The 144,179-nt window shown below is 44.2% G+C and overlaps 2 protein-coding genes and 1 non-coding gene across 3 annotated transcripts; 1 reads left to right on the top strand and 2 right to left on the bottom strand.

The window, feature by feature from the left end:
- Positions 1-37,079: 37,079 nt before the first annotated feature.
- Positions 37,080-37,181, bottom strand: LOC126029240 (U6 spliceosomal RNA). The gene has a single exon (XR_007502882.1). It is a non-coding gene; the product is annotated as a U6 spliceosomal RNA (small nuclear RNA).
- A 1,338-nt stretch (positions 37,182-38,519) lies between these two features.
- On the top strand, positions 38,520-55,062 carry MARVELD3 (MARVEL domain containing 3). Its single transcript, XM_049786427.1, has 3 exons — positions 38,520-38,899; positions 41,519-41,646; positions 54,422-55,062. The coding sequence occupies exons 1-3, from the start codon at positions 38,520-38,522 to the stop codon at positions 55,060-55,062; spliced, it is 1,149 nt and encodes a 382-aa protein (XP_049642384.1).
- Positions 55,063-65,418: 10,356 nt separating this feature from the next.
- On the bottom strand, positions 65,419-143,947 carry PHLPP2 (PH domain and leucine rich repeat protein phosphatase 2). Its single transcript, XM_049786331.1, has 19 exons — positions 143,797-143,947; positions 133,815-134,074; positions 112,650-112,783; positions 101,575-101,765; positions 98,384-98,509; positions 96,027-96,181; positions 92,431-92,577; positions 91,236-91,466; positions 89,488-89,690; positions 88,522-88,582; positions 84,435-84,530; positions 81,711-81,866; positions 78,838-79,038; positions 73,749-73,911; positions 73,419-73,549; positions 71,811-71,921; positions 70,391-70,585; positions 67,886-68,117; positions 65,419-67,081 (listed from the first exon to the last, which is right to left on the bottom strand). The coding sequence occupies exons 2-19, from the start codon at positions 134,066-134,068 to the stop codon at positions 65,942-65,944; spliced, it is 3,927 nt and encodes a 1,308-aa protein (XP_049642288.1). The 5' UTR covers positions 134,069-134,074; positions 143,797-143,947; the 3' UTR covers positions 65,419-65,941.
- Between the last annotated feature and the right edge of the window lie 232 nt (positions 143,948-144,179).

Raw genomic sequence — 144,179 nt, 5'->3', positions numbered from 1 at the left:
TCTGGCATCCCATGTGGTCCCCTGAGTCCACCAGCAGTAATTTCTGAGCTCAGAGCCAGGAGAAAGTCCTGAGCACTGCCAGATATGTCTGCCCCCCCAAAAAAAAAGCAAACAAAAAGAAAGGAGCTGAATATTTCACATGTATGATACCCTGAGTTCAATCCCTACTACTACACACACAAATCTAACATGGCAACTATGGATATATGGGTCAGGAAGAATCAGCCTGGGCTGGAGAGATAGCACAGCAGTAAGGCATTTGCCTTGCACGCAGCTGACCCAGAATGGACGATGGTTCGAATCCCGGCATCCCATTTGGTCCTGTGCCTGCCAGGAGTAACTTCTGAGCGCTGCCGCCAGGTGTGACCCCCCCCCCCAAAAAAAGAAGAAGAATCAGGATATAGACGTGAAGGAAAACTATGCAGTTCTCAGAAAGACAAAGTCACACATTTTACAGCATTTTATACATTTACAACAATTTCACACGTTTACAACAATTTACAGAAACCTGAGAGGAAAATTGAATCAAGCCTCCCAACTAGAGTCAGAAACCCAAGGGCCGCTTGGCCCTGCCATGCAGATTGGTAGTTAAAAAAACAAAAACAAAAAACCCCAGATTGGTAGTTAAGTGTTAGTGCCAGGATCTGGAGTCTGATGGTGCTCAGGACAACAAGGGTCACACCTGCAGACAGCAATGGCTGAAGGAGAATGGAGAGATTCTACTTGAGAAGTCGGGATCTCAATTTGGAGCTTTGTGCCTGCCAGACACACACCTTGCAAGGGTGAGTTGTCTCACAGGGGAGCTGATTGGAAATTTTGAATAACCTTCTTGTACTTGGTGACAGAGTTTTCTAGAAGTTGATTCATGTTTCAAGTACTGATGAAGCTGCCAAATAGATCTGCTGGCAGGGGTAAGAGACTGTGCAGATTATTTCTGATTTTGACTGTTAGGGTTTGAGCAGGTAACCCATCCAGTGCTGAGAGTCAAAGACTAGCTCTGATCATGTAAAATGCAAAAGGAAGTTTATTCCAGCTAGCTGTGGCCAGTCTCATGAAAGACAAAGACCCTGTATGAAACTAACAGGCTGTTTATATAGAGTTAACAGACTTCAGCAGCGTCAGCATTTCATTGGTTAATACAGTTTAACTTCCACAGTATACATGATTGGTTCAATTTTCATTTTCGATCCCTGCATCCATCCCTTACACAGGTGTCTCACATCTCACAGATGACCTAACTCCTGACACCCTTCCCCTTTATCTGTTATGGTACCATTTGGGCTGAAAAACAGAATGGCCTTCATAACAAAAAGACCTTGGCCTGGGAATGTGAGGAGAGCAGTATCTGAGAAGAGAGGAGGAAGGGGTTAAATAAACTTTCAAGCTGCAATAAGCTTGATGCTTATTATAGCTTCAAGGTCTGGGAAAACTTTCAAGCAGCTTGTTCTTCATTAAGGTGTGTTAGAGCTTCAGGGTCTGGGGTCTAACAGACCAGCTCTAAGAGTTCAGGCCACTTGTCCATACAGTGCTGGAGAGGTGACCTAAGGAAGCAGTAGAGGGACAGACAGCAGGATTTTTCCAGTTGAACAGGCACTCAGAGGCTGAGCCCTGTCTTCTATTTTTGTTTGTTTGTTTGTTTTTGTTTTTGCTTTTATTGGGCCACACCCCGAGGTGCTCAAGGATTACTCCTGGCTATGCGCTCAGAAATCACTCCTGGCTTAGGGGACCATTTGGGACACCTGGGGATCAAACCGTGGTCCGTCCTAGGCTAGCGCGGGCAAGGCAGATAGATGCCTTACCTTTTGCGCCACTGCTCCAGCCCCGAGCCATGTCTTCTTGATACTGGCCTTTGCAAGCATGACATGAGGCAAGGATGGAACTTTCTGGAAGCTGGAAGCTATTAGGACTGTGGTGTTTGTCGCAAAGACTCCAGCCCCATCTGAGAGTCACCTTCCTCCCTCCCATTTGCCCTGTCTCCATCTCCCCAGGAGATCATAACCAAGTGTGGGGGTGAGAATGGAGGGGGATTCATTGCTTATTGCTCAGATCAATTTTCCAGGGATGCTGGTAGGAGCTCACCAAAATCTAAGTGTTCTTCCCACCCCTCCACCCCCAGACATTCTCATGTTATCTTGGGATAAAGGTACTTTGTTACCTTTTTGCTCAACCTTTCTGTATATTTTTTGTTCTTCAAGAAATGTCTTAAATATTGCCCCAGAAGTTTCTCTCTTTCATTTCAACACCCTTTATTAGGTGCTGGATACCTGCATCTTCCTGCGCCTTTTCTGAAAGTGTCCAGGATCCTCATCACAGATTTGCCATTACCTTCCCTATCAGAAATTGTTTGCCTAAATCCTGCAAATTAATTATTTTCTAAAAACTCCTTTGCCAATTTGACATGAGTGCGCGTTGCCGGGTGGGGTGGTATTAAAGCACCATTTCTGTCTGCACCTCCTGAGTTTAAGTGCCTATACAAGCATTTCAGAGCTCTTTGGGTTAGTGGATTTCCTAGTCATGGCCCTCCTCTGTCCTGTGGGCAGAACCAGAGTGTGGGAGGTGGGGTATGCACCCTTTTATTTGAGGAGATCTGTGCCGCAAAACGGCTGCTCTGAGCTCATCAACAACCTCCCTGTCTCAACCCACCTGGCCCAGACTGAGGTTTACAGATCAAAGAGCAGCCAGAGGGAAGCCAATGGTCCTGTAAACATCGAGGCTGAGGCTGACGTGGGATCTGCAGTGCCCCAGGAAGGGTGTGTTTGTGTGTGTGTGTTGGTGTGTTTGGGGGGGAAGGGGTGGTTGGGGCTACAGCCTGGGCTTTGTGGCTGTTGACAACTGGCCTTGAGGCAGTCCGAGCCAAGCCAGTCTGAGTCCCCAGGGGCCAGAGCTCAAGCAAATTCGTACATGACTTCAGGGATTTTCTTTTACTGGAAAAGATGATTGTCTTGCCAGATAGAAAGATCTGGAAGAGTCCAAGATATTTCACATTAAATCACATGGTATTATTTAATAAATAATGCATTATTATATAAGTGACATATTATTGTATAAATACATAGCACCACATTAAATAACCCACAGCACATACCCACTGACACCCAGGGCCATGTGTCCCCTCACAGTGGTGCCCAGTGACGGCCCAGTCAGGGTCCTTGCATAGACCAGGAGAAGCCAAGCGAACAGGAGCTGAGTACCAAGTCTTGAACACAGCTGCCTTCTCTGGGGAACAAAGCAGACTCAGAGAATAGCTCTTTCGCTCTTTTTTAATTTTTTTTTTTTTAGAATGAGAAAATTTTTTGAAGGACAGCATCATCTGGTGATGCTCAGGGATTACTCCTGGCAGTGCTCACCCAGATCAGCTGTGGACAGACAAATGCCCTCTCTGCTCTGCTATTGCTCCAGCCCCACCTTTCTTTAGAGAGGAAAATTAAAATAGGAGAAGTGGAGCTGAGGAAGCAGCTAGGGAGCATCATGAGTCAGGGAGGGACCTCAGGATGAGACACTTGTCCTACCTCCGATGCTTACCTTGGATGCTTAAGACCCTGAGTTTGAATCCAAAGGGAGAACCCTGTGGCCCCCAGAATTGCATCAGTGGACCAAACACCAAGCAACAAGCCCTGGTTCACAGAGCCACATAGAATGACCCCCAAGTCCCTCAGAAACTTGGGGGGTGGGGGGGGAGGCCCTGTTTAAAAGAAAAAGAAAAGGGCTATCTATTAGCCTGTGAGCTTCCAAAGGAAGGCAGGAACATCCTTAGAGCAGCTTCAGAGCTCAGGACCTGTTTTCAGCTGGCAGGGATCCCGAGAGAAGAAGTGGTGGGAGTGGAACGGGGTTGGGGGGTGTAGCCTGGGCTTGGAAGCAAGGCTAAACACCGGCCACCAAGTGCCACTTGACACTGAGCGACCTTTGTGGCTTACCCATGTTTATTAGCTCAGGGGCAGGGTTGGGTGTTAGGGCTACACTGTATAGTATCCAGGAGGTAGTCAGGCTCAGTGCTTGGGGGTCACTCCTGTTGTCAGTATGCAGGGAACTAGACAAGGTCAGGGATGCAACCCAGCGCTCCTGCATTCAAAGCCTGCTCACCAATACACTGAACAGGCTGTCTGACACACACACACACACACACACACAGACACACACACACACACACACACACTCATGCACATGCGTACAAACACTCACATACACACAACCATTATAAACCTGTGATCCAGGCAGCGAGAGGCTACTTGAGGCCTACTTGAGTTCTGATGGAGTTTAGTGTTTGGTTTTCAGCCAGGTCTGAGGGTGCTCAAGGGTTGCTCCCAGTGATGCCCTGTGATCAGAAAGGTCAGAAATCAAGGGTGCCAAGAGATCGAACCTAGGGCCCCGACAGGCACAGCCTGATGCCAGCCCTTTGAACCACCCCAGTCCTTGAACTTCTCTGATTATTAATTGAACTTTAGCGCTGGAACCCTTTCAGATTGGCAGGAAAGCTGGAGAGACAGTGCTGAGAGTTTCCACACACCCGCTCCCAGCCAGCCCTGGGCCTCACAGCTCCTGTGGCCTGCTGAGAGCTGGTGAAGGGACAAATACTGGTCCCGTGTCTCCACTCAACTCCTCTTTCCCACCCCGGGTACCACCTGTCTACTGAGTCCACTTTCATCTCTGACAGTTTCTTGGCTTTTCCTTCTAATCAATGACCTGATCCTTCCCTTTGGCTTTGCCATTTATTTCATGTTGGTTCAGAAAAGTCAGCAGAGCTTTCGTCCTATCAGTATTTGAGGAATTAAAAAGGAAATAAAACTTTTGTTTATTTGCCAACTGGCGTGCTTGCTGACTACATCTGCCACCAGGTCCAGCAAAAAGCATCATCCTATTTGCTTTGTGTTGTTTTTGCATAACCTTCTAAACCATGCCCTGGCGACTCACTTTCCTTTCGTCGGAACTCGGTGTTCCTGCTTTCATGGCTGACTAGGCCCTGATCTTCGCATTCAAGAGCTGAGTGTGCGCACAGAGAATCATCAAGCCACGAACCTGGACTCTTAGTAAAAAAATTTATGTGCGGGCCCGGAGAGATAGCACAGCGGCGTTTGCCTTGCAAGCAGCCGATCCAGGTCCAAAGGTGGTTGGTTCGAATCCCGGTGTCCCATATGGTCTCCCGAGCCTGCCAGGGGCTATTTCTGAGCAGACAGCCAGGAGTAACCCCTGAGCATTGCCGGGTGTGGCCCCCCCAAAAAAAAACAATAAACAAAAATATTTATGTACTTGAATTTTGGTATTTAGAACAATCTAGGTTCTTTTCTTTTTTCTTTCTTTTTTTTTTTTGAGAAGCTCAGTACAACTCTTTTAAATTTTATTTTATTCAATCACCATGATTTACAAAAATTATTCATTCATAGTTGGATTTTAGACATACAATATTCTAGCACTGATCCCACCACCAGTGTCAACTTCCCTCCACCAGTATCCTCTGTTTCCTCCTCTACCCCGTACCCCCACCTGACCTCCAGCCTACCATATTCATAGGCACCTTTTTAAGTTTGGGTCTCATAACTTCGGTATTGTTGACTCTGGGATTTCGATATTTAGCTCTATCTTTCTTCAACATTACCCATGTACCTGAATCCCCTGTCCCCCTTATTGCTCTTCTTTCTTTCTTCACCTCCCCTCACTCTCTTTCCTTCCCCTTTCTATACTCTAGGGCCAAGGGTGATCTAGGCATCCCCCCCCCCCCAAGCCACTGCATTCCCTCATGCAGTTATTCTAAATACCACATATAAGTGACATCATCCTGTGTTTATCCTTCTTCTGACTTACTTCATTTAATATGATATCGCCCAGTTCCATCTATGTTGCAGTGAATGGCATGATTATATCCTTCCTCAGAGCTGTGTCATCTTCCAAGAACAAGCTAGATTCTAACTCATGCTTCAATTCATCAGCTCATCAGATATTTCTCAATATTTTTGTATTTCTTTGCTTATGTTTTAATAGGGCCATAATCTGTATACCATACAAATCAAGAATTTCCAAGATTTAGTTTATCAACATAGTTGTTCAATCTGTCACCAATAATTCTAGAACCACACTATATTAGTGTGCCCATACAAACTAATACCAAAACATACCCCCAAACCCCCCACATCACTTTCCACTAGCCTCTTCAGACTCTGAGCATCATGAATTCCCCTTTCTTGGGTTTGCCACTTTTGGACATGAACAACTGACAGGAGGACATGATGAAACCATCCCTCTAACTTCTTCCTCTTAGCTCAGTAGCTTCTGTCCTCTCACGTGACTCAGCACTTCATTCTTCATCAGACTCAAAATGTCCTTGTATGCGTTTTATACCTTTTAAGTGTTCATCATAATTAACTGATTCAGCTCTTGATGTATACTTTGTCTTTGTGTGTGTGTGTTTGTATGTGTGGTTATATGTGTAGGGATAGAATCCTCTGATTCCAAATCAGAGTTGCAAATCAGGTTGCAAATCCTCAACATAAGCAACATTCCAGGCCTCTTTGAAAATTTCTTTTTTTGGCCATAACTTGTTGTGCCCGAGGGTTACTCCTGGCTCTATACTCAGGAATCACTCCTGGCATAGTGATTGCTTGGGGGCTATAGTGAATGCCAGGAACAAATCCCAGGTTGGCCACATGCAAGGCAAATCCCAAACCTACTGTGCTATCACTCCAGGCACCCTGTAAGATGACACCCAGCTTTCAATCCCAAACAAAGGTGTCTCCCCAACTTCCTTATTTCTTAAGCCTCTTCCTTTGATATGCAAAAGCCCTCTGGATAGGTACTTTTGTCTCATTCATGACCATCCCCCCTCCTAGTGGCTGGGTATTGATATAATATTTATTTATTGGGGGGGTTGGGCTACCACTCGATGATGCTGAGGAGTTACTCCTGACTATGCGCTCAGAAATCACTCCTGCCTTGGGGGACTATATGGGATGCCAGGGGACCAAACCGAGGTCTGTCCTAGGTCAGCAGCATGCAAGGCAAACACCCTACGCTGTACCACTGCTCCAGCTGAAATAATAATTAAAAAAAGTCAGTTTTGGCTTGGTGCTCAGAGACACCATGAGGATGAATCTATGAGAAGCCACTCTTTAAAGTCACTGACTCCTTGACTTTCCTGACTGGCTTGTTGTATTATTTCCTCCACCGCTACCCTGCTTCTTCAGACATGTCCACTTAAGGGGCTAGAAACACAGCATATGGGATGATCTCACAATCCATGGGTTTGATTTTTTGTTTTGTTTTGTTTTTGTTTTGGGGGGCCACACCCGGTGACACTTAGGAGTTACTCCTGGCTATGCTCTCAGAAATCGCTCCTGGCTTAGGGGACCATACGGGATGGCAGGGATCGAACCAACGTCTGTCCTGGATCAGCCTCGTGAAAGGAAAATGCCCTACCACTGTGCTATGGCCCCAACCCATGGGTTTTTATTTTACAACTGGCACTCAAACAGCAACCCAGGACCCAGGGACCCAAGAAGACTCCAACAATGGTGAGTTCCTTGACCCTCTTGTGGATAATCACCATCAAGGCCTCCTTAAACTAAATTAAGTGTGCAGTGTCCATCACAGGAACATCAATGCACATGGCCCCTATTCTGAATGCAATAGAGACCCTTCAGAGCAGACAGGAGTAGGCAATGATGGGAAGAGAGCTAAAGACTCTGAGCAGTGTCCCAGAGGCCAAGGTCTACCACCTTTCTTCTACCAAAGATGCTTTGTGCAAGGACCTCGGCCCCCCCAACCTGCAGCAGCTTATCAAGGTCTCTGATGGGGTAAAAGCAAAAGAGAAAGCTTCATTTGAGGGGGACCACCGGCAGGGAGATGAGCAAGCCACCCAGATTCTGGCTCAAAAACTGAAGGCCTTTCAATCCCAGATGACTTCAGCAGCCTAACACAGAAGAAGATGAAGAAGATGAAGATTACATGCCCAACAGAAGCCCAATGGAGAAGCTGCTTTCAGAACCTCCAGCAACTTTCTTCTAGGTTAATCTCTTGCCCCCATTTGTGTCAGTCATTATATTGCTGGTCTGGTTGAACTGTGTGTTCTACCTGTGTAGATCTTAATGTTACTAGTTTGTTATATGCCCCACTGCAAACAGAAACATTTGTATACAATTTTAGTGGTTTAATATTAGTTTACACAGTTCTGGGGGAAATACATACCATATGTTTTGCTCTATAAGAATCACCTGACCGGGGCCAGAGAGATATCATGGAGGTAGGGCATTTGCCTTGCATGCAGAAGGATGGTGGTTCAAATCCTGGCATCCCATATGGTCCCCTGAGCCAGCCAGGAGTGATTTTTGAGCATAGAGCCAGGAGTAACCCCTGAGCACTGCCGGGTGTGACCCAAAGAATCACCTGACCAGAAGATGCACATAGTTTTTAAATTCTCTCCTCCCCTGCACTCAGGCTTCTGGTCCAAGCAGCATTTGTTCCATAAGACACAATTGGGGGGGGGGGGAGCCCGGGGGAAGTGTGTCTTATGGTATAAAAAAAATACAGAATGTTGAATTACTGGTCCTACCCTAATCAATATTCATACTCCATCCTAGAGTGTGATCTGGTGATGGATTACTGTATCCCTCCCTACTTAGCATTCCTTCTCCACCCTAGGATGCAGTATGATTCTTGCAAATAAAAGTGTGGGCTTCCAGGGGCCAGAGAGATAGCACAGTGGACCTTGCAAGCGGCCAACCCAGGGCCAACTGCGGTTTAAATCCTGGCATCCCATGTGGTCCCCATGCCTGCCAGGAGTGAATTCTGAGGAGAGAGCCAGGAGTAACCTCTGAGTACCTCTGGGTGTGGCCCCCCAAAAAAAAAAAGTCTGGGTTTTAGATAGAAAAGGGTTCATTTTTTGGTCTTCCTCCACTAAGCTACTTTCCTTCTTAAGAGCAAAAGGCTTGTGTGATGGGATTTCTGGTTTGAGTGCTGGCATTTCTGAACCTATTCTTGTACTCTTTCTCTGTGTGGATTATTTCCTGCTTTGACATTTGCTTCCAAACCCATGTCTCACCTGATCCTAGTTTTGGAGCCTGGGGCTTCTCATATACATAATGTTGTGAGATTTAAAAAGTTCTCAGCTTGTCAACTATGTGACCTATGGTCTTTAAACAAAGTTATTAATAATCAAACAAAATAAAGTTCTCAGCTATCCTAGTGAATGTTTCCCAATTGCTCTGATGTTTAAATTATGTCTGCAAAAATGTTCTAATGTCTTTGTCCATGGAAGTTGATTGAAAAGGAACTTGGATGCTATAGACTCTTACTACAGTGCTCATTGTAAGATGTCTTAGCAAACTTATTTTTGAACTATATATATCTTCAGAAATGTTTTTGTGATTTTGTTTAGAGAAGTTTATGAAAAAGGAATGTGGAAGTTCAAGACTCGTGTTGTTCAAGCATTCATGTTCAGTGCTCGGTGTAAGGATGTTTAAGAATTTTCAAATTAGAGACTCTGCTGGGCCCCTTAAGCTCAGCAGATATTTTGGGGCTTCCCCCAGCTTGCTTCAACCTGGGAACTTTGATCTTCTCTGGCATTCATCTCCTGACGGCTTGCCTCGGCTGAGGTGAGTCTTTCCAGGCTGGAGTTGCGGATAAAGCTGACTCTGCTGGCCCCCTTAAGCCCACCCATAAGGGGTCGAAGCAGAGGAGCGCTTGCTCCGCTTCGCTTCACGGCCGCACACTCCACCTAGCCAATGAATACCACCACAACACGTAGAAAAATGGGGAAACTATGCAGAACAACATCAGCCATAGAGAATGAAGATGGAAACTCTGATGACCCAATAATGGCCAACCACCTAAGCAGTCTTTCAAAAATGGAGTTTAGAGAAGAAATATGGAGGATGCTCACAGAACTCAAAGACAGTATAGATCAGAACACTAATAAAAATAGAAATCAGAAAACTCCAAACTGAAATATCAGGTCAAATAACAGGTCTGAAAAACTCAGTAGACGAATTGAAGAACATAATGGATGAGCTTTCCAACAAGTTAAAAGCAGCTGAGGATAGAATTAGTGCGTTGGAAAATGCAATGCATAACAACTTACACAGCAGAAGAGATTGGAAAAAAGCCGTAAATCAAATGATCAGACAATGGAAAAATTACTCAAAGAATATGAGCAGATGAAAATAAAAGTCTTTGGGGCCAGGAAGGTGGCGCTAGAGGTAAGGTGTCTGCCTTGCAAGCGCTAGCATAGGACGGACAGTGGTTCGATCCCCCGGCGTCCCATATGGTCCCCCCAAGCCAGGGGCTATTTCTGAGCACATAGCCAGGAGTAACCCCTGAGCATCAAACGGGTGTGGCCCAAAAACCCAAAAAAAAAAAAAAAAAAAGAAAAGAAAATAGAAGTCTTTGATAAGCTCAACAGAAACAACTTTAGAATCATTGGAGTCCCAGAGACCCAAGAAGAAAATCTCCAGGAAGAATCAACCATAAAGAACATCATCACAGAGAAACTACCAGAGCTAAAGAAAACATGTGACCAAATCATGCATGCCCGAAGAGTACCAGCTAAAAAGACCCCAAGACACATCCTAGTCACAATGATGAATCCCACAGATAGAGATAGAATACTGTAAGCATCAAGATCAAAAAGAAAAATTACATTCCAGGGAGCATCCTTGAAATTTACAGCAGACCTGTCACCAGAAACACTCAAGGCCAGAAGGCAGTGGTGGGATATAGTGACAAAACTCAATGAAATAAATGCTTTGCCAAGAATACTGCACCCAGCAAAACTCACTTTCAGGTTTGAAGGAAATATACATGGCTTCACAGATAAACAATAGCTCAAAAACTTTACAGACTCAAAACCAGCCTTAAAAGAAAAACTGAAAGATCTATTCTAAAGACAAGACAGAACAAAAGACACACCAAACTTCTACACAAAGATGGCAATAAATGTCATGACAATTATTTCTCTCAATGTCAATGGCTAAAAGCACCCATTAAAAGTCACAGAGTGGCGAAATGGATCAAAAAACTGAAGCCAACCTTCTGCTCCCTACAAGAAACACACCTAGTCAGAATAAGCATAGACTCAAAATCAAAGGCTGGAGAAAAATCATTCAAGCAAACAACACCCTTAAAAAAACAGGGGTGGGGCCCGGAGAGATAGCACAGTGGTGTTTGCCTTGCAAGCAGCCGATCCAGGACCAAAGGTGGTTGGTTCGAATCCCGGTGTCCCATATGGTCCCCTGTGCCTGCCAGGAGCTATTTCTGAGCAGACAGCCAGGAGTAACCCCTGAGCACCACCAGGTGTGACTCAAAAACAAACAAAAAAAAAACACAAAAAAAAGCGGGGGTGGCCATACTAATATCAGATGACACAAACTTTATACTCAGAAAAGTTGTAAGGGACAAAGATGGATAGTATATACTAATCAGGGGATATGTACAGCAGGAAGAAATCACTCTCCTAAACATATACACACACCCAATGAGGGACCAGCAAAGTATTTAATACAATTGTTGACAAATCTGAAAAAGGATATCAATAATAACACAATAATTGTTGGAGACCTCAACACAGGCTTGTCAACACTTGATAGGTCAGCCAAATTGAAACCCAACAAAAATATACTAGACCTGAAAAGAGAAACGGAAGAAAGAGGCCTAGTAGATATATATAGGGCACTCCATCCTCAGAAACCTGGATACACATTCTTTTCCAACGTACATGGGTCATTCTCCAGGATAGACCACATGCTGGCACATAAAACATACCTCCATAAAATCAAGAAGATAGAAATTTTGCAGGCTACCTTTGCTGACCACAAGGCTCTGAAGTTAGATGTGAACTACAAAGGGACATAGAAGAAAAAATTTAACACCTGGAAATTAAACAATCTACTACTGAACAATCAGTGGGTCCGAGATAAAATCAAAGAAGAAATAAAAATCTCCTGAAAACAAATGACAATGAAAACACAAATTATCAGAACCTATGGGATACAGCAAAAGTGGTATTGAGAGGAAAATTTATAGCTTTGCAAGCATACATCAGGAAGGAAGAAGGAGCATACATGAATAGCTTAATGACGCAGCTTATAGAATTAGAAAATGATCAACAAAAGAAACTAAAAATAGGGAGACAGAAGGAAATAACAAAGCTGAGAGCAGAAATCAATGAAATGGAAACCCAAAAAAACAATCTGAAAGATCAACGAAAGCAGAAGTTGGTTCTTTGAAAAAATAAACAAGATTGATAGGCTATTGGCAAAACTCACAAAGCAAAAGAGAGAGAGAAACTTGATAATGTGTATTATAAATGAAAAGGGGAGATCACTACAGATACTGCAGAGATTCAAAGGGTATTCAGAGAATACTTTGAGAAACTCTACACCACTAAATATGAGAACTTGGATGAAATGAATAAATTTTTGAACTCATATAACCTTCCACGGTTGAATAAAGAAGATATAGCATATCTAAACACCCCCATCACTATTGAGGAAATTAAAACCGTAATCAAAAATTTGCCCAAAAACAAAAGCCCAGGCCCTGATGGATTCACGAATAAATTCTTTCAAACCTTTCAAGAGGAACTACTACCAATCCTGGCCAGGCTCTTTTATGAAATCGAAAAAACAGGAACACTTCCAAATAGCTTTTATGAAGCCAACATCACCTTAATACCAAAACCAGATAGAGATGCTGCCAAAAAAAAAAAATTACAGACCAATATCCCTGATGAACACAGATGCAAAGATCCTCAACAAAATCCTGACGAACAGGATCCAGTGCCTCATTAAGAAGATCATTCACTTTGATCAAGTAGGTTTCATCCCAGGAATGCAAGGATGGTTTAACATCCGCTAATCTATCAACATAATACACAACATAAACAACAAGAAAAATAAAAATCACATGGTCATATCAATAGATGCAAAAAAAGCATTTGATAAGGTTCAACACCCATTCTTTTTTTTAAATTACATTTAATCACCACAAATTATAAAATTATACATGATGGGTTTCTGGCATACAATGTTTCTTAATGAAAACTCTCAGCAAGATAGGAATAAAAGGAACCTTTCTCAATATAGTAAAGGCCATCTACCACAAGCCAGTGGCAAATATTATCCTCAATGGAGAAAAACTAAAAGCCTTCCCTCTAAATTCTGGTACAAGACAAGGCTGTCCTCTCTCACCACTCCTATTTAACATAGTACTGGAAGTACTTGCTATAGCGATTAGGCAAGAAAAAGATATCAAGGGAATCCAGATAGGAAAGGAAGAAGTCAAGCTCTCACTGTTTGAAGATGACATGATACTCTACTTAGAAAACCCTAAAGACTCTACCAAAAAGCTTCTAGAAATAATAAGTTCATATAGCAAAGTGGCAGGCTACAAAATTAACACACAAAAGTCAATGGCCTTTTTATACACTAATAATGATAGGGAATAAATGGACATTAAGAGAACAATCCCATTCACATTAGTGCCACACAAACTCAAATATCTTGGAATCAACCTGACTAAAGAAGTGAAGGATCTATACAAAGAAAACTATAAAACACTGCTCCAAGAAATAAGAGAGGACACGTGAAAATGGAAACACATACCCCGCTCATGGATTGGCAGGATCAACATCATTAAAATGACAATACTTCCAAAATCATTGTACAGATTTAACGTGATTCCTCTAAAGATACCTATGACATTCTTCAAAGAAGTGGATCAAACACTTCTGAAATTCATTTGGAACAATAAACAACCTTGAATAGCTAAGCACTCCTTGGGAAAAGAAATATGGGAGGCATTACTTTCCCCAATTTTAAGCTGTATTACAAAGCAATAGTCATAAAAACAGCATGGTATTGGAATAAAGACAGACCCTCAGATCAGTGGAATAGGCTTGAGTACTCAGAGAATGTTCCTCAGACATATAACCACCTAGTTTTTGATAAAGGAGCAAGAAATCTTAAATGGAGCAAGGAAAGCCTATTCAACAAGTGGTGTTGGCAAAACTGGTTAGCCACTTGCAAAAAAGCGAACTCAGACCCCCAGCTAACACCATGTACAAAGGTAAAATCCAAATGGATTAAAGACCTTGATATCAGATCTGAAACTGTAAGGTATATAGAACAACATGTAGGTGAAACACTCCAGGACATTGAAACTAAAGGCATCTTTAAGGAGGAGACAGCACTCTCCAAACAAGTGGAAGTAGAGATAAATAGATGGGACTATATTAAGCTGAGAAGCTTCTGCATCTCAAAGGAGATAGTGCCCAGAATACAAAGGCCACCCACTGAGTGGGAGAAATTATTTACCCAATACTCATCAGATAAAGGACTAATATCCAATATTTACAAGGTACTGACAGAACTATACAAGAAAAAAAAACAACTGGGCCCGGAGAGATAGTACAGCTGTGTTTGCCTTGCAAGCAGCCGATCCAGGACCAAAGGTGATTGGTTCGAATCCCGGTGTCCCACATGGTCCCCCGTGCCTACCAGGAGCTATTTCTGAGCAGACAGCCAGGAGTAACCCCTGAGCACCGCCGAGTGTGACCCAAAAACCAAAAAAAAAAAACCCAAAACAAACAAACAAACAAAAAACAACTAACCCCATCAAAAAACGGGGAGAAGAAATGAATAGACACTTTGAAAAAGATGAAAGGCAAGTGGCCAAAAGGCACATGAAAAGATGCTCAACATCACTAATCATCAGGGAGATGCAAATCAAAACTACTATGAGGTACCAACCTCACACCACTGAGATTGGCACACATCACAAAAAAGGAAAACAAGCAGTGCTGGCACGGATGTAGAGAGAAAGGAACTCTTTTTCACTGCTGGTGGGAATGCCGTCTAGTACAACCTTTATGGAAAGCGATATGGAGATTCCTTCACAAACTGGAAATTAAGCTTCCATATGATCCAGCTATACCATTCCTAGGAATATACCCGAGGAACACAAAAATACAATACAAAAAATCCCTTCCTTACACCTATATTCATTGCAGCGCTATTTACAATAGCCAGATTCTGGAAACAACCAAGATGCCCTTCAACAGATGAGTGGCTAAAGAAACTGTGGTACATATACACAATGGAATACTATGCAGCCGTCAGGAGAGATGAAGTCATGAAATTTTCCTATACATGGATGTACATGGAATCTATTATGCTGAGTGAAGTAAGTCAGAGGGAAAGAGAAAGACAAGAATGGTTTCACTCATCTATGGGTTTTAAGAAAAATGAAAGACATTTTTTTTGTTTTTTCGGGCTACACCCGTTTGATGCTCAGGCTCAGAAATTGCCCCTGGCTTGGGGGGACCATATGGGATGCCGGGGGATCCAGCCACAGTCCTTCCTTGGCTAGCGCTTGCAAGGCAGACACCTTACCTCTAGCACCACCTCGCCAGCCCCGAAAAATGGAAGACATTTTTAACAGTATCTCAGAGACAAGAGAGATGAAGGCTGGTAGGTGCGACTCATGACATGAAGCTCATCACATAGAGTGATGAGTGCAGTTGGAGAGATGACTACACTGAAAACTATCATAACAATGTGAATGAATGAGGGAAAAAGAAAGCCTGTCTCGAGTACAGGTGTGTGTGGGGGGGGAGATCTGGGAAATTGGTGGTGGGAATGTTGCACTGGTGAAGGGGGGTGTTCTTTACATGAGTGTAATCATATAACTATAATCATATTTGTAATCACGGTGTTTAAATAAAGATAATTATAAAAAATAAAATCATTTAATAATAAAAAAAAGAATTTTTAAATTAGGGCTGGAGAGATAACACAGTGGTAGGGTGTTTGCCTTGCATGCAATCAACCAAGGACAAACAGTGGTTCAAATCCTGGCATCTCAAAAGGTCTCCCATGCCTGCCAGGAGTGATTTCTTAGCACAGAGCCAGGAGTAACCCCTGAGCACCACTGGGTGTGACCCCCCCCAAAAAGAAAAAAATAATTTTCAAAATAAGTTTATCTGCAGAAAGGTTCTAATGTTATGTTCAAAGAAGTCTATGAAAAAATTTTGATATGTATAAGATATGATAAAAGCTGATTGTTTTGAGAATGATGTATATACAATTTAAACTTTGACACTATTACAACCAATTTTTACTGTGCCTATGTTGTATTTTTTTTGTTTTTGGGGCCACACCCGTTTGATGCTCAGGCTCAGAAATTGTCCCTGGCTTGGGGGGACCATATGGGACGATGGGGGATCCAAGCACGGTCTTTTATGTTGTATTAAATATTAATTATAGAGTCCTAGATGGCAGTGGATGGATTGATGGATGGTGGAGCCTTTCTCAGCCCAGCCCAGTGCCTGCAGCCCTTACGGGGGGTCTGTAGATATCAGGGTAATGGCAAGGAAATGACCCACAGCAGTCAGATGAAGTTCAGGAGCTTTATTAAGGCCCTAACCACCATGTGCATATCTCAAATGGCTTCTAAGCTAGCCAGCCTCTCTGCACCCAATCTGTCTCTCCTTTCTACCTGCTTTGTCTCTGTGCTCTGTCTTTTCTGCTCTCTCCTTGATGCAATCCCTTTGTTACCAACCCCAGACCCCTCCCATTCAGGTAAGATAGACATAATGTTGGGGGGGGGGTTACACTTTTATAAGTTCTGACTGGGATTCCTGCTTCTGGCACAGAAAAGTAAAATAAAACTTTTGTAATTTTTCTCAGTTTGTTTTGTTTTGTTTTAATCTAAAAGGATTATAAAATGATACCCAGTTATCAATCCCAAACATAGATGTTCCCCCAACTTTCTCCTTCCTTAAACCTCTTCCTTTGATATGTAATAACCCACTGGATAGGTATTTTTATCTCATTCTCAACCTTATCCCTTCTGGTAGATGGGCATTGGTATGATTTTTAAAAAGTCAGTTTTGGCTGGCCTCTCAGAGACACCATGAGAAAAATGCCATGAAAAGCCACTCTTAAAAGCTGCTGACTCCTTGACTTTCTTGACTGGCTTGGTGTATTATTTCTTCACCACTACCCTGCTTCTTCTGACCTGTCTGCCTAATGGGTTAGAAACACAGTATGTGGGATGTTCTCACAGCCTGTGGATTTTTATTTTACAGTTCCCCCCCCTCATAATTTTTAAGTGAACAGTTTTATTTGGAAATAGAGAAGAAGAGAGTGTCCCATAAATAAAAGAAATTGCATGGGGCCAGAGAGATACACAGCAATAGGGCATTTACCTTGCATGTAGCCAACCTGGAAGGGACTCATTTCGATTCTCAGCATCCCATGTGGTCCCCCAGCATGTAAGGGGAAATTTCTGAGTGCAGAGCCAGAAGTAACCCCTGAGCGCTGCTGGATGTGACCCAAAAACCAATCAATAAAGTTTAAAAAAAGGAATTGCATGCCCCTCAGAACTCTAAGAATGAATACCCCCTTTCTACATGTCCAATTCCCCTTCATGTTTTGCCTCCATCCCCATACAAGAGAAAACCAGACAGTGGCTGGAACTGAGACAAATTCATTAAAACACACACAAGAGGTCAACTCAAGGAAAAGTGTGGCAGCTCCTTCTGCCCTATTCACAAAACCAGTGAGTTCCATTTGCTTGCCAGCTCCAGCATGTGATAAGGTCAGTTCTAAGCCCTGGGCTAAAATACGTTGGATTAAATTTCTCAGACAGTAGATAAAGGTCCTGCTCCAGATCCTGCTCCCAGGGAACTGAGCCCAGTAACAGAGCTGGACTAGCAATTATTCATTCTGTCCAGAGAGATTTGTGCAGCTGTAGGGAAGAGTCATAGATGAGTGCAGGAGTGAGAACTGAGGGAAAGAGCCTTTCCTGAGTAATTGAGTTGAAGTAGTGATACATGGACTGGAGCATGAGAGAGGAGACAAAAGTCTAAGCAAATAGCTTACTGGAAGCCTCCCTGGCCCAGGGATTTAAGAAGCAGGGTACAGAGTTTAGAAGAGGGGAGGTTGCAGGCATTCAAGTACAGGAGAAGTACAGAAGTCGAGTCTGTCAGCAGCTGCAAGATCTGTCTCTGAAGCCAAGGATACAGCTTACACTGTCATCCAGCTCTCAGCATTTTATTTTTATTTTTTGTTTGTTTTTTTGTTTTTTGTTTTGGGATCACACCCAGCAGCGCTCAGGAGTTACGCCTGGCTCTACACTGAGAAATCGCTCCTGGCTCGGGGGACCATATGGGATGCGGGGATTCGAACCACCGTCCTTCTGTATGCAAGGCAAATGCCCTACCTCCATGCTATCTCTCCAGCCCCTTATTTTTATTTTTCACTTAATTAAGAACCGGGCTTTACAAAGATACTGGGAGCTGAGTTTTAGGTATACAATATTGCAACACCAGTCCCACAACCATTGTCAACTCCCATCACCTGTGCTCCCCTATTCTATCATCCCTGACCCCCCAACCATCCTCCCCCAACCTCTGCTGCCACCTTGACACACATTACACCTTAGGTGGCTACAGCTTAGGTCTCTTGTTTTCAACAGGTGTTGAGTCTGTGTTTGAGCTGGACCTTGTCAACCCTGATGGAAATGCAATTCTCCAAGGTATTTACAACTCCCACCCACTGCTTCGCATGAGTCTCTTCCTTCCAGCACCTCTAAGAGCAATTCTGTCCTGCCTCTTATTTTTTGCCTGGAGAGTCAACTGCTCGCTAGCATGCTGGGTGTCTTTGTTTTTGCCCTTGCTCAGCCTTCTCTATGCTTCAAGAGGCAGATCTGAGGGTATTCAGACATTTGGTCAATGTAGGTCACTAGTAGAAAATGGAACTGGGGGATGGGAAGGAACACATATCCTGAAGCCCACAGCTCCCCTGAGAGTTCCCCACACGCACACAACTCCTTCTCTGAGTTTCTTGTTTTCTCTTACTGCCCTTTGGCCCCCAGGCCTCAAAGTAAGCTAGTACCCTGCGCTACCCTGCTCACACATTTTACAACATCTCGTCTTCCTTTCTACATGGTGACTTTTCTTCCTTCCCACGGAGAGGCTGCATCCATTTCTCCAGCCTCTCCCAATTGGACATATATATTCAGTCACTACTTTGATCAATGGACCTTGTCTTACCAACAGCAGTAGCTATTCTTACAATTGGGAGTTTCCTGTGAGACATCAAGGAAGCCATCTTAGATGTCTGCCCCCTCACGGAACTTTCCCCTCATAGCAGACCCAGAGAAGTTTGGCCTCAGAACATAGCCCAGGCAACTCATCTACCCCTTTCCACTTAGCACTCAGGCACACATATGCCATGAATCAGTTATGTCAGGACACTTGGGCTATGGGTTTATGCCCCTGGCCTCGGACAGAGCTGCCCACAGAACTGAGGAAGAGCAACTCCTGGTGACACAGGACAGATTCAAGCTCTCCTTCTCTGTGTCCAAGAAGGTCACTGAGAGCTTTTCATTCAGGCCAGGAAGCTGCTGTACTGACTACTGTGTTACAGAAAGTCTGGAGTTGATCTACATGAATAGCTGGGGCTGAAGAATTCTCTGAAGAATTCTACAGAAATGTTCTTGTGATTTTGTTTAAAGAAGCGTATGGAAAGGATCTCAGATGTTCTAGACTTATTAACTGTGCTTAGAGTAATAATGCTATAGGCGTATCTGCAGAAAGGTTCTGATGTTTATGCTCAGAGAAGTCTAGGAAAAAAGTTTGTGATATGTAGAAGATATGGAAAGGCTGATTTTTTTTTTTGAGAAGCATTGTATACAATTTAAATTTTGATGCTTTACGTTCTGATATGAAGTTCCTGCCTCTGGTGAAGAACAGTAGAACAAAAGTTCTGTAACTTTTCTCTCTTTTTTCTTTTGTTTAAATTATAAAAAGTAGAAAATGTAAGATAGGGCTCTGAGAGATAGCACAGCGGCGTTTGCCTTGCAAGCAGCTGATCCAGGACCAAAGGTGGTTGGTTCGAATCCCGGTGTCCCATATGGTCCCCCGTGCCTGCCAGGAGCTATTTCTGAGCAGACAGCCAGGAGTAACCCCTGAGCACCGCTGGGTGTGACCCAAAAAAAAATTAACCTAAACTTTCTTTTGAGATGTTAATCTCACCTGGATGATCAGACCTGCCCACACCTGGGATGTAGCAGACTGTTTTAAATAAAGAATAAAGGTGCTGGCCTGAGGGGGAGGGAAAAAAGACACATGAAAAAAAGAAGATCATAAAGCAGAGAAGGTGGGGCAGCAGAAAGCTTAGCAGAGAAGCAGATGTGAGGAAAAGCATTTGGCAGAGAAAGGCCATGGATTAAAAGCAAACTGACTCTGACGAAACTTTGACTGCTTGTGAATAATTTCTCCAGTGTTATCCTGCTTCATCAGATCTGCTGGCTGAAGGTGCTGCTGGAAGCGAGGTGCCTGTGGTCTTTATACTTTATATTTTAATTCAACATCTTCTGTTTTACTTTTAGTATTTTTCTTACTAGCATCATCATTATTATTAATATTACTAAGATTGAACCCTGAGCACAGCTGTGCATGCCTTCCCCAAATCAAAAATCAAAAACAATATCTCTCTCTTGTTCTAGAAACAGATTCTATAACACCAGGGACTGACTGGCCAGACTCCCTGAGTGAGGGTGTACTGTAGGGTAAGTGACAGCAGCTTCCCAGACCCTTGGACAGGATCTCATCTAAGCTTAAGGGACTGTAGGGAGGCTTCCAGCATCCCTTACCTTCCACTCTGCAGCACCCCCTCAGCACTAGCCGTTTTTATGGTGCCTCTCAGCTCTCTCTGCAACCCCAGGCACAGGGCCTAGTGAGGTGAGAACCCAAACCTTCCACCTCAGGGCCTTCACACAAGTCCAAACCTTCGGATGGCTCCCTACTATCCTTAGAATCAAAGTCAAACCTCTCTTACACCCCCACACCAGCCCCCTGCCCAGTCCCCACCCTCAGCTTCCACTCCCCAAGCCGGACTGGCCCTCTGGGTCCTTACTCAGGCCAAACCCACCGCCTATCCCCATAGCATTACTACCTCTGCCCATTCCCTGTTCCCTGAGGTTGTGAGCTCGGCAGGTTTCTCTAGTCTGGCTCCTCCATTCCCTCCTTGGGAAAGAAGGGAGAAATGAGAACATTCCTGTTCTAGGGGCCTGTTGAGAAGTAGAACGCTGAGATGCAAACCATTCTTGGTAGCCCTCCTAGCTACTGGCAAAGGGTTATCTATACTTCCCTGAAGAGGAAGTTCTTGTCTTCTGTAAGCTTTAGTCTTGTAATACAGTACTATTTGCATGTATGCACGTAGCTGCTGGACAAAATATACAGAGAAACTTGGGCTCAAACAAATCAGTTATTTCTTGGTAAAGAGAGTAGCTTCAAGTATGCCAGCAAGATTGGAGTGGGAGGGGCTAAAGTTTTCCCTGTGGGGTAATATTAGAGAGAGAGAAAGGGAGAGAGACTGGTAAAGTTAGTACAGAGATTTCCCAAATATCCTCCATCTGGCTTTTGCCAGTATTAATATCATCTGGGCTGGAGCAGTGACACAAGCGGTAGGGCATCTGTCCTGCATACGCTAACCTAGGATGGACTGCAATTCGATCCTCTGGCATCCCATATGTTCCCCCAAGCCAGGAGCAATTTTTGAACACATAGTCAGGAGTAATCTCTGAGCATCACCAGGTGTGTCCCAAAACAAAAACAAAACAAAAATAAATAAAATAAAATCATCTGGGACTGAAGTGATAGCACTGGGGTAGGGCATTTGCCTTGCACATGGCCAACACAGGACGAACCCCAGTTCAATTTTTGTCATCCCCTATGGTCCCCAAGCCTACCAGGAGAGCCAGTCATAACCTCGGAGTGCCACCGGTGTGACCCAAAAACAAAAATATATATTAATATAATCTAGAACACTAATAATGTACCTGGGCTCTGACTTAATGAGACTTTTTCTGATTTTTTTCTCTCTTTTCCCACATTTCCTTTTTCTCTTCCAGGACCCCATGGAGGCTACCACATTGATAATTGCTTTACATGACTTCAGTCAATCATTGTGAAGTCATGCCATTCACTGCTGCTTGGATCATTCTGGAGAGTATCATGCTAAGTCAGAGGAAGAGGGACAAACACAAAATCATCTTACATATAGGATAAAAAGAAACTAAGCAGGGGAATAACAGATGCCCAAAGGGCAATAGAAAAGAAGGACAGATCTTCAGTGGAAGCTCACCATGAGGGTTGGGTATGGGGGAATAAGTTAGGGAAAGACACATTAGGACAATGATGAGGGGGAAGGTAACTATCACAGAAGTAGGTCCTGGAGCAGGAGGAAAACTGGGGATAGTGGTGGAGGGAAGGGGACACTGGTGAAGGGGTGGGGTTTGGAATGTTTTAAGTCTGAAAATAATTTTGTGATCTACTTCAAGGTGATTCAAAATAAATAAATAAAACTTTGGACTTTACAAATAAATAATCATGTGGTTTCTGAGTTCTAAACCATGCCAAAATAAAATGACATGGGTTGGGGAGGAGTGCAGAGAGATAGTACATAGATATGGCATTTGCACACAGTCAAGCCAGTATCCCATATGGTAGCCCAACCACCACCAGGAGTGATTCCTGAGTTCAGTCAGGAGCACCACCAGGTGTGGCCCCAAAACAAAAACAAACAAAAGACATGGGGTATACTATATTTAAATTGCAAGCCTCCCCAGTTGTTTACACCTCCCCCTTGGCTTATTGTTCTAAGTCCCTGCTTCTACCTTACATGGTCTCAGTTCATATCAAGTCGATAGCATTGATTGAAATATATATCATTATTTCACATACAAAAGAAAGTACATTAAAAATAAAAACTGTGGGCCGGGCGGTGGCGCTGGAGGTAAGGTGCCTGCCTTGCCTGCGCTAGCCTAGGACGGACCTCGGTTCGATCCCCCGGCGTCCCATATGGTCCCCCAAGAAGCCAGGAGCAACTTCTGAGCGCATAGCCAGGAGTAACCCCTGAGCATCACAGGGTGTGGCCCAAAAAAAAAAAAAAATAAAATAAAATAAAAACTGTAAAAGAGTTATAGATGCAGTTCAATTTCTGAGATATTAGTACATGAAACTTGTCTTTAAAATCTATACTTTACAAGACTAGAGTGATAGCACAAAGGTAGGGCATTTTGCCTTGCACACAGACAACCTAGGATGGACCCGGGTTCAATCTCCAGCATTTCTTTTTATTTTTTTTTGGTTTTTGGGCCACACCCTGTGACGCTCAGGGGTTACTCCTGGCTATGCGCTCAGAAGTTGCTCCTGGCTTCTTAGGGGACCATATGGGACACCGGGGGATCGAACCGCGGTCCGTCCTAGGCTAGCGCAGGCAAGGCAGGCACCTTACCTCCAGCGCCACCGCCCGGCCCCAATCTCCAGCATTTCATGGTCTCCCATATGAGAAGATAAATCGCCTGCCAGGAGCCATTTTTGAGTGAAGAGCCAGGCCTAACTCATTAGTGCCACTGAGTGTGGTCCCAAAACAAACAAACAAAATCTATAAACTACAGAAATGGGGCCTGAGGAATAACACAGTAGGTAGGGTGATTGCCTTGCACACAGTCAACCCAGAGTTTGATCCCTGACATCCCATATGGTTCCCTAAACACTGGTAGGAATGAATCCTGAGTGTAGAGCCTGATGTAACTCCTGAGCACTGCTCAGGTGTGTACCCCCTCAAAAATTTTTTTTAGAATACAGGGGTATTTTACATATTCAATTATTGTCTATGTATTTCATTAGGATCCCAATTCCACAAGGACAGAATTGTTGGTCTGGTTTAGGGACCACACCCAGATCTTGGGTGCTGGAAATCAGGTCAGCTGGGTGCAAGGCCAGAGCCTTACTGGACTATAACTTGGGCCCCAATGACAGGATCCCCCATTTCCCAGCCCTTTGCTGCTGTTCTTGCAATGGCTGGAGCCACACACACATTGCTATGGCACTTGTACCTTTGGTTGTGTTCCGAACCTCACACACTGATTGTGATGCTCACAATCTAGACAGAAGTGCTCACACACACACACACACACACACACACACACACACACACACTAGTGCTTTTACACATGCTGGGGGGTGGGAGAGTCCATATTTTTACATTGTGAAGCTCACACACGTGCTCATGGAGGTGAGGCCTCACCCTTGGGCCTTGTGTGGCCCCTCTTTTTGGTGGAAGGCAGGAATTTTGGTTGGTTTTGTTCTCTGAGGCACCCTGGTGTACTGCACAGAAAAGACATTACAAGACAAAAACCTGTGCAAAGGGGCCAGAGCGATAGTGCAGCAGGTAGGGCATTTGCCTTGCACACAGTTGACCCATATGGTCTCCCAAGCCAGCCAGGAGTAATTTCTGAGTGCAGAACCAGGAGTAACCCCTGAGCACTGCCAGCTGTGGCCATAAAAGAACAAAATACAATAAAATAAAATAAAATAAAATAAAATAAAATAAAATAAAATAAAACCTGTGCAAATAACCAAAGGAAGGTAGTAGGTCATATTAGCTAACATTTCAAAGCATTTATACTAAATTTTCTCATTGAGTTTAATATTTGGGCAGAATGGGTATCTATTCTACATTATGAACAAACCAGACAGAGATACTCTTCAATAACAAAGGCTTAGCGTGAGTTGGGAATGGGACTCAGTGGCAGAGATTTTGCCTTACCTGTCTGAGACCCTGGGTTTCATCAGAGATATGAAAAAAAAAATGAAAAGAAAAGAAAAGAAGAGAAAAGGAAAGGAAAGAAATACAAGAAAAATAGAAAAGGAAATTAAAGAGAAGGGGAAGGAAGGAAGGAAGGAAGGAAGGAAGGAAGGAAGGAAGGAAGGAAGGAAGGAAGGAAGGAAGGAAGGAAGGAAGGAAGGAAGGAAGGAGGAAAGGAAGGAAGGAAGGAAGGAGGGAAGGAAGGAAGGAGGGAAGGAAGGAGGGTAGGAAGTAAGAAAGGAGGGAAGGAAGGAGGGAAAGAAGGAAGGAGGGAGGGAAGGAAGGAAGGAGGGAAGGAAGGAAGGAGGGAAGGAAGGAAGGAAGAAGGGAAGAAAGGAAGGAGGGAAGGGAGGGAGGAAGGAAGGAAGGTGACCCCTCTTTGCTCTCCCCAGATGAACAAAGCCCTTTCATTTTCTGGCCAATGAATAACCATTGGCCAAAGGAAGGCAGAGAAGGTAGATCCCACCAGCTCTGATCTGCCTTTCTGAAGGGCATTGAATATTCTTGATGTGCCTCACTGAGAAACGCAGCCCAGTGGGGCATTCCAAATGCCAAAACAGAGGCCTGGCCATTGATGGCCAGTGAGAAGGAGACCTTTGTTCACCTTGAAACTGTAACTTGGAGGAACCAACTTGACTGGTAAATGACCAAAGGGAGTTAGAATTGTGACCAAGCAAATTTCTAACACCCACCCCCAGACCAAAGGCCCAATGGAGTCTCTAATCTCTTTAAAACAAGGTTTGTGGTGGCCCGAACCAGAGAGCAGCTCATGCTCCATATCTCTGAGAGGTCAAATATTGAGAAATGTTGAGCCAGATGATGTCAGCATGGCACATTATTTCATGTGCCACTGAACAAATGTACTTTTCCAACCCCAGGCCCACAACTCAAGCCTAATGAACAGGTGTGGGACAGCCAGGGGCTGTCAAGGGGTGCAGAGTCAGGGATAAACCCAAAAAAGAGAAATTGACCATTGATCCCACCAAGTTGCCTGCACACAAGGACAAAAAGTGTGCAGAGATGATGGCGAAATGCCTGATGGTGGATCAATGAGCCATTGCTCTGGGTACGTGCCTCCCAGAATGCTTTGGGGCCTCCCACCCAAGATCCCCTTTCTGTCCTTGCACAAATAAAATAAGACCTCAACATAGAAAACAGGGTTTTCTTTAGAGATCTTGGCCAAGATCAGTTCATTGTGATGGATGGATTTGCTAATGCAAGTTATTCATTTTTACTGCTCTATTGATTTTCCAGTTGAATTCCCACTTGAGTGTGAGTCCTGACATGAGAATTATTAACTGTAATGCTTAACTCCTGTGTCTTGTAAATATTGGGTTGTTGTGTTCCTGATTTGTGCCCTTTTTTCCCCCCAATAGTATAGATTCTGGGGCCAGAGAGCACAGCGATAGGGCTTTTGCCTTGACACGGCCAACCCAGGATGGACCTGGGTTTGATTTCCAACATCCCATATGATCCCCTGAGCCTGCCAGGAGCAATTTATGAGCACAGAGCCAGGAGAAATCCCTGAGTGCCATCAGATATGGCTCCAAAACAAAGAAAAAAAAAAGTGTAGATTCTGGAAAAGTATATTCTCACTTTGTCTCTACCTGGGCAGGAACCCTATTTAAACTCACTTTGTTTTCCTTTGATGATCAGAGAACAGCTTGTTGTTCTGAGCATCACAGCCAGGACCTCACAAATGTAAAACAAGTGCTCTAACTGCTAAATCATATGTTCCAGCTCCTGTGTCACCATTAATCCTGTGTTCAAAATTCCACTCATGAGAGTAATTCAATAATCCGTTCTAAGCAAGAGGTAGCCATTTATTTCTAAAAGGAACTCAACGGTGAGCAAAGGGAACACATTGGCATCTTTTAAACTCATAAAAGAAATTTGATTTGAAGTGTCCAATCATATTTGATGTAATCACAAATGGTGTGACTGTATAATTAAACCTATTTTATGAGTTAAAATGAACTCAACAAAATCATTGTTTGGGTAAGTTTATGTATGTTGACATTTTTAGCATTGGGAGACAATTCTCAGCTGAAGACCATTACTTGGATTCTATACAGGTGAGCTTGGCCGTGTACCAACTCCCACCTGTGCCTCCTCATATACCTTCAAGTCATATCTATCACTGCCACCAAAAAATATATTAATGAAACAACAATACATCTGTGCTACAGCGTCCCAAACCAGATCCTTCCAATTCTCCCCTGAAACCTATTTCGTTTCCTCCATGTGTAATACCCCACTTGGGATTAGCTATCTATGGGTGATATAATTTATATCTCAAAATGCAAACTTAAAATTCCAAGAAACACTGATCATCTCTCACATGTAAAAGTCATCATGAACTAGTTACTCTCATGACTCATACTGTGGTCATTGCCCTACCATGTGATTTCCTCTAATCCAGTCTGCTTTTTTTGTCCCCTTAGTTCAGTCGCTGAAAACTGATGGTACTTCTGCTTATTGGTCATTGTTCTCAACACAGCCTCTCAGGGCCAGGGAAGGGCCTTGGCTCAGTGATGAAGGTCAGGCCTTATCTGTATGAGACCCGAGTTCAATGCCCAGCAAGAAAAGAATAATAGTCCTTCTGGGGCTGGAGAGATAGCATGGAGGTAAGGCGTTTGCCTTTCTTGCAGAAGGTCATAGGTTCAAATCCCAGAGTCCCATATGGTCCACAATGCCTGCCAGGGGCTATTTCTGAGCAGATATCCAGGAGTAACCCCTGAGCTCCCATATGGTCCCTCATGCCTGCCAGGGGCTATTTCTGAGCAGATAGCCAGGAGTAACCCCTGAGCACCGCCTGGTGTGGCCCAAAAACCAAAAAAAAAAAAAAAAAAAAAAAAAGAATAATAGTCCTGTTTCTTGAAAGACTTAGAAATGTTTATTGCTTTTTTGTTCTGTTTTGTTTTGTTTTGTTTTGGGCCACACTTGATGATGCTCAGGAGTTACTCCTGGCTATGTGCTCAGAAATCGCTCCTGGCTTGGCCGACATTTTGGGACGTTGTGGGATCGTGCCATCCTAGGTTTGCACACGCAAGGCAAACGCCCTACCACTTGCGCCAGTGCTCCAGCCCCTATTTGTTGCTTTTTTGTTTTGGGGTTTTGGGGTCCTTTTTTATGTCATTCCAGGATTACTCCTATTTCTGTACTCAAGGACCACTTCTGGCAGTGCTCAGGGATTAAATCCATGTTGGAAGCATACAATGCAAATGCCCTCTTCACTGTACTGTTGCTCAGGCCCTGAAGAACTTTTATTTTGTGGTAGAAACAACTCAGAAGAGAGCCCTCTAGAGAGGATTGTCCGGGGAAGGGGGGTAGTGGTTTGGGTGCGTAAAGCTGCCTCACTCACAGAGCCACAGACTTGTAGAGGGTCTTTGGTCACTGTCTTTGAGGGGCTGTAACTACTTCACACATGAGAGGCACTAATTTGCTTTGAGGGTATTACTCTGTTCCCCCCATTTCCTAGCAGACTTCCTTCTGCAGCTCCTTGGAGATGCCTGACATAGACTGACTATCCTCCCCCTTCTACCCCCTCTACAAACACTGTTGTTGCAGTGGGGAGAGGGGTCCCACACACCCCAGCGGCAGTGCTCACAAGTTCATAGCTACAATCTCCAAGTTTGCCCTCTTTACTGTGACACCCGCTTGTGTGTCCCTCTCCCTAGGAATTGCACTTTGTGATGTTCACACATTCTGGCTTCGACGGTAACACAGGAGCTAGTCAGGGGCCATCCTTCCCAGCCACTGTGCTCCCACATCTTCAGCGATACTTACACCTCTGGGTGCCAGGAATCTCAGCGAGCAGAGCTGCTGGGATAGAACTCAGGGCATATGGAGGCTTTGGGGATTGATCCTGTAACCCTACACTTACAGGCCAGACAACAAGTCACTGAATTCTCCCCTAGGCCCTTTAAAAAAGCAATCAGACAACTAGAGAGGAAGGACAGCAGGGAGGGCGCTTCCTGTGCATGTAGCCAACCGTAGGTTGGATCCCTAGCACCACATATGACCCCAAGTCCTGCAAGGAATGATCCTGGAGCACAGAGCCAGGTGTATCCCCAAAACTAAACAAAGAAAATATATCTATTAATGAGAGGCCGGAAATGTAGCTCAGTTGTCAAAAACCTGTGATTAGACCCTGAGTGTAATCCCTGGCACTGCATCCTCCGCATACCACCTGGTTCCAACATAACTATTGTGACAATAAGGAACATGGAGACTATAAAGATAACAAATTAAACAGTGATAACAGTTGAGGCCTTTTGGTCTAATCATCATGAGATAATCCGATCCTTCCACCAGACATAAACCTCCCAAGGTGAGATAAGGACTCATGCTAGGTTAAGGTCTCCAAGGATTATTGCAACAACCCCAGGATCATTGGGTCTTGAATCACATCCGGCACTGCTCAAGGGTTACTCCTGGCTCTGCACTCCAAAATCACTCCTAACAGGACCTTATGGGATGCCTGGGATCAAACACAGGTCAGCTTCATACAAGGCAAATCCTTACTCGCTGTGCTATCACTTCGTCGCCTCCCCCCACCATTTTTTAGGACATTATAAGTCACTCTTTGTAATGATAACATTGAATCATGCACCTTGAACTCTAGAGCATTTTCACAACAGTGAATATCAAAGTGAGTGGGAAAAAAAACATTAACATTATTTGAAATTGGATGGTGGTAGATTAGATGAGGACTTTTCTTTTTTATTGGTGACTTTAATTTTCTCTCTGTAAATCCCTCTGCTTTCAAATCTATTACACATAGAGTCGATAATCAAAAATGTGAAATGGTAATATCATATGAATAATTGTTGCCTTTAAAGATAAAGTTTGTGGGACCAAAGCAACATATTGTATAGCAGAGAAGGCTCTTGCCTTGCATGGAGCCAACCAGCTTTAATTACCTAAACTCACCAGAAATGTTTTATTTTGTTTTGGTTTTTGGGGGTTTTTTGGGGGTTTTTTGGGGGGGGGTTTGGGTCACACCTGGCTGCGCTCAGGGGTTACTCCTGGCTCTACACTCAGAAATTACTCCTGGCAGATTCAGGGGACCATATGGGATGCTGGGACTCAAACCACCGTCCTTCTGCATGCAAGGCAAATGCCTTACCTCCATGCTATCTCTCCGGCCCCTGCTCACCAGAAATGATCACTGAGCACAGAGCCAGAAATCAGCCCCTGAGAAGAGCCAGGGGAAACAAACAAACAAACAAACAAATAAAGATGAAGTTCATTCCTCCAATCCCCCGAAGATTTGTGGAGTGTGTGTAACATCCCGCTGCCCAATTGTCCAATGTCAAAGCCATGTATGTTCCCACACTGGTCCCTGGGGAGAGGGGCCTTCTTGGGCCCAGGTGTTGGTGTCAGGAAGCAGATTTCAGCCTGTGGGGATCCGGGAATACAGTGGCTATGAAGAGAAGTTGGAGGCTGTGAGCAGGAGCTGTGACTAGAATCACAGGGCTCCTGCTCTCAGGTTCTGAGTTCCACTCTGCCTAGCCCCCAGCTGCATTTTTCTGCTTCCAATTATCTTTGAAGATCATTTCATGATGAAAAGGTGCTGGAAAAACCAGGTTCGTAACAGTAAATATGGGGCCGGAGCCATAGCACAATGGGGAGGATGTTTTTGCCTTGCACATGGCCAACCCAGGTTCAATTCCTGGCATCCCATTTGGTCCCCTGAGCCTGCCAGGAATGATTCCTGAGCGCAGAGTCAGGAGTAACCCCTGAGTGCTGCTGAGTGTGGCCCAAAAACAATTTTAAAAAAAGTAAAGCAAAGAAAATTGTACTACTGCACACATTCCTTGTGCTCCTCTCTCTCCTTTAGTGTCAGTCGCCATGCCACTCAGCCCCAGCAGCGCCCTCTGGAATAAACACTACACACTGTGATGACCCCAGGGAAGTGGACTGATAGCTGCAGTGCCCACCTTGCATGCACAAGACCCTAATTTGATCCTCAGCACTGACTGGGGTGGCTCCAGTGTCCCTGATCATTAAACTGCCTAACAGGATCATAGGTATTGGTCCCCAGGTGGGGGAAGTGAGCCACATCCCACAAAAATCCAGTTACCTTCCCTACCTCTGAGGCACTTTTGACCCTTCTCCCTTCCTGTTTGGGGCCCACCATTTTGTTCCTGAAGCCTGACTTTGTTTTTGTTTTGTTTTGACTGTTCGTTTGTTTTCTCTCTTCATCTCCCGCCAAGGCTGCCTCTTGCCCTCCACACTCCAGGACATTGTGCAACCCGAGTGGGGCAGTGCTGGCCCTGGGATCCTGCTGGCCACAGGGCCTGGCAGGCCAGCGGCAGGGACAACAAGTGAGCGGAGGAAGAGCTAGGATTCAGGATTTACGCACATATTCCAAGAATCCTGAGGTTTCCAGAACAGCTCTGTGTTACTGGTTCTTTCCAGACCTCCTTTCTGGAAATACCAGAGTATTGATCAGGAGCCCGGATGAAATTCAGTTCCTGGGCCCTGGCCTGGCCATGACAGATTATCACCCTGAGCCACAGATTGGGCCTTGAGGAAGCAAAATATAAGACCCATAGAGGCACAGAAAGATCCCTGTCCTTTTGGTTTGGGTTTTGGGGGGGCCATGCCCAGCAATTCTAGGTCTTACTGTTTGTGCAGTTAGGGATCATTCCACGTGAAGCTCAAGGGACTCTATGGGGTACCAAGGATTGAACCTGGATCAGTGGTAGGCAAGGCAAGCATCCTGGTCATGCCCACTGTGTTACAACTCCAGCTCAAGGTGCCTGTTCTTGGACATCAGGAGATGCGTGTCTGAGAATTGTCATTTATTTGGGTTTACTATGTGGCTCGAAGGGCTGGAGTATTTGAGAGGTCCTGAGTTGGATCTCCAGAACCACATGCCCACCATCTCCACATCACTCACTCACTCTCTCTCTCTCTCTCTGTCTCTCTCTCTCTCTCTCTCTCTCTCTCTCTCTCTCTCACACACACACACACACACACACACACACACACACACACACACACACACACACACACACACACACACACACACACACACCTACCTTGGTGGCCCAAGCTTTAAACAATCAGGCCTAACCATTGAGAATGGCCCTGAACCTGCCACCTGCCCCGGGATTATTGGGAGACCCTTAAAAATGAGGCAGGAAATGATCCTGGAGCGGTGGGTGTGCACAGTCCTTGGGTCAGGACTCTTGGCTGCTTGTGCTCCTGCCTGGCCTGGGGAAGTGAAGGTGGGGGCAGCTCCTTGGTTCTGCCAGCAGAGGAACCATACCCAAAGGAGTCTAGGTCCCTGGTTACTCACCTTGCCCTCTACATACTTTTCTTTTTCCTGGAGAAGTATCATGGAATCTGATGCTGCTCTGCCAGCTTTTATTGGGGGTTGCAGAAGTCCATCTTCTCAGCCCTGGACCATTCCCCAGCTGAGCCCTGATTGCCTTTCCCAAGGGGCTGCCCATGCTGGACACATCAGGCTCAGCTCTGTCAGACCAGATGCTCTTCTCACATTGGTCAAGGACCAACACTGGGTCATCATTTGCATGCCCCCTCCACTCCCCTCTGTGATTGCTGTGCTGATGACCAGGTACCACATATGCATCCGTGGGCTGCGTGAGCACTTGGCAATGGTGCTCACCGGGGCCCATGCCTTTGGCGTGGTGCCCTCTCCCTTTCTGGTTATAGCCTTGTTGGAAGTAGGACAGTGCTTCCACTTAGGCTGGGGGATAGAGAGAAGTGCTCCCACACAGGCAGGGGGAGGGATAATGATCCAACACAGGCTAGGGAGCAGAACAGTATTCCCATATAAGCTAAGGACTAAAGTGATGCTTCCATGCAGCTGAGGTGCAAGGCAGTGCTACCACACAGCCTGAGGGGCCAGACAGTGCTACCACATCCCCTTATAAGAAATTCTCAATGTTGCAGGCCCACACCCAGGGCACACCATAACTTAGCAGCCTTATACAAACCTACACAGCAGATGCTTTGGCTATGAAGTGGCCAGGCTCTGCCAGTGTTCACTGGGAAGAGGAATAGCTTCTCGTCAGAAGGGTGACACGTCCTGCAGGGTGAGACCGTCCATCACGAAGGGTCACGGGGGCATTTGCTGGAACACAGGATGATCTGAGACCAGGACTGTCTCTGCTAACCATGGTGATTGGTCACTTCTGGATCCTTGCCCACCCCCCTTTTTCTCAGCCTCTGAACCCACCGTGTCTCACTGGGCTATTTCTAATGAGGCAGACCAACCAGTCATAGAATTTGCTTTCTGTATGTCACCTCTGATGACTTCCAGGACCTGGGCGTACGGGCCTCACACACCCTTGCAACACACAAGTATTTCTCTACAAAGCACAGAGTCTGCCGCTCATGGTGCAGATGGCCCCCAAAGATGCACTCCCAGAATCAGCTGGACAAGGTGCTTACAGACACACACACACACACACACACACACACACACACACACACACACACCAGCAGCAGCACCCCCAGCAGGAAGTGGGAGGCCCTTGTGAAATGACCACAGATTCCATTGACATATCCAAGCCCGTGATTGCCCTATCCACTCCCCAGCGCTTCTTTCTGCCCAGGTCCAACAGGAAGGACTTAAAACCTGAAACCTGAAGTTCCCCCAGACCTCCTGTGCTCATGTGAGCCCCTGGTTCTCACTGAGTCCTAGTAGTCCTCTTCAAGCACCTCTTCCTCTAGGTGCTGTTTGTAGTTCCTTTGGCCCCATGTTCTTCCTTCTCTTGGGTCTCGCTCTCAATCTCCTTCATTAGGCTGTGACCACTGACGGATTGTGTTTCCCTGAAGCTCTTACTACGGCTATCAACTTAACAGTCTTCCCTAGGATGTTGTTTCAGTGGTTGCTATTTTACAAATGAGGATACTTGGACATAGAGAGACTGTGAACTTACAAGGTCACCCTGGATATCAGAAGGACAACGTAGACTCACCTTGCCCAGGTCTTCCAGGAAAAGGCTCAGAGGGCTGAGATCACGGTGGGGATCCAGCCTGAGTCTGCGCTGCCCCCTGCTGGCCTATTGGCCGCACAGCAAGCTTAACTGCCACTGTGCCTGAGACCAGACTACAGGAGCAAGGTATTCTAAGGTATTTGTCAGATCACAAACAAGGGGGATTCCCCTTAATTCACACACCTAGAAGGCAATCTCCCTGATAGGGAGGGCCCAATACAACCATCCAGAGCAGAATCAGCAAAGAAAGCCTTCTGCCTCCAGATGAAGTAAAATGTTTTCCAATCCACTGGAAGATTTTTTTTTAATTATTTTTTTATTATTTTAATTATGACAACAAAGATGCAAAGAAAGAGGACCGGGTAAAGTTACAGTGGAAGCCCAATCACCCATAAACAGAGTTCTCGGTAGTCCCATCGATGATATCCCAGCCTTGAACTTTCAGCCAAAGAACACTAATAGAAACAGAACTGAACACCTGTACAATACAATTACTTTGTCCCTCAAATCCCCAGTTGTAGTACATACTATTTCTTAGCAGCACACAATATAATCTAAAGACATTAGACCTATGTAACTCCCTAAACATTGAGGGCAACGTACATTTCTCTAGTTCCATGCACATGCTAACTAGTTTAGGTTAACATCAAAAGTTTTAGTGGCTTGTTTTTCTTAAGAATTGGAATCAAGGGAACATAGTAAAAAATGGTATTAAAGTGGCATTTGTTTGCATAGGCCCACCAAAACATAAGGGACATGGAAAGACAAATTATGGTCTAAATACAAGGAGACCTTACCCCTGAAGTTTCCTGGCACAGGACTGACTCCAGGCTCCAGGCAAATTAGTTTGATCAATTCAAGTCATCGTCTGTAGTGGCAATACACCTCCATTCCTCACATAGTCTCTGTTGTTGGTATCATGCTTCTGTATTAAAGATCCTGGAGTCTGCATCTCCCATATTGCAGTCAGGAAGGTGCAGAGCATCCTCTCGTTTCACCTCACACTTAAGGGGGACTAGAGAGAACCATGTCCTGTAGAGCAGGTCATTGTTGCTGTCAAGTCTTCTCAGTGTAAACAGAAGTCTCTTTTTAAGAGGTCGATGTCAGACCCTTGGCAGTGTCCTTCCTGGCAGAGGACTGCTTCCAGCTGTTGCTGTAAAAGACCTTGGATGTTTCGTAGTTAGCTTGCCTGGTTCCGGCGTGAATGGAGGATGCCCATTCTTCTGAGGCCTGTGCCAGGTCATTATATCAATGTTCAGGGTGTAAGGTACATTGTACTGAGATTTATTAGATAAGAACTTATCTGTATGTATGATGTTTTCCCATTTTAATGTGTCTATGCAAACAAGAATCAATGCCATGGGGCGTTATTGGTGCATCTGGAGGCAATAGGAACAAGACCAGCAATTTCCATGACATAGTTCAATCATAGGCATCAAACTGGGGGACAGTTCCACCAACAATCCTTACTGAACAGCTTACAAAGAAAAGACAAGATGAAGAGTGAATAGAAACATCATGGTAGAAGAATATATAGAGAGTTACATCAGCTAAAGAAAATACCATTAAAATATTCAAAAGATATATGTGTTCAATTTATGTCCTTCTAAATAGTTCTGGGATTTGTTACATATACTGTCATATACTGTATGTCTTAGGTCAGAGATTAGAACTATGTGTTACTGAAGTTAAGAAGGGTAAATCTGGGGTACTGATGGTTGGAAGGAGAAAGTGTTCCCGCGGGGGCACTAGCCCCCGCGCGGTTTGCAAAATGTAGACTGGTATGAAATTACCAGTGACAGACTGAGTATAGCTAAGCAGCTATCTGCCACCCACCAAATCAAACTCCACCCCCTAAGCCCCACCCTAGGCCAGTGTCCCGGCCCGGCCTGGGAGTGGGGAAAACCCCGGGTGCCCCATCAGCTCCTCCCAGGAACCCACCTGGAGATCCGGAGGAATGGGGGAGAGGGGGGTCGGGTGACCCAGATCCGAGCCCCCTACCCTAGGCTGGACCACGCGGCCGCTGGCATATGGGGGGGCCTGCCAGCTGCCTGTCCACGCCGGCTAAAAATCCTGCTCCGGGAAGGGAGGGAGACCCTCCCAAGCCCGGAGCTCAGGGACCTGCTCCCCACCCTAGGCCAGGGGGACCCGGCCCGGCCCGGCCTGGGGGTGGGGAAAACCCCGGGTGCCCCATCAGCTCCTCCCAGGAACCCACCTGGAGATCCAGAGGAATGGGGGAGAGGGGGGTCGGGTGACCCAGAGCCCGAGCCCCCCTACCCTAGGCTGGACCACGCGGCCGCTGGCACATGGGGGGGGCCTGCCAGCTGCCTGTCCTCCACTGGAAGATTTTATTTCATGTTTACATTAGGCTCTTCTTGGGGCCAGAGAGATAGCATGGAGGTGGGGCGTTTGCCTTGCATGCAGAAGGACGGTGGTTCGAATCCTGGCATCCCATATGGTCCTCCAAGCCTGCCATGAGCGATTTCTGAGTGTAGAGCCAGGAGTAACCCCTGAGTGCTGCCGGGTGTGACCCAAAAACAAAAACAAACAGACGGCAATTTAAAAATAAATAAGTTTTTAATTGAATCACGATGAGACATACAGTTACAAAGTTGTTCATAATTGAATTTCAGCCATACAATGTACAACACCCTTGACCACAGTGCACTTTCCCCTACGCACAAATGTTTCCCAGATTTCCTTCTCCCTCCCCTGCCTAACTGTGACAGATGTATTTTTTTTTCTGCTCCTCTTCTCTTGTTTTTATAGACACTGTGGGTTTACAATATTATATACTGAAAGGGGTTAGTGTTGGTATAACTGCGCTTCATCTTAATGTACTAAATAATTCTTCTTTGGGGGGGGACACACCTGGTGGCACTCAGCAATTACTCCTGGCTCTGTGCTCAGAAATCACTCCTGGCAGGCTTAGGGGACCATATGGAAACCCAGGTCCATCCTAGGTCAGCCGAATGCAAGACAAATGGCCTGCAGCTCTGCTATTGCTCCAGCCTCCAGAATAACTCTTTTTGTAGATGCCTGTCACTCATTGATGGAATCAACTTTAGATTGAAGCGACCTTTGGATTGATCTCTTCTCCTACCTGTTCTCCACCCCAGGGTGTGGTCTGGGCTTCCCAATAAAGACCTCTGGTATCAGGGGAAAAAAATGTAGTTTCAATTTTTCCACAACTGAGCTATCTGCTTCTTAGAAGCAGAAGGCTTGCGTGTGGAAGTTCTTGAACCTGTTTTATCCCCTTAACTATGTGTGGATTATTTTCTGTGTCAGTGATTGCTTCCAGACCTACATCCTTCCAATCCCCTGGATTGGGGCTTCCACTCTAGGGTATCATGCATATCACTTCTTTCTGCTGAAAATTCTTGTCCAGAGTGATTATTTCCAATTCTCATTCTCACAATGGTCCCTTCTTTGCCTTCACTGCATTATTTGAAATATGTATATATATATGGAACACTTCACGAATTTGCGAGTCATCTTTGTTCAGGAGTCATGCTAATTTTCTCTGTATCATTCCAACTTTAGTACGTGTTTGGGCTAGAGCGATAGCCCAGTGGGTAGGGTATTTGCATTGCACTCAACCTATCCAGGATTGACCCCAATTCGATCCCTGGCATCCCATATGGTCCCCCGAGACTGCCAGGAGTGATTTCTAAGAGCAAGGCAAAAGTAAACCCCGAGTGCTACTGGTGTGACTCCAAAACAAAACAAAATAAAAATAAACCAATTTTAATATATGTGCTGCCGAAGCAAGCACCTCTCTGCATTCTGTACACATATCCCCATGTCTCTTGTCTTTGGGTATTATTTTCATACTATTTTTTGTTACTATCCTAAAAATGAGTGTGATCATTCTATGTCTGTCCCTCTTCATCTGACTCATTTCACTCAGTATGACTCTCTTCGTGTCTATCCATGTATCAGCGAATTTTATGACTTTGTTTTTTTTACCAAGAGTTAATATTACACTGTATAGATGTACCACAGTTTCTTAATCCACTCATGTGCTCTCAGGCACTTAAGTTGTTTCGCACATTCTGGGTATTGTGACTGGTGTGCGTGCAACAATAGACAACTATTTTATGTATTAAGATGCATATTCATGTTGGGGCCGGAGAGATAGCATGGAGTACGGCGTTTGGCCTTGTCATGCAAGAAGGTCATTGGTTCAAATCCCGGCATCCCATATGATCCCCTGAGCCGTGCCAGGAGTAGATTTTCTGAGCGTGGAGCAAGGAGTTAAATCCCTGAGCACTGCCGGGTGTGGACCCAAGAACAAACAAACAAAAAAGAAATCATATTAGTTTTAATACATTAAAATTATGTATTGCATTCTGAAAAATATCTTCTTGACAAAACAAAAAACTTCCAATCCCAGGGCAGGAAGAGAACTCACAGAGTTGAGACACACGCTTTACTTTGCGTACAGAAATCAGAGATTCACACAAACTCTCCACAATTTTCACCACGTGCTCTCTGAGCACCTTTTACGAGTCAATCTCTCTCTGTCTGTCTCTGCCTGTCACACACACACACACACACACACACACACACAGAGTTCTCTCCTCTCTTTCCTTCTCCCTCTCCCTTTCCCATCTCTCTCCTCTCCCCTCCCCTCCTCTCCTCTTCCCTCCTCTCCTCTCCTCTCCCCTCCTCTCCCCTCTCCTCCTCTCCTCTCCTCTCTCCTCTTCTCTCCCCTCTTCTCCCCTCTTCTCTCCTTTCCTTCCTTCCCCGCCCTCACAGCTCATAGCGCCCCCTGCCGGCGAGGCGCCCACCCAGGTGAGCGCTCCCTCCGGGACAGCGAGTGCGCGTGCGCGCAGGTGCGCTTCCCGCTCCGCCCCTTGAAACTTTGGCGAGTGGGTCGGGTCGGGTCGGGCCGGGCATGGAAGGCGCGTCAGGACCCCGCGAGTCCCGGGCCCGGCCGAGGGAGCGAGACCCGGGCCGGCCTCCCCGCGCGGACCGAGAGCGCCGCCCCGAGCGGCCGCGGGACGGAACGGGGCAGCGGCGCGAGGAGCGGAGCGGGGCCGCCCGCCGGGACCCGGAGCGCGAACGGGACCGAGCGCGGGGCCGAGATTCCCGCCACGACCGGGCCGCGATCGGGGAGCAGCGAAGACCCGGGGGCAGATCGCGGCCCAGTCGGACCCGGGACGCGCCCCCGAGACCCCCCTGGGACGCGCCCCCGCACCCCCACGCCGCGCCCTGGGGATCCCCGGAGCCGCCTCCTGTCTGGAAGGAGGGTTTAGGGCGCTGGGGGCCGGAAAGGTGAGCGGGGGGCCAAGTGGGGGGCCGGGGATTCAGCGTGGAAGGACGCGAGGGTTGGAGAGACGGGAGGGGGATTCGCTGGGGTTCGGGGGTGCGTAGCTGCAGCCTCTGGTGTCCCCCATCTTCTGCCCCGCCCCTTCACCCGCTGGCCCTTTGAGCTGTGGCCTTGGGAGGGGAGGGAAGCCTTAGGGTACCCCCACTTTTGGGCCCGGATCCGCTTAGCAAAGTTGGGTACCTGTTAGCTGCTAGGTGAGGTTTGACTTTGGCGTCTGGGAATTAATGGGGCAGGGTCTGCAACCGGAGCTTACCTGCTCACGGCACCCCCCGAGACCCCAAATCAACAGATATCTCGTCCAGGGTGCCTGTGGCCCTTGGCCAGCGCCCCCATTCCCAGAGAGACCCATAAAGCTGGTTCCTTTCCGTCCAGCTCCACCAAACCCACCGACTGGACAGCCCACCTTGAAGGCGGAGACTGTGTGGCCCTAGATGGTCAGGGTCTTTCTGAACACCCCCTCAGGTACCCCCTTTGCCCACACACACCCCCCCATTATGCAGGGCCCAGCAGGGACCCAGGTTCACTGGCTCTTCTGAAGGTTTCTGGGGCATGCACCCCTAAAAGGGAATCAGCCTCCCCCTTTCCCTTCTACATGCAACCAGTCTTGTGGGGACTGTGCGTAGCTGTCTCTGAGTACAGGCAGGTCCTAATCTCAGGCTGTGGGATTTGGGGGCTTAAATCAGTCTCCACGGTGCTGCTCCCCTCCTGAGTTTATCTTTCTTGTATCGTGAAACCTGGCTTGCCCCCCATGACCCCAGGCCGCGCCCCAAGTTGGCAGAGGCCCAGCATTCCAGGGCCCAGCAAGCCCCCTGTGACTGCACGGCCTAGGAGGGACCCTGACCCTAAATCAGGGCCCTGCTGCCCCGAGTGAGGGAGTCCCCGTTGGCTTCGGGTTTTGCTCCACACCGCCGACACCCTCCTTTAGAAGTCTAAGCAAAGTTAGGGGTTCACTTCCGTGTTTCCCTCCAGGGTCCTGAGCCCTGGAGTGATGGACAGGTGGGAGGGCGGGTCTAGGTTGGTGCAGCCCTGGGCTGTTATGTGAAGCAGAGCAGAGCCGCCAGGACTGGGCTCTGGAAGTTTACAGGGAACAGAACTGAAGCTGGACTGAACTAAAAAGGAATAAGAAAGGGGCCCTATGCAGAGAGAAGACTCCACAGTGACTGAGGGGCCTAAGGTGCAATGTCTTTCTTTGGAGAGCAGGAGGAAGGGGAGTTACTGGACCAGGGTCCCCTGAGCCATGCAAGTAATAATTTAGATTTTATCTGAGGCCATGAGTATTGGAATTTCAGCCCCAAGTCATCAATGGTTGGGGCCAAAGAGATAGTGCCAGGGATAAGGCAGTCACTTGCATGAGGCCAACCACATATGGTCCCTGAGCCCGCAGTCAGGAGTGACCTAAGTGTAGAACTGGGAGTAGTTTCTGAGCTCCATTGGGTATGACCTCCCCCCAAGCGCTTCCCCCAAAAGATAAGCATGTGGCATCTGCTAGAACAGTGTTTCTAGAAACCAATGGGGTCACTGGAATGATCCAGGGGTTGGAAGTAGCCTTGGATGCACCCAGAGAACACTTTCTCTGTTTCCCTTCAAGAAGGTCGAGTTTCAGGGGCCAGAACGGTGGCACAAGCGGTAGGGCGTCTACCTTGCACACGCTAACCTAAGACAGACTGCAGTTCGATCCTCCTGCTTCCCATATGGTCCCCCAAGCCAGGAGCGATTTCTGAGTGCATAGCCAGGAGTAACCCCTGAGTGTCACTGAGTGTGCCCCCCCAAAAAAGGTCGAGTTTCAGTGGCCAAAGCAAATGGCACAATGGATAGGGCATTCACCTTGCACGTGGCCTGGCCTACTTGGGTTCGATTCCGGCATCCCATATGGTCCCCTGAGTCTGCCAGGAGTAATTTCTGAGCTCTGAGCCAGGAGTAACCCCTGAGCACCGTTGGGTGTGGCCCAATCCTCCTCCCAAAAAAGGTAGACTTTTGGGGCCAGACAGATAGCATGGAGGTAAGGCATTTACCTTGCACGCAGAAGGACAGTGGTTCGAATTTCGGCATCCCATATTGCCCGAGCCTGCCAGGAGCGATTTCTGAGCATAGAGCCAGGAGTAACCCCTGAGTGCTGCTGGGTGTGACCCAAAAACTAAACCAAAACAAAACAAAAAAAGACTTTCAGGGGGTGTCTGAGGGATTTTTTTCTGAGAAGGAGCAAAGGAAGTTTGGGTGCTAAGGGAAGGAAGGGATACGAAGGATACAGCTGGGACCTTGGATCTGAGGCATGCAGCAACCCCACCACCACCCCACCCCACACAAACACACTTAGTTCCAAAGCTTAGCTTCCTGGTGCCCCAGCCAGACTGGAGGCAGCTCTCAGAAACCAGTTCAGTGAGCCTGTTGTCCCACGTATGGGTGTCCCAGGGGCCAATGAGGCAGAGAATTCTCTGGGGTGAAGAACACTGTCTGCCAAGGATCCTATTACTATCTTATTCTTCCTTGTCTGGGCACAGCACCAGGTGCCTCATGTTGTGAAGTTGATTGAGTGCCCTGAATCTCCTGTGTGTGTTTTATTCTAGTGAGTTCGCTTCAGACAGCTACCTGCCCCCTTATCCTGGGCCCAGACATGAGGAAGTGGACTATTACCAGTCGGAGGCCCAGGGCCTCCTGGATTGCCATAAATGCCGATACCTGTGCACTGGGAGAGGTGAGCCATGGCTGTGGGCTTCGCTTGGACAGAAACACAAGCTCTATTTCTTGCCCTGGGGTCTTGGGGAATTCTGCTACTTTTATTTCTTTACTCCACCAGTGCCTCTTCTTTTGTCAGGGAGGGGAAATGCATGTCTGGCAGTGCTCAGAGATTACTCCTGGCTCAGTGCTCTAGGGATCACTTCTGAGGTACCAAATGTGAGATAACTGAGATTGTCGAACCCAGATTAACCATTGAGAAAAAACACTCTTCTCACTTCTACTATCTCTCCAATCCACTTTGCGTTTTCTTTTTATTTTTCTCTTCTCCAAATATGAAGTAGGAGCTGAAAAGTCGGGAAAGTTCAGGAACTACTTTGGAGGGTCCAGGGGGCAGCATACCCAGCAGTAACAAGGGCTACTTCTGGCTTTGTGCTCAGGGAGTCATCCTTGGTTGTACTTAGGGGACCATATGTGGTACCCAAAATTTGGACTGGGTCAGTGGCATGAAATACAAGTGCTTTAACTTCTGTACTGTCTCTCAAGCTCCAAAAGTCTGGAAACTTTGGCTGTGATTCCTATGGTTCTCCAGTGTCCCCCAAGTGGCCAGGGAGGTGGGTAGAGTGTGCAGTGTTGACACTCAGTGCCCTGACCAGCCACTAGCCTATTATTGTCTGAGAGCTGGGTCCCCGGGTAGGTGACATGGTGACCAAACCTGCGTCTCTGCTTTGAAACTTGGGGAGAATGTTTCTAAACTAAGAAAGCAAATTTCTTTTAAGACTGGGTTTTCGGGCTAGAGACATAGTACAGTAAACATGGCACTTGCTTTGCACATGGCCTTCTTGGGCTCAGTTCCTGGCATTCTCTAGGGTCCTGCCAGGAGTCATACCTGAGCACAAAACCAGGAGTGAGCCCTGAGCACCAAAGGATGTGTCCCCCTAAACAAACTGCCATTTGAACAGTCTGGGCACCTTTTCACGTGATTTTCTGAGTCGCCCTGTTAGCATGGAGGGAAATCCTGTCTTGGGGTGTATGCTCCTGACTCACAGCATCTGGGAGGGATTTTCCCAGGCTGTGTAAGGACAATGGGGAAAGTTTTCAGCCCGAGGGATCGAGGTCAGGCTGCTGGTACATACTAATCCCTTTTTGGGTGTCACAGCTCTGTCTAATAGGATTTATACTGAGTGTTAATTACAGAGCTCCAGGATTCCAGGGCCCCGGGAGAGGACTGGGGTGACAGAAGCCTATGGAGTTAATGTTCTTCTGGACCCAGCTCTAGCTCCAGCACTGTATGCTGCCCCTTCCACCTGCCCTTGCACTGTAGGGTCCCAGCACAGCTGGGGAGATCCTCTGCTCTGTTACCCACTGACCACACAACCCTCACTCTAGTTTACCTATTATACATGATCTCTACTTTTAATTCTTTGAGTTCCTGAGGTTCAGAGAGGTATAGTAAGTTATCCAAAATCACAGAGCTTCAGGTGGAGGAGTCATTCGAAAAATTAAAGCCTGGGACCAGAACAATAGTACTGTGCGGAGGGCGTTTGCTTTGCACTTGGCTGACCCAGGTTTAATCTCCAGCATCCCATATGGTCCCTCCAAGCCTGCCAGGAGTGATTCCTGAGTGCAAGGCCAGGAGTAACCCCTGAGCATCACCAGATGTGGCCCCAAAACAAATAAATAATAAATAAGATAGAGCCTGACTCAAGGCTTAAATTGTTTTTTCACCTGTTTCACCTTTTTAGTGTGTGTGTTTGGTTTTTAGGCAACTACCTACACCCAGATTCACATTATTATATACATTATATATACACACATTATATACATATTATTATATACATGAATTATATATTATATAATTTTTGCAGCGTTGGGGGTTTGTTGGGGTTAAACCTTGGTGTGCTCAGGGCTTATTCCTGGATCTGTGCTCTGGTGATAGTGCTCAGATGCTGAAGCTAAGCAGAGTAAGCCTTTGCAAGGCCATCAATTATTGTAGTGCTGTTGCTCTATTCATTTGTTGGGGGCTACCACACAGTGTTGTTTGTATATTTACTTTCTTGAGTTATTTGTTTAGTGTTATTAGAGATGCCATTAATGAAGTGAATGATTCAACTTTTAGTTTGTTTGTTTTTTCTTTTTGGGTTTTGGACACACCTGGTGACACTCATAGATTAATCCTGGCTCTGCACTCAGAAATTGCTCCTGGCTTGGGGCAGCATATGGGACTCCTGGGAATTGAACCACAGTCTGTCCTAGGTTATCGTGCAAGGCAGATGCCCTGCCGCTTGTGCCACCACTCCAGCCCCACAACTTCTAATTTATGAACAGTAAAAGCACAGTCCCTTGCATTTCCTTTTTCAAATAATCTAAAAATAATAAAGAAAGAGACAAAAAAGACAGAAAGAAAGAAACTATGTTCATGGCATGAAAAAGTGACAAGCTTTTTACTTTTGCTCTCAGACCTGGCATGTTGCTTATACTCACTCAAAGAATGATGAATAATTATTTTTGGAACTTCATCTAATTAAATTAATCAACTACTGGGAATAGTTAAATAAATCATCTTTATTTACAAGATATTTTCTAGTCTTCAAAAATGCAGGATTCCTACCCCCAGTTATTTTATTGAGATATAATTGTTTTGCAATAGTTTCCGTATTCATTTCTATACTGCAATATCATATCACCTCTCTCCCATGGTTTCAGTAAAGTCAGATCTATTGCTCCAAAGTCCCTTCTACCTACACCCTCTTGGACTCCTCAGTTAGCTGTTCTTCTATTGCTTTATTTGCTTGTTTTGATTTGGTTTAGGGCCATACCTAGAGATACTCAGGAGTTATGCTTGGCTCTGTGCTCAGGAAGCAATCCTGGCAGGCTCATGGGACCATCTGGAATTCTGGGGTTTGATCTCTGGTTGGCTCCATTCGAGGAAACTAGGTACTCTCCACTGTACTATGGCTCCAGCCCTCAGTTCTGTTCTCCCCATTTCAGGACTTCGTTCTATTGGGGACTGTATATTCTTTTGCTTTATTTCTTTATACTCCACAGATAAGCATCTGATATCTGTCTTTTTTCTTTCTAACTCACTTCTTTTAGCATGAAATGCCTAAATATATCCAAGCTGCAGCAAAATTGTAAGATTTCATTTTTTCTTGGACCCAAGTAGCATTTCATCATATTCATTATTGGTCACCACAAGTTCTTTCTCCAGGCCTCCAAAACATACTTGGGTTGTTTCCTGATCCCAACTCTTTTGAATAGTGCTGCGATGAACATGGATGTGAATCTGTCCTTGCAGATGAATGTTCTTGTGTTCATGGGGTAGATGGTCAGGAGGAGAATCATAGAGTCATAACAGAACTCTGTCCTTCATTGTTTGGAGAAGTTTTCACACCACTTTACATAAAGGGCCAGCTAGAAAGCAGTCCCACCTATGGTTCATGAGGCCTCTTTTTCTGGGTCTCAGAGCAATAGCAAAGAGGGAATGGTGCTTGCCTTGCATGCGGCTGACCCTGGTTGGATCTCTGGTACCGTATAGGTGCACCCAAGCCTACCAGGTGTAATTACCTGAGCGCTGCTGGGTATGGCCCCAAAAACAAAACAAAACAAAACAAAACAAAAGCGACCTTTCTTACTAGTGTGAGGTGACTGTACATTGTGCTTTTGATTTGCATTTCCCTGATAGTGATGACAAACATTTCTTCTCTTTACCACTTCTATGTCTTCTTTGAGGAAGGTTCTGTTTAGCTCCTCTCCCCTTTTTGATGGGGTGGTTTGTTTGTGTGTGTATTGTTGAGCTTTGTGAGTTTATTATTTCTTTGTCCAGTATATGATGTGAAGATTTTTTTTCCTACTCAGAAGAGTATCTTTTCATTTTACACATATTTTCTTTCACTGTGCAGGAACTTTTAGGTGTGGCACAGTCCCCATGTGTTTATTTTTACAGTTGTTTTCATTGGCAATGTGAGTCTTCTCATAGACTCCGTGAAGGTCAGTATTCTGAATAATTGTGTTTGTATTTTCTTTATTGTACATAATAGACATGGGTCTGATATCAAGGTCTTTCATCTATTTTAAATTAACATTTGTGTATGGTGCAATAGAGATGTCTACTTTGGGGGTTTGTTTGTTTGTTTGTTTGTTTTGGATGAGGCTAACCAGTTTCCTAGCAAACATTTGGTCAAGAGAATCTTGTTCCACTTCATGCACTTAACCTCTTTGACATAGATTGATTGAGCATTTATCTGAGGACTTACCTTCTAAGGCCAGGGGTCTCAAATTCAATTTACCTGGGGGCCGCAGGAGGCAAAGTCGGGGTGATCCTTGAGTGCAAAGTCAGTAGTAAGCCTTGAACATTGGGGGGGTGTGACCCAAACAACTAAAACAAAACAAAACAAAAAAAGATTCCTCTAGGGCAGGGCCACAAAATGTTGTACGGAGGGCCGCAAACGGCCCACGGACTACGAGTTTGAGACCCCTGTTCTAGGCTCTCAAATCTATTCCACTGATCTGAGAGTCTGTCCTTATCTAGTATCACACAGTTTTGATTACTATAACTTTGTAGTATCGTTTACAGTCAGGAAATGAAGTGTCTCCCATCTTTTCTCTTTTTTGAGGAGGTACTGAGGAGAGCATCTGTGCTCAGGGAAAGATAGTATAAGATAGTATCTGTGCCGGAGAGATAGTATAAGAGTTAAGCTTTGCACACAGCTAACACGGTTCAACCCTTGGCACCCCATAAGGCCCCTGGGACTTCACCAGGAATGATGAGCTCAGGAATCCCTGAGCACAGAGCCGGTAGTAAATTTTGAGCACTGCCAGATATAGGAAAAAGTGTCATGGGAATTCTCATAGGGGTAGTATTGAATCTGTAGGTTGTATTGAGTATGATGTTAATTTTAATGATCGTTTGGGTGGTTTGTTTTTGTTTTTGTTTTGGAGAGCCCACACCTGGCTGCACTCAGGAGTTACTCCTGGTTCTGCACTCAGAAATCTCTCCTGGGAGGCTCAGGGGATCATGTGGGATGCTGGGGATCAAATCCAGGTCTGTCCCTGATTGGTGAGTGCAAGGCAAGTGCAAGTGCCACTGGCTATCACTCTGGCCCAATTTTAATGATAGTTTTTAATCTCCATATCACAAATATGTTTCCATTCCCTTGTCTTCTTTTATTTCACTGAGTCTTTCATTTTAGGGAGAGGTCTATGGGTTCATTAAATGTTAGATAACCCTGCCTTTGTCCCTTTAATCAGGATTACTTAGCTCCAACATTTGTTCAGGGTGGATTAGTCCTCAACATTTCACATCTTTATTAAACAGATTCCTACATATTTTTTATTTTTTTGGGGGGGGGCCACACCTGGTGAAGCTCAGAAATCGCTCCTGGCTTGGGGGACCATATGGGATGCCAGGGGATCAAACCACGGTCTGTCCTAGGCTAGAGCTCACAAGGAAGAAACCTTACCACTTTGTGCCATCACTCCAGCCCCGATATTTTTATTTTTATGTCACAGTCATGAATGAGGTTTTTAATTTTTCTTTTGCTTGTATATTGTTATTTACATATCAAATGCAATAGATGTTTGATTTTGTAGCCCCCAACTTTATTGTATAGGTTTATAGTTTCTAGCTTTTTGGTAGAATTTTTTAGGGTCTATATGTACAGTATCATGACATGTGAGAATAGTGAGTTTGACTTTTTTGTTTTTGTTTTGTTTTTTTTGCCACACCCGTTTGATGCTCAGGGGTTACACCTGGCTAAGCGCTCAGAAATTGCCCCTGGCTTGGGGGGACCATATGGGATGCTGGGGGATAGAACCGCTGTCCTTCCTTGGCTAGCGCTTGCAAGGCAGACACCTCACCGGCCCCCAGTTTGACTTCTTTTTTTTTTTTTTTTTTTTTTTTTGGTATTTGGGCCACACCCGGCAGTGCTCAGGGGTTACTCCTGGCTGTCTGCTCAGAAATAGCTCCTGGCAGGCACGGGGATCCATATGGGACACCAGGATTCGAACCAACCACCTTTGGTCCTGGATCGGCTGCTTGCAAGGCAAACACCGCTGTGCTATCTCTCCGGGCCCCCAGTTTGACTTCTTTACCAATTCTAATCCCTTTACTTTTGAACCCGAGACCCTCATATGCAAAGCATGAACGCCAGTTCACTAGCTTGTTCCCTGCCCCCATTCCCACTGCATTCTTCTCTTTCTCTCTCTCCCTCTCCCTCCCTCCTCTCTCCTAATTTCCTCCCTTCCCTTTCTTTCTTCCTTCTTTCCTTTCTTCCTTCTCTCCTTCCTTCCTTTTTCTTTCTTCTTTACCTTTACTTTCTTCTTTCTTTCTTTTCTTTCTTTCTTTCTTTCTTTTCTTTCTTTCTTTTTTCTTTCTTTCTTCTTTCTTTCTTTCTTCTTTCTTTCTTTCTTTCTTCTTCTCTCTCTCCCTCTCCCTCCCTCCTCTCTCCTAATTTTCTTTCTTCCCTTTCTTTCTTCCTTCTTTCCTTTCTTCCTTCCTTCTTTTCTTCCTTCTTCCTTCCTTTTTCTTTTTCTTTCTTCTTTTCCTTTACTTCCTTTTCTGTCTTTTTCTCTTTCTTTCTTTCTTTCTTTCTTTCTTTCTTTCTTTCTTTCTTTCTTTCTTTCTTTCTTTCTTTCTTTCTTTCTTTCTTTCTTTCTTTCTTTCTTTCTTTCTTTCTTTCTTTCTTTCTTTCTTTCTCTGTCTCCCTCCCTCTCTTCCTCCCTTCCTCCCTTCCTCCCTTCCTCCCTTCCTTCCTTCTTCCTTTCTTCCTTCCTTCTTTTCTTCCTTCCTTCCTTCCTTCCTTCCTTCCTTCCTTCCTTCCTTCCTTCCTTCCTTCCTTCCTTCCTTCCTTCCTTTCTTCCTTCACATGCATTATACATTCCCTACCAATAATCCACACCTAGACTCTTTAAATTATAATCTTATGTGATAAAAGTAGGCTGTGTAGTGGCAGCTAGTGTTCTTGATGAAAAGTAAATAAACAATAGCGGGGCCGGGCAGTGGCGCTAAAGGTAAGGTGCCTGCCTTGCCTGCGCTAGCATTGGACGGACTGCGGTTCGATCCCCCAGTGTCCCATATGGTCCCCCAAGCCAGGAGCAACTTCTGAGCGCATAGCCAGGAGTAACCCCTGAGCGTTACCGGGTGTGGCCCAAAAACCAAAAATAAATAAATAAATAAATAAATAAATAAATAAACAATAGCAGAAATTATGATATGTGGGGAGACCATCCAGATTGAAATTATAAAAGGTAATGTGGGACTTTAACTGGTGGGACTTTACTTTTTATGTGTTTATATCAAGATAATAGTGGGGGATGTAACTTGTAATAGAGCTGAGAGCCTAGATGGAACCCAGCTTTCCACAGTTTCACTGGACCTGAGTACCAATCTTCTCTCAAAACCAAGGAGAGGCTGGAGAGACAGCAATGGGCAGCACACTTGCCTTGCATGTGGCTGACCCGGGTTCTATTCCTGAAGCCTATATGGTCCCCAAAGCCCTGACAAGAGTAAGCCCTGAGTATAGAGCCAGGAGTAAGCCCTGAGTACGACCCAGATGGCCCCAAAACAAAACAGGGAAAAGTAGGCTGGTCTGGAGTCAGTCAACCCTCTGGAGAGGCTTTTTGAACCCTGGCCCACTGTGTGGCTCTTGTTCTGGAGTAGGGGGTTGCAGCCCTGCTCCATGTCTAGCTCAGCTCCCACCCTTACGTCATGCTGAGCAAAGGAGAACATGTCTGTTCGACTGCATAGACATGAAAGGCCAGGTCAGGGCTGAGAGCTGAGTAGTGTCTGCATAGGGAGGCGAGGATAGCCAGACCCTGGGTAGGACCATCATGCGTCATTGGTCTCCGCCATCCTCTGCCAGCTTGGCATGGGTTCTCAGGCTATAACAGTGCAGTGGGCATTGTTGCAGCTCCTCCCTGTTGTGGCCTAGATGGGCTGGATCTGGGAAAGTGTCACCTTCTTGATTTGCTTCAGAGAAACAAATGCAAACAAAGTGAAACTTCAAAACCTGCAAATTGAATAGAAATTTAAGCACCACAAAGCCTGTTTTTTTCTTAATTATTATTGTTTGAGGGGTCATACCCAGTTATGCTCAGGGCCAATCCTGGTGCTCAAGAGACCTCAGTGAGGCTCAGGGGACCTCACCTCCTACCTACCAACATGCCCTCCAGCCCTTTGCACTGCCTTCCTGCTCCATTCCTTTCTTTCACTCTGCAGGGAAATGGGGAGAACCCCCATTTCCATGTGTAAATGCCCTGCTCTGCTTCCACTGGCTATTCCTCTAGGTTCTAAGTTATCAATAGTTTCTTTCAAACTTGGGGCCAAACCACAGCTAGCCATGTACCTCCCTAAGAGGAGAACAGTCGGGAAAAGGAATATTCTCGGGGCAAGAAATATTCTTGCCATCTTGGTGTCCCCTCCTACAGCTCAGTGGCCTGATTCCCCCTTTCCTTTCTTCTGAGAGTCATCATTTCAGCATGGAGTCTCTCTGAGAGGATTTCTGGGAACCAGGGTTCCTCATGACCATCTAATGCTGGCCAACTCTACTATTTAATGCTGAACAACTCGCATCTACAGCTCTGCCAGGGGAGGGCTGCAAGCTGGTCAGGTGGATGGTGACACCTGCAGGCTGCAGTCTCGGAGGCTAGAGCTCCCCTTCAGTGTGCCCCCTCAGAGTACCCTCTCTTAGAAAGCCCTTCAGTGTCCCACTCAGAGCAATTCCTCAGAGCATCCCCCTTAGAGTGCCCCCAATCAGAGCACCCTCTTAAGGCACCCCCTCAGAGTCCCCCTTAGTGTCTCCCTCAGAGACCCCCTCAGAGCATCCATCAGAGCACCCTCTCAGGGTGTGCCCCACAGAGCATCCCCCATAGGGCATCCCCTCAGAGTGCCTCTCAGAATGCCCCTCTCAGTGCCCCTCAGAATCTTCCTCAGGGCACACCCTCAGAATGGCCCTCAGTGTCCCTCTCAGAGTGCCCCTCAAAGCATTCCCCATAGAGTGCCCCCTCAGAGCATTCCCCCTCAGAGGACTCTCAGAATGCCCCCCCTCAGAACACTCCTCAGAGCACCTCCCTTAAAGTGCCCCCGAAAGCCCCCCCAAGAGTGCCCCTCAGAGTATTTCCTCAGTGCCCCTCAGTGTTCCGTCAGAGCAACCCTCAGGGCACCCCCCTCAGAACACTCCCTCAGTGTTCCCTTTCGAGTTCCCCCTCAGAGCGCCCCTTCTCTTGCAGCCTGTTGCCAGATGCTGGAGGTGCTCCTCAACCTGCTGATCCTGGCCTGCAGCTCCATGTCGTACAGCTCCACGGGGGGCTACACGGGCATCACCAGCCTGGGGGGCATCTACTACTACCAGTACGGCGGGGCATATAGTGGGTTCGAGGGCGCCGATGGGGACAAGGCGCAGCGGCTGGACGTGGAGTTCTACCAGCTAAAGCTGCCCACGGTCACCGCGGCCATGGCCTACAGCGGGGCCCTCATGGCCTGGGGCTGCCTTGTGCTGGCCCTGGGCGCCCTCCGGGCACCGTGGCACTGTCCGCCGTGGCTGGTGGTAGAGGGTTTGCTGGACGCGCTGGTGGCTGGGGCCTATGTGCCCGCCATGTACTATTTCTTCCAACGCCTGTCCGACGCCTACGCATCACCCGTGTGCCAGGAGAGGGAGGCACTGTACCAGAGCAAAGGCTACAGCGGCTTCACCTGTGCCTTCCACGCTGGAGACATTAGCGCGGGCGTCTTCGCAGTCCTGGCCATGGGGGTCTTTATCCTGGGTTCTGTGCTGGCCTTCAGGGGTTACCGGAAGGTGAAGAAACTGAAGGAGAAGCCTGCACCTGTATTAATGTTCTAAAAGCATTGAGGGTGCCAGAGAGAGCTTAAGCACAAGGCTTAAGTCACTCTCCTCTTGCATATGGCTGGCCCAGGCTTGATCCCCAGCCATGCACAATCCTTGGAAATGATCCCTAAACACCCACAGGCATGGCCCAAACTCCCTGCCAATGAAGTATTTCCAGCATTCTGCCAGCCCCAGATATGACTCAGGGATCAGGCCTCAACAACATATGCCCCTGGGTTCGATCCTCAGTACTGTGGGGATCAATTCAATTCAACCCAAAACTGTTCTGCTAAGTGTCAGTACTGAACGCTGTGTTGGTCTTCCATTGGCTGTGGAACTTGTTTGTGTGGGAAGGTCTCAGGGTTCAGAATAAGAAAGAGGCTGAATGAAAACTGCAGCCCCAGATGCACACGGAGATGCACCACAGCCAGCACCAGCACTAAGTTCAGGAGAGCAACAGTGTGAGCTTCTGTTCATCTTCCATGGAAGCAGCCTCCAGCCAGAACATCTCTGCGCCTGGCTGTCCTCAGAGCTCATTAGGGCCAGAGGGGGTGGGCACCCCAGGGAGGGAAGGAACATCTATAAGATCTAAGCCAGAGGTAGGTGGGCGATTGAGGCAAAGGAGATCAGATTAATTCACTGGGTTGCAAAGCAGCTATTCTCCTCGCTCCATCCAGGGCCTCCGGAAGCTCAATAAGTGTTTTGTACCTCTTGTAAATGTACCATTGTCCAAAGAACTCAACCAGCCATCTGGAATTCAGGATCCAACCAGAGTAAAAGAATGTAGATGCTTTCCCAGCAGAAGAATGCTGCTTTGAGCTGGGAGCTTCATGGATTCTGGCAAGGGACAATATAGTCTTGATCCAAAAGAACATGTTCTGTGCCTTATGTGACAATAATAAAACCTCAAAAAACAAATCATGAACTTGGAGGTGATGGTTCTCATGACACTTACATTATCCCTGAAATACCAGCCACTTAACTGCATTGAAAGGATGAGTTCCAGTTGGGATCTAGGAAGTAGCTCTGTCGAGTTGAGATGATTTCAAAAGCTTCAGCAGAGAAGTTTGTGTTTTGTTGTTATGGACCACATCTAGCAATGCTCAGGACTTACTCCTGGATCTGCACTTAAAAATTACATATAGCGGGACTTGGGGAACCAAATGGGATGCTGGGGATTGAACCTGAGTCAGCCACATGCTAAGCAAACATCTTACCTGCTCTACTACCTCTCCAGCCCCATTTGTGTGTGTGTGTGTGTGTGTGTGTGTGTGTGTGTGCACGTGTGCGCGCCACACCTAGTCATGCTGTGGAGTTACTGCTGGCTCTGCGGTCAGAAATCTCTCCTGGCAGGTTCAGGAGACCATATGTAATGTCAGGGATTAAACCTGGGTCAGCCATGTGCAAGGCAAATGCCCTACCTGCTCTCGCCCCAGCCTTTTTTAAAAGGCTATTTATTTTGCATTTGATGAATGGCTTGATGGACCATGTATATGTTTTTATTTTAATTTAAAAGAAAAAGTTTGATCGGTACATCTCCATTTTTTCACATTTTCAAAAAAGTAGCGATGAGAGGAAGCTAGGTATTAAATGGACAGCCACTTAGGTGAGTGAGTCTTGCTTGCCTGAAGAAATCTTGGCTATTTCTGCCTTCCTGTCACTTTGTAGCACCCTCTGCTGTCCCTCTAGAGAAAGTTCATCTCACCAGAAGGAATAAGCCAACAGTGCGCATCTCATTGCCCCAGATCTTTTGTACAGTTCCTGCAAGCCTGGCAGTTTTGGAGCCTGTTGGATATTGAGAGAGGAGCCAGACCAGACCCAGGTGGTAATGTGGTCATACATAGGAGGCCTGTTCAAGATACCCAACAGCATTGGACCTGACCAATGACAGTTATTCTTGGTTGTTGCAGATTTATTTGAGGTCTGAACTCATGGACCAAGACACCACTGTTCCCTTCCAGTCAACCTAGAGGAAAGTTTGATGTGGTCCATGGCTCGTAGTAACGAATTTCAGGGGGCAGGGCTGTATAGCATGTTCAAAAGGGAAACTAAGGCAGAGGTGTGAATGGAAAATTAACTACCCATCACCCCACTCCATCCTGAATAAGAATAAGGCAGTTGCTTGTGCAGTAGGGACAGTGGCTGATGGATTATGGGCAGGCAGTGATGCCCTAATATGATTGTCAGGCTGGATCTAAAATGCACGTTCTGAATCAGCCCCAGGGCCCTTCACAACGGCACCTTAGGATTGTGGTGGAACCCCAGTTAGGTGGAATTTTCCTCCCTCCTGATTGCCCAGGGATTCCCAACTGTCATGAGTAATGTCTGTTCTTTCTAGGCCCATGTCAGGCATTTTAGGGATTTCCCAGTTGCGCAGTGGCCCATCCAGAGACAGCTAGTCAACTTCTTTATTTTTTATCACTGACCAATGAAGCATCTATGAATGGTTATGCATATAGTATTGAACATATCTAAAATTTTATTGGGCAGCATGTTTTTGGGCACCTATTCCCAGGGACCACATGGTAGAGGTGATAGATTCTGGGGCTCCTGCTTGTAGACTGTATACCTCAACCCTTTGAGATCTCTCCTAGCTAATATTTCATTTCTTGGGAAGGGGATCACACATGATGCTGCTCAAGGTTTGTTCCTGGCTCTGTGTTGGGATATCACTCTTGGTGGGACTTGGGGAGAGGGGAGAACTATACGGGATGCTGGGGGTTGAACCAAAGCCTGCCTTGTGCAAGACAAGTGTCCTCCTGACTGTACTTTCCACTCCAGCCCCAATTGTGTTTTTCTGGACCCTGCAGTAAGTGTGCAAATTTACATAGTTAAGGAAACCTAAAATCAAAGATGAGCGTCTGAAACTCGGCCTCATCCTCCCCGGCCGGGCCCCAGGTGACGCCTTGGCAAGCTTTCCTGTGTAAACGCTGCCCACCCATGTTAAACCGCAAATCTCTCTCCCCCTAGGTGTGGTACAGATAGTGGAGGTGATCTTGAATGGGATGGTGCTCATGTGTATCGTGGCCTCCTACTTTGTGCTGGCCGGATTCAGCGCCAGCTTCGCCAGCGGTGGCGGCTTTGGGAACAACTATTACTCTCCCTTTGAGGGCACCGAGCTGGAACAGGTCCGCCAGCTGGACCAGCAGTACACAGTCCTACGCGCACCCCTCATCTATGGCGGCGTGGCAGTGGCCCTGGGCCTGGGCGTCCTCACCATGGGCGTACTGCTCAAAGGAGCCAGGAGTCTGGACAGACTGCCACGGCGGTGGCTGCTCCTGGAGGCAGCCTTTGGGGTGCTGGCAGCCGTGGGCTACTGTGTGGCCATCGGCTTTTACCTGCACGGAGCCCTGCAGATCAACTCCACGGACACGTGCAAGGCCCGGGAGAGGCTCTACGCCCGCAAAGGCCTCACCTGGATGAACTGCCAGCTGGCGGGTACGGACGGAGCGGCAGCCACCTTCGCCTGCATGCTGGTGGTGATGTACGGAGCCAGCGCCGTGCTGGCCCTCCGGAGTGCGCGGGAGCAGAAGCGTCTCTACAAGGACAGCCGGTCACTGCACATGAGTCCCAGACCCGCCCCGGAGTACATGTGGTCTGGGACACTGTGACCCCAGTGTCTGTCTACATAATCCTTTGTCTCAGACAGCACGGGCCCTGTCAGGTTGCACTGGACAGCCATGGCTTTCACAAATGTAATGGTCTCTGGTGCCCAGCAAGCTGACTTTTCAATCGATACTGATAAAGGCCTGGAAAATGCAATGCTAAAAGAGCAATGCTAAAAATAAAAAAGGGCGCAACAGCAGAATTTTGGGTTCACCTGCTGGGATGGCTGCCCTGTCAAATGTGACAATCACTTTGAGTGTCCAGGCCCAAGAGAGTTGAGGAAAGAGGACCAAGAACCACATCACCCTTGTTCTCACTATTTAAAGTCTCCCAAGGGGCCAGAGAGATAGCATGGAGGTAAGGCGTTTGCCTTTCTTTCATGCAGAAGGTCATCAGTTCGAATCCAGGTTCCCATATGGTCCCCCGTGCCTGCCAGGAGCAATTTCTGAGCATGGAGCCAGGAGTTTCCTCTGAGCACTGCTGGGTGTGACCCAAACACGCAAAAAAAAAAAAAAAAAAAAAAAGCAAAAAAATAAAAATAAAGTCTCCCAAAAGGGGACCGGAGAGACAGCACAGAGGTAGGGCATTTGCCTTGCACACAGCCAACACAAGACGGACCTGGGTTTGATTCCCGGCATCCCATATGGTCCTCCGAGCCTGCCAGAAGCTATTTCTGAGTGCAGAGTCAGGAGTAACCCCTGAGCACCACCGGGTGTGACCCAGAAACAAAACAAAACAAAAAAAGAACCAATGAAGTCTCCCAAAGAAATGGGTTGTTTCCTGGACAGGGCCCAGCACAGTGCTTCTCGAACAGTGGGTCCTGAATTCAGAAGAGTGAGGTGTGGTGTTTCCCTTCCTGTGCATGATGCTCTATGAGCTTCCTTCTGGGCCCTGACACAAAAGCAAGCTTTTAGCACATGCCCTCTCTTGAGGGTCCTGCATTTGGACCAAGAAACACCTTTTTGGTTTTTCCTTTTTGCCAGCTGTCTTTCTTTCTTTCTTTCTTTCTTTTTTTTTAGGGGGCCACACCCAGCAGTGCTCGGGTTACTCCTGGCTCTGCACTCAGAAATCGCTCCTAGCAGGCACAGAGGGACCATACGGGATGCCGGGGATCAAACCAATTTCGTCCTGGGTCAGCCACATGCAAAGCATATGCCCTACCACTGTGCAACCACTCCAGCCGTAACTTTGCTTTTCTTGTAGCAAGTCATTGCTCACTTTCTTGAGGTTTTCTGAACCTGAGGCATCCAAATAGTGAGAAGTAAAACTCATGAAACGTGGCCTTTGACTGATTCCAAAGACGAAGCAGTTACTTACAACACTAGCAAAAGCTGGTTGGTGGGGGACCCTCTTCTCTATTCTTGGGAGTGCCCTCCTCTGGACTGTATCTGCTACAGGATTTTTTTTTCTGTTAATTTTTAACCACTTCCCCACGTCCTACATTGTTTTCGAAATGTAACATCACCTACACTGAACCTCAGAAATAAAGTTGTCAGTATTTTTCATCAAAAGCTTTCTAACTCTTCTGATGATTTGCTCGTCTTATTTTTCTTTTTTCTTTTCTCTTTTATTTTTCACATAAATCTGCCTTTATTATGTCTGCCTTTATTATGTGAAAATTTGGAAATTGTCCTGTTGAGGCACAGCATGGGCAGAGCCTGTCCCGAGCCTCCTCTGAATCCTCAGGCACTGAGGGGGTCAGCAGTCCAGATCTGGAAAGCTTTTTTTGGAAATTTCATCTTTGGTGCTACAGGTCCTGCTGAGATCATCAAGGTCTCTGATTCTACTGAGGCCACCTGTGCCATTTGGTCTGCCGAGGCCACCCCTGACGCTGGATTCACCAGCGCCACTCTGTCACTTGACCCACCGAGACCACTGATGCTGTTGTCCTTGCTGAGAATATCAATGGTTATGGGCAGGCTGAGACTAGCCATGCTGCGGACCTTCCGGCTGCTGATGGTCTGAATTTTGCTATGGTGGTTGCTGCCACTAGTATCACCTTCAATACTGCCTCTGCTGATGCCTTTGCTGCCACCACCGTCTCTGCTGCTGTACCTGATGCTGCTACTGTCTTCAAAGTCCCCAACATGGCTACCATCTTTGCTTTTCTCATGGTCACTGCTGATGCCGGGGCCAGCATCTGGCACAATCTTCTGTTCCCTGAGCAGAAAGCAACCGCAGTATGACAGCAGAAGAATGAGCTGCACCACGTTTGTGGTCGACAGCCTCATGCTTCAACTGAAACTCTTGTTTCCGTTTCAGCCACAGAAGGTTCCTGTTCTATGAGGTCATCAGGTGACATCATGAATGCCAGTGAGGGTCAGGGTCAGGACATGCTGGTGAGGCCTGTCAGGTCACATATGCTCTTCCATGAGGGCTGCCTTGATTATCTGGTTCTTCCTCATTTCCTCTGGAATAGCCCCCTAGGGACCCCATTCAGGAGTTCCCCACTTCCAGGCTATAAACTGTCTAAGCTGTTGCTTGCCCATGAAGCTCTGTATCACTCCTTTAAATCAAAACAATAACTTCATTGGATAGAATATTTTTGGTGACTTGTTCACTCCATTGAGTTCCACGGTGTTTTTTCTGTATCCTTCCATTCCCACTGGCTCAAAGTCTCATCTGTGAATCTTCTGGGACTCCTTTTGTATGTGAGTTCCTTCTGAGTTTCAATATTCTGCCTTGGATTTTGGAATTCAAAGTATAATGTGTCTTGGAGTTTTTCTAGTTGGGTCTATTTTTGCTGGGACCCTTGAGAGTCTTGGATATGGGTGCCTGTAATCCTCAGCTCTGGAAAATTACCAGTGTGTTGTTTTAATATAAAATAAAAGTCTAAAGTCGGGCCGGCGAGGTGGTGCTAGAGGTAAGGTGTCTGCCTTGCAAGCGCTAGCCAAGGAAGGACCGCAGTTCGATCCCCCGGTGTCCCATATGGTCCCCCCAAGCCACGGGCAATTTCTAAGCACTTAGCCAGGAGTAACCCCTGAGTATCAAACGATGTGGCCCAAAAAAAACCAAAACAAAACAAAAAAAGTCTAAAGTCCTAAAAAGGAAAGAAAGAGAGAGAGAGAGAGAGAGAAAGAGAGAGAGAGAGAAAGAAAGAAAGAAAGAAAGAAAGAAAGAAAGAAAGAAAGAAAGAAAGAAAAGAAAGAAAGAAAGAGAAAGAAAGAAAAGAAAGAAGAAAGAAAGAAAGAAAGAAAAGGAAGGAGGAAGGAAGGGTGGGAGGGAGGAAGAAAAAGAAAGAAAGAAAGAAAGAAAAGAAAGAAAGAAAGAAAGAAAAAAAGAAGAAGAAAGAAAGAAAGAAAGAAGAAAGAGAAGAAAGAAAGAAAAAAGAAAGAAAGAAAGAAAGAAGAAGAGAAAGAAAGAAAGAAAGAGAGAAAGAAAGAAAGAGAGAAAGAAAGAAAGAAAGAAAGAAAGAAAGAAAGAAAGAAAGAGAAAGAAAGAAAGAAGAAAGAAAGAAAGAAAAGAGAGAAAGAAAGAAAGAGAGAGAAAGAAAGAAAGAAAGAAAGAAAAAGAGAAAGAAGAAAGAAAGAAAAGAAAAGAAAGAAAGAAAGAAAGAAAGAAAGAAGAAAGAAGAAAGAAAGAAGAAAGAAAGAAGAAGAAAGAAAAAGAAGAAAGAAAGAAAGAAAAGAAAGAAAGAAAGAAAGAAAGAAAAAAGAAAGAAAGAAAGAAGAAAGAAGAAGAAAGAAAGAAGAAAGAAGAAAAAGAAAGAAAGAAGAGAAAGAAAGAAAGAAAAGAAAAAGAAAAAAAAAAAAAAAAAGAAAGAAAGAAAAAGAAAGAGGAAGGGAGGAAGGAGGAAGGAAGAAAGAAGAAAGGAAGAAAGAAAGAAGAAAGAGAAAGAAAGAAAAAGAAAAAAGAAAGAGAAAGAAAAAAGAAAGAAGAAAGAAACGAAGAAAGAAAGAAGAAATAAAAATAAAGAAAGAGAAAGAAAGAAAAAGTGCTTTGTTATACTAATAATTACTTTTTTTTAAGGTATTTTTTTTGGGGGGGGTCACACCCGGCAGTGCTCACAGGTTACTCCTGGCTCTGTGCTCAGAAATCACTCCTGGCAGGCTCGGGGACCATATGGGATGCTGGGATTCGAACCACTGTCCTGCATGCAAGGCAAATGCCTTACCTCCATGCTATCTCTCCGGCCCCCTAATAATTACTTTAATGTCAATTTTTCCTCTATTGAGACTAGCCCACCTGCCCAATTATTTACAAGTTGAAACCTACCCTTTTGGAGAAATGGGGTTTGCATATGTAAAACTGTGAAATAGAACTTTCTTGCTGCTGGCCTTTCCTTTTGATAGCATTAGAACTCTGAAAAATTGTTTTCTTCTTTTCCTCTATATAGCAGTGATAGTTTATTTTATTAGTCTTATTTTTCACTCCCTATCAAATGCAGCTTGAAATAGACACTGTCCTTACCTTTTTTTTTTTTTTTTTTGGTTTTTGGGCCACACCTGGTGGTGCTCAGGGGTCACTCCTGGCTGACTGCTCAGAAATAGCTCCTGGCAGGCCCGGGGGACCATGTGGGACACCGGGATTCGAACCAACCACCTTTGGTCCTGGATCGGCTGCTTGCAAGGCAAACGCCACTGTGCTATCTCTCTGGGCCCTTTACTTTTTAAATTTAATTTTAGACCACACTGTTCAGTGCTCAGGATTATACCCAGCTCCTTGCTCTGGGACCAGGCAAAGCCAGGGATGGGATACGTGTTCTCCAGCTACCTCCTCAACTATTCCCCCTCCCCCCTCTGGCCCACACTATATGCTTTTATGATGATGATGAAGATGAGGATTTTTCTTTTTCCTAATTGCCCCATGGCTTTTCAATAGTGCACTTTTTCATAATGGTTTTATTTTTATTTTATAAACTATAAACCTACAAATTTGACAGAAATTTCAGTTTCTCTCTTCAATATAGTCAATATTTTCAGCAAATGTGAAATTGGTCCAAAACATGACAAAATGACTTTTAAAAATAAAGTTACCAGGGGTCACGCGATAGATATAGTACAGCAAGTAAAGCGCTTGCCTTGCATGCAGCTGACCCAGGTTTGATTTCTGGCATCCCATATGGTCCCCCAATCCCACCAGGAATGATTCCTGAATAAAGAGCCAGGAGTAGCCCCTGAGCACCGCCAAGTGCAATCCCAAAATAAAAATTAGACCTAAAAATAAAGTTACCACACCTTCATGTCTGACCCATCTGGTAAATGTTTCTTTTTCGCATCCTTGTTCCACACTCCCACAAACTTTCCTTTTTCCCATAATATTCCCATAATTACCTTTCTGCTCTCCATTCAAATCTTTTAATTAGCTCATTCTTTTTTGTTGTACTTGTTTTGGGGCCACACCTGGTGGTGGAAGTCATGCCCAGTGGTACTTGTGAGACCCAGAGGGGCACCATGTAGTTAGAGCTAATTCTTACCAATCGTCCAAAGCAAAAGACCCAAACTGCCTCTCTAGATTATACTAGGACAGAGGAAGAATTAGATGTCCTCCCTTCTGGGTAACAACACCTGTGCACCCCAGAAAGGTACTTCTATTCAGCACCTGAATCCCAATGTGCTGGTCAGTGCCCCAGTTTCCATACAGACATGCATACTTTGGTTCACAGCAGCAAAAACTATTTCATTAACCCCCTTTCTAACTATTCTCACCTAGCATTTACTCTCCCCAAAGCACATCTCTAATCCGTCATTCCTATACTGTGGCCCTCTGCTTGAAAATCTGGGATCCTGGGCCTATCACTCACCAGCCATTTTGCAATTACTAAAAAGAATAAGACTTTTGTCTTGGGTCTTGTTTTGCTTTGGGATCACACCAGGTGGTACTCAGGGGTCTGGGCCCAGCTCCCTTATGCACAGAGAGCAAATGAGCCCTCAGGCTCTAATCAGTATCAGCACCCACTGCCCCTGCAAGGCTCCCTGACATCCAGAACCTGTCAGGCAGCCTGTCTTCTACCACCAGGCAGGTTAATCTTCCTGGTTCACTGGTGAGGGGCCAAAGGAAGCCGAGGAACTGGAAGGGGCTGGTCGTCCAATGAGCATCTTGTCCCCAAGCCCCTCATCCAGGAAACATTTGGTTTTTCTCTAAACCCGCAACTGAGAGAGAAGTAGGAGATATGCAACCAAGGGTGTGGGGGGGGGGTGGAGAGAGAGAGAGATGCGCCTCAGGGCAGTTGAGTGGAAGAGAGGACACCCAGGCCCCTGGCATGGGTTGGCTCCTCATGGAGCACGGTGGTCTTTGGCGTGCCCCCAGAAGGCAGAATCCACAGGACAGGGCACGCAGACCTGCGCTTAGGCCTGCACTAAAGCAAAGTGGGTGGAACTCAACCCCTGCTGATGAGACGTGTTTTTAGAATGTTCTGCCCTGTGAGAAAGCCGACAAGTGCTTTCACGTGGCCCGTCTGAACGAGGCCGAGTTCTGTCGCAGGGGGTTCCGACACCAAAGCCACCAGCATCCATTTGGCGCCCTGTGACATCAAGTCTGACTTAGAGCAGCTTCAAACTGGAGAGGGAGTCCAGGGAGTGACCTGCCCTGTTAGCTGACCCAGGTGTGATCTCTGCCACTGCATAGGCACCTGAGCAACCACCAGGAAGCATCCCTGAGCACTACTGGGTACTGATGCCTTCCCCCACCACCCAAAAAAAAGCCAAAAGAGCAAATCGGTGGGAGTATCCTCTAGTAAGCTCTATGCGTTTCTGAGACTGGAGCAATAATACAGCAGGTACGACACTTGCCTTGCCCACGGCCAACCAGTTTTTTTTTTATCCCCAGCATCATATACGGCTCCCCAAGCCCACCAGGAGTGATTCCTCAGTGCAGAGCCAAGAGTAATCTCTGAGCACTGCTGGGTGTAGCCCCAAAACAAAACAAAACCCTTCACATTTTCTATCATTGGAGTTTCATCATAAACATATAAACCAAGTCAGAATATGATGTCTCAACATGGAAAAGAAATCTTTATTGCTTTTTTTTTTTTTTCAGCTTGAAAGGTGACCAAAATAACTAATGAACTCAAGAGTCTTATAGAGTGTCATGGAATGTAGTTATCATCTTCATATTCTCCAACAGCAAGAAAAAGCTAAAATACCCTGCAGGGATTCATGGCTAAGAAACTGATGCTACATACAAGTGAGAGAAAAGTACAGTTTCATGCTAGAATGTTTATAAAATAAAAAGGGAATTCCATTTTAAAACAAAGCCATGAAAAAAAGATTGTTTTATGTTATTTATTATTGTTATTATTTTTTACAAACAATAGATTTGCTGCAACATGCTCTGGCTCATATTATTGAATTAAAAAAATTAACACATTTCAAAAATATCAAAAATACACTATAATGAGTCTTAGGACTACAATACAACAATGATTGCACAAAACCATAAGATATGATCTCACTGTCTGGATGGCGTCCACAGACAACAGAGAGAAAACCCTAGAACTTGAGAAGTGCACGACAGTTAGAATACAAGGAGCTTGTGTGTGGTGGGGGGCAGCACTTGCCACTCAACTTGTGCCTCAGTCTACAAAGTGCTTCCCCAGCCCATGGTGGAAGTCATGAACCCATGAACCGGATGAAAGATGAGTCCCCTCCAGGATAGAGGGGTAGAGTGGGGGGCCTGAAAGCCCTCCCCCAAAGGGAAGTAAAAAGTGACACGAGACAGTTAGTGATGCCGCAGACACCACTACATGGCTTGGAGACTAATTATTGGATAATTGGTACATTTATTGGTGACAGCCAAGTGCTCCCTTTGTGAAGGTTTCTTAGTTAATTATAGTAGATGGAGGAGGTGAGCCTGTGGCTTCCAAGTACCTGTGTTTGCTGAAGGTTTGTGTAGGAAAGAAGAAAGAGCATAGTTTGCTGTGTAGTATAGTAGATCCACCCAACTAAACCAGCTCTGTCTCCCAGAGAAGAGCCTTCACTCCGAAATATTGTGATAGCACCCAGTGATGACCAGCTGCTTGGAGTGACTCTTCTCTACACCAGGAAAGTGTACACTTTTTATACACATATCCAACAGGAGTAGACTAAAGCCCTGGCTGCAGTAGTAGGGGGCATTTGGTGGCTGTGATAGCACTGTGACCAGCAAAGTCACAGATATATTTCTGAACTACTGTGCAAAAAATGTACCAAGCCTGGGACCCCGCTCAGGTACTTGCTTTCTTCCTGAGATGCTGCTCTAAGGGGGTGGTAGGGCTCTTTCAGAGTGTCTCAGAAACTTCTCAGGAAGAGGGGTGCAGAGAGCCCTGAGATCCCTGCAGAGTCTGGAAGTTCCAGGCTCAAGGCCACAGCTCTCTCTTCCCTCCAGCGAACATACCTGTGTGGCAAGTCCTGGGAAGTAGATTCCCATCTGGGAATCAGATGCCTGCCTCTCCCTGCTGGCCAGCCTCACTATGTAATACTGTGGCAGTGCTGCCCTCTGAGGCCAAGAGCTCCATATGGTATTTTTGGTAAAGGGCTATGCACGGCCCTCTTACCCTCTTTGTTAATACAGAGCAAGTACAGAGAAAAAGATTAAAGGAAATTACAAGAATCATCAAAGGTTTGGTTTCACTTAACATAAAAGGTTTCCAGAACAACCTAATGCTTCTTAGAAGTGAAACTACCACATACAAGAACATCTGGAATTCTGAAGTTCTGCTGACTAAAAAATAAATACATTAGCTTTGGGTCAAGTTATTTCAGAACTGGGTTCAGAACTGTGGTGGCTCCAATCAGTAGGATGGGAAACAGAGAAGACAAGGGCTCACAACTAAAGGGATTTTTTTAAACACTTCTAATAAAGTGGTTTTCATAAAAACAAAATAATTTTCTAAACAATCAATTTTCTAAACAATCTCACACTCTGTCATTTCTGCTGTATGAGCAGAAATCACCCATCACTAACTTACTGGATTTTTCCATTGTTTTTTGTTTCATTTTCCCATATAAAAATAAGGCAGCAACACATGATTATACCTGTCAATCCAACACCAACTGGGCTTTTACGGGCCCACGTATGTGCTGAACCGCTTCAAACCAAGACCTGAGTTCTACAGTTTTTCAGTAGCTGACCAGTAGTTTAACACAGAGAAGTCAGGGATTTGGAGACTCAAATTCTTTTTTATTTCTTTTCTTTTTCTTTTTATTTAAGGGGGGCACACTTGGTGGTGATCAGGGCTTACTCCTGGCTCCTTGCTCAGGAATTAGTCCTGATGGGCTCACGGGACCATATGGGATGCTGGGGATCAAACCTGGGTCAGCTGTGTACAAGGCAAGTGTTCCACACACTGTACTATCTCTCCAGCTCCATCAAATTCATAAAGCTGAGGAGTTGAATTTCAGACAGCAATGGAGCAGAATGAAACTCAGAACCAGTGGTACAGAACTCTCCGCTCACACACAGACATGGGGTCTCTGAGAAGGTGGGGGTGCACATATGTGGACGCATCATCTGCCTTCCTACTATTGCTTTAGCAAAACTTAAAAAAAAAAACTCACAAATATATATTTATATATGTATGTGTATATATATATATATAAAATCTTGTATTTAATATTTTGTTTCTCATGAAACAAACTGAAAATGGTTCCACTCTATTTTCTTTTGAATTGTGAAAGTATTCTAAAAATTCAAAGCACATTCCCCACTGGATAAAATCAAAATTTTGTAGTACAGGAGTTAATTTCCTAAGTACATCTTTCACTGGAGAAGGCAACAGAAATATGGAAGGAACTGCATTTTGTTAGGGTTACATGGAATGTGCAAATAATACAGTAAACCAGGTTTTATTGTAGGCTTAGGACTTTCTAGAAAGTCTTTCTTACATGAGTAACTTAGCCCAGGACTCTAAGGGCTCAAGGACTGCTTGTGGTAATAGAGGCAGACTCTATTTGAGACAACCATTCCTCTGGAAGAGAGAGCATAGTCTGGCCTGTGCGCAGCCCTGATACCTGTCCCCCATCAGCCCCAGGATCCTAGGAGTCATAGGCTCTAACTCGGGGTTATGGGGATGTGGATAGGTTGGCCCTACACAGTAGGAGGGTGCCAAAAACTGTCACAGGCGAGGGAAAACAGCCGATCTTAATCCCGGGAGACCTCTGGGGAGCTACTAGGAAGGGTCCAGCAGGGGTCACTCTTGTCAAGAAATTATTTATTCTCTTTCTGATCAAGGGCTTCTTCCTCCCCAGCCTCATTCTCTAGAGAAGATCCTATTTCCCCCCCACCCAGGTTTCTCAGGTGCTCCAGTTTGACATCGACTGTCATATCAGCTTCCCAGGTGCCTCCTCGTACCCTCACAGGAGGCGCCAACACCCAATCGATGATGGTTCCACCTGAAGACAAAGGTGCTGGGCTGCCTCTAAGAATATTGGCTCGAGTGCAGATTCAAAAATACAGAGTTTATAGTCAATGAAAAGTGCTCTCATTACATTACATAAATTAGCTGTTTGATTGGTTCTACATTTCCAGTAAACGTCACTGTGATAGGCTGTATTCTCGTAGAGAAGAATGAAACGCCATGGGACTTGTCCCGTCCCATCCCATCCCATCCCATCCATTAGGCTGAGATCTAAGGTGATTTCTCTGTCACGGAGACCCGTCAGCAGCAATTCTTAAAGGGAATCAATCTCCAGTTACAACCTCCTCCACAGAAATAGTCCCTTTCCTGCCCAGGCAGGCAAATTCTCGAAATTATCCTAGGAGAGAAAGGGTTAATGGCAGGTGGTAGGATGGATACAGAGCAACCTCCACTTTGCTTCCTTTCCGGAAACACCAGGCATTCCCAGGCAGGGCACATGGGATACTTAACACTGTTTTCTAGCTTATCAGGCAAGGCCCATTCTAGGCTTTGAGCTATTGCCTCACCCCCAGCTCTGTACCCGGCCCAGGTGGTGGCCCCCACCACAATCACAGAGCCGTATCAAACTCCTCCGGGAGCTCGGTCCGATCCTCTTCGCTGGGCTCAGGCTCAGGCCGGCTTCCCTGGTGGTGCTTCATTTGCTCCTTCACTTCGTCTTCCAGGTCTCGAGGGACCACAAACTGATCCTCTGGCTCCAGCTGAGTTGGGGCAGCAAAATAACCTGTTTTCCTCTTGGGCACTTCTGTGGCCACCTCGATGAGGTTCAGGCTATCTTCCAGGGGTACCACGGAGCCATTGGAAAGTTTCTTGCCATAAAGACAGGATGTGGAGGGTGATTTCTGCAGCTCTAGCCGGTCCCTGCTCCCTGGCCCCAGCATGCCACTGTTGACGCTGTTCTGCCTTCGGATCCCCCACAGCAGCCCTCTTGCCGGGGCCTCCGGGCCCGAGAGTGAGAGCGGAGGGGAGCCCTGAGGTGCCCGGGCCCGGCAGCAGTGGATGTCCACCTCCACCTCCACCTTGCTGCCATTGGTGATCACCCCTTCCACAGGCCGCTCATCGTCACTGTCCAGGCCATTGTCTGACTGGTTACTGGAGAAGGTGGCACAGGAAGGTTGGCGCTGGAAGCCGCCCACTGAGGGCACGGGGTGAAGACTACACCGCCGCTCTGGCCGGGGGAGCAAGCCGGCCTCCAGTACCCCCGTGCTATGCTCGTCAGAAGCGGTGGAGCCCACCTCGCTGCTCACCTCCGACGTGGACATCTCGCTGCTGAACTCGGAGGCGATGCCACTGCTGGAGGAAGGTGTGGTTGGCTTGGGAGTGTCCTTGGCAATGGTGGGAGCAAAGCCTGTGGGACCAGGGAAGGCAAGCCCGCTCATCTCACAGGTGCAGCCTTCCTCACCTGTGTTCAAGTACACCACTACGGCGCCCACATTGTCCCGACAGCCATAGCTCTGGGCCAGTGTGCACAGCTTCTTGGCGGCCGCTAATGGGTCCTCCCCGCGGTGCACAGCATTGACGGCTTCTGTGTACGACAAGTGTTCCCACAAGGCTTTGTTCCCCAGAATCAGCAGCTCATCGTGAATAGTCAGTGGAACTGAAGCTATATGGGGCCTGGGGAGGATCCAGGGGTAGAGGTATGTGCAGCCCAGCAGCCGGGTACAGCAGGTTACCCCATTCACCTTGTTGTCCTGGGGATAAACAATGCAAATTCTGAGAAACAAGCAACCTATCTTTCCAGATCGCAAAGCCTAGGGTGCCACAATAAAACAGAATCAGCATGAACTGTACAATTTTTTCTAAGATCTGCATAATTTAATTATATTTTTCTTTTCTGGGCCATACCTGACTGGGCTCCCAGCTTATTCCTGGCTTTGGTCAAGGATCACTCCTGGCAGGGCTCAGGGGCCCAGAAGGGATGAAGGGATGACAGGGATCAAACCCAGGTCAGATACTTGCAAGACAAGCACCTGAACTCTTGTACTATCTCTCCATCCCAACATCTGTATAATTTTAAGTGGAATTACAAAGGTAAAGGTACATAATTCTAAGTAAGACCAGACATGTGGTTATTACACCAATAAAGTCAGAGGTAACTCAGGTAAATTAAGGGGCTTGGGGTTGGGAAGATGGCTCAAAGGGCATATTAGACGATATTTATACTGACAAAAATGGGTTAGAACTTCGCACTTCACAGCAAGATATCAGACATGACTCTTCTATCTCGAACGACAAACTGGATGAGTAGGAAATTAGCCAGGTAGTTTTACATTCACTTTTACATGCTAGTTATCTAGCTAAGGAAAATAAAAAAGGGATTTTTATAAATATATGATATACAATTTACATTTTTTTCTATTTGTTAGTGAATATTACTGAGATTTCCTTCTTACATCATTTATCTGAGTTAGAGAGACATTGCAAGGTAAACTGGAAGCCAGCCCTTCACTGCCTCCAGCGATGGCAGGGCCTGGGTTTAGGGGAGCGAGGCTCACCTCAGTGATGATGGCTTTCTGGTCCTTCACCCTCTGTGCCTCCTCCAGCTCTTGTTCCAGGCTGAAGACTTTGGAGAGGGGCAGTGGTTTCCCACCTCGGCATAGCACTGCTTGGCATGTGCCTACGTTGGCTACAGTTAGGCTAAAGCTACTTGTTGGATCAGCAGCATCGGGGCGGAGGTAACAGAGGAGAGCAGAGGAGCCCAGCTTCTGGCCAGCCATTCCTAACTTCCTATGGAAGAGACAAGAGGTAGTCTCAGAGGAAAGTGTTGGATTGCCTGTGCAGTGTTTCTTGGCTTCTCTGCCATGTAACTGAGCCGCTCCCTAATTCCCCAGAAAGCAGCCCCTTGCAATGGATGATGACGAGTCTTGCTGACTAAATAACGAACCATGAGGGAGCCTGTGAAGTAGCTCCGTGGACTGTAGCATTTGCTTTGCAAGCAGGAAGCCCAAGTCTAATCCTCAGCACTGTATGATTCCCCCAGAATACTGCCAAGTGTTTTTTGTATTTTGAGCTACACCCAGCAGTGCTTAGGGCTTCCTTCTGGATTAGCAGTCAGGGATCACTCCTGGTGGGCTTGTGAGGACAATACGGAGGGTCAGAGATTGGGTTGTCTGTGCATGGCAAGCACCCTACCTATTGTATTATTCCTCTAACACATAAACAATTTTTACATTAAGAGTGGAGGGACAGGGACCAGAGAGATAGCAGTGATAGGGCATTTGCCTTGCAATAAGCCGACCTGGAACAAACCTCGGTTCTATCCCTGGCATCCCATAGGTCCCCCGAGCCTGCCAGTATCGATTTCTGAGCACAGAGCCAGGAGTAATCTCTGAGCATCTCTGAGTGTGGCCCCCAAACAAACAAGAAACATATAACAAAAAAAGAGTGGAGGGATAGGGGAGCCTATTTACAAGCATCCTTCTTGCCGTTGTGTCTGATCAGCTGACATTGAGTCCAAATGTAGCACTCAACTGTGTGTCTCAGGAGCACCAAAGCATGTTAGCCAGACTGCTGGTTCAGTGACTGCATTTCTCACTGCTGAGGTTGCCCCCTCCAAGATGACACTCAGAGTCACTCACTCATGCTATAATTTCCCAAAGGAAAAGCCTTAGTCTCCTTGCATTTCTCCAGCACGGGGTACCTCTCAGTGCTTAGTACAGAGAGCTAAGTTTAGGGTAGATGTTATCATAAATACTTGCTTTCAAATTCCAGAGCTGCCATTTATGGTCTGTAGATCCTCACGAAGTGACTTCTCTGATAATACAGAGAATTTCTGATAAAATACCTACCTCTGTGGCATGTTTTGAAAATTAAAGATAGAGTATGGGGAAATGCCTAGTATTGTGCCCAGAGCTCCTGGGAGATGTGTTGTTATAAACTGAGTTCTCTTGTCCAAAGCGCAATCTTACCAAGTTCCATAGGTTCAATTCTATCACTGAAAAATGGACTCCTTCCCCACCATCTCTGCTCTATACCCTGTGGGACGGATAAGGCCAGCTGGTACTCCAGGCTATTCCATTTCAACCTCTGTTATACAAGCTGACAACTTCTCAGTTATAAATCCTCTCCTGCAGGCCCCCTGACTAATGTAGCCCATCAATTTGGTTATACAGAGTCTCCCCCTAATCCAGGGGATACATATCAAGACCCCCCAGTGTGTCACTTAAACCATGGATAGTTCCAAACTTTATTATCTTTTTTCCCTAAACATGCCTATCTGTGGTAAGGTCTGATTTATAAATCAGTTACGATAAGCAATTAACAACACCTAATAATAAAACAGAAGAATTATAACATTATACAGTAATAAGTTATAGAAATGCAGTCTATAATCACTGTAAACAACATTTACAAATTCCATATAACTATGATAACTCAAAAAATAAAGCAGAGATTGAAAACTATTGTCTTATAAGGGTCTTAGAATTCAATGAGAAGTTTAGTTGGTAAATTCTCAGTAAGTATTCCAAACACACAAATCAGGGGCTAGAGAGATAGTACAGTGGGATAGGTGCTTGCCTTATATAAGGCAGACTCAGGTCCAACCCCTAGCATCCATTTGGTCCCCCAAGCACCACCGGAACAAATTCCTGAACATAGAGCCAGGAATAACTCCTGAGCACCACTGGGTGTGGCCAAAATAAATAAATAAATAAATAAGAAAAAGAAATTTTGTCAGTGCATTACCATTATAGGTCAGTAACTCTCAGAAGAATCTAGATTCTTACAGAAACTTTTCATCTTCTCCTCCGCCTCCCACCCCTGGAATGTGTAATACATTATCTTTACGGGATCTTTTGCAAACAACTTATGGACATTTCAGATCTTCAGCTGGATCCAAGGAAGAGTCAAAGTCCCTACATTCCACTTAGATTGGAGAGACTGGCCACAGGATATGAAGCAAGAGTTCACCTGGCTCTTGAATCCTGACCTTGGGTTCAAGTGAGATTAACTTCCAGGAAGCAGATCTGAGTGAGGAATTATTCAACCCACCTGCTTACCTGTGAGACACCACAAAGGTGTTGGCCATGAAGACAGTGTCATGTGCTGACTGCTGAAGCTCTTCCAAGAGCACGTCTGCCATGGTGCATTGCAGCAGGCGGGGCAGCTCCTCATTCCGATCCCCATCAAACATGCCATACACAGCTCCCACACCCTCAGCAAAGTTATCTACAGCCAGAGTGGACACACACAGTCTAGCAAGGCACGAGAAAGACAAACAGTGAGAAGGTTATTGTCCAACGACAACTCTCTTGAAAGCCCACTTTCAAAAAGGTAGGGTTGGGGCTGGAGACAATACAGGACTGATGGTGCAGAGTTCATGCCTTTGCCTTGCCTGAATCCAAGATCAGTTTAATCCCCACACTGCAAGGTCCCTACATGCCCAGCATTGCTGGATGCAGTCCTAGAAGCCCCCAGACATCAGTAGAGCATGGAGAAGCACACTTCCTCGGGCCCTAGCATCAATCCAAGGTGATTCCCTGATGTCACTAGAAGGACCTCTGGGCCCCCTAAACATCTAGGACAACTTCACCTTCCCCCAAAAAGAAAAAGGACTTTTATGATATGGAAAAGAAGAGTCAAAAATTCTAATCTTCACATGGGAAAGTCTTCAGATAAAATCATTAAGGCATCTGAAAGAGCTTTATGTCATTAGAAATGGGGAATTTGGGGGCCAGAGAGATAGCATTTGACTTTCATGCAGAAGGTTGGTGGTTCGACTCCCGGCATCCCATATGGTTCCCTGTGCCTGCCAGGGGCGATTTCTGAGTGCAGAGCCAGGAGCAGCCCCTGAGCGCTGGTGGGTGTGACCCAAAAATCAAAAAAGAAAAAAAAAAAAGAAATGGGGAATTTCAGCCACATTGGTGGGCAGTATATGTGAGCTTTGTAGCACTGCCCAAGGTCAAAGGGATGAGGCCACATGAATGAGCACTGAGTGTAATGAAAGCAATGACTGATTGAAAACAAGTACTGTGAGCAGCTTCATCCAGAGACCCAGAGACCCTGGGAGAACTTCTGTAGCTGAGCATGAGGGTTCCTTAGGCCTGTGGTGAGGGGTGATGTACAACCTAGGGCTCAGTGCTGTCAGAAAAAAGGGAAGGATGGGAGCTGAGCTTTGTATGAGTCACTCTGGGGCAGGTAGAACAATGCAGGAGCAACACAGTAGACTAGATGCTGCCACACAGCAGGGCCATTTGGTGATTGGATGGGTGATCAGCGGAGCAACAGCAGCCCAGAACATCCTAGGGCTGGTACTCGGTGGGTGGGCATTCCTCTTGGTTTCATCACAGTGGGTCAAAGTCTCAGAGCAACTGTATATGGTGTCAGTCTGCTATGATATGTCTGTGACCTCCTGATAGCACCAGGGACCCACCCTTCAGCATCAGTCCCAGAGAGCAGCTCTCAGACCAAGAAACTCACTTATTTCTCTGCCCGGCCATCTCAGCCAGGCCGTGGTTCCAGAAGGATGATGTCACTGTAGACTCAGTACTTGGCAAAGGTTTCTGATCAATTTTCAGGGTTGTGATATGGCTGTGAGAAGAGCAGGAAGGGGGCATTAAACAGTGTGTACACCAGTATTGTACCAACAAAACTATACCGGAGCTGGAAAGAGAGAGTGTGCTGGGTGAAGGTGCCTGCCTTGCAAGTATTCAGCCCTGGTTCAATTCTCAATACCACACATGGTCCCACTGACAGGAGGGAACCTCCCCTACCCCAGCACAAAGCCAGAAGTAACCTCTGAGCACCCGGGTTTGCTCCCCCGCAATCCAAACAAACTATCCCAACAATAACATGTCTTTATAAAAAACAATCTGTTAACAGTCCCTGATCCAAATCCAGGGGAACAGAATGAAAGTCCTATGTTAAGCCACTGGCCAAGAAAAGAAAGAAAGAAAAGGGGTAGGTGGAAGAAATTGAGCCAATTATTGTTACATTTACAAAAGGTTTCTAAGTGTCAGCTGCCAACTTATTTTAAGTACTTTGATGCAATGAATGAGCTTGCCCAGTCTCTCAATGCTGTCTTGTAAGGTGATATGTGGCACCTAAAACACCTGTGGCTGGTCGCCATGTTCATTCATCAGCCCAGCTTCATACATCCTGGATCATGCAGTTTATGCAGCCACGTGACACCTCCAAATTCCTCAGTACTGACACCCTGAGGTAACATACTAAATTAGATGAGAACGTAGCATAGAAGCTGCCCAAGTTCAACAAACAAAACCTATGCACAGGAGGCTCAACTAGCAATAAACAGCTTGGTAAACCATCAGACAATGACTCAATGACCCCATTGTGAGATACACTAATTTCACAAATTTTCTTTTACTGAAGTATTTTTTTTTCTTTTTCTGGTAATTCCATTTCCATTTACTTGTAACAACAATATAAAGAAAATTTACTTTGTGCCTGCCTAGAGGGCAGGCTTGGGATGGGAAAGTTGGGGTGGCAAAACTGGTGGTGGGAATGGCGTCGGGACATGGAATGCCAGAAACAACTATATTACAAACAACTTTGCAAACCATGGTGTTTGAATAAAGTAATACATTTTTTAAAATAATAATAAAATATCTATGGATGCCATGCCAAAACATTCTGCTTGTGGCTGAGAAGAACTCATGATGCTAAATTCTACTAAATAGGATGATCACTCACTGGCTTGAATGCCAGAGTAGGCATTAATACCAGAAGCACAGGGAAGAAACACAGGGCTTGGGGCCGGAGAGATAGCATGGAGGTAAGGCATTTGTCTTTCATGCAGAAGGTTATTGGTTCGAAACCTGGCATCCCATATGGTCCCCCCCAGCTTGCCAGGAGCGATTTCTGAGCATCGAGCCAGGAGTAACCCCTGAGTGCTGCCGGGTGTGACCCAAAAAACAAAAACAAAAAAAACAAGAAGCACAGGGCTTGCCTGGCTATTTCCTTCTTTCCCTTTAAGCACAATCCCCACATTCCTTAAGGAGCCCCATCCCAACCATTGCTGGTGGGTCCAAGGACACATGGAATCCATTTCCCACAATAACTTCCTACCTAAATGTGTCCAGTGTCTTGTGTTCCAGAACCAGATTTGTATTTCCAGTCAAGTCAAGGTCTTGTAAAGAAGCAGGGAGAGCTTCTGGAATCAAGATTTCTGTCAAATCATTGCAACTTAGGTCTACACACTGAAAGGAAAAGAGATCAAAAGAAAGACAAGCCAATGAGAGTTCATTCTTAACTTCCAGACTCCCCAGTCACCTATGACAGGTTCTAGAGGCACCAAAGGACACTGTGACTCCATACTGATGCCACCTTTTTCCACTGGGCAGAGCCACAGTTCAGTAACACTCCCCACAAACAATATGGTCTCAGCTCTGGGAATACCTGGATCTGAGGCAGCTGTAGGATTTCAGGGAAAATGCTGATGTTGTTGGAATGTGCAACCAGAGTGTGCAGCCTCTTGCAGTTCGCTATGGTTGTGGGAATGGTTTTGAGTTTGTTGCCACTCAGGTTCAGTTCTTCCAGCTGTTCCAATTTATTCAGCTTGCTGAAACAGAAACACCAGAATAGCCTGGGATTGCCCCACTGCCCAGCAGCCACAGCTGTGCAGAAGAGACCCTGTGAGATGATTGGTTGGAATGACCTAATCAGACTCCAGCCTGCCAATTGCGCCACTCTGTCTCGAAGTGTGCTGCAAGGCTGAGGTTCCCTTGCTTCTCTGCTTCAGCTGCTGGACCTCAAGGTATAAGCACCTTCCTGACAGGATGATCAGGAAGCAGCTGAAATAAGCATAAGTCTCAGGTTGGTATATGAGTTAGGGCATGTGCCCAGCCACTATCTAGATGAAAAATGCTGACTAAGTTTACATCCATAAACAGCTATGTCCTTCACTTAAACTAAAGACGTGTCCTAAGTCATCAGTAAGATTCTATTTCAGATTTCCGTCTCTCAGGTGTCACTTAGCGCATGACCCATCTTCCCTAAACATGTACTGAAAGGGACCATAACACAAGTTATACCCAAGATTCAGCAGGTCTGAGCAGAACATTCTACACAGTGATCAAAACAACATGACACTGAGTCTAACACTTCTATTTAAATTGTTACAAATTATTCAGTTCTTTAAATTTTGTGTTGTTTGTTTGTTTTGTTTTTGGGCCACATCTGGTGACACTCGGGTTACTCCTGGATATGCGCTGAAAAATTGGTTCTGGATTGGGGGACCATATAGGACACTGGGGATCGAACCCAGTTCTGTCCTGGGTCATCTATGTGCAAGGCAAATGCCCTACCACTGTGTTATTGCTCTGTCCCCCTTTTTTGTTTTGGGGTCACACCCTATGATGCTCAGGGGTTACTCCTGGCTCTGTGCTCAGAAATTGCTCCTCAGAAAGGCTCGGGGGACCATATGGGATGACAGGATTTGAACCACCGTCCGTTCTGGGTTGGCCACATGCAAGACAAATACCCTAGTGCTGTGCTATCTCTCTGGCCCCTAGCTCTTTAAAATTGTTTTACTTAAAATGATAAGAATAACAAACTGTTGTTGCCTAGAGAGGAAGTCTGAGGGGAAAAAAATTAGTAACCAACCAACCAACCTGAAGAATTACTAGTCTTATTTTGTTGTTTCCCATGAAAACTCTTACATGTATACTTTCACATAAAATGTAAATTCTACTCTTTTCATATAACATACATTTTATTGTTAACATTAATAATTAACTCTGTAAAATTGCTTATAATAATATATAATTGAAAATTAAGACAAAATATTTTCCCATTATTAGAAGTCATTTTTTTTGAGTGGGGGAATTTGGGCCACACTTAGTGGTACTCAGGACTTACTCCTGGCTCTGTGCTCAGTAGATTCTATGCTGTGTCAGGGACTGAACCAGGTTGGTTGCACATAAGGCAAATGCCCTACTCACTGTGCTACTTCTCCAGCCTCTGTGCAAATATCTTTTCTACATTGTGTTTTTGGACCCTTGGAGTATATTCCAAGAGTTGAAATTCCTGGATCATATGTAAGGCCAATTCCTGATGGGGTTATTTTGTTATTGTTATTTTTTGTGCTGTATGAATGGAGAGGATCAAGCTGAGTGTAGTCAGAGGAAGGCAGAACAATCTCTCTCACATGCCAGATATAAAGCAACAGAAATAAAGAACCTGAGGGACAGAGCGATAGTGCAGCAGTCGGGAGTTTGCCCTGCACACTGCTGACCCAGGACAGACCTAGGTTCGATCCCATAAGGTCCCCCAAGCTAGGAGTGATTTCTGAGTGCATAGCTAGGAGTAACCCTTGAGCATTACTGGGTGTGGTCTAAAAATCAAAAAAACAAAGAAAAGAAAGAAGGAAGGAAGGAAGGAAGGAAGGAAGGAAGGAAGGAAGGAAGGAAGGAAGGAAGGAAGGAAGGAAGGAAGGGAGGGAGGGAGGGAGGGAGGGAGGGAGGGAGGGAGGGAGGGAGGGAGGGAGGGAGGGAAGGAAGGAGGGAAGGAAGGAGGGAAGGAAGGAAGGGAGGGAGGGAGGGAAGGAGGGAGGGAAGGAAGGAGGGAAGGAAGGAAGGAAGGAAGGAAGGGAGGGAGGAAGGAAGGAAGGAAGGAAGGAAGGAAGGAAGGAAGGAAGGAAGGAAGGAAGGAAGGAAGGAAGGAAGGAAGGGAGGAAGGGAAGAAGGGAGGAAGGGAGGGAGGGAAGGAGGAAGGGAAGGAAGAAAGGAAGGAAGGAAGGAAGGAAGGAAGGAAGGAAGGAAGGAAGGAAGGAAGGAAGGAAGGAAGGAAGGAAGGAAGGAAGGAAGGAAGGAAGGAAGGAAGGAAGAGAACCTGAGAATGGGTTTTCAGTAAGAAGCATCACATGGGGTGCGGAGGATAGGAAACAGGGGGAACACTATTACCATGATGGAGGGAAGTAGTCACTCTGGAGGAGGGGTGCTGGAAGTTGGTAAAGGGCTGTGATGATGGGAGGGTAATGCCCTGAGGGTACTGAGGATAGAGCTCCTGACCTGCATACAAGGACTGTACTCTAGCAATTGAGTTCTCTCTGATTCATATCACATTCTAAAGAAAGTGTATGATATTAAAGAGTTAAAATACTCCTTTGTTGTTTTTATTCTAGTTATATCACACATCACCCGGTAACGCTCAGGGGTTACTCCTGGCTATGAGCTCAGAAGTTGCTCCTGGCTTGGGGGACCATATGGGACACCGAGGGATCGAACCGCGGTCCGTCCAAGGCTAGCGCAGGGAAGGCAGGCACCTTACCTTTAGCGCCACCGCCCAGCCCATCACATAATTTCTTCTTCTTTTTTTTTTTTTGTTTTTTGTTTTTTGTTTTTTGGGTCACACCCGGCAGTGTTCGGGGGTTACTCCTGGCTCTATGCTCAGAAATCGCTGCTGGCAGGCTCAGGGGACCATATGGATGCCAGGATTCAAACCACTGACCTTCTGCATGAAAGGCAAATGCCTTACTTCCATGCTATCTCTCCGGCCCCAACATCACATATTTCATATAATTTTTCCAATTTAAAAAATGTTCGGGGCCGGGTAGGTAGCGCTGGAGGTAAGGTGTCTGCCTTGCAAGCGCTAGCCAAGGAAGGACCGCGGTTCGATCCCCCGGCGTCCCATATGGTCCACCCAAGCCAGGGGCGATTTCTGAGCACATAGCCAGGAGTAACCCCTGAGCGTCAAACGGGTGTGGCCCAAAAACCCAAAAAAAAAAAATGTTGGGGCCAGCGAGGTGGTGCTAGAGGTGAGGTGTCTGCCTTGCAAGTGCTAGCTAAGGAAGGACCATGGTTCAATCCCCTGGCGACCCATATGGTCCCCCCAAGCCAGGGGCAATTTCTGAGCACTTAGCCAGGAGTAACCCCTGAGCATCAAACAGGTGTGGCCCAAAAAATACCAAAAAAAAAAAAAATGTTGTAAGGGGGCCGGAGCAGTGGCGCAAGCAGTTGGGCATTTGACTTGCATGCACTAATCTAGGAAAGATCATAGTTCGATCCCCCAAGCCAGGAGTGATTTCAGAGTACATAGCCAGGAGTAAACCCTGAGCGTCACAGGGTGTGACCCCCCCCCAAAAAAAAAGTTGTAAGGTCGGAGCGATAGCAGTGGTAGGGCATTTGCCTTGCACACTGCTGACGCAGGACAGTCTTGGGTTCGATCCCCGGTTTCCCATATAGTCCCCCCAGCCAGGAGTGATTTCTGAGCGCATAGCCAGGAATAACCCGAGCTCCTGGTATGGCCCATATAGTCCCACTGCCAGAAGTGATTCCTGAGTGCAGAGCCAGGAGTATCGCTGAATGTGGCTGATCCGGGATCAATCCCCAGTATCCCATATGGTCCCTAAACACTGCCAGAAGTGATTTCTGAGTGTAGAGCCAGGAGTGTCGCTGAATATGGTCCCCCCATAAAGCAAGCAAGCAAACAAACAAACAAACAAATAAATAAAAAAATGAAGATCCAAAACACCAATTTTAAAAGTCGTAAAAAAAAAATATAGGGCCATGGGGCCAGAGATAGCATGGAGGTGGGGCGTTTGCCTTGCATGCAAAAGAACAGTGATTTGAATCCTGGCATCCCATATGGTCCCTCGAGCCTGCCAGGAGCGATTTCTGAGCATAGAGCCAGGAGTAACCCCTGAGCACTGCCGAGCGTGACCCCCCCCCCAAAAAAAAAAAGCAAAAACAAACAAAAAATATAGGGCCAGAGAGTTTGCCTTGCACACAACTGAACCGGGTTTAATTCCCGACATCCCATAACCTGCCACAAGTGATTTCTGAGCACAGAGCCAGGAGAAACCCCTGAGTGTCACCAGGTATGGCTCAAAAACCAAAAACAAAAAAAAAAAAACAAACAAAAAAAAACTACACTTATTCTGTTATGGGGCCAGAGCAGTGGCGCAAGCTGTAGGGCGCTTGCCTTGCACACACTATCCTAGGATGGACCACAGTTTGATCCCCGGCATCCCATATGGTCCCCCAAGTCAGGAGCAATTTCTGAGCACATAACCAGGAGTAACTCCTGAGCATCACTGAGTTTGGCCCAAAAATAACAAAACCAAAAAAAACCCCACTTATGCTATTCTGTATTAAGGTGAGGTGCTGCAGTGCCAGATCTTGAACTTGGTAGGTATTAAAGAAAGTCAGGGAATAAACCCAGGGCATTATCAATGCAAGGCATGTTGTGTTTTGCCTTCTGAGCCACATCTCCAGGTCCCATCCTGAAATCGTCAGATCATTACTAAGTCATGCAACTTAAGAAACACATTTTAGGGAGAGGGGGAGAAGAAACACATTTTAATCAAAACTTCTCCAGTTAATTAATACTTGACAAATGGGTACAAATGATTCTCCCATCCAGCTGGTGGAATCCTAGCATCCATCACTGGACATAAAGCAGGGAGACTTTACAGACATACACAGCATGATCTCATAAATGCAGATCTCAGGCCATCTGTCTGAAACCATTGTCTGTACTGGTTTACCTTGCAGGGAACGTCTGTAGTTGGTTGTTGGCCAGATGCAAGACCCGCAGGTGTGGGTGACCCACCAGCACAGGCACACACTGATCCGTCAGGAGATTGTTGGTCAGATATAGCAGCTGCAGTGCGCTCAGACTCTCCTCCCCAACACTGGCAGATGGCAAAGACTCCAGACTATTAGCAGAGGCGTTCAAATACCTGAGGCTGACACACACACAGAAAGGGCCCTACCGTCAATTGTTAGCTTGGCCTTCTCCACAGATACCCTAGCACTATTCTCAGTATGGAACAAGACCATCCATGCTCCAAATACCCACGGTAACTTCCTTCAGAGTTTTCTCTCATTGTTTCTGTCCAATTGAAGCTCCCTTTACCCAAGGGGGAGGGGGAGAAATGTGTTCCTGGATTCTGTAGAAGCCCGATTCTCATCTACCTTCATCCTTTACTATCAGGAAACCACAAAAGGGTGTTCATGGATCTGATCTTCACAAGTATCTGAACTGTGACCACATCTTTCATAAAAATGTTGGTCTCAATGTTATAGAGTAGTGGTTTCATCGGACTATTTCCAATTATTTGCTATTCTACACAATTTTTTTCTTTTTTTTCTTTCTATTTTTTGTTTTGTTTTTAGGCTATATCTGGTGATGCTCAGAGGTTATGCCTGACTTTGTACTCAGAAATCACTTCTAGCAGGGTTCATGAAACATATGGGGTGCTGGGGATTGAACCAGGCTCAGCCAGCCACATGCAAGGCAAATGCCCTACCCATTGTACCATCTCTCTGGCCAGGGATCAAGCCTGGGCATCTTGCATACACAGCATGAAGTGGAACCTACTGAGCTCTCTCTCTAGCCCCTGATAACTGATTTTAATCTTTGCCAATCTAAACGGTAACATGCAATATGACTTCCTTTTTGGGGGGGGGGTGGCTTTTGGGTCGCACCCGGCAGCGCTCAGAGGTTACTCCTGGCTCTAAGCTCAGAAATCGCTCCTGGCAGGCTCGAGGGACCATATGGAATGCTGGGATTCAAACCACCGTCCTTCTGCGTGCAAGGCGAATGCCTTATCTCCCTACTATCTTTCCGGCTCCGTGATGTGATTTCTAATATTTTTCTAGCATACTTTTTTGTTTTGTTTGTTTTTATATAAACTCTTTAAGCACTAACTCGATTGTACTTGTGTTTCTTTCTAGCATACTTATCAATAGAGAACATGTTTAATCAAAGGCAACTAATATTAAACTTAAGAGTTTTGAAGTGTGAGATGCATCCTTAATGAACATTTAAGTTGCTGTGCATCTCGTGTGTGTGTCTCTGTGTAGACTAATATTTAATAAATCTTATTGTCAGCTTACTAGGCTGCTAAGCAACTTCTTTACTACAGATCCTAAGGTTGCAAAATACTTTCACCTAGAACTTAATGCAAGGTTATGTTTTACTACTACATGAAGATTTCATATTAGCTTTTTAAAAAGAAAATGTCCTTCCAACTTCTAAAAACCTAACTAAGGTGTTAAGCATTAAGCTGACAAAGAGCAAGCCAAAGAACAGGACATAGTACAGAATTAGTGTGTAGGCACCTAACCCCTGAGCAAGCATTGCTGGCTGCAGCCCTGGAGTGGCCTTAGGTATCTTCAGCACTGTAGGACTGGTACAGCATTGCCTCTTTGGGGCCTTGCACTGAACTGAAAGACTTAATGGCTGACACTCACCAGTGAGGCCCCCAGAACTCAGGAATACAATTTGGGAACTCCCTCCAAAAATTAAACAATTCTGCATGTATCTATAGCTTTATATGAAATGATAGCTATTTTTGTTTTATTTTTTTAATTTATTTTTTATTTTTGGGTCACATCCGGCAGTGCTCAGGGGTTACTCCTGGCTCTATGCTCAGAAATCACTCCTGGCAGGCCCGGGGGATCATATGGGATGCCGAGATTCGAATCACTGTTCTTCTGCATGCAAGGCAAATGCCTTACCTCCATGCTATCTCTCCAGCCCAAAATGATAGCTGTTTTATCCACTTCTAAATTAAAGACCCTAATGCCTTCTTCCTATTGCAGATGATTATCATTTAAAATTAGTTTTATTGAATGGTGACATATACTTCCAAAATATCTGTTTACAGGAAATTAAATAAAAAGGCATATCATCCCAGAGGCAGGAGAGATACCATGGAGGTAGGGCATTTGCCTTGCATGCAGAAGGATGCTAGCTTGAATCCCGACATCCCATATGGTCCCCCGAGCCTGCCAGGAACAATTTCTAAGCATAGAGCCAGGAGTAACCCCTGAGCGCTGCCAGTGTGACCCAAAAACAAACAAACAAACAAAAACAAAAAACAAAAAAGGCATATTATGCCATTATAAAGAAAAATCAAATAACACCATTTAGAACAATGTTTCTGTGCCTTTAAAGGCACAGTTTTCAAATTTTTTGATAAAAATCTACTATAAATAAAATATGACTAATGAAAGCAGCAAACACTAAATTAACCTTGTGGTATGACCTTTTCTCTCTAATGCAAAACTGAAAGTTACCCGAGGAAGTCGTATGAAACGATTGCAATTTCTTATCAAAGGTTGTAATTGTATTCGTTTTCTAAGATGAAAGCCATTTGAACATTCCCTACCTCTTTGAAATTGTTTACAATACTACAACTTCTTAAGTATCTGAGTTATATAAACTTTTGAATAGAAGATTATTGCCTCATAAAACAATGCCATTTTATTTCATACAAATAAGTCCCCACCCACACCTGCATTATCAGATTAAACACAATAAATATAGCTCCAAAAGTTATTTCAATGACAAGTCAACATAGTTTGTTCAGCCCATGCTACTGCTCTTCTGAATCAAATCTTTAGTACTTACTTTAAGGCCTTGGAAAAGAGGGTTTCTGGCAGCCTGGTAAGTAAGTTGTGCTGAACATCCAACACCTCCAGAGGGATGTGCTCCACCAGTGTTGGAAGTGTTTGCACGTGATTGTGTCCCAACATCAGTTTCCTGAGACTCAAGCTACTTAGAATTCTACAGGAAAAGAGTGAAAACCAGCAAACAAAAGAATTATTTCTTTCTTATTCTGCCCATGGCTGCTTCAAATAAATCAGCAAACTATCAGAAACACATTGTTCTACAGAATATCATCACCAGCAAGTGCCTGGGCCAAGAAAGCACTCAAGACCATATGTCTGCCCACCACCCACCAGGAAATCATTAAGGCATTCTGGGAGAAGGTGAATTAATGAAAAGAAAACAGCACAGAACAGTTCTAAAAAAATTTCTAGAATAAATGTATTTATATTTTTAGACAATAACTGAAATTCAAAGGATTTCTTATTTCAATCAATTATAAAATGAAATATTCAAGACAGGAGAGACAGTACAGGGGTTAAGGTGCTTGCCTTGCCTATGACCCACCTTAGTTTCATCCCTGGCACTGACTATGGCTCCCCAAACACTTAGGAGTGATCACTAACCTAAGCAAAGAGCCAAGAGCTCCACCAGGTGTGGCCTAACCCTACCTCTGTAAATAAATATCTAAATCCTAAAATACAAATATGTAAATATATAAATCTAACAAAATACAACCACATACACTTATACATATATAAAACATTAATATGATTTATTATAATAAGTTAACAAAACTTATTATAAAAATACTAGTTCTTGATGTTAAAATGTGCAGAGCCATTTAACTATAAAGTTCAGTGGGTTAAGTGACTCTGACTTGGCAAAGATCTCACACTAAATATAGTAAATGATATAGTCAGGATTTGAACCAAGGCCTGACTCCAAAGGTTATATTCATACTTAACTAGGCTGCAAAGCCTCTAGTTTTATTATTTTAAGCTCCATTTAGTGATCACCACACCTTTTATTTTCACTGCCTGTGGACAAACCAACCCCCAACACTTCTCTCTCTTTCTACCTCCAGATACAGAAATATCATTTCCTGTATCATTTTGTTTTTGCTCTGCTTTGGGGCCATACAGGTAGTCCTAAGAGGTTACTCCCAGCTCTGTGCCTGGGTTCACCTCCTGATAGTGCTTGGAGATCTATGTGGTGCCAGGGACTGAACTTGGACCTCTAGTATGCAAAGCCCATGCTCAGCCCATTGAGCTAATCTCTCCAGCTCAGAAATCCTGTCTTGTAAAGGTCACCTCAAATACAATCCTCCAGGAAGCTATTCAAGGTTCTGATAATTTTTTAAGCCAGGGCAATGGAGCCAGGATTAGAGTCACACCTGGGAGTATTCAGGGTCTATTTGTGGCTATGTATTCAGGAGTGACTCCTAGAAATTTTCAGGGGACTGACCATCTGTGGTGCTGTATACTAGAACCGGGGATGATTGAATGCAAGACAAGACGTTTACCCCATGTGCTATCTTTCAAGCCCCAAAGTTCTGAATTTTGTTTTGGTCTGGTTTTGGGCCATACTCAGTGTGGTTTATTCCTAGCTGTGAACTTAGAAATCACTCCTGGCAGGCTCAGGGGACAAGATGAAATGCTGAAGATCAATCCTGATTGGCAGTATGCAAGGCAAGTACCAGACCCACTGTAAAATTGCTCGGGCTCCTAAGTCTGAAAAAAAACTTGGGGGCCCACACTTGGCAGCACATGGGGGTTATTCCTGGCTCTGAGCTCAGAAATTACTCCTGGCAGGCTGTAGGGACCATACCTAGGTTGGCCACATGCATGCAAGGCAAACACTCTACCCATTGTGCTATTGCTCAAGCCCCTGAATTTTTTTGGGGGGGGTTTGTTTTTTTTTTGGGCCACACCCAGCGGTGCTCAGGGGTTACTCCTGGCTGTCTGCTCAGAAATAGCTCCTGGCAGGCACGGGGGACCACATAGGACACCGGGATTCGAACCAACCACCTTTGGTCCTGGATTGGCTGCTTGCAAGGCAAACGCCGCTGTGCTATCTCTCCAGGCCCTGGGCCCCTGAATTTTAAAGTTATTATATTTATCAGTGTAGTGAAGGGTTTGAAGGATGGATGGCAACATTCATATGATAGCTCCTACAAAATTCTAAAAACATGTCACTTTGGGCAGGTTTTAGTACTAGTTTTTTAATTGTAAGATGATGATAATCTTATCAATATAATCATATAACAATTACATGAAGTGATATAATAAGGATGAAGGATGTGGCTCAGGATAAAACATATTCCTTGCATGTATGAGACCTGTATTTGATTCTCAGCACCAAAGTAAACACATACAAACAATAATAAAAGCGAAAATTTTAGAATAAGGGCTAGCTCCTAATAACACCCAAGAAAATGTGTCTTATTACCAACTTATGCCAGATCTCTCATTACATTTGATCACAGTTATCTATGCAAAAATTGCCTCAACTATCCATTTAGAACTTTCTAAAAAGTTCCTTCCAAGTCAGGATCATGCAATAACTGTTTGTACCCCTTATAGCACTCTTACTCTGCCCTGCACTCAGTAGGTTATCGATATTTAATTCAAAAATTAATGGACATGCCTTTGAAATGCAACACAAAGTTGGGGAAGTGATTAAAAACATGCACACCTTCAGCATATTTGAAAGTCCATATGACATACATGAATATACACCTACCTCATAGGAACCTCTGTCAGAAGATTATAGCTCATATCTAGTATCTCTATCTTCTTTGCTTCACAGGCCCAGTCAGGGACACATTCCAGCAGGTTTCTGCAGAAGATAGTAGAAGAAGGTATTGTCAAAGCTGACAAGTGGAATTTCATTTCACTAGTCTGTGTCTATTGCTCTGGAGGATTATACCTTGAGAGACCCTTGGTTACACTGTAAACTCCAAAAAATTACAAAGGATTTCCATGGGAGAAAAGCATGTGTGGTTGGAGGGACAGGGGAGAGTGAGGAGACACTCTCAGAAGTGGCATTTTAAGCAAACTGGAATAAATGGAATTTTCCACAGTTAATGTGGGGAGAAGAGGACAAGCAAATTCTGAGGGAGTTGTCAGAAGAGAATGAATCAATATGAGGAGGTAGAAATAAAAGACAATTAATTGGGAAAGGATGTCAAGACAATTTAGAATATGAACTCAAATAGTTGATAGAGTACTGGCCATATATTTAGTAAGAGAAATTTTATTTTCCAGAGTCACTTTGCTTTTCTAGCCTCAAAATGTCTACTGATGGGGCCCAGAGAGATAGCACAGTGGCGTTTGCCTTGCAAGCAGCCAATCCAGGACCAAAGGTGGTTGGTTCGAATCCCGGTGTCCCATATGGTCCCCCGTGCCTGCCAGGAGCTATTTCTGAGCAGACAGCCAGGAGTAACCCCTAAGCAACGCCAGATGTGGCCCAAAAACAAAAAAAAAAACAAAAAAAAAACGATGTCTACTGATTACTGCATTGATATGAGGAGGCAGAAGTCTGTCAGAAACATGTAGCGACTGCCATTACAGCACAGTGAAGGAGGCGTTTTGTGTGAAATGGATCAAGACAAGCTCCCTAAGAAATATGACACAGGGGTTAGAATTTGGAAAATATTATACAATGACCAGAGATGAGAATACTTTAAGCAAAGAGGTAACAACACCAGCAGACCAAACACAAGGAAAGAAATAATCTGGTGTGTGCTGAAAATAATGAGCAGGTTGGTGGTGCTAAAGCAGCAAATATGGAGCCACAAGTGAGAAGAATTGAGGCTGAAGTGTTAGGTGTAGGCAGATCTCCATCCTGTAGATTGTGACTTTATTTGTATTATCTGCAGGAAGACCACTGAGGGGTTGGAACACAGTGGAGGAACTGCACTTTAAACAGTCACTCTGGGGTATAAGGAGCTATAGTTAAGGTGGTCAGAGTAGTAAGAGATTCGGGTAATCAGAAAGTTGCTACAGAATCTCAACAGAGGCTAAAAATTTTTTAGAAAAATTTGAACAGGGTCCAGAATGATAGCAAAGCGGGTAGGGCGTTTGCCTTGCACGCAGCTGACCTGGAACAAATCGGGTTCGATCTCCGGCATCCCATATGGTCCCCTGAGCCCGCCAGGAGTGATTTCTGAGTGCAGAGCCAGGATTAACCTCTGAGCCCTACCAGGTGTGGCCCAAACAAAAACAAAAACAAAAGGACAAAAGTAGATGAAGTTAAGAAGAAGCATTTTCATTTATTAGGGAGAAGGATGGTCCAGAGCAAATAGTAAATGAGATCAAAGCACTGACAGGGAATTGGCCTTGAACAGAGGAAGGACACTGGGAATGGTTATAATATATATCATAAATTTAAGCAAGGTGGCAGGAAGATGAAGCAAGATGGCATCTATTTTCTCAAGAAGAAAGATGAGTTCTGGAATGGAGGAGATGATGGGATGTGTGGTGGAGGATGTCTGTGGTTTGGTGCAGATGCCACCGATGAAAAGCTGACAGAGTAGATGGAAAAGCTGTAGGCAGGGCTGAGAATCATGAGTTCACGGTAGTATCCATATGGGAATGAATGCTTTCAGCAATTACATGCTCAGTGAAAAAGGTAAATCATATTATTGATCCATGTCAGGGCTTTATTAGGGAGACATGACAGAAAGAAATGAATAGAAAGCAATCTAGAAGAACAATTTAACAATTATGAAGACAATAAAATAATAACAACCACCTAGTCATAAGGGCTGGCATTTCTTGAAAGACTAGTGCAGGGGTGGCGAACACGCGGCTCTCGAGAGGCATGCGGCTTCTGGCCAAAATGAATGTGGCTCTTTGCCTCTTCTCATTATTTTGTATACTGTGGCTCTTTGCCAAGTTTGGATTTTGTTCTGCTGCTTCTGAGGAGGGACCTCTGAGGAGAGATCTCCGAGCGCGTAGTCCCGGCCCCAGGCTGCGTCATTCCGTCTCCCATCCCTAGGAAACAACTGCACGGGCCAGCAAGTGGGGACCCGTGTGGCACATGTTGGGTTACATCTTGCCATTAGTTCTTAGTGTGGAGGACGCAGCACACCCTCACCATCACTGCAGGAATTTTACCCTCACTCAAAATGGCAAAATGCAATATGTGTTTAATATATTATTGTTAAAATTATATGCTTTTGTAAAAGTGAGTGTTTGTTTTGGCAGGTCACTGCGTGGTGTGGCTCTCTGACTCTCACAGTTTAAAATTTTGGCTCTTTGTATCAAACTTGTTCGCCATCCCTGGACTAGTGAATGTCAGGCATTATATTTTACATTATCTCATTAAACCTTTGCAAAACCTCCAACCACTCAGGACTATGTCCACTCCTCCTCCTACCTTTTCCTAGCACTTTACTAACAATGACTAAGATGATACACTGCAATCTCTTACTAATAAGGGGTGGGGGCGATGAACTTCAAGACCAGAGAGATTTCCAAGGGCTGGAATGTTGTTTTGTATGCAAGAGCCCTATATTTAATCCCTGGCAACACAAAGTCCAAGCACCACCAGACTGTGGCACACACACCCAAACCGTCCCCAAAAGAGCAAATGACATTTATGCCTCTTGACCACCAAAAGTAATAAAGGCCTGAGCCTCTCCTCTAAGAAAAATATCTCTTTTAAATTCAAATAATCATGGATGACTAAATATGGAAAAAGAGAGGGACATTTAAGGTGTTAAAATTTAGATTGATGGTGATCACAATACATAAATACCAAATCAAAATTCAAATAGCCTTTCAAAAAATTAAATTTAGGATAGTACAGGGGGTAAGGTGCTTTGATTGCACCCCACTGACCCAGATTTGAGAACCTAACTACCACTGAACATGGCCAGGGGTCACATATGAGCACAGAACCAGAAAAAATCCCTGAGTGGGCCCAGAGAGATAGCACAGTGGCGTTTGCCTTGCAAGCAGCAGATCCAGGACCGAAGGTGGTTGGTTCGAATCCCGGTGTCCCATATGGTCCCCCGTGCCTGCCAGGAGCTATTTCTGAGCAGACAGCCAGGAGTAACCCCTGTGCACTGCCGGGTGTGACCCCCCCCCAAAAAAAAAATATATATATATATATCCCTGAGCATTGCCAAGTGTACCTCTCAACCAAAAAAAAAACACACAAAACACTTAAATAAAAATGAGATTGAGCAGTCTATTAATGAGAAAGATGTAAGTCATACAGATCAGCACCTGAGCAATAGCTCAGTGGCTGTGTGGTAGCCTCACAACCTCTGAACACAGACCTGGCAGCTCTGGCAGCCTGGGTCCCAGATGCCACAGCCCAGCGAGTGAGTACTGCAACCAGAAAGTGCAGCACCCTCCGAGCACTGCTAGGAGAATAACCCCTCAGAGAGCACAGACTCAAGCACAACAAATAAAGTAGTGCAGCCCCAGTAAAAACCAGAACCTGACATGCAATGCCTGGTAGACTACAAGCAAAGAATGTGCAAGCACCAGAGCCAGGTGTTTGTGATATCCAGTCATCACAGCAATGATGACAATGACAGAGGGAAGGGGGAAATTATATGCTTTAAAAAAAAAAAGAAAGAAAGAAAGAAACAAGACTCACTTAACTCAATTAATCAAAAGGAAGTCACTGCCATGAAGAAGAAAATGGTGTCTGCTTCTTTGGATCTATACTAAATCCATATATTTCAAGAATGAATACTTCATGTTGTTTTAGGAGAACCCTTCCATTAATAGTCATTACACTGATTCCCAATGTCTTTACCTATATTTCTGTGCTGGGGGAAGGGCCCTCAGCCCCCTGTTTTCACACTCACCGGGACAGTTCTAGGGAAGCGAGCAGACTTGGTACCGGATAGACACTCACTGCTGTCAGTCCTATCAAGAAACCAAGACTGACATGTTAGTGACAGTCTTGAAAAAAAAAACAATCACAAGAAAACAGGAGAGGAGGCCTCAGAAATTCAGAGAGAGTGAAAGTCATTTTCCGAGATTAACTAAGATTATAAACCACAAGGTAAACCACAATAACTAACTGTTTCACCCCAGTATGGAAACAAATGCAGCTAACAAGAGGGCCTTTAGTATGATTCTCGCCATTCAGATGGTGGCTTCTTAGAGCCAGAAAATCATTCCTATCTTTTAAATTTTAATATGTCCATCAGAGAAAGTATAGAATTATGTACATTTCTTTTTTCTGCTCATAATACATTTCATTTATCCCATTCATTTATTCTCCTGTGAAATACAGTGAAAATTAATATATCACTAACTTGCTGGGTGTTTTAATAGTTAGATTCTTATTTTTTCACTATAGCCAACATATGTTGATATACTTACTGTCTTGTGCACTCCTGGTAGGGGAGCCTGAAAGCACGGACTATGTGCATTGGACCTTAACACCGCCATTTCCTCTCCAAGGCTTACCACTGGTGTGATAAGGCTTACACACTGATTGGTGTGCAGGAGAGTGGCTACCTCCTTTCTAACACTTAGCCCTCTCCCCACACACACACACTTGATAAGTATAAAACTGTGATTGTCTATATTTACATTTCTCTGACACTTGGTGAACCTCAACACATTTTCCTTTCCTTGAAATGACTTTACACGTATCTCAACCACTGAAGTAGTACTGTCAGCAGTTTCTAAGATAAAGCTAGGGCTCGGTGAATCTCAAATACTCTGCAGAAGGGCCAGAGACAGCACAGATGCTACTGTTGTTAGAAAGCTCTGTCAAGAGAGGCAAGAGGTAAGGACAGTGGGCTGGATAGAGAACTCACTGTTCGAACCAGCGTAGAGTGTTCTAAGGGAGAAGCCACTCAGTGTCAGTTCCCTCAGCTGGTTCCGCTCACAATGCAGCTGCTCCAAGTTACACAGGGAGCTGAGATCTAAGTCAGTCAATTGATTGTCTCGCAAATCCATGTGGGTGATGTATTTATTTGCCTCCAGATTCTCCACAACTATGGTTTTCAAATGGTTCATCCTTAAAGATTCAGAAATAAGGAAATCATCAGAAATAGAAATTATTGAATGCTTCTCAGTAAAAAAAAAATTGAAGTCTGATCTCTCTCTTTCCCTAAACATCATAAGGCAAGGTTGCTGCCTTAGTTTGCAAGGTACCAACTAAGTAAATAACCACAGCTAGCTTTACCTTGAGTCTTTTGTTTATAAATGGATTTAGACAAACACGAATAAAACAGAGAGAAGGAAAAAAAATATCCACAGTCAGTTAAAATTCTACCCAAATATCTACTAAGTTAGGTGAGGACAAAGAGGCAGGAGAGAGGAACAAGATGAACACAACCTTTGGTTAGTGAGTAGTTCTCATGAAGTGCCAGCCAGGATCTGCTCCACATTGCATTGATTATGGAGAGGAAAATGTATTTCATGTATGCAAGTCTATTTAATGTATGCAGTTCTTTCTTTTTTTCCTACACTTCAGTAAGTGTGTTACTATTCTTCAAAAGGGACGTCAATGACTTAATGTAAAGGACAGACCTTTTGGGCCGGGAAGGTGGCGCTAGAGGTAAGGTGTCTGCCTTACAAGCGCTAGCGTAGGACGGACCGCGGTTCGATCCCCCGGCGTCCCATATGGTCTCCCCAAGCCAGGGGCGATTTCTGAGCTCATAGCCAGGAGTAACCCCTGAGCGTCAAACGGGTGTGGCCCAAAAAAAAAAAAAAAAAAAAAAAAAAAAAGGGGCCGGGTAGGTGGCGCTGGAGGTAAGGTGTCTGCCTTGCAAGCGCTAGCCAAGGAAGGACCGCGGTTCGATCCCCCGGCGTCCCATATGGTCCCCCCAAGCCAGGGGCGATTTCTGAGCACATAGCCAGGAGTAACCCCTGAGCATCAAACGGGTGTGGCCCAAAAACCAAAAAAAAAAAAAAAAAAAAAAAAAAAAAAAAAAAAGGACAGACCTTTTACCCACTCTTTTGGGAACTATAGCTAACATTGTTAGTAACATAACCTTTAATATTGTAATTATTATACCATGGATACTAAGAAGAAACCTGATGATCCAACAAAAAAAGTAGCCAAGCTTACAGAAAAATATAAATTACCATCGAGCATATAAAAAGATGCCTAATCTCACATATAAGTGAAGTTCTGGTGTCTGACCCAGGACCTTCATATCAAGGCAAGTATTCTACAAGTAGCTGAGCTACATTTCCAGTTCTTTTTTATGGGGCCAGAGAGATAGCATGGAGGTAAGGCGTTTGCCTTTCATGTAGAAGGTCATCAGTTCGAATCCGGCTTCCCATATGGTCCCCCATGCCTGCCAGGAGCAATTTCTGAGCATGGAGCCAGGAGTTTCCCCTGAGCACTGCCGGGTGTGACCCAAAAACAAACAAACAAGGAACGGACCGCGGTTCGATCCCCCGGTGTCCCATATGGTCCCCCCAAGCCAGGGGCGATTTCTGAGCACATAGCCAGGAGTAACCCCTGAGCGTCAAACGGGTGTGGCCCAAAAACAAAAAAAAAACAAACAAACAGAATGTAATAAATAAGAATCAGAGTCAAGAGTGACCTTACCTTAAATCTACATGTTTGATATGGCTCATCCTGTTTAGCACTCCTAAGTTTAGGACTTCCAATCGATTTCCTGCCATAACCACTTTATCTACCGTAGTGAGTTTCTCATAAATTTCAGGAATTTGACTAAAGTTGTTGAAGGAAATTCCCAGAGAAGAAAGCTGTGGCAAATTTCCCAGTTCTTCAGGTAAAGTAGTCAGAAAGTTGCCATCAAGACAGAGGGTTTGAAGACTGCAGAAGGAAAGCAAACAGGACTGTTTTAATGAAGGTATTATCTAGAACAAAGAGAAATGGATTCTGATCTACTCAACAGTCATTAGGAATTCCAAAATGGTATCGCTTCTCAGCCTTCTGGCTAAGATCAAGTGTAGGAATTCCAAAATGTTAAGTTTTTGAATTTAAGACTGCATAGAGACTAAATAGATGACTCATACAATAAAATACTTAATGGAAGTTCCCTTCTTCAACAAATACAGTCATTGCTATTAAAAATAGAGGAGAAAAAAAATTAATAAAAGTAGAGGGGCCGGCGTGATTGCACAGTGGGTAGGGAGGGCACTTGCCTTGGACATAACCAAGCCAGGACCGATGCCAGTTCCATCCCTGGCATCTCATATGATCCCATAAGCCTGCCAGGAGCGATTTCTGAGTGCAAAGCCAGGATTAATTAACCCTTGAGAACTATAGGGTGTGGCCCAAAGTCAAATAATAATGATAATGATAATAAATAAAAGAAGAGTAAGCACTTAACTGCTGATTAGAAATTCTTATAATTATACAATGAATGATGATGCCAGGACGGAGCTATATCGATCTCTTTTTGGCCAACTCACCCCTCAGGAGGATGCCCCTACAGTCTGATCGCCCCGCCTCTCCCACTGTGACTATCCACTCAGCAGTCCCAGAGACAATGATGACGATGAGCACTGCTGGATCAACCCAAGAGGCCTGGAAGCAAGTGGCCTCATGTCCAGTGCACCAAAGCGCTTCGGGCCATGCGAGTCCTGTTACCATCCCCAATAAAGAGTTTTGTCCAAACCAAAAAAAAAAAAAAAAAAAGAAATTCTTATAATTATATGTGTGACTTAGTTCACTGCAACGATTCATGGATTCCAGGCACTACCTTCATTTCAAATGCCAGGTAAATTTTTTTATTCTGTAATAGAAAACAACACTAGTAAAACCCAATACTTACTTTAGTAGATTGCCAATCTGACTCGGCAGGTTATGGAGGCCATTACAGGAAAGGTTGAGCTCAGTCAAGGTAGAAATCTCACATAACAACACAGGGAACACTCCAAGTTTATTGTGGGACAAATTCAGGCCCTTCAGCTGAGAAAACCTAAAAAAGCAAAACAATAAATTGTATTAGTAATGATAAAACAAGCTACTTTTTGTTTTTGTTTTGTTTTTTTTGTTTTTGGGCCACACCCTCGTGACACTCAGGGGTTGCTCTTGGGTCTTGAATCAGAAATTGCTACTGGCAGGCTCAGGGGACTATATGAGATGCCGGGAATCAAACCCAGGTCTGTCCCAGGTTGGCTGGATGCAAGGCAAAAGCCCTAGCATGTGCTATCTTTCCAGCCCCTAAAATAAGCTACTTTAAATGTGCATCATAAAATTTGTCCCACAAATATTTGTTGAATATCATGAATATCATATACTAACACAAACATTATGCTCAGCACAGATATTAAAATAACCAATGCCCAGTCTATGTTATCAAGGTAAACCAGGTCTGTTGCAATGGAAGCATTTCTTATTTTTCCTTAAAGAGACATTAAATCTTGGGATCTAAAAAAATAGTACAGGGGTTAGGGCAAATGCCTTGCATGAAGCCAACCCTGGTTCAATCCCTGGCTACCACATGGTCTCTTAGCATTGTGGTGCTGGAAGCTCCTTGGCACCACCAGTTGGTCTCAGTTAATTCCTGGCTCTACAGGGCCCCAGCATTACTGTTTCATCCTACCCCAGTACTGATATGCCGGCCAGCTTGATAGCAGGACAACCCACCCCAAACCCTGGAGACAGAGAGATATGGCACAATGGTAGAGCATATATCTCAGCAAGAGTGAGGTCCAAAGATTGATCTCAAAAAAAAAAAAGTGTATAAGAGACAGAAAGAGGGACTGGAATGATAATACAGCAAGTAGGGCATTTGCCTTGTATATGGCCAACCTGAACGGTTTGATCCCCAGAATCCCATATTGTCTCCCAAGCCTGTCAGGCGCAATTTCTGAGTGCAGAGCCTTGAGCACTGTCAGGTGTGGCCCAAAACCAAACAAACATAAAAAAGAGAAAGAATTTCTGCCACAAATGATAAAATTGGATAGTCGCATGTAAAATAATCAAGGTGAACTACTTATATCTTCTTGGCAGATTGGATCTAGAACTTCTTTCTCTTAGAAAATATACACCTCAGGGGCCAGAGAGATAGCACAGTGGTAGGGCTCTTCTTGCCTTGCAAGCAGCCAATCCAGGACCAATGGTGGTTCGAAACCCAGAATACCATATGATCCCCCGTGCCTGCCAGGAGTGACCCCTGAGCGCCATGGGGTGTGGTCCAAAAACCAAAAAAATAATAAAAAAAAGGAAAATATACAGCTTAAAGATCAGCTGAACAAATCAATAAACTAGTATGCAATATTTTTTATCATTTTTATATATGTATTTGTTAGTCCAAGGTGAACTACTCTCTAACCCCATGTATAAATATAATTCAAAATTGACTAAATAGTTATAAAACCACAAAGTACCTAGAAGAAAACACTGATGAAATATTCCAAGTCATTAGCAATAATGAGATGTCTGGAGGGACACAACCCAGCAGAAAAGAAAAGTAAAAATAAACAATTAGAGCTACCTTATACTGAAACATTTTTGCTCAGCAAAAAAAAAAAAAGGCAGAATGTGAGATAATATTACACCATAAATCCATATAACTGACAATGAGTTAAATCTATGGCTCATTAACAATTCATTCAACTTAACAGCAACAACAAAAAAAAAAGTTAAGAAATTAGCAGATTTAGGGGGCCTGAGCGATAGCTCAATGATAAGGCTTTTGACTTGCACGAGGCCAACACAGGACGGTCCTCGGTTTGATTCCCAGCATCCTATCATGGTCCCCTGAGCCTGTCAGGAACGACTTCTGAGCAAAGGCAGGAGTAACCCCTGAGAGCCACTGGTGTGACCCAAAAAAACAAAAAAGAAAAGAAATTTGCAGATTTAGGGATCAGAGCAATAGCACAGCGGTAGGGCTGTTGCCTTGCAGCAGCCAACCTGGGATGCTGCTGATCCCCAGCATTCCATATGGTCCCCCAAGCCTGCCAGGGGTGATTTCTGAGCACAGAGCCAGGAATAAGCCTTGAGTGCCACTGGGTGTGCCCCTCCCCCCAAAATAAAATAAAATAAAATAAATTTGCAGATTTAAAGACACGTCTAGAAAGAGGACACAGAAATGGCCAGCAAAAAAAAAAAAAAAAAACATAAACAAAACAAAACAAAAAACCCTGCAATTATATAAAGATGATTCTCATCACTGCTTATCAGGAAAATACAAACTGGAACCACAAGTTAACACCTGTGCAAAAGCAGCATTAAAGAGACAGGAGATAATCAAAGGGCTGGAACATTTGCCTTTTACACATGTGACCCAGAGACTAAACCTGACCCCACATGACACCCCAATCATGGTGATGGGCAGTCCAAATAAACAGAGACTGGAACAATAACAAGTGTTGGTCAGATACAAAAAAAAAAATGACCGCCTGTGTGCTTCTCTGTTTTTGCCCTTTTTTTTTGGTTCTTGGGTCACACCCAGCAGTGCTCAGGGGTTACTCCTGGCTCTTCGTTCAGAAATCACCCCTGGCAGGCATGGAGGACCATATGAGATGCCGGGATTTGAACCATAGTCCTTCTGCATGCAAGGCAAACACCCTACCTCCATGCTCTCTCTCTGCCCGCCCCGTGTGTATGTGTGTGTGTGTGTGTGTGCTGAGCACCCCCCAGTGTGTGTGTGTGTGTGTGTGTGTGTGTGTGTGTGTGTGTGTGTGTGTGTGTGTGTGTGTGCTGAGCACACCCGCACACCCAGCAGTACTCAGTGCTTATACCTGGTGGAGTTCAAGGACTAAATGTGGTGCTGGGAATTGATGAGACAAAATAAAAAGAAAATAAAACCAGTGTAAATTGAGTGATAATAAAACTCAAGTTACCTGAGAAGACGGGAGTCAAGAAAGATAGATAAGAGGTGGGGAGAGAAAAAAATTTAAAAAAAATAAAAGAGAGGTGGGGAGAGGAACTTAAAAACATTTAGGAGCCAGAAAGATTGTACCAGGTTTAAGGCACTTTCTGGCATGTGGTTGACCCAGCTAAACCTCTGGCACCACATGGTCCTGCAAACTGCAAAGGTTTCTGATCAATTTGTGATAAGGCTGTAGGAAGTGCAAGAAAGGAAGATTAAGCAGTATATAAAGTTCAGCATTTTATAGAAAATACCCCAGGGTGGTAAAGAGTACAGAGGTTAAAGCATATATGACTCTGGTTGGATGTCTGGCACCACATGGTTTTCCCAAACATTCCTAGGAGCACCACGGGGTTATGCACAGTGCAAAGAACAGGACTGACCCCCAGCACTGATAGGGACAGCCCCCAAACCCAAAATATTAAATTAACTATTAAAATAAATGTATGTTAGGGGCAGAAATACTTAAAGGTACAAACCACTAAGATATTAGTAATAATTATTGTAATAGCAGAACAGTTAAGTCTGGAAACTTATTTTTCACATACTTGTAAAGAGCATGAAGACCACCTGGTCTTTCTAATTGCATGAAGTTGTGTCGCAAGTTGAGGTAGGTGATATCTTGACTATAGAAGAGATGCTCAGGAACTTCCTCGAGGCTATAACAGGAGAGATCCACAGTACTGATCCGCTGGGACACTACCTGATGAGGTCAGAGGAAAAAAGTGATTGAATGTCACTCGTATTCCTCCACAGTGTAGGGGAAATGGCACTTGAAATTAAAAAACAAAAACAAAAACAAAAAACCCTGATCAAGAGCAAGAACAGAGATGTAGTAAATGTCCCCATTATCCATCTGTTGTTTGTTGCATTTTTATTTGTTTGTTCAGTTTTTTGGGGGTCACACCTAGCGGCATTCAAGAGTTTCTTATGGCTCTTCTCTCAGAAATCGCTCCTGGCAGGCTCGGGGGACCATATGGGATACCGTTAATTGAACCCGGGGTCTGTCCCAAGTAGCAAGGCAAATGCCCTACTACTGTGCTATTTCTCGAACCCTGTAGTTTGTTTCTATTTTTTTTCTAAAACCATGTCATTTGCAAGATATAATTATAGAGCCTCTCAGTAAAAAGTAAAAATTTAAAATCAGAGGTTGAGGCTTGCATGCTGAGACCCCAAATTCAATTCACAGCCTCACAGGGCCATACTATGAGGCTTATTGGACCCAGAGCCATAGAATCAAGCACCCAGCAAGCCCAGCATGGCAGGGACAAGTATTGCCAGTGTGCCTTTCAGCTCCAGAATGCAGCAAGAGACCTGTCCCCTCCAACAAATTTAAAAGTGAAAAACATAAAAATGGGAATTATTCAGCAATGTCAAGATGACTTTAAAGAACCATACAAAGGTCTGGCCAGCAGTGTGATACCAAGACCTGTAACCTTCTGTGACCCAAGCTCACTACTGAATAGTGAGAGTTCTTTTCTTCATCTGTGATAGGGAGAAAAACGAAGTAACCAAGCACAGAACACACACAAAAGGGTGCTCAAGAAATAATTTCTTTTTCAGGGCACAAGTTTTAGAAAAATTAGGCACTAAATTGAAATGTTTTATTTGGAATAAACTTTGTTACTACAATATCACTACAGAAAATTCAGTAAGACCAAAACAAACTTTACATATTTATATTAGCATGTTAATAAAAGCATGACTGTGAAAATGGATCTGAAAACATAAGCAAAATGTCACTGAAAATGTCACTAATATTTTGACAGTATGACAATAAACGGAAATAATTCCTTCTTTATGCAACCATTTAGCTTCATAGAGGAAGAGGAAAATTCTGCAAAAATGGAGAAGAGAAAAAAGAATTTGAAAACTGTAATACAAAATTTTTTCCTGGTTTGAGAGTCACACCTAGTAATGCTCAGGGGCTCCTCCCCACTTACGCAATGCCCATGATTAAACACTGCACTCAGCATGCATCAGGGCTGCACTAAAATATAAAGATACCAGCACTCAGTTGCCAATCTGGAAGAAAACCACTGCTTCTTTAAATGACCACTAAAGTAGAGGAAAAGGAATCTCCTCTTGTCATTTCCTTCAACAGTCAAATTTCTTCATATTTTAATGTCTTCAAACTTTTACCTTTCTGGGGCAGGAGAGGCACTTTCCTAGGTTTAGTCTCCAACATCCCACCTGGTCTCCCAAGTACCACCAGGAATGATCCCTGAGCACAAAGCCAGGAGTAAGCCCTGAGCACTGCCAGGTACAGCTACAAAATTGAGGAATAAAACAACCCCCAAACCAAAACTACTTCAACCTTTTTCACAGAGATAGTATAAAGGTAAAGGCACCTAAAGGGACAGAGCAATAATACATGGGTTAGAACAATAGCACAGTGGATAGGGCCTACAACCGACAGGGTTCTATACCCAGCATCCTATATGGTCCCTTGAGCCTGTCAGGAGTAATTCCTGAGTGCAGAGCCAGGAATAACCCAAGTGCTGCCACGTGTGGCCCCAAAACAAAAACACAGAAATAATACAGCAGGTAGGACACTTTCCTTGCATGCAGCCAAGCTGGGTTAGATCCCAGGCACCTTAAATGGTCTCCTAAGTCCGACCAATAATGATCCCTGAACTCAGGAGTAATTCCTGAGCTCTGCCAGGTGCAACCCAAAAGCTAAAAATAAAATAAAAATTTTTACAAGCCATAATTAAATCAAAATAAAGGTACCTTTAAACTCTTGAAACCATTATAGAAAATATAAATAGAAAGTTTTGAGTACAATCAAATTATGGTCTTGTTCAGTACACCTTGAAAGGCCTGCATCACTGTGCACAAAATTTACGATTTACTATGCTGGAAATTAAGTTTGGCTTAATCTGTAGGTTTGATATCCTCTCACCTTAGATGCCTGCCGCTGCCACCGCTGGTATTCAGCCAAAGTCTCAAAGCTGACATGATAGGTCTGGGCTTGGGCTCCCGCTGAGCTGAACGCCAATGAGTACTGTCTTCTCTTCACTTCTTCTACCTGCAGAGAAAAACAGACACTAAGAAAAATCCTAATCAAAAAGTAGACATTCTAGTTGGTCTATGACTTTTTGGTAGCCCTCAACCTTTAAAATGTTATTTTTCTCAAGGTATATACAGTCTCACTGTGACTTTCTCTGATTAAAAAAAAAAACGTTTTAATGTTTATCCACTATCTGTATATCTTCTTTAGTATAGTCTGGATATATGACTTTTTTTTTTTTTTTTTTTTTTTTTTTTGGTTTTTGGGCCACATTGGGTGGCACTAAGGGGTTATTCCTGGCTCTGTACTCAGAAATTGCTCCTGGCAGGCTCAGCATATGAAATGCTGGAGATTGAACCCAGGTCTGTTCTGGGTGGCAGTGCACAAGGCAAACAACCTTATCATTCTAGCCGCCTAGATATAAAATTTTTGATGCATATGAACCTTTATGTAAAATGAACAGAATGATAGTAACATAACTACACCTATTTTCTTTTGGTTCTTCCTATTTATCTAGCATAGAATTTTCCAACATTTTGTATACACCTTCTTTAAGTGTTAGGTGTGCCATTTATAAACAGTAAGCAGCAAGACAGTCTTAGTATCCTCCCTCAATAAAACTAGTTACTTCTTGGGGCCAGCGCAGTGGCACAGAACGGTAAGGAGTCTGCCTTGACAGTGCTAGCCTGGAATAAACCACGGTTAGATCCCCCGGTGTCCCATATGGTCCCCCAAGCCAGGAGGAATTTCTGAGCGCATAGCCAGGAGTAACCCCTGAGCATCACCAGGTGTAGCCCAAAACAAAACAAAAAACTAGTTACTTCACAAAAAATATAGAAATATCAATTACAGAGTTAATTTGCCTGAAATATGTCATAAATTCAGACTGTTTTTAAAATACTCAGAATTCAGCATAAAGGGCCAGAGTAAGATTACATCGGGTAGGGCAACTGCCTTGCATGTGACCAAATTTGGGTTTGCTTCCCAGCACCCTCTGTGGCCCCTGAACTCACCAGGAAAAATCCCAATAATCCCTGAGTACAGAGCCAAGACCCTGAGCACCACCAGGTATGGGCCAAAGACAAACAAACAAAAAATTTCAGGATGAAATAATGTGGAGTTTCACATAAATGTTAATTACCATTTCCAGTCATCTGTCACTGTTTAACTGAACTTACAACCGAACTCCTCTCCTATGATGGGTGTCTTCTCAAAAAGATGCAAGAATTAGCGTGTCTGTCTGGACACAAACACACACAAACACACACACTGTTTAGCTGACTTGCAGCTGAACTCCTCTCCTATGACAGGGTGTCTTCTCAAAAAGATGCAAGAATTAGCATGTCTCTCTGTAAGGGGTTTACAGAAACCATACACACACACACACACACACACACATACACACACACCTCACCCCACAACTTAGAGCTTTAGTCTATAGGGGGAAAGTGGATAGAATCTATTTCAGTGATGGATGCTGGTAGCTGCTTCAAGTTTCCGAGTTACTTTTTTTTTTTTTTTTTTTTTTTTGGGTAATACCCGGCAGTGCTCAGGGGTTACTCCTGGCTCTATGCTCAGAAATCACCCCTGGCAGGCACAGGGGACCATATGGGACGTCGGGATTCAAACCACCGTCCTTCTGCATTAAAGGCAAACACCTTACCTCCATTCTATCTCTCCAGCCCCCAAGTTTCCAAGTTACTTCTTTTTTTTTTTTGGATTTTGGTTTTTGGGCCACACCCAGCGGTGCTCAGGGGTTACTCCTGGCTGTCTGCTCAGAAATAGCTCCTGGCAGGCACAGGGGACCATATGGGACACCGGGATTCGAACCAACTACCTTTGGTCCTGGATTGGCTGCTTGCAAGGCAAACACCGCTGTGCTATCTCTCCGGGCCCCCAAGTTACTTCTAATGGCAGCGTCTTCAGTCTACTTTTGGTGTTTCTTGTGACAAAGGCTAGTACTGAGTAGACAGAGGAGCTTCAACAAATGAGTTTGCAGCAGAATTTGGGACATGAATTGCCTCTGAATCTCTCAGAAAGTCAGTAATGTAAATCAATCTGTTTTATGCCTTCATTAATTTGAATTGGCTTCTTCAGTTTAAATTTAAGAATTCTAAAAACCAGGGGCTGGAGTGATAGCACAGCAGTAGGGCATTTGCCTTACACAGGGCCAACCCAGGATGGATCCTGGTTCGATTCCCAGCATCCCATATCCCATATGGTCCCCTTAGCCTGCCAGGAGTGATTTGAGCGCAGAGCCAGGAGTAACCCATGTGCACCAACACTGGGTATGACCCATAAACAAACAAAAAAATTTCTAAAAACCAAATTTTACAATGTGATCTTTAATAATGTTCCTATATGAACAAATATATGTGATATACAGTGTCTCAAAGGGAAAAAAGAGAGAAAGAAGAAAATTTTCTGCCATAGAGGCAGGCTGGGGTGTGCAGGATGTGTGGAAGGAAAACAAAGCATTGGTGGGAAAGGCATGTGCACCGGTGAAGGGATTGATGTAGGAACAACAAATGACTGAAAACTCAGTTATGAAAACTTTATAACTGTATCTAATGGTGATTCAATTGAAAATAATTTTAGTATGTAATATTCTTTGGGGAGGACACACCCAATGGCGCTCAGGGGTTACTCATGGTTCAGTGCTCAGAAATTACTCGTGGCAGGCTCAGGGGACCATATGGGATGCTAGCAAATTGCCCTACCCACTGTGCTATCACTCCAGCCCCAATATGTGATACATTCTATTACTTCACTTATTTTCAGTACCAGATACCAAAGTCAGGGCATCTTATATGTGAGGTATGAGTTGTTCCACTGAACCACGACTCCAGTTCTCTCTGTGTCTTCCTTATTGAGATACTCTAAGGAGGGAAGGCATGCAGCTATGTTGGCCTCAACTCTGGTTCAAATCCCAGTACCACATATGGTCCCTTCACTGACAGGGATCATCCTGAACACAGAGCCAGGAACAGCCACACACTGCTGGGTATGGCCCAAGCACTCTCCCCCTCAGAAAAAAAAAAAAGATACTTAAATGAAGAATAATTCATCTTATCAAGTCTTACCTTCCCCCCAACCAGAGGCAAAATGTGCATCTTTCCAGTTTGACAATCTTTCACTGAGGAAACGATGAGACAGGTGCCGCAGAGAACAACCAGGCGTTCCGCCCACTTATGGAGCTGAGTCTTTCCCTTGCGTACATTACAAATGCCAGACAAAAGGATTCGATCTAGGTGATCCATCTGGCATGGTTTTTCTGAAAAAAAAAAAAAACGATACTTCAAGAACTGCTATTAAGGTAGTATAACACTGACAACAACATTAAAATATTGTGTATCCACATCCAAAAAATTTGCATACAGATAAGAAAGCAATTAAGAGTTACAAAATGGAAGCCGAAGAAAAGTCCAACTTGTCAGGCACTTGCCTTTAACACAGCCAACCTGTTCCATCTCCAGTATATTGTTCCCCAGACACTGCCAGGAGTAAATCCCTGAGCACAAATCTAGGAGTTAGCCCTAAGTACTGCCTGGTATGACCCAAAAAGTAAATAAATAAGTAAACAAACAAACAAACAAACAACAACTTACAAGAATAGTTCTCAGTCCTAAAACATTACCCAACCAAAGTTATATATAACTTGTAGTACATGTAGGAGTCCCTATGGATTTTGATCTAGAGAGAATTAATTTTTCTGATTTTGGGGGCAAATCTAGTAATACTCAGGTCTTACTCATAACTCTGTATTCAGGGATCACTCCTGTCAAGCTCAGGACCATATGTGGTCCAGGGGTCAAACTCAGATCAGCTTTGTGCAAGGCAATGCCCTATCCACTGTACTATCTCTTTGGTCTAAGAGAACTTTTTTGTTTGTTTGTTTTTGGGCCACACCCAGTGACGCTCAGGGGTTTACTCCTGGCTATGTGCTCAGAAATCGCTCCTAGGACCATATGGGGCGCCAAGGCATCGAACCATGGAACCGTGGTCCCTCCTAGATTGGTGTGCAGATGCCTTCCTGCTTTGCACCACTGCTCTAGCCCCTAAGGGAACTTATTTTTAATATCACTGTTAATCCTCTTCCTATAGCCCTATCTCCTTTGTGTAGTACAAATGAAATTGCCCAACACAGTGGTTCAGGCCACAGAAGTGGGTGTCATATACTCAAACTCGAATTTGAATCGTGAGTCTGTCACTTACTTTGTTTCCTTGAACTAAATCATCTCACTAATCCTAGCTTTCCTTATGCTTGCAGTTGGATATAATAGCTTAATAGTACTTTATCTTCATAAAAAAATAAGCTATTAAACATAAAGTACTGGGGCCAGAGAGATAGCATGGAGGTAGGGCATTTGCCTTGCATGCAGAAGGATGATAGTTTGAATCCCGGCATCCCCCCGAGCCTGCAGGAGTGATTTCTGAGCGTAGAGCCAGGAGTAACCCCTGAGCGCTGCTGGGTGTGACCCAAAAACCAAAAAAAAAAAAAAAAAAAAAAACCAAAAAAAAAACAAAAAACTATAATGTACTAAGCATAGTTTCAGTTACTAGAGAAATAAAAAAAAAACTTGTGATATCATTCTCCAGAGGGCTCATGAAAGTGTACAGCAGTTACGGTACCTGCCTTGCACACAGCCAACCTGAGCTTAATCCCCATATGGTTCCCCAGTCCCATCAGGACTTATCCCTAATAGAAAGCAAAAGTAAAGTCTGAACATGCTGAGTATGGCTCAAAAAAAAAAAAAAATCAAATAACAGAGGCTGTAGTGGTGGTGCAAGCGGTAGGGTGTTTGCCTTGCAAGAGTTGACCTAGGACAGACTGCAGTCAATCCCCTGACGTCCCATATGGTCTCCCAAGCCAGGAGGGATTTCTGAGCTAATAGCCAGAAGTAACCGTCACTGGGTGTGGTCCAAAAACAAAACAAAAAAACAAAAAACCGACAACAACAACAAATAACAAAGGAAAAAGGAGAGTGAGTGTTAGTGAAAGAAAACCTACACGGACACAATTAAAAATATGAAATGGAGGGGCCGGGTAGGTGGCGCTGGAGGTAAGGTGTCTGCCTTGCAAGCGCTAGCCAAGGAAGGACCGCGGTTCGATCCCCCGGCGTCCCATATGGTCCCCCCAAGCCAGGGGCGATTTCTGAGCACATAGCCAGGAGTAACCCCTGAGCGTCAAACGGGTGTGGCCCCCCCAAAAAAAAAATGAAATGGAAGGGGCCAGCGAGTTGGCGCTAGAGGTAAGGTGTCTGCCTTGCAAGCGCTAGCCAAGAAAAGATCTCGACCGCGGTTCGATCCCAGCGTCCCATATGGTCCCCCACAAGACAGGGGCAATTTCTGAGTGCATAGCCAGGAGTAACCCCTGAGCATCAAACGGGTGTGGCCCAAAAAAACAAAAACAAATATGTGTGTGTGTATATATATATATATATATATATATATATATATATATATATATATATATAGGAAATGGGGGCTGGAGCTATAGCACAGCGGGGAGGGCATTTGTCTTTCATGCAGTGGATCTGGGTTCAATTCTTGTCAACCCATATGGTTCCCTGAGCCTGCCAAAAGTGATTTCTGAGTATAGAGCCAAGGGTAACCCCTGGGGGCCACCGGGTATGGTCCAAAAACAAACTAAACATGGAATAGTCATATACAAAACAAGGCCAAACTAACTCAGTTGAATAGGTAACTATGTTAGGATGGTAAATTTTAACACTCCTGGAATGGGAAAGATAGTAAAGGGGGTAAGGTACTTGCCTTGCATGTAGCCAACCCCAGCTTGAGTCCTGGTGTCCCAAATGGTCCCCTGAACACCACTAGAGCTAATTCCTGAGCATAAAGCTGGGAGTAACCCCTGAGCATTGCCAGATGTGGCCCCAAAACTAAAACAAACAAAAAAGATAAGACTTGTATTTTAACAATAAAGTTATACAAATTAACATGAAATAGTATATTCTGCAACCCGTGCAAAAATCCCCTTTTGGGCTATACCCAGCAATACTTAGGGGCTATTTCTAGCTCTGTGCTCTTAATGGTGTTTAGAGATCTATGCAGCGCTGGGGTTCAAGGGACTGGGCCCAAGTCTCCTGCATGCCTCTGGAAGCCTCTGTGCACAGCCTACAGATACCAAAAATTGCTTTCAACAACACTACCTGATGTTGACAATGGTGATCAGAAAATAAGTATTCTGAACTCCTATGGATAAACAGGATCCTGACCATACACTTGTCCTAAATTATTTAGTCCAAACTTAAACTCATTCACAGAGAAGTTCAGCTTACTGAAATCCTAACCTCCTTCCCACCAAAGTCAGACTCTACTTTGGTTATAATTATTTCCTTGCTCTCCCTAAGTTTACCACTTACTTACAAATACTACACCGGGAATAATGTTAAACTTCTATAACAAAAATAATATAATGGCTTACAGACAACAGAAATTTAATTATCTGCTAAAGTGGTAACTGCATGTGGCCAAGAGGTCACCGGCAAGGGGCACAGGTTAATAGTGGCTCTGCCTGTTCAACAGTGATCACATACCACCAGAAAACTGCCAACTCATGTGTCCAAATCTAATTCTCTCATTTTGGAAGAAGGACAGAACAGACTTGGGTGGTCAGAGAGTAGCATCACCATGGCTCTAAAAATGTCCCTGTTTTGCCAGATTTTGAACTTTGAATGAAAGAAAACATGCTTTGTAGTACATCTGGCTTCTTTTGTTTGTTTCTGCTCTATGGACTAAAATGTCATAAACAATATGCGCAAAAATATGGTATAGAAAGACACGCTCGGGTTGGAAGTTGTGTTACCTGAGCTTCAAAGTCCCCAAATTTCAACTTCACTAGCAAGTACTAACCTCCAGGCTCCATGTCCTGACATGGGCAGTGCACTCCCTTACACATCATGATCAGTCAGTCATACTACAGTACTTCATCTTCAAGTCACTTCCACAACCTCCACTTCATCATGCACATAGAGCAGCCACCCTGCTCACCTTCCCCACCCTGAGACTGACAGCTGGCACTGTGTGATGTGGAGTTTAAGGTATTTTTGGTTGCCCTGGGAGCAAAAACGTTAACTGATTTGATCTTGGGCCCCTTTGACTGTGCCCTTGTCAACACTATTTAACCAAGCTCGCTCCCTAAAAACCAACATAGGAAATATTTAAAATTGACTAATAAGCTTCTGCTGCAAAGACATCACTTCAAAAAAAGCTTTCCTGGTGCTGAGCAATGGCCCAGTGAAAACAAAGTGCAGTCTTGCAAATGTATGTCATAAGTTTGACCCCTGGTGCTGTCACATGTGCCGAGCACAGTCCAGAACCCTAACAGCAATGGAGAGTGGGACTGCCACACACTCTAGCCAGTGGTGTATGAACACTACTCAATTGTGTCACCCCTAGGAAACACTGTAACTAGAGATATGTGACCACTGCAAGCAAGCATGCAAGCACAATGGGCATCACAGCCAGAATGTACACAAGCACCAAACTCAAAATGTGCGATGCCCAGAGACCTGGAGGTAGATGTGGAATATGTGAGCTGGGTCAGTATTATAATAGCATGCAAAGGAAGGGAGAAGCAAGAGTGTATGTATATCTAAGTAAGATGATGGTAACATCTGTATGATTTTCCCTCTCTCCTGTTAACTGACAGGTTGTCTTGGGTTGGGGAAATAGATGGTGGGAACAGCTGAGAGGAAAGCATACTTTGAAGACATCCACAAATTTTCTAATACTCCCAATTTCAAAATGTGGAACCTAATTCCCTTCTCTAAGTGAAAGCTGTATTTGGTGATTCATTACTATATAAACAAAGAATGGTAAAAATGATGGTGACTTCTGAGATCATAAAAACCAAAGCTGAGCTCTCCGTGTATGCTCTTGTGTTTGCCTCATTCCTGGAACAGGGCTGCTGACCCGGGTCAGAAAAGAATCTTCAATCCCACACAGGCCTTTTGATGCTCTCAACCACCAAGTGACTATAATTTATCAGAGCCCAGCCAGGAACATTCCAGCTACAATATTCCTGGACTACTAATCCACAAAAATTGTATGAGGTAAATGCTGTGAGCATTTTAAGTGATTTATTGCCAGGGATCAACAGATGATAAGAAATGCTCACACCACACACACACACACACACACACACACACACACACACACACACACACACACACACACACACACGAACATGAGTGCTATGTATCTTTACCTGATGTTTGGGTGTCTCACACACACACACTATGTATCTTTACTTCATGTTCTGAGTGTCATATACCTATGCTGATTATCCTTTAAAAATAATTTGGGGGGGGGGACAGAGAGATAGCACAGTGGTATTTGCCTTGCAAGCAACCGATCCAGGACCTAAGGTGGTTGGTTTGAATCCCGGCATCCCATATGGTCCCCCGTGCCTGCCAGGAGCTATTTCTGAGCAGATAACCAGAAGTAACCCCTGAGCACCGCTGGATGTGGCCCCAAAATCAATAAAATATAAATAAATAAATAAATAAATAAATAAATAAATAAATAAATAAATAAAATAATTTAGGGGCCAGAGCAAGAGTACAATGAGTGGACATTTGTTTTACATGTGGCCGACCCAGGTTCAATACCCAGAAATCCATATGATCCCCTAAGCACTGTCAGGAATAAGCCCTGAGCACCACCAGGTGTGGCCTAAAAACAAAACAAACAAAAATATTAATTTGGTGGCCACAAAGATAAGCCAATGGGCAGAGTACATATTTTGCATGGAGGAGACATGGTTCAATTTCTAGCCTCAAATGATTCCCCAAACACAGATCAAGGTTGTCCTCAGAGCATGGCTAGCTCTGGTACCAAAACAAAATAAAACCAATAAAAAAATAAAATACAGTAACAAGGAGCCTGATAGCATGGAGAAGGATAATGATTCAAATCCCAGCATCCTATATGGTCCCCCGAGCCTGCCAGGAGTGATTTCTGAGCGTAGAGCCAGGAATAACCCCTGAGCACTGCTGGGTATGACTCAAAAACAAAACAAACAAACAAACAAAATAAACCAGCAACAAAAATAATAAAAAAAAAAGTTTTTGGATTTTGGGCCACACCTGGTGATGCTCAGGGGTTACTCATGGCTATGTGCTCAGAAATCACTCCTGGCTTGGGGGACCATATAAGAAGCCAGGGGATCAAACCCAGGTCTGTCCTGGGTCAGCTGCGTGCAAGGCAAATGCACTACCACTGTGCTATCGCTTCGGCCCCAAAATAAAATAATTTTGACTGGTGATGGAACAGGTACTAGAACATAGTATGTTGAAAGTCAATCATAAACAACTTTGAACTGTATAGCTCATGGTGATTCAATTAAAATATATTTTAATATATATATATATATATATATATATATATATATATATTTTTTTTTTAAGGGGCTGGAGAGATAGCACAGTGGCTAACCAGGGTTTAATCCCTGGCATCCTATATGGTCCTCCTGAGCCTGCCAGGAGTAATTTCTGAACACAGATCAGGAGTAATCCCTGAGCACCACTGTGTATGACCCAAAAATAAACAAAGAAAAACAAATATATAATTATAATATTTTGTAATTAACTATGTTCAACTATAGAGCACTAGTATAAAACCATGTATTTGATCCCTGCACTGCAAAATAATTTATTAGCTTAAAAATTCTTTTCCAGGGGCCGGAGAGATAGCATGGAGGTAAAGCGTTTGCCTTTCATGCAGGAGGTCATCGGTTGGAATCCCGGCGTCCCATATGGTCCCCCGTGCCTGCCAGGAGCAATTTCTGAGCCTGGAGCCAGGAATAACCCCTGGGCACTGCCTGGTGTGACCCAAAAACCAAAAAAAAAAAAAAAAATTCTTTTCTGGGCCCGGAGAGATAGCACAGCGGCGTTTGCCTTGCAAGCAGCCGATCCAGGACCAAAGGTGGTTGGTTCGAATCCTGGTGTCCCATATGGTCCCCCGTGCCTGCCAGGAGCTATTTCTGAGCAGACAGCCAGGAGTAACCCCTGAGCAACGCCGGGTGTGGCCCAAAAACCAAAACAAAACAAAAAAATTCTTTTCCAAACATACTTTTCTCACTCAGATCATACTAGCTTCTCTAAAATATTAAAAAAAACTTCCTTCTGGTAATGTTCTAAGACCTCACACTCCCTAAAAATACTATATGCCATAAGCAGCTTCTTCATAGACTCTACTGGAAATATCCTCCTAATGGCACATTGAGATCCTGGGCTTGTTATAATTTATCAAGAGGTAGTAGGGAAAATAAAGGGCTCAGTGCCAACCATTGTATAACATAATAGGCAAATGCAATCTCAGTGGTAAAAAGGGCCCACAGGCAGTGTGCGGCTCAGCTTTCATCCCAGAAAAAACTCTGTAAAAAGAAGCACTCAGAGCCAACCACAATCAGATAAGGAGCATAGGACTGTTGCAAGGTTTTTGTAACCAAGCTTTATAGTAAAAGATGTGCTATGCTACTCAAATTAGTCTTAAAAGCTTTCTCTCTTATTCAACTTCAACCTATAACTATTCTCTCTCAATGAACCAGCGAAGAGGAGCGATGAATGGGCAGAGAAAGTTCAGCAGGAGAGCACCTGACTTGCATATGAAAGGCTCTGGGCTTGAGCTCCACACCACAAAACCCTCCCAGCACTGCTGAGTGTAGGTCTGGTGGCCCCTCACCAACTCCAGATATGATCTTAGTGGCTGCAATCACTGCTACTTCTGATGGTGCCCCTACTAGCCCTTGAGTACCACAGGACCTAAATAGTACCACGTTGCTGGATTCAAACACATTAGACAAAGAATTGCCACGAGTGGCACCCAGGCTCTCAAGCTCCAGTGGTGAGCGACCTATGAAAAATATTTGAATAGGGGCCAGAGCGGTAGCGTAGTGGTAGGGCGCTTGCCTTGCATGCAGCTGACCCAGGACGGAACCTCGGTTCAGTGTCCCATATGTCTGTCTGTTGGTTAGTTTTTTAGCAACACTTGGCAGAACTCAGGGTTCACTCTAGGCTCTACACTCGGAAATTACTCCTGGAGAAATAGCTCCTGGGAAGGCTCGGGAGACCATATGGGATGCCAGGATTTGAACCACCATCCTTCTGCATGCAAGGCAAACGCCTTACCTCCATGCTATCTCTCCGGCCTTGAGGAAATATCTTTTTAACATGTAAACCAAATGAACTAATCAAGAGATATATAATTAGAAGGCAATATGAGGATCAATCCAAAGGCTTCTTCTACCAACAAAATGACATTAATAAAAGTGGTCTATGACATTTATATCATAATCATTCTATCAAGAAGTATCCAGGGGGAGTGGAGCAATAGCACAGCCAGTAGGGCACTTGCCTGGAAAACAGCTGGCCTGGGTTTGAGTTTCAGTATCCCCCATATGGTCTCCTGAGCCCACCTTGAGTGCTTACTGTGTGCAGAGCCAGGAATAACCCCTGAGCTGAATAACCCATACTGTTGGGTATGGCCCAAAAACAAAAACAAAGACAAGAAGTATCCAGAAATTAGAGAAATGTAATGGTGATGTGATGGTGCATATCTTGCATGCAGCCAACTCCTGCTAGATCCCTGACAACACATTCTTCAATGAGCACTCAAGATGCAGCCCTGAAAACCCTCACAGGACCTCTAGGTATAGCTCTGGAGTCCCCTGAACTCTGCCAGGATGGTCTAAATACCGTATTTTCCGGCGTATAAGACAACTTTTGAAACAAAAAAAAAAGTCAACCAAAAATCGGGTTCATCTTATACACTGAGTATATCCCAAAAAATGTTTCAATATGCCACTAAACAAAAATTGTCTGAATATTGCCACAAAACGAATTTTCCAACTCGATCCTGCACCAATCACTGCCAGGCTGCTCAGACCGCCTCTCTAACTCAGCCAATCCAAGCAGGCTTTTTATGGAAATTATACAGTGTTCTGGACCCGAATCTACACTGTAAAAAGTCTGCTCAGATTGGCCAGAGTCAGAAAGGACGTCTATTACAGTATAACCTTTGGGCCTTTGCTTGTTGTGATTGGCTCACTATGGAAGATACAGTTGCAGCACAGGAACATTCTGTCTTATACAGCAGATACAGACCTAAACCTATGTTTTAACTGTAAAATTAGAAAGGTCGTCTTATACGCCCGGTCATCTTATATGCCGGAAATATGGTAATCCCCAGAACTACAAGACCCAAGCAGCAACACATCCTCTGACCCAAGCACTGATTCACAAACCAGGTTGGCCAAAAATCATTGGGTCACCCACACTTTCTAAGCTCTGCATGGAAGATCCAAAAAGTATATACAAAATAGTGGTTGGAGAAATAGGATAGGCATTATCAGGCACTTGCCCTGCAGGCAGCCAACTCTGGTTACATCCCCAGTATTTCAAATAGTCTCCAGAGCACCATCAGGAGTAATCCTTGAGTTACTCATTAATCACTGGCTTAGTGGGATAAGCCCTGTGCACCAGTAGGTATGACCCAAAAACCCAAATGCATAACAATATACAAAGAGATAAAATAGTAGAGGGATCCTGCACCTCAGGATCAAGGAGAACAGGGAGTCTAAGTCAATAGTTATGTTGCCCACATACACTAATCAGTTACTTAACTGATTAAAAAAAAAAAAAAAAGCTTTTTTTCCCAAAACTATTAGGTGCTAAGTGCATGATCTTAAAAAGTTACCTAACTTCTCTATTTTTCATCTATAAAATGAAATGTTATAGTTGACACAGCATAATTTAATAAGTAAACTGGATAATACATAAACAACAGAAAGCACTCAATTAATAGCAATTACAAGTTGTAGTTATCAGCAATCATTGAAAATCAACATAAGGGGCCAGCGAGATGGCGCTAGAGGTAAGGTGTCTGCCTTGCAAGCGCTAGCCAAGGATCAGGACCGTGGTTCGATCCCCAGTGTCCCAGATGGTCCCCCCAAGCCAGGGGGGATTTCTGAGCACTTAGCCAGGAGTAACCCCTGAGCATCTAACGGTTGTGGCCCGAAAAACCAAAAAAAAAAAAAAGAAAATCAACATAAGGGGCCGGAGTGGTGGCGCAAGCGGCAAGGCATCCGCCTTGCCCACGCTAGCGTAGGACGGACTGTGGTTCGATCCCCCAGCGTCCCATATGGTCCCCCAAGCCAGGAGCCATTTCTGAGCGCATAGCCAGGAGTAACCTCTGAGCGTCACCAGGTGTGGCCAAAAAACAAAAAAACAACAACAATAAAAAAAGTAAAAGGGGCCTGAGGGATAGCACAGTGGCAAGGCATTTGCCTTGCATGTGGCCAATACAGGAGGAATCCTGGTTCAAATCCCAGCATCTCATATAATCTCCCCGAGCCTGCCAGGAGCAACTTCTGAGCACAGAGCCAGGAGTAACTCCTGAATGCTACTGGGTGTGACCCAAAAACAAAAAAATACAAAAACAGAAGTAACATAAATTATCTGATTTAGTAAGTTCAAATTTGGGGGCAGGAAATGTGGTAAAGAGGTTAAGACACTTGCGTTGTATGTGGCTGACTCTGGTTTAAATCCTTAGCACATCTATGGTCCCCCAGAACCATCTATGGTCCCCCCCGCACAACCCTGAGCACTATAGTATGTGACTCAAAAAAGAAGTCTAAATTTTATTTTTGAAGCATAAGGTAAAAAAAAATGTTGCCAGGAAAATAAACTCAGAGAGAACTAAAATAAAAGCATCCTCCACTGAAGCCCCCCAAACAATACTACAGATGGGACAGATGCAGCCATCAGTAATGACCAACTACATCTCAATATTAATAACTATACCTGGAAGTATCTGATTTTTCTAAAGAACTTGAAAATAGAAGTGATACTTAAAGCATGATTTGATCAAGATTCCAACAGAGGTATAAAACAAATCTAATAAAATAGTGAAGCACTAAATAAAGGCAAAATTTTCAAAAGAGAAGGTCTAATATTTCCTTAAATATCCTTTAATATCTATCATCCTCTTATGTTGTGATTCTTTACCTAGATGAGTAAAATGGATGTTAAAAGGTTTTGATAAAAATACTTGGAAACGCTAAAGCACAGATGTTCAAATGAAAGTAGTAAGTAGGCCCAGACGGGCACAGATGGGAGGCATGAGGGATTCCTACCACCATAGAAGCGGAGCATACAGCCCAGGTCAGGATTTGTCGCCTCCTCCTGTATGCGCACAGGGTCCTCAAAGCCCAGCCTGGACAAGTAATCATAGACGATCTGAAGAGGCCGTTCCGTGGGGTCCAGTCTTCTGCTTACAACAAGTCAAAAGAAAAAGACTGGTAAGTAATTAAAGTAATTTTTAATTTTTTCATCTGTTCCTGATCCTTCCATTATCAAGGCCTTCTTTAATATCACACTCTATACCTATCTGCAGAAATCACTCTCCAAGATTTTGGTCTCAGACTCTCCTTTATAGCCTGTTGGACCCCAAATGTCTGCTGATATTTTCTGAATTAAAATGAAGAATTTTACTAAATTCATTTCTAAATTACTAAAAGGAATAATTTTCAAATATTTACTCATTTCTAATTTTTTTAAAAATCCAGTATTTGTCAGTCCAATACCTTCTACAGTATATCTTCCAAAATTAAACAGGCTTAGTAAGAATTAGGTTTTACTTCTTTTCCTTTTCTGGGTAATACCCACTGGTGCTAGGGGCTCAATCTCTGCTGGTGGCAGGTTTCTACATACTAAATATGTGTTTCAGCCCTTTGAGCCCTTTCCCCAGTCCTGTTTGACCTTGTACAAAACTTCTTCCTACACTTGGGAATTTGAAAGTGAAAAGGAAATGCCTTACTATTAGAAAATAGTTTTAACCTCAAACATCTCTTCAGAGTCTCAGAAACTCCCACAGAGTTCTCTGAATATCTCTAATTCAACCTTAGAAATAAAAATAGAAAAACTGAAGATTAACAGATTTACGCCGGACCAGAACTGATTTCTTTATAAGCTGCACACAAAATTATCAATGTAGATTGTTGGTTAGTAACTATGTTCCAGGTACTATACATTTCCACTGGAATCACCTATGAGTCTTCCATAAAAATTAGGAAAAAGTGACCCATTAATGCCCAGAAAGCATCCCATTACATACTCCTCACTGAAAACAAAGATAAAGACAGAATTCTAATAATCATGTTATAGACTCAAATAATACTGCATCTTTAACACTGAGCTTTGAGTGTACAATCCTAAAGATTTCAAAATAAATACTTTGAGGGTCAGAAAGCAATATAGAATGTAAGGCAGGGGTCTCAAACTCGAGGCCCACGGGCTACAAACAGCCCTCCGTACAACATTTTGTGGCCCTGCCCTAGAGGAATCTTTGTTTTGTTTTGTTTTGTTTTGTTTTAGTTGTTTGGGTCACACCCCGCAATGTTCAAGGCTTACTACTGACTTTGCACTCAAGGATCACCCCGACTTTGCCTCCTGTGGCCCCCAGGTAAATTGAGTTTGAGACTCCTGATGTAAGGTCTTGCATGCAGCTGACTCTAGTTTGATCCCTGGCATAGCTTATGGGCCCCCAAGCACCACAGGGACTGGCCCTTCTACACAGATCCAAGAGTAAACCCTGAGCACTGCGGGGTATGGCCAAACTGTACCCCAACTCTCAACATTTTTTTGAAGTATTTCTTTTAGTGGTGGTATAAATTTTGATAGAAGGGAATATAGTAATGATAAGAGCAAAAGACTTGTACAATTCTTGTATCCAATAGTCCTGAAGAATTAGGCTGTCTCTTTAAGGATTTTCTTTAGGCTTTGGAGAGACTGCACAAATCAGGTAGGATGCTTGCCTTGCATATGGCTGACTGGGTTTGATCCTCAACATTCCATATTATACCCAGTGCTCTATCAAGAATGAACCCTACAGGGTGTTTGCCTTGTATGTGGCATCAACCTCGGTTCAATCCCCAGTATTCCATTTGGTTTCCTGAGCCTGACAGGAGTGATTTCTGAGCTCTAAGCCAGGAGTAACCCCTGTGCGTCACTGGGTGTGGCCTCCCAAAAAAAAAATAATCCCTGAATACAGAGTCTAAGAATGTAAGCCTGAACACCATGGGGTGTGGCCCAAAAAGCAAACGAACAAAGAACCATTTTCTTGAGAAAAATAAGATTTTATTAACTTTGAAGAAACATGATATACCACCCATCCTGGGAGAAAATAGGAAAGAACACATGTTAAAAACTGAGAAAACAAGTTTGGCACTAAAATTTAAGTTTAAAAAAATAACAGATGAATTAGAAACATTAAGCTGGATACAAATGAATTAAACTGATCATTTAGTTTTCTTTTATTCCCCTTTTTTTCTTCCCCCCTCCATCCCCACACCAATTTTTGGGCCACACCCAATGGTGCCCAGGGTTATTCCTGGCTAAATAAATGCTTAGGGGTCTCTCCTAGCTGTGCTTACGGATCTATATGTGGTACCAGAAATGAAAAGTTGGGCCTCCTACTTCCTGCCTTCCAACCCACTGAGCTATTCCTCTGGTTCTCAAAATGAAATTTTAGGAATGGAAGTCATACTGATATGCATTAAAAAAAAACATAAATATAAACACCATCAGAAACCCTCTTGACAACCCAATTCTACTTTTAGCTTCTACCAGCTATGAAATAAACTTAGAAATATTACATGAGGAAATAAAAAAAAATAAAAGCCTACAGAGACCAATAAATATTGTGTAACAGAAAAGAATACTCAGCTTTTCAGAATAAAATATCATTAAGTTACAATTAATTTCTAGTCAAAATTAAAAATCACAAAGGGCTAATTGCAATATTTTCTTAGAGCAATAGTAGACTTATAGAAAGGATACATTTTAAGAAGTGTTTCTATAAACTAAGTCCTGGAAAGGTCAAATCGTTCCATAATATCCTGTAATATAAAGAATAACAATTTAGAGGAGACCAAGGATACAAAGAACTGTCTATATCTTCAAATGTCAAGAAGGATTAACTTTTCCCTGGACTACCCAGGAACAAGATGAGGCAAATGGAGACACTGCACAGCTGCCTAGGTAGACCCAAGCTGAAAATGAAGGAAAACCCTAACAATTCGGAGGCCCAGTGATGAAACAGACTTGCGGGGAGCTACAGAGCCATTGGTCTCAGGGATCTTAAATCTTCTTTTTCCCCTTTGTTGTTTTGGTTTATTTGGGGGGGGGGGGTTGTGATACCCAGTGACGCTCAGAGTTTACTCCTGGCTCTGCACTCAGAAGTCGTTCCTGGCAGGCTTGGGGAACCATATGGGATGCCAGGATTTGAAGCAGGGTTCATCCTGTGTTGGCCACATGCAAGGCTATGCTCTCCCTCCAGCCCCTGGGATCTTAAATCTTAAGAGAGACTCCTGAGAGGTAGCTCAAGGGGTTGAAGTTAGCTCATACAATTCAAATGCTTTCTTTGCATCAAATCAGAAAGCCCTGGATAGATCTTCAGAATAGAATGGCCCCAGAAGTGGGGAACAGTCCCTGAGCACAGACCCAAAGTACAGCTCCAAACAAATGAAAAGGATTAAGTTGAGCTTATTGACTCTTAAGGTCTTTTAGATTTGAGTAGATGAGGTATCCAATAGCCTTTACTAAGAGGACACAAATCCCACCTGAAATCTGCTATCTTTAGGACAAAAGATTCAATGTATTTACATATATCAATTCCATAAAAGCAGGGCAATTTATAGCATTTGCCTTGTAGATGGCTGGCCCTGGTTCAATCCCTGGCATTACATATGGTCCCCTGCGGACAGAGCCAGGAATAAGCCCAGAGCACTGCCACTTATAGCACCAAAACAAAAACTAAAAATAAAAATAGCACATATATATGCAGGACCAAGACATAATTCTAGGGGCCGGAGAAATAGCATGGAAGTATGGCGTTTGTCTTGCATGTAGAAGGACGGTGGTTCAAATCCCGGCATCCTATATGGTCCCCCGAGCCTGCCAGGAGCGATTTCTGAGTGTAGATCCAGGAGTAACCCCTGAGCACTGTCAGGTATGACCCAAAGAAAGAAACAAACAAACAAAAAGCTCAATCTGACATTTTTGTTTTGTTTTGTTTTGTTTTTGGGTTACTCCTGGCTGTCTGCTCAGAAATAGCTCCTGGCAGGCACGGGGGACCATATGGGACACCGGGATTCGAACCAACCACCTTTGGTCCTGGATCGGCTGCTTGCAAGGCAAACGCCGCTGTGCTATCTCTCCGGGCCCTCAATCTGACATTTTACATGATCAGATTTCCTAGTCTAGAAGGTTCTTCAGATTTTTGGAACCCTATTTATTTCTACCTAAAGGAAGAATTTTCCCTATTGAAAGAGGGAGAAAAAAGGTCAAGAGAATTCCACATTATTATTAATTTAACATAAATGAGCAAACAAGGAATATTTCAAAACTTCAAACAAAATTCCCATGAGAAACTAATTCTTTTTTTTTTTTTTTTTTTGAGGAACTAATTCTGTGTATTCATTTGTTTAGATAGTAGAGGTTACTGGAGAGAGTGCTGAGAATATGTTCAAAGATCAATTTGGTATTATTTGGTATTCAAAGTTCCTAAAGTTTATAAGCTGGTAATGAGCTTTAATTCACAAATCAAAGGGAAATTATATACTATAAAGCAAGTGTAGGAGAGAGTAATTTTGACAATGAATGGTTCCCTGAAGCATTTTAAATACTTCTAGTACTGCTTTAAGGAGAGACAATGAAAAATATTGTAAAACTGTTTGTTTTCAAAGCTCAATGGCCTTTTAAATATGAATGCATGTGCCATGGTTATTTTTCTCCAAACTAGCCAATACAGTAATGTTATCAACAGCTCTTAGTCCATAGTAGTAACCAAGAGGTTGCTTAACTAAAGTCACAGTTTAGTTGCATGTGAAAGTAGAGTAAATTTCACTCCAAGGGTTATTTCACAATAATTCTAGTTAATAGTGGGAGGTGAAAGTACACATTAATAAAAATCCAACACAGAGAATGCATTGTATCAGAGAATCTAATACATCCCAACAGTTTTCAACATCCAATTCAGATTACAACTCCGTCCCTCGTAACATACAAAGGTAAAATGTGCAGATATTAAAATCAATTAATCAGGTTGGGGAAGTAAACACATGGGTCAGGGTGCTTTGCATACTCAAGACTGCCCATGCCAGAGCATCACTGGACAGGGCTGAGGATGGCCTGCAAGCCCAAGCCCACCAGGGCCTGAACAGCATCACATCCTGGGGCCTTCATTTGGCCAAGAGTTGCTCGAAGTGGCCCTCCTCGGCTATCCTCATTATTGCATTGACTCTATAGGAGATAATACAAGAAGTATGATGAAGATACTCCAGTGACTATCTATTTCAGATCTGATATCGTCCATGCTAAAGGTATCTTACATTTTACAAAACTATTTCTAAAATAATAAATCACATTATTTCCCTCTAAAGATATGCATGACATTCTTCAAAGAAGTGGATCAAATACTTTTGAAATTCATTTGGAATAAACACTCACGAATAGCTAAAGCAATCCTTGGAAAAAGGAAAATAGAAGGCATTACTTTCCCCAATTTTAAACTGTATTACAAAGCAATAGTTATCAAAAATGCATGGTAATAATAAAAAATGCATGGTATTGGAATAAAGACAGAGTCTCAGATCAGTGGAATAGGCTTGAGTACTCAAAGAATGTTCCCCAAATATACAATCACTTAATTTTTGATAAAGGGGCAAGAAATCATAAATGCAGCAAAAAAAAAAACCTCTTCAACAAGTGGTGTTGGCACAACTGGTTAGCCACTTGCAAAAAGGCGAACTTAGACCCCCAGCTAACACCATGTATGAAGGTAAAATCCAAATAAATTAAAGACCATTATATCAGATCTGAAACCATAAGGTATATAGAACAACACATAGGTAAAACACTCCATGACATTGAGACTAAAGGCATCTTCAAGGAGGAAACAGCACTCTACAAACAAGTGGAAGCAGAGATAAACAGATGAGAATATATTAAACTGAGAAGCTTCTGCTGGAAGGAAATAGAGCCTAGGATACAAGAGTCACCCACTGAATGGAAGAAATTATTCACCCAATACCCATCAGATAAGGGGCTAATATCCAAAATATACAAGGCACTGACAGAACTTTACAAGAAAAAAAAAATCTACTCCCATCAAAAAATGGGGAGAAGAAATGAACAGACACTTTGCCAAAGAAGAAATACAAATAGCCAAAAGGCACATGAAAAAATGCTCCACATCACTAATCATCAGGGAGATGTAAATCAAAACAACTATGAGGTACCATCTTATCCCACAGAAATTGGTGCACATCACAAAGAATGAGAACAAGTAGTGCTGGCAGGGATGCAGAGAGAAAGGAACTCTTATTCACTGCTGGTGGGAATGCCATCTAGTCCAACCTTTATGGAAAACGATATGGAGATTCCTCCAAAAACTGGAGGAGTGATGATCCAGTATGGAATGATGATCCCATATGATCCAGCTATACCACTCCTAGGAATATACCCTAGGAACACAAAAACACAATACAAAATCCCTTCCTCACACCTATATTCATTGCAGCACTATTTACAATAGCCAAACTCTGGAAACAACTAAGATGCCCTTCAACAGAGGAATGGCTAAAAAAACCATGGTATATATACACAATGGAATATTATGCAGCCATCAGAAAAGATGAAGTCATGAAATTTTCCTATATATGGATATACATGATATCTATTATGCTGAGTATAATAAGTCAAAGGGAGATAGTCACAGAATAGTGTCACTCATCTATGAGCTTTTTTTAAAATAAAAAGTCAAGGGCCCAGAGAGATAGCACAGCGGCATTTGCCTTGCAAGCAGCCGATCCAGGACCAAAGGTGGTTGGTTCGAATCCCGGTGTCCTATATGGTCCCCCGTGCCTGCCAGGAGCTATTTCTGAGCAGACAGCCAGGAGTAACCCCTGAGCACTGCCAGGTATGGCCCAAAAAAAAAAAAAAATAAAATAAAATAAAAAAAGTCAAGACATTATTGTAATACTCCCAGAAACAATAGAGTTAAGGGCCAAAAGGACTGGCTCACAGTATGCAGCTTACCACAAAGAGTGGTGAATGCTGGTAGGGAAATAACTACACTAATAACTCGTATGACAATGTTAATGAATGAGAGAAGTAGAATGCCTGTACTGAATACTGGCAGGGGTGGGGGGTGGGAAATCAGGGGCATTGGTGGTGGGAATGTTGTACTGGTGAAGGGGGGTGTTCTATCTATGACAAACCCAACTACAATCATGCTTGTAATTATGGTGCTTAAATAAAGATTTTATTTAAAAAAATATCGCATTATTTTGTATAGCCAATATGATTTATGTAGGAAAGTTAAAAGCACTTTATACACTTACAGCAAGAAACCTGAGCAATGCTTAAAATTACTGTATCTACTGCACACTCACTTCCGGCCGGGGAAGGAGTGGGTTGATTCGTCCTTCCTTCAGCCATGAGAGTTTGCTCGCAGCTCGGAAGTGGCGGGATTTGGTGCTATGGAGAAATTTTTGGTTGAATATAAGAGTGCAGAAATAAGAAAAAAAATTACTGTATCTCAAAAACATTTTCAATTACTATATCTCATTGAGTCTAATGTGCTATCATATAAGAAATACACTATTGGTTGTTTCCAGAGTCTGGCTATTGTAAATAGCACAGCAATGAATATAGGTGTGAGGAAGGGTTTTTTGTATTGTATTTTTTTTTTTTTGTATTTTTGTATTCCTAGGATATATCCCTAGGAGTGGGATAGCTGGATTGTACAACCAAGATGCCCTTCAACAGACAAATGACTAAAGAAACTGTGGTACATATTCACAATGGAGCCGTCAGGAGAGATAAAGTCATGAAATTCTCCTATACATGGATATACATGGAATCTATTATGCTGAGTGAAATAAGTCATAGGGAGAGAGACAGACACAGAATAGTCTCACTCACCTATGAGTTTTACTGAAAATAAAAGACGGGACCGGAGAGATGGCATGGAGGTAAGGCGTTTGCCTTTCATGCAAAAGGACAATGGTTCGAATCCTGGCATCCCTTATGGTCCCCCGTGCCTGCCAGGGGCAATTTTTGAGCCCAGAGCCAGGAGTAATCCCTGAGCGCTGCCAGGTATGACCCAAAAACCAAAAAAAAAAAAAAGAAAGAAAAAAAAAAAAGATGGGGCAGGAGAGATAGCATGGAGGTAAAGCGTTTGCCTTGCATGCAGAAGGTTGGTGGTTCAAATCCCGGCATCCCATATGGTCCCCTGAGTCTGCCAGGAGCGATTTCTGAGTGTGACCCCTGAGCGCTATCGGGTATGACCCAAAAAAACAAAAATAAATAAATAAATAAAAGACATTTTTGCAATAATCCTCAGAGACAAAGAGAGGAGGGCTGGAAGGTACAGTTCATGACATGAAGCTCACTACAAAGAGTGTGAGTGCTGTTAGAGAAATAACTACACTGAGAACTATCATAACAGTGTGAATGAATGAGGGAAGTAGAAAGCCTGTCTAGAGTACAGGTGGGGTGAGGTGGGGAGGAGGGAGATTTGGGACATTGGTGGTGGGAATGTTGCACCAGTGAAGGGGAGTATTCTTTACATGACTGAAACCCAATTACAATCATATTTGTAATCACGGTGTTTAAATAAAGATATTAAAAGAAATAAAGAAATACAGGGGCCGGGCGGTGGCGCTAAAGGTAAGGTGCCTGCCTTGCCAGTGCTAGCCTTGGACGGACCGCGGTTCGATCCCATGTCCCATATGGTCCCCCAAGCCAGGAGCAACTTCTGAGCGCTTAGCCAGGAGTAACCCCTGAGCGTTACTGGGTGTGGCCCAAAAACAAAAAAAAAAAAAAAAAAGAAATACACTATTTTTAAAGCATCATTATAATGTGCTCTTAAATTCTGAGTCATTTGAGTGAAATTCTAAACTTAACGAGATGTTGAGAACCTGAAAGCTGGTCATCAATTGGTCAAAAGAGCAGCAAGAATCTAATGAGCAGAGCCAGAAGGCTCAGAGGTGTTGAGCACATGCATGCTTTGCATGCAGGAGTCCCAGGTTTGATTACTGGCAGTACAAGGTTCCCACAAGCACTGTTATAAGTGGCGCCACAAATAAATAATAAAATCAAAAATAAAAGACAGCATAGTCTTGTTGTGTGTAAGGCCCTATATTGAACTTGGAGATCTATGTAAACTCCAGGTGATTGGTGTCAATATCAGACCAGAGAAAACCACATGGTGCTGAAATAAAGATTAAGGAAAAAATGCCGGGGCCGGAGATAGCACAGCAGCGTTTGCCTTGCAAGCAGTCAACCCAGGACAGAAGGTGGTTGGTTCGAATCCCAGAGTCCCATATGTTCCCCCGTGCCTGTCAGGAGCTATTTCTGAGCAGATAGCCAGGAGTAACCCCTGAGCGCTGCCGGGTTGGCCCAAAAATCCAAAAAAAAAAAAAAAAAGAAAGAAAGAAAAAAAAATACCAGGGGCCAACGCAATAGCACAGCAGTAGGGCATTTGTCTTGCACACAGCTGACTTGGGTGTGATTCCTGGCATCCCATATGGTCCCCCAAGCCTGCCAGGGGAGATTTCGGAGCACAGAGCCAGAAATAACCCCTAAGCACTGCTGGGCATGGCCCAAAAACAAAAACAAGAAAAAATGCCAGTAAAATATGTCCTGCCAACAACTGGAAGACACAAGCTGACTTCAGTAACATCAAAATATTAAAACAAGAAAACTGCCAAGGGGTTGGAGCAGTGGCACAAGCAGTAGGGCATTTGCCTTGTCTGCGCTAACCTAGGATGGACCACCATTCAATACACCAGCATCCCATATGGTCCCCCAAGCCAGGAGTGATTTCTGAGCCCATAGCTGGGAGTAACCCCTGAGCGTCACCAGGTGTAACCCAAAAACAAAAAACCACAAAAAGAAAGAAAACTGTCAATAAAAATAAATTACTAAATATTACATTTAACTACAAAACAAGAAAAAGTTTTTTCCTGCTTCTGAGCAGTATCTATCCAGGAACACGAATTTTCTTGCCACTTTTATAACATCAAAATATAGTAAACAGGCTGGTCCGATGGCAGTGGTTTATCAGAACTTATTAACATTAGTATCACAAAAAGTTTGTATATAACCCCCCACTGCTCAATTTGACTGGCTTCAAAAAAAAAAAAGAAGAAGAAAAAGAAAAAAGAAGAAAATATATATAGTAAACAGGGTCAGGGATGTGCTCAGTGGTACAGCAAGCACATGCCTTGTGTGTTGTGAATTGTGGGTTTCATCCTCAACAATGCTAAAGATGGTCTCTCACTCGTTCTATTTCTCTCACTTGTTCTCTTTCTCTTTCTCTCTCTCTCACACACACACACATACACACACACACACACACACACACACACACACACACGCCAAGCATGAGGACAGGAGTTAGACCCCAGTGGTACCCATTTATGCACAGCTCAGCCCCAGCGACTCTCCTGACTGGACCTCACAGCACCACAATAGCATGTGTAAACAATGGGCACAGCAAGTGTATGAGCACACCACAAGTAAAAAAAAAATAGTGTGACTCCCAATGAACACTCAGCTGTTCCAGCACTTTGGTCCACAATGTGATACCCAGCAAGCCCATACAATTATATAGGGTGCAGTAGGTGAATGTACGACACCCAGATGGTAAGCAGGTACCACATCTCCATGCATAAAGCTCCTGGCAAGTGCGTGTTATTAGCACCTGACTCAGTATGTGAGTTTTATGGTCACTGCAACGAAAACAGCAACAAAGGGAAGGAAAAGAGGGAAATTTTTCAGTAATTTGTAAGAATGATCCAAGTCAGTGACTCAGAATTAGAATTTAGAAACTCAAATTCCAAGGGTAATAGTTCTTTTTTTTTTTTTTTTTTACTGGGTGTGGGGCAGATTGGGAGATAAGGGGCAGACCTAGTGGTACTCAGGGCTTACTCCTGACTCTGTTCAGGAATTACTGACAGTGCTTGGAGGATCATATGGGTTTCCAGGGATCAATTCATGGTCGGCAGCATACAAAGCAAGCATCCTACAAGCTGTATATTGCTCAGCCCCAACTTAGTTCTGTAATAAAAATCTTATTCCTTCTCAGCATAGTCCATCATCAGAGTCCATCATATATAGCTCAACCACTGAGCAGGAGGCCCTGGTTTAACCCCAGAGCCAAACAGTCCACCAGAGCACAGAGCCAGCAGAAATCCCAAGTACTGCAAGGTGAGGCCCAAACAACAAAATTCAAAAACAATCAAACACAAAATGAACCACAGATGTTACTGTGATTGGACCAGAGTGACAGAACAAAGGGTAGGGTGCTAGTCTTGGACATGACCAATCTGGGTTCGATCCCTGGCTCATATGGTCCCCTTAGCTGGTCAGGAGCATTCCCTGAGTGCACAGTCATAAGTAAGCCCTGAGCACCACCACATATGGCCAAAATAAATAAGCAGAACAAAGTAAGAAGTCACTGTGATGACTAAGTGTAAAAGTAAAAGCAAATACCAGGAGTCAAAGAGCACAATTATTTTGTTAAGTACAATGTTGTTAACTTTCCCAATAAAAGGCAATGATCAAGCAGGTTTCACGAGTGAGTCATTATCACATAAAAAGTTCAATAAACTTCAAGCTAAATATTATCATGTAAGAAAAAGTATATAAAGGGAGCTTTAGACTAAAGGAATAGTGGCACTTTGATAGTGGGTGTGATATGGTAGCATTGTTCTCTACAAATATTCAAATAGTTACACTCTTGTAAATCAATATTACCATCATAAAAATTAAATTCTGGAGTCAGGGAGATAGGTCAATGGGTTGGAAGAGATGCTTTGTACACTGGAATCTCCAGCACTACATGGTTCCCCAAGCATTGGTAAAACTAACCCCTAAGCACTGCCATGTGTGGTTCAAAAGCCAACAAATTATCAGATTGGAAAGATAAGAGGAAAGAAGGGAGAAAAAAATTAAAAAGAAGGGAGGAGGAAAAAGAGAGGGAGAGAGAGAGGACTAAACAGGAGCCAGGATCTTTGTGGTCCAATTACACTCAGCACTGGCAAATGTGGTCTGTTTTATATCTATAAAACAATAGAAGTGGTCTCACACAGATTACCATTGGGGAAATTATTAGCCTTCTGCGCAGGACAATTATTTAGTATACAATCTCACACACTGTGGACAGTGTCCTTGTCCCCTAAATGTTATAAAGTCTCCCCCAAGAGCAATGACAAAAAGCCCTAGTTCAAATCATACTGATAAATGGAAGAGATTGAGCGTGGGATGTTCTTAAGATGGGTACAAGTCTTTCACAAGTAAATGATCTCTAGCTCCTTCAAAGGCTGAAATTCTATATATTAGTAATCAATATTCAAGCAACAATATTCAATTTGTAATCAAAATCAATTATCAATATCAACCAATATTCTACCATATTCAAGTGACAAGTCCAAGACTAAAAAGATATTAAGGAAATAGGAATAGTTTAAAAACGACATAGGGTGGGTCCGGAGAGATAGCACAGCGGCGTTTGCCTTGCAAGCAGCCGATCCAGGACCAAAGGTGGTTGGTTCAAATTCCGGTGTCCCATATGGTCCCCTGTGCCGCTATTTCTGAGCAGACAACCAGGAGTAACCCCTGAGCAACGCCGGGTGTGGCCCAAAAAACAAAAAACAAAAACAAAAAAAAACGACAGAGGGTAATCACAGCCCCAAGAAATCCCACTTCTAGGAGCCAGTTCAGGAAATTCAACAATGTTTGCTTTGCTTTTTGTTTTTGGGCCACACCCAGAGGTGCTCAGGGGTTACTCCTGCTCTGTGCTCAGAAATCACTTCTGACAGTTGCAGAGGACCATATTGCTATCACTCAGGCCCGGAATTCAAGAATTTGAGGGGCAAAGATGTAATCATCACAATACTACTTTCAAAAAGCTAAATTACTTGAAACAATACAAATAAGTAACAGTAACTAAGCACTTGTTAGATGCCAGACATCAACGTAATCACTTTAGTTTTTACTATTCAAGATAAAGTAAATTGTTTACAAGCTAAGTGGATACACAGAATCTCAGATTGTCCACCCCAAGCCTATCAAATCAGAATCTCCATTTTATCACATTCTCATGATAGACAATATAGTGTGAGAAGTGCTGCCGGGGTCAGAGAAATATTACAGTGGGTAGGTCGCTTGCCTTGAATGTGGCTGACCCAGATTCAATCCTTGACATCAATATAGGGCCTCTGAGGGGCCGGAGAGATAGCATGGAGGTAGAGCGTTTGCCTTGCATGCAGAAGGTTGGTGGTTCAAATCCCGGCATCCCATATGGCCCCCCAAGCCTGCCAGGAGCAATTTCTGAGCATAGAGCCAGGAGTAACCCCTGAGCACTGCTGGGTGTGACCCAAAAACTAAAAAAAAAAAAAATATATATATATATATATATATATATATATATATATATAGGGCCTCTGAGCCCATGATTCCTGAGTGCAGAACCAGGAGTAGCACAGCTATGGATAGCTCAAAACCAGAAACAAAAAGAGAAGTGCTGTTTTACAACTATTAACTCATTTAAACTTCATGATATGTATAATTTAATCCCCAAATATAATCCCAACTCTATAACGTAAATGTTATACATCACTTGACAAAGTAGTTAACTAAAAGCATAGATCAATAAATTTTGCATAGTAACTATTAGTGTCATGATGTGAACCCACAAATTCCTGTTCTAGGATTCCTAGTTCAAAACCATTATCTCATTCAATTTCAACTTTAAAAATTTTTTTTAAATTTTAGACATCATAATTTACAATAGCATTAATGAGAGGGTTTCACTCATATGTTGTTCCAGCACATCTTCCAACATATCCCTCAATGCTCACCTCCACCTCCACCCTACCAGGGTAAGTTTCCTTCCACAAACCCAATTTCAGATTTTTTTGTTTCTGGCTATTTGTTACTCCCTTATTATGTTTCTTTAGTTTACACATGAGAGATCATTCTGTATCTGTCCCTCTCCTTCTGAGTAATTAAATTAAGCATGATATTCTCTAGATCCATCCATGTAGCAAGCAGCAGCAAATTGCATGATTTTCTATTTTCTAATAAATGAGTAATATTCCATCAATAATTTTTAAGGTTTTTTTTTTTTTTTTTTTTTTTTTTTTTTGGTTTTTGGGCCACATCCGGCGTTGCTCAGGGGTTACTCCTGGCTGTCTGCTCAGAAATAGCTCCTGGCAGGCACGGGGGACCATATGGGACACCGGGATTCGAACCAACCACCTTTGGTCCTGGATCGGCTGCTTGCAAGGCAAACACCGCTGTGCTATCTCTCCGGGCCCAAGTTTTTTATTTTTAAGTTTATAATTTTTATTTATTAACTATCACATCATGGGAATTTTTTTTTATCATGGTAATTTTGTGTGTGTGTGTGTGTGGTTTTTGGGTCACACCTGGCAGTGCTCAGGGGTTATTCCTGGCTCCAGGCTCAGAAATTGCTTCTGGCAGGCACAGGAGACCATATGGGACACAGGAATTTGAACCGATGACCTCCTGCATGAGAGGCAAACGCCCTACCTCCATGCTATCTCTCCGGCCCCTCATGGGAATTTTTAAAGCCATCAAGACATGAACTAAAATAGGTAGTAAATAAAGTCAAGTATATAGTATGGCCCAAATTTTTTAAAACCATACAAACAGGCAAGAAAGAGTACAGTGGAAAAGGCACATGCCTTGTATGCAGTCAACAACAATTGAATTTCTAGCACCATTTATGGTCCCCCGAGCACTGCCAGGAGTGGCCCTTGAACACAGTGCCAGGAGTCATGAATAGCCACTGGGCTCTGCTGCATGTGTGGCCCAACCCCCAAGCCTTTCAAATAGTTATACAAAATCACTTCAAAAAGATAGGGAAAAAATATATGGAATTTGTTGTCAAAATATCATGATTCAAATTCCAGTTCAAGAGCCAGGGGTGTGGCTCAACTCTAGAGCACTTGCCTTTCAGGCCTGAGGCCCTACTTCCATCTTCAACACCACAATTTAAAAAAAAAAAAGTTAAAAAAAAAAAAAAAAGCTTGTTCTAAATTCCAGCTCTACCACTTCTTTCTTTCTTTCTTTCTTTCTTTCTTTCTTTCTTTCTTTCTTTCTTTCTTTCTTTCTTTCTTTCTTTCTTTCTTTCTTTCTTTCTTTCTTTCTTTCTTTCTTTCTTTCTTTCTTTCTTTCTTTCTTTCTATCTCTCTCTCTCTCTCTCTCTCTCTCTCTCTCTCTCTCTCTCTTTCTTTCTTTCTTTCTTTCTTTCTTTTCTGCACAGGATGCAGGGATTCGAATCACCATTGGTTCTGGATAGGCTGGGTGCAAGGCAAAAGCTCTTACTGCTGTGCTATCTCTCAGCCCCTGCTCTACCACTTCTGAGCTGAGTAGCTGTAGCAAGAAATGCTTACTAGGATAGTATAGTAAAAATATACAAAAACAATAGAGACAAGGGCCAGGAGGACCATATCATGGTGGTAACTTTGCCAAAAACAACAGAGGAGTGCAATTAGGGCAGAGAAGTGACCCCTGTGACAAAAAGAGTTTGAAATTATCACTCTGAACAAGAACTAAAGCGATATGAATGTTATACCTTCAGTAATAATATTGCAAACCACAGTGTCCTAAAGAAAAAGAGGAAGAAAGAGATATGGAAAATGTCTGCCATAGAGGCAGGCAGAGGAGCGGGTAGGGGGAATAGGAGAAGGAAACGAGGAATTTGGTGGCAGGAAATGTGCCCTGGTGAAAGGTGTTAGACATTGTATGAAACGAACAACTCTGTAACTGAGTATATCACAGTGATTCAATTAAAGAATTAATGGGGAGGGGGCGAGGGTTTGGGACACACTCAGCAGCACTCAGGGGTTATTCCTGACTCTGTATTCAGAAATCGCTCCTGGCAGGCTTAAGAGACCACATGGGATGTCACAATTGAACTCAGGTCCGTCATGGGTCAGCCACATGCAAGGCAAACGCCCTACTGCTGTGCTATTTCTCTGGCCCCTAAAGAATTAATTTTATTAAAAATAAGAAAGATAAAAAGAAAAAAGAAAGATGGGGCCAGAGTGACAGCACACTAGTAGGGCGTTTGCCTTGCAAGCAGCCAACCAGGACAGATGGTCCCCCGAGCCTGCCAGGAGCAAATTCTAAGTGCAGAGCCAGGAGTGGCCCCTGAGCACCAATGGGTGTGCCCCCCCAAAAAAAGAAAAGAAAAAAGAAAAAAAAAGAAAGACGCTTGCTCTCTAAGATGACATGCTTAACATTTTAATTTCAACTTTAAGCCTCAATTTTCTCATCTACAAAATGGGGTAAGAGTTCTGTGAAGAGCACTGTGACAAGAACACTGTAAAGAGAAGTAACCCACAAACAACATAAGTAACTATAAGCAATCCAATCTGTACTGTAAGCTATTCTTTGTACACTTTTCATTTTTCAAAAATGCCTTTAATAAACACTTTATGATACATCATTAAGCAGCAAAAAATAAGTTATTAAAGGGCCAGAGAGATAGTATAACAGGTAGGGCACTAGCCTTGCACAGGGCCAATTGGGTTCAATTCTCAGTAACTCATATGGTCCCCTAAGCTTGCCAGGAGTAATCCCTGAGCACAGTGCCAGGAGTAAGCACTGAGCACAGCTGGGTGTGGCAGGAAGAGTTAATATTAAAAAGATAGCATCTTAAATTGTCAACTACCTTATACAAGACTATTGTTCTGAGTAGATCAATATCAGACTCCAGTAACTCATAGCTATGCAACAATGAAATGAGAAAGAGACACAGTGCAGCTGCTCGCTCTCTCTCTCTCTCTCTCTCTCTCTCTGAGGTCTTGACGCTAGTGTCCACCATCTCTCTGAAATGATTTAGGCCTTCAGACTGCCTGGCAACACAAGTCTGACCTGACCTTGAGCAAAGCTTTTCCTCATCTGAAAGGAATGCTGCCACTACCCTAACCCCTTAAGGTTATCAGGAACAGTAAATGAGAAAATGTGCATAAAGCACTAAGCATACTGGATCATCACTGGCCTCTTTCTTCAGATTTCTTGAATTCCTGCTCTAGCAATAAAAACAAGTCCATACTTTATTTATTTATCTATTTGGTTTTTGGGCCCCACCCGCAGCGTTCAGAGGTTACTCCTGGCTCTGTGCTCAGAATTCATTCCTGGCAGTCTCTGGGGACCGACCAATGAGATGCCAAAGATAAAACCCAGGACAGATGCACACAAGGCAAATGCCCTACCCACTGTGCTATAGCTCCAGCACCATACTTTAAAACCATCGTTCTTTGATAGGGTTCTTGGTATTTTCTAATCAACTGTACTTTCAAAGAGCTTTTTTTTTTTTTTTTGGTTTTTGGGCCACACTCGGCAGTGCTCAGGGGTTACTCCTGGCTGTCTGCTCAGAAATAGCTCCTGGCAGGCACGGGGGACCATATGGGACACCGGGATTTGAACCAACCACCTTTGGTCCTGGATCGGCTGCTTGCAAGGCAAACGCCAATGTGCTATCTCTCCAGGCCCTCAAAGAGCTTTTTAATTACAAATGTATCACGGCAATAGAGCTGAAAACAGACAAATTTTGTTTTAAGTATACTATGTAGATTCACAAAATTAAATTATAGGCAGTTAATTAACTACAAAACTACTAAGAGCAAGTTAATTCATAATATCTCTGCATGCACATACATTCCTATCCAAATGGAATTGTTTAAGTACATGAATTCCCTCAGTCATTACAAGCTATAATATGGGTCAAAGCTTCCACCTGATAAAATTAGATCAGAATCGGTTTGAAGATTTAGAAAAGCCTAAGGATCACTTACTTGGATCCTTTCATTTTACAAATGGACTTAGGAAATGTAGTTAACTGATGAACAAAGAAAACATTCAAATGTTAACCTACTTTTGTAGGAATTAGTCTAAATCCTAAAAGGAATACATAATAAACCTCACTTTAAACATTTGAATTGACATCAATTCTTAGCTCAGCTAAAGGTGTTACTATTATTACCACGTTTCCAGGTGTAAATGGAAGCTTCCTTTCACACTTTCAATAGTAATAAAGCCACAGCTTTGAATTCTATTTCAAGTCATTTACCTATTACAGGAGAGGGGGAAGAAAAATGGCCAATGATCAGGCACTGAGGAGATCTTATTTGATGTCTAACTCAAATAAATTTTTGTTTGTTTTTTTGGCCATACCTAGCAATGTTCAGTGGTTACTCCTGGCTCTGCACATTATTCCTGGTGGTGCTCAAGGGAATATATGCAATATCAGGGGATGGAACCCATGTTGGTGAGTGCAAGGCAAGCCTCTACCCACTCACTATACTACCATTCTGTGGCTCGCTCAATTAATTTTTTAAAAAGATGAATCAGGTAGGCTAATGGATCAGTGTTAAGTGATGCCTTGAATGCCAAGATATGGATTCAACCACCAGCAATACAAAAAGTAAATCAATAAAAAGCTGAATCAAATTCATTTGCACATTATAAGAGTAGCAGTAATTATACCTTTAATGTTTACAACAAAAACACAAACGCTTTTAAAAGAATACAATTGGGTGGGGCCAGAGCAATAGCACAGTTTGCCTTGCACGCAGCTGACCCAGGATGAACCTCAGTTCTATCCCCCCAAGCCAGGAGAGATTTCTAACTGCATAGCCAGGAGAAACCCCTGGGCATTACTGGGTGTGGCCCAAACCCCAAAAAGAATACAATTGCTTTTTTTTTTCCCCAGGCTCTCCACTCAGAATCGCTCCTGGCAAGAGCAAGGAACTATATGGAAAGCTGGGAATAGAACCTGGGAAGGCCGAGTGCAAGGCAAATACCTGTGCTGTGCTATCACTTCAGCCCCACAATTGCTTTTTAAACACATGAAAATAGGCTCACTTTTATTAAAAACAAAATTATAATGTCAAAATAGCAAAATTCCCCCTAGGAGATATGATCCCTGGAACTATATGGTCCCATAGGCACCACCAGAAGAAGCCCCCATTAAATAAACAAGACCAAAAAAACATTAATATAGAAGATCTTTAACATATATTGGGCTGGGGGAAAAGCTCAAAGAGTAATGAGTATATTTTACATGCAGGAGTCCTAGCTTTGATCCCCCACTGCAAGAGATTCCCCCAAACACCAAGCCAGGAGTTCGTTGAGCATTGTTGGACATGACCCAAATTCCCGTTCCCCAAGATAAAAAGATTAGTCAACAGTGTGTTGCATGTAGCACGTTTCATTTTCAAAGTTATATATAGAAACAGACTCATGCATGAGCGAATATACGTCTCATTACATATCCTTTAATACACTTCAATTTTTTCTCTTTATATGGCTTTTTCTAAAAAAAAAAATCTTAATCTTTTTTTTTTTTAGGTTTTTTTTTGGGGGGGGACCACACCCGGTGACTCCTGGCTATGCACTCAGAAATTGCTCATGGCTTGGGGAACCACATGGGATGCCATGGGATGCCGGGGATCGAACTGAGATCCATCCTAGATCAGCCTCGTGAAAAGCAAGTGCCCTACCGCTGCACTATCATTCCAGCCCCCAAAATCTTAAATTTAGAATTCTGTCTTGAGGTGTAATCCAAATAAAATAATGATCACATTTTCCTTTGTGGATGAAATGTTTTAAATTTGCTTTTATATTATTTTGTAATTATTGTTTGGGAGGTTTGGTTTTGGTTTTGGGGCCACATTCAGTGGTGCTTAGGGGTTACTCCTGACTCTGCACTCAAGAATTACTCCTGACAGGCTTGCTGGACCATATGAGATGGTGGGGATCAAACCTAGGTCAGGAAAAAAAAACCTGGGTCAGTCATGTACAAGGCAAAAACCCTACCCATTGTGCTATTGCTTCAGCCGTTTCAGGTTTTTTTCTTTTTTTACTTATACCCCCTGGTGTTTGGCGGTTGGGGGCTATTCGTGGCTCTGTTTTGGAGGGTCACTCATGGCAGTGCTTGGGGGATTCTGTGGTGTCAGGGATCAAACCTAAACCTCTCACACACAGAGCAACAAACTTCCCACACACAGCAAATACTTAGCCTGTTAGCTATCCCTTTTTGTTTTTTTTTTTGGGGGGGGGGTTGTTTTGTTTATGGACCACACCAAGTGGCACTCAGGGGCTACTCTTGGCTCTGCACAGAGAAGTTACTCTTGGCAGGTTTGGGGACTGTATGGGATGCCAGGAATCAAACCCAGGTTGGCCACATGCAAGGCAAATGCTCTACCTGCTTGTACTATCACTTGGAACCCTCATTCTTCATTGTTACCATAGTTTAGGTAACATGGTGACAATAGTATTAATGTTCAGGGTTTTCATGCAGTTACTGAACCTTCACCACCTCCAAAGTGCCCAAGACCTGCCACTACTATCCTTAAATCACTACTGTCTACTTTCTCCTTGACTCCCATTCCTTGGGAATCTGTTTTGTAACTGAGACCAAGGGTTTGCCATAGTTCAATACTGTCTATTTCCTTGGCTTTTTTCCACCCTCTATATGTCATGGATGAGTGTGGTCACCTATTATTTTTCCTCCTTCCTCTGATTTATTTCACTTAAAATAAGTCACACCCTACAGTTCCTTCAATTCAAGTTGCAGCACAGTGGGAGAGTTCTTTTCTTTTCTTCTTTTTTTTTTTTTTTTTTGAGAGTTCTTAGTGTTTCAGGGTGTTCCATTGTGTATATTTACCACAATTTCTTTTCTTTTCGGTTTTTGAGCCACACCTGGTGGCACTCAGGTGTTACTTGTGGCTCTGTAGTCAGGAATCACTCCTGGCAGGCTGGGGGACATATGAAATGCCAGGAATCAAACCCAGGTAGGCTTTGTGCTAGACAAACATCCTCCCTGCTCCAGGCCCCCACAACTGCTTTATTCATCTCTCATTTTGAGTTATTTCCTTATTCTGTTTATCATACTTGGCACTGCAATGAACACAAGTGTTCAAAATATCATTCTGAGTTAATGTTTTTTATGTTTTGGGAGTAGAAGGCAAGAAAGGAATCACTAGATATTAGAAAACCTCTCTCTATACTCAGATCATTTTCAAATGTAAGAATCATATAGTTTGCAATCCTAAGGACAACTATTTTTAACAAGTGTAATGACTCCCCATAAACCACATGTATTCCATCATTATACTCCTAAGGTCCACATCAAAGCAAAAATATGCACCATTCAATTGAGGTAGCGTAGAGCAGCAACACTGGGAACTTACCTGACCAAATCTCCATGAAGCTGTAAATAAATACTCTCCTTTCCCTCTCCAGAACAGATCTCTGATGCTGGGGTCTCTACTGTGCACAGGACAAGATGCAAGTCGGTGGAGGTGGAAGTTGTAGTGGCAGTGGTTGTCTCTGCTCCATAAAGGTAAACGCAACCTCTCTTCACATCTTCTTTCAGCCAGTCTCTTTCTCGAGAACCAAACCTACTTCTCCGATTCAAACAACTCCTACTCCCATTGCGTTTCATATTTCTCTAGAAAACATCAAGCAAAACTCATTAGCTAGGATCTCTGACTCAACCAGACGTGTTCTTCCCTTACCCAGTTTTTTTAGTCTAGATGTACAAATATTCTGCTTGCAAGAAACCATCAGCATATTCCAGGCCCATTCTTTTCTTATATCCTTATCTTCTTTTAGTTAGGTAACAGTTTTGCTAGTGGCAATATTGAGTTTGTACCTGAGCACCACCACAGTGCCAACGCCCCTTCACCAATGTCCTTAATGTGACTTCTAGTCCACCTCTTCCTTTTTCCAGCCCAGCCCAGTCCAGCACAATCACTTGGTAATAACAGTTTTATAATCCAAGGTTAAAAGTTTTTCACTTGCCCTATTGTTCCATACAATACAGATGAGTGAAGTCAGGTATGTGTCCTCCCTCCCTCTGAGTTTGCTTAACATAATACCTTTCAGTTCCATCTAAGTTGCAACAGACTACAATATCTTATCCTTTCACATGCTGCAGAGTTTTCTTAATCTGGGAAAGATTTCTTCTCTACTAAGTCATCCATGTCTTGTTCATTCTTGTTTCATTCTTTTCCAGCCCTTCCATTTTCCTACACTTTCAGAAAACCAATGAAGTACCGACTACCTAATCTTCGTGAATTTTAGTTTTATTTCCATTTTAGTTCATTTCAGTCATTACCCTAAAGAATATGTGTGTACATGTGTAAAATACGTTCTTACATAGCTGGAACCTCCTGGCACATCACCTTAATCTCTTTCTCCACAGGTGGAAACAATGCTGTAATCAACATTTTGTACTCGGTCTCCAAAATAAACTAAAAGCTCCTTTAGGGTCTGGACTTGGCCTCACAGTCCACGTAAGCAAGTATAGTATAAGTACAATATTGCAAAAACACTTTTCCATTCTCTTACTTTGGGGGGGGGGAGTTATATTTGATAATTGATGTGTTTAAAATTCATCTTGTAATGTAACATCTCAAAGCAAAAACAATTGCTACAGCAATATAACTAATTTCTAATGGGACCATTTATCTGCTCTCTACTTTTATTTCCAATTTATTTTCAAGGTACCTTGATTCACAATACTATAAACAATAGTATAAAACATTACATCATCACACTCAGTCAGTACCAGGGTGCCTTCACCAATGACTCAAGGTCCTTCCCACTCCAGTCCCTCCTCACTGTCATTAGACCATTGTCTAATTGTTACTCTTACTGTTTCTTTATATTTCAAGTATAGGAGATATCATTATGTGTTTGTCCTTCTCTCTGATTTCATTCAGCATATCCTTCAGTTTTATAAATGTTGCAGCAAATTGCATGATTTCATCTTTTCTTATAGCTGAGTAGAAGAATTTCATTGTGTTTCTACACCACTATTTCTTTACCCAGTCATCTCTTCCTGGGCACTCGGGTTATTTCCAAATCTTGCCTATTGTGAACAGTGCTGCAATGAACATAGGAGTGCAAATATATTTTTGATAGTATTTTGGGGTAGATGCCAAGTGGAATTGCTAGGTTTTCATTAGAGGCTGAATCAAAGGATATTCCTACCAGCAGTGATTAGGGTTCCCTTTCCCCCAATTCATAACAGCATTATTTCGTTTCTACTCTTCTTGCTTGTTTTGTTTTATTTTGGGGCCACACCCAGCAGTGCTCAGGGCTTACTCCTAGCTCTGCACTGGTGGGCTCCAAGGTTCTGTGTAAGGAAGCACTCTGTCCATTGTTCTATTTGAACCCATATATCCTACAAGTGAGAACTATGTTGTTTCCGCATCAAGAAAACTGATTCAAAGCTAAAAATTAACAAAAAAAAAAAATCTAAAAATTAACACTATATTCAAGTTGCTTATTTTACAAACCATCCTATTTGTACATTTAGCAAGTAGATAACTAATTATTAATTTTGAATATTCTTTAGTTTTTTAATTTATTTAGGAGGGAAACCATCTAGTTCATCTGAAAAATGTATTTTATAAGGCATAAATATTTAATATTTATACAAAGAAATCTGCATGGATTGGAAAAACAGCACAAGAGGCATGTGCATGCCTTGTAAGCAGGAGGCCCGGGGTTCAATCACAGCACCATATGGCTCCTCAAGAACCACCAGAGGTGATCCCCCAACCACTAAGCCAGGAGTAAATCCTCAGAATTGTAAGACATGGTCCATAACTAAAGAAATTAAAATTTGGGCCCAGAGAGATAGCACAGTGGTAGGGCGTTTGCTTGCATGCAGCAAGACAGACCCAGGTTAAATCCCGGGCAACCCATATAGTCCCCAAGCCTGCCCGGAACGACTTCTGAGTGCAGAGCCAGGAGAAACCCCTGAATGCCACCAGTGTGGCCCCAAACCCAAAATAATTAAATAAAATAAGTTTTAAAAAAGAAATTAAAAAATAAAACAAAGGAAGTTCTGCATTCTACACTCACTCTAGAGAAATTTTTCTCTCTATTCCAAAGATTCACTAAAAAGGTTATTTAGGAGCTAGGGAAGGCCACTAAGTAGTACTTAGGAGTCCAAGGACAACTCCCAGCTATATAGGTCTTAAGACTCATGCTCAGAGTCATCATTGATTTGGGCCACCCTAGTGGTGCCCAGGAGCCACCAGGACTACACCTAGCAATACTTGGGAGACCACAGTTCCTGGGCTCCAACTGCAAGTTCTGATATGCAAAGCATGTGCGGTAGCCCTCTGAGCTATCTACTCAGCCTCCCAAAAGCTTAATGTATTAATATTAATTTCTGTTAATGGGGCCGAAACAGTGGTGTAAGCGATAAGGCAAGACTGCCTTGCCCGTGCTAGCCTAGGAGGGACCACAGTTCAATCCCCCGCATCTTATATGGTCCCCCAAGCAAAGAGCAATTTCTGAACGCATAACCAGGAGTAACCCCTGAGTAACCACCAGGTGTGCCCCCCGCAAAAAATATTAATTTCTGTTAAACCATATTCAAGTATGAGCCACTACTGGTACACACTGGCATCAACATGTTAGCAATGTTTAAAGGGACAAAGAGACAGCACAGGAGGTAATGTGATTGCTTATATGTGGTCAGCCTGGGTCCCATCCCAGAGCAGGGTCAGCAGTAGCCCACAAGAACTGCCTGGTGTGGTCTGAAAATCCCAAACAAAACGTTAATTAAAAAATAATTTAGGGGCCAGAGCTATAGCACAACAGTAGGACATTTGCTTTGCAAGTGGCCAAGCCCGGATGGACCCCAGTTTGATTCCTGGCATCCCATATGGTCCCCCGAGCCTGCCAGGAGTGATTTCTGAGTGCAGAGCTAAGAGTAACCCCTGAATGCTGCCAAGTGTGGCCCCAAAACCAAAATAAATAAATAAATGTTTAAAAAAAATAAGTTAGGGCCCGGAGAGATAGCACAGCGGTGTTTGCATTACAAGCAGCAGATCCAGGACCTATGGTGGTTGGTTTGAATCCGGTATCCCATATGGTCCCCTGTGCCTGCCAGGAGCTATTTCTGAGCAGACAGCCAGGAGTAACCCCTGAATACCGCCGGGTGTGGCCCAAAAAACAATAAATAAATAAATAAGTTAAAGGGCTGGAGTGATAGCACAATGGGTAGGGTGCTTGCCTTGCACACAGCTGAACAGTGTTCAATCCCTGGCATCCCATATGATCCCCCAGAGCCTGCCAGGAATGATTTCTGAGTGCAGAGCCGAGTAACCCCTGAGTACTGCTGAGTACTCTGCCAAAAAAGAATATTGAACCGGAAGGTAACATGAAGAAAACAGGCATGTGGGACAGAGATAAGCATGGAGATGAATCTGCTATTAAAGGGAAGATCCCATGTAATCTATTCATGCCAAAATTCTGGAAACAGCTGATGAGAGCAATATGTTTCAAAGACAAGCTACAGGGGCCAGAGTGGTGGCACAAGCAGTAGGGCATTCGTCTTGCATGTGCTAACCTAGGACAGACTGTGTTTCGATCCTCCAGTGTCCCAAATGGTCCCCCAAGCCAGGAGCAATTTCTGAGCACATAGCCAGAAGTAACCCCCAAGCGTCACCGTGTGTGGCCCAAAAACAACAACAACAAAAGACAAGCTAGAGGCTTGAGAGAGAGTACAAGGAGCAGGGTACTTGCTTCGCATAGCTGCTCCGTGGCACCCCATATGGTACCCCGGTTCTCCCTGGAGTGATTCCTGGGAGAAAAATCAGGAGTAAGCCCTGATCATGGCCTGGTAAGAGACAGAGACAGAGAAAGACAAAGAGAGATAGAAACAGAGAGACAAGCTAACGCCACACAGATATTGCTGTTCCATTGATAATATGACTTAATAAATTATCTCAGGAAAAATAGATAAATAAAAGCTACTAACCTCAAAAAATTGATAATGGGCTACTGAACTACCATCAACCACTGCTTAATTATCTAGTACCACATAAGGCCAGGAAAATGCTGGAAGTGTTTGCAGTCACAAGTACTGCCCATGACAGTCTTTTCTTTCAGCTTTTAGAATTCCAATTCCAATGGACTTGTTAGACTAAGAAAACTTCTATTTCCTTCCTAATTTTAAAATAAGAACTGTTCATGAACTTCATATAAAAAGGGAATACAACTTAAGTGTATATGAAGAACACACTTAAGATTTAAAGACGGGTCAGAGCGATAGCACAGCAGGTAGGGTATTTGCCTTATATACAACCAAGCCAGGTTCAATCCCCAGCATCCCATACGGTCCCCTGAGCTTGTAATAATAATTTCCGAGCCTGGCCAAGTGTAGCTCCAAAAGAAAGCAAAACAAGAAAAGATTTAAAGATACTTTCAGAAAGTAAAATTCTTTATAGACAAGTAGATTAATAAACTACAAATCAAATATACACTTAAATTTTATCCTTTGAACTCTTATAAATGAAGATAATATATAACCACTCTGACCAGTTCAAAGGTGATCATTACTACATACACACCTAACTCATATATATGGATAAAAACATTTGGTAAAGTAACTATACTCAGCACATTCTACTAGAATATGAAATAGCCTTAAAAAAAAGAATATGAAATTTCCTGAAGGAATATATAGTAAGGAATATTTTGTATGATTTTGGGGACCACACTTGGCAATGTTCAGGAGCTATTACTCGCACAGTGACTGGGGGAACATTCAATGCTGGTAATCAAGCATAAGCCTCCAGCATATATGCTCCAGTTCTTTGACTTATTATTTTAGCCCTAAGGAATATTATAGGCAGGTGGCATACTTCCAGAGAGTAGGAGTAGTTCAGTTATTTAGTATTTACTGATGTAAGCTATATACAAACATATATAGAAGAGGGAAAAAAATCTCATAGTATTCACTGATTAGATTTTTGACACTTCCTGTTTTCCATAGTTTGAAGGGGAGAAAAAATTCCAAAAACTGTAGGAAACATTTAACATTTAAATTTTTTTCTTTCTTTTGTTTTGTTTTGGCTTTTGGGCCACACCTGGTAGTGCTCAGGGATCTCTCTCCTAGTTGTGCTTGAGGATGATATGTGGCACTGAACTCAGATCAGCCATGTGCAAGGCAAGTAACTTAACCCCTGGATTGTATCTCCAACCCAACATTTTAAAATGTATATTTCAAGGTATTCCCAACAGGGACCAAAGTGATAGTACAGCAGGGAGGGTGTTTGCATGTGGTCGACCCAGATTAGATCCCTGGCATGCCATATGGTCCCCTGAGCCTGCCAGGAATGAATGTTGAGGGCAGAGCTAGAAATAACCCCTGAGCACTTCCAGGTGTGGTCCAAAAACAAAAAAAAAAAAACAAAAAAAAGATACTCCCAACCATCTTTAAAAAAATTTCAATGAGGGGTTAAAGTAGGGGCTAAGGTGGGTGTTTGGCTCAGCCGACATGGGATGGACCCAGGTTCTATCTCCGGCATACTATATAGTACCCCAAGCCTGCCAGGAACAACTTCTGAGCTCAGAGCCTGGAGTAACCTCAGAGCACCACCAGATGTGGCCCAAAAACCAAAATAAAAAAAAATTTACTGAGAATTTGTGTTCTACAGTACTACTGAATACTTCAAATAATCTTACAAGTATTTAAAATACCATACTTAGATCCACTGAGAACTATTAAATAGTACCTTCTGAATAATAAATAAAATTTTTGCTAAATAAATCTAGGGAATTTTTTTTAGCCACACCCAGGGCTCAGGGATTACCCCTGGCTTTGAGTGCAGAAATCGCCCTTGGCAGGGTAGTCCATGTGCAAGGCAAACATCCTACCACAGTACTATGGCTCCAGCCCTCTAAGGAAGATTTAAAATCAAATGTCCTAAGGCACAAATGAACCTAAATCTAATCTAGCTAAATTATAACGGTTTAGTTTTATAAAGGTTTTGTTTTGGCTTGTTTTGAAGTACAACCAGCTGTGCTCAAGGCTTACTCCAAGCCTTGGCTCATCTGTGGTGCCAGAGATTGAACCTCAGTCTGCAAAGTGTAATGCACGTGTGCTACCAGCTGTACTATGTCTCTGGCCCTGCTTTTATTAGAATCTTTTAATGAAGGTTTTTACTATTTGGTGATAATGAGTAATGTTCATGATTTGGTACCAAATATGAGTTGTAAAAAAGCAGGGTCAGGGAAAAGGAACACTTGTCTCAAATGTAGGAAGTCCTGGGTTTAATCCCTGGTCCTACCACCCTGGCCCCAGAAAAGTTATGAAATGAAAGACCTTATTAAACTGTCTTCAGAGAAGAACATATATCTATCTTCTTTCTTCCCGATTCAGAAAGTCTTTTACTTATATATTCTTTACCACTTTCACTTGGCACAGAATTCAACCACTCAATTCCTTCTGGAAAACTTGTGTATGAAGAACACCCAGACGCTATTCTACATAGCCAATGCCATTTATTTATTTTAAAGGACTGTTTAAAGTGTCAGCCATCTGCAATAAAGCAAGGGACACAAGGACCAGAGACACTGCCAGCCGCCCATACCACCAACTCAGCACTATAATCAAGATCAATTTCAGGAATCTTTCAGATTGGAAACCTCAGGGAACCAGTGATAGGCTGGACCAGTTCCTGGAAGAGTAGGAAAGTGGGACCTCTCAGTTAGGGTTCCCATTTTTCAATTCTTTTCCCTTAAACTCCCTCCTGCCCCACCAAAAATGGTCTTGGATAGATATGTATATTTACGCACATGTGTAAGTGCTTATATACTCGAGTATAAGTCGAGTTTTCTGGCACAAAATTTATGCCGAACTCGGCTTATACTCAGGTCATACAGGTTATTTGATTCGGTGCACACGCAACGAACCGAAGCAAATGCATTTAGTCTCTAGTCGTCTTCTGCCTTCTGCTGGAGGGGGGCGGTGGCTTCAGCTCAGTCCACAAGTCAGTGATGAGCTGAAGAGGTAGGCTGAACTCTAGGCCACTGAACTATTTATTAACCCACATATTCTGTGGCTTTGTATAAACCGATAGCATGATGATGATGTCTATGCTGATCCCCTCACATCAGATACAGCTGAAGTTCTGTTTAGACATACAGATGAGGAAGAGGAGGAATCCAGTTTTGACGGATTTTAACCTTCGTGATTTGGCTTGATTACCTGTTAAGCTATGGTTTTCTGCACTTCATTTAAAGTTTTTAAGTTATTGTTGCTAGTTTACAGTTTTTCTTTAGCAATAAATATTGAAAAATATTTAACCTACTGATTCCTCAATTACTGTAATTGTTTGGGGGTATTTAGTTTTATTTTTGAAATTTACCAGTGGCTGTTACATTTTCCACCTCAACTTATACTCGAGTCACTAAATTTCCCCAGTTTTTAGGGTAAAATTAGGGGGTCGGCTTATACACGCGTATATAGATAACACAAAGAAATTGTGGGTCAGTGAGATAGTACAGCAGATAAGACATTTGCCTTGCAAGCAGTCGACCTGGGCTTGATCCTTAGCATCCCATATATGGTATCCCAAACCTGAGCGCAAAGCCAGGAATAAGCCCTGAGCACTGCCAAAACAAAACACAGGCTGTAGTGAGTAGTAGGCTAAAGGCCCTGTTTTTAGTCTCACCAGAGGTGATCCCAGAGCACAGACTAAGGAATAAGTTCTGAGCACCACCAGACGTGGTCCCCAACCCCCAAAACTATTAAAGTTGTTTAGCTCTTACACCAGAAAGCATTTACCACCTCTCACACCTACCATTTCTTAAGTCAGGGCAGTCAATTGCATAGTTTTTAATTCATTCGCCATTTAATTTTTTGTGACCTTAGGGTTTTAAATAAACATCCAAAAGCCTTTGAGGAATTACGCTTGTTACTTCCGATCCTATACATATAGTACATTCGGTATGTACAGAGTTTATGTGGAAATCCAGATAAACTGTTGAAAAGTTATCTCTCTAAAGCCACTGCATGGAGGCAGACAGGGATGCAGCAGCAGAGAAAGTATGTTTCAGAGCCTCCCTTTATGTTTCCAGGATTCACCAGATACTGCAAATCTTTTGTTTTCCTTTCCAATGCTCCCGTCTTCATGATGTCCTAAGAATACGCTTAATCGCAAATACAGTCTTCAGCCTCAATCCCAATATGCAACTATTAATGGATTTCTTTATTTTTTTAAGCAGGATGTATTTGCATTTTCCGTAACACATTTTGGAAACACATCACCTCTTCCAAACGTCCTTTTCCCTCTTCCCTGCCTCTCCAGGGCGAGTTTAAATGACTGCTGTAAGTGATTCCTCGTCTAGAACTCTAGGAGGAACCTCGCTGTACCTTTAGAAAGGACGCCAAGCTTTACAGATCAGGCCTAGGGAAAAAATCCTCTCCTCCGTGTCAGGCAGGGGCCACAATCAATCCAGCCAGCCAGCCAGCCAGCCAGCCAGCATTCCCGAACCCCTTCTTCTCCTGCCCACCCCACACGTTCCTCCCTCGTGCATAGCGAGAAACTCGGGAGTCAGCACCTTCAAGAAGGCTCCATCGCCTCCCTTGCCAGCATCTGCTTTCATTTCCTCCTACACCCCCCGTTTACCCGAGCAACACTCCCCCCGGATTCCTGCCCCCCAGAAGCCCCGCTCGCTGCCTGTTGCATAACCGCCCTGCACCCCCCCCCAACCCCACGAGCGTCCCCGGGGTGGGGAGGACGCCGAACCCCGCCGGAGAACCCCGCTCGCTCCCCACGCCGGCAGGAATGCCCCAGGAAGGGCCCGGCCCCTCCTCCCGCCGGCACACGCCCCGCGATTCCCCGAGCCTCGGGGCTCCGCCGGGGATTCTCCCCGCGGCAGGCGGGGCGGGGCGGGGCGGGGCCCCGGGTGGCGCTGCCGGGCAGGCCGGCGCCTGAGCTGCGGGGGTGGTGGTGGGCGGCGGGGCAGGTGGGTGAAGCCCCCCCGGGGGGCCGATCGGACCGCCCGAGCTCCCGCCGGGCTGATGTCTTCAGGTGTCCGGGGATCCCTGCGGCGTCCTCGCAGCCCCGCGCGTGTGCGTGCGTGTGGGCCTGCGGGGCTGGGGCCAGCCGAGGGAGGCAGGCCGGCCGGCCGGCCGGGGATGTGGCACGGCGGTGCTGCTGGTGGTGGAGGTGCCGGTGGGCGCCGAGGCCTGGGCGGCGGCCGCGCGACGAAGCCAGCCGGACTCGCCGAGTGACTGACAGACTGACTGACAGAAACCCAGCCCGGCTCCCGCTGACAGCCTCGGCCCCTGCGAGGGGAGGAATCCGCGGGAGACGGGGGGAGACCCTGCCCAGCCCGCCCGCCCGCCCGCCTCACCTTCAGGACCCGAATACCCGCCCGGACGACGGCTCGCGGGCGCACCGGGCGGCTCCGGGGGCTCCAGCGGGCCCGCGGGGCCCGGCACCACCTCCCCCATCGGCGGCTCAGGCACACACAGCTAGCTCTCGGGGAGACGCCCCGGCCGGCGCGGCGCGGCGCGACGGACGGCGCGCGGAGAGCTTCGGGGGCGCGCGTAAGCCCCTCGAGGCCACGCCCCCTGCCTCGTGGGCACGCCCTCTACACGCTGGTCACGCCCCACTCCGGGCTATTGGCCACACCCCGCGCGCCAGCCCCTCGCGGTCCCGCCCCCTGGAGCTTGGCCACGCCCCATCCCAGGCTATTGGCCACGCCCCGGCCTCTGACCACGCCCCTCCCCGCCC

Source organism: Suncus etruscus, chromosome 14 (genome assembly GCF_024139225.1).
Source record: "Suncus etruscus isolate mSunEtr1 chromosome 14, mSunEtr1.pri.cur, whole genome shotgun sequence".
Taxonomy (NCBI): Eukaryota; Metazoa; Chordata; class Mammalia; order Eulipotyphla; family Soricidae; genus Suncus; species Suncus etruscus.
The sequence above is the reverse complement of the archived record's forward strand: the minus strand, read 5'-3'. Positions and strand labels throughout refer to the sequence as shown.

Bases quoted from the DNA above. Each gene is read 5' to 3' on its own strand.
- MARVELD3 (XM_049786427.1), top strand. From the start codon at position 38,520: ATGGAAGGCGCGTCAGGACCCCGCGAGTCCCGGGCCCGGCCGAGGGAG. The intron at 38,900-41,518 runs GTGAGCGGGGGG...GTTTTATTCTAG, and splicing joins GGGCGCTGGGGGCCGGAAAG to TGAGTTCGCTTCAGACAGCT. The intron at 41,647-54,421 runs GTGAGCCATGGC...CTCTCCCCCTAG, and splicing joins ATACCTGTGCACTGGGAGAG to GTGTGGTACAGATAGTGGAG.
- PHLPP2 (XM_049786331.1), bottom strand. From the start codon at position 134,068: ATGAAACGCAATGGGAGTAGGAGTTGTTTGAATCGGAGAAGTAGGTTT. The intron at 91,467-92,430 runs GTAAGTATTGGG...TTCCTTCTGCAG, and splicing joins CAGATTGGCAATCTACTAAA to TCTTCAAACCCTCTGTCTTG. The intron at 73,912-78,837 runs GTAAACCAGTAC...TTTCTGTTTCAG, and splicing joins CTACAGACGTTCCCTGCAAG to CAAGCTGAATAAATTGGAAC.